A 136,944-nucleotide genomic window follows, 5' to 3' on the forward strand; every position below is an offset into this window, starting at 1 on the left:
AAGGTTTCTCCCTCTAACATTTTGAAAGTTCTAATTTTTGAACTTTTCTTTTGCCATTTGGGACACAGAGAAATCAGCTTTCTTTGCTAGGTATAGCTAAAATCTAGTGGAAATGGAAAGGGTTAGACCTTGGTACACTATGCTTTCTTAGTGACTGTTTATCAAATTCCCCATGATTCACTGATGATACATTGTTTTGCAGCAAAGGGCCAAGAAGACACCTTAGTCTTAGAAAGAATTGCCCAAGATTCCCTAACACAGTATTTGACTTCTTATCCTTCACTTTAAGTTATTAAATTTACTCGTAAGAGTGCTTCAGGGCTGCTGAATGCATTATGTCACCTAGAAGGTCTGGTTGATTACAAGCAGGTTCTCTCTCAGGAATGCTAGTTACACTCAAGAGTGATTTCTAAACCAGAATCTCAATGTATGTATTCATAATGGGGAGCAAGTAAGGCTTGTATGTCTTATTCACTGCACCTCCTTTCTCAGTATCAAAACAATGGGAGGATTTGAATTATTAATCAGGAAGTTGCTAAGTGAGCATGGAATCAGAACAAGTGTTGATGAAATATCTTCACTTCACAATAGAGAAAACCTCTCTAGTCACCAGTGCCCAGACCCAGTCTTCTCAATTTGTACCAGTTTCCCACACTTGAGTCATTTGAATACCACATTCATGATACTTGCCATTGGTTGCATACTATTAATACTTAGTGTTTCTCTAATCGAATAAACTTTTTAAACTTGAATATTACTTTAGCCTCATCTAAGCAATTATACTTCTGAAATCATAAGTTTTATGATTTCTAATACATTAAAATAAATATTAAATATAAACACTAAAATGATTATCAAAATAAAAATTGTGCATGAATTGCCTAAAATTAGTGGTATATGTACCACACTTTGATCAATATTGCCTTAGCCATTACTGGAAAAATATGGGTATTTTTAGCTCTCTAAACCCTACTTGGTATGCTGAAAACCCTTTCTGGTTACTTTCTTCCTCAGATGTTTTACTAGCACAATAGTATCTTGGAGACATTATAATCCATCACTCTCCTTCTTTTTGTGTTGATTCACGGGGCTCCAAACTACAGTATTTAATTTCTTAATATTTTGTATGGTTATGTGCATAGTAGGAGATTCTCAAATATTTATAATACTTAAGAATGAACGTTACCTATTTAAGGTAATCCATTTTTGGACTACTAGTAGATTAAATCAACTTTTTCATAGCCTTGACATGGTGCTAGGCACAGACCACATCAATCAAAAATGATTATTTGAATAATGTGAAGATAATGCTGAAAACATAAAGTTCCCATCATGGGAGCACCTTCAAAATACTTAGATAACTGGGATCCTGTTTCCTAGTCTTTCCTCTGTAGTAAACAACAATTTTTGAACGGTTTAAACAACTTACAGCACAAGTGGTTTAATTCAAACAGCTTGCAAAGCAATCCCAGCCTGTCTTAAGGAAACAGCTTGGTCTCTGAGGAGCCAGGACAAAGGTTTTTTAATTTTTTAATTTTTGTCAGTCTCCAGAAGAGGTTAAAACAGCAGAGTTTCATTTGAAGCAGCCCCTTCCCAAAGGAACTGGGCCAAAGTAATTTTCAGGCAGCTTCAGTTGAAACATTCTGATCTTCAGATCAGACCAAAGTGCCTAACAAGTACTCAGAACAAGGCCATAACTAGAAAGATGAAACCTTTAAATAGATCCTGAATAAAGTCAGGAAAGCTTCAAATGTAAAAAGGGAGTGAGCTTGCATGTGGGAGAAAAAGGGAAAAGTCCTTTCCTTGGAAGAATTTCAGTTAAAAAATGAAAATCTCCACTCCGTACTCTCTAGGCCAGGGGTCAGGAAACCACAGTCCTAGGAATAAATCCAGTCCAAAACCTGTTTCTATAAATAAATAAGAATATAGCCACCCCATTGGTTTACATATTGCCTGTGTTGGCTGCATTTACACTATAAAGGCGGAACTGGGTAACTGCTGAAAGAGACTATATGGCCACAAAGCCTAAAATATTTGCTACTGGGTGCTTTACACAGAAAGTTTGTCAGATCTTGCTGTAGACCAAGAAAATAATTGCTAGTGACTTGTAGTTCCTATACTATGAGGTCACTACAGAGAACACAGGGGCACCACAGAGCATTTTAAATTTTTGAGGAAAACATAGCAACATCTGTTAGATACCATGTGAGCCAGCTTGAAATACTGCACAGTTTCAACACTAGATCAAGTTAATTCTTTTGGATAACATGATATCTTTGCAAAGCTGAGTTTTCAGCAGTTGCTATGATCTCAAGCAAGTGTACAAAATCCAGTGTGGAACAGGAAGTGAAGATTGTGATGTCCCATCTGATTCTAAGGTTTGAGAAATTATGCAGTGCCCAATAGGTGTACACATCTAATTAGTAAGTAACTGTGCTCATTTATGAATAAAATATTTTTCTTTCAATTTATACACATACTTAAATGGCTACTAAGTTGTTAGGGTATAAACATGAATTAATTTGTTTAGACCTAATTACTTAGTAAACAGAAACTAAGGACACTGAGAAAAATTTACTCAGACACTAAGGGTGACATGCACCTTTGCTCTAGCAGATGATCAATAGCTTCTGATCATCAATGACTGGTGCAGAGCTGAAGGGGAATTTTGGAAAAGATGGTATCTGAGCCCACTGAATAGTCTTAATATCACAAATGAAAGACCTCCAGAAATCATATGCTTCCTGATGTGATGGGAAGTATAAAACACCACCTATAAAGGCTTGATTTAAAAAATCAAGTTCAAGTATGATCAAGCTTCTAGACTTAATTACCAGTCTACTAATTCTATAAAGCCTATATTCTTCGTTGTGTGACCACTCTATTCCATTAGCTTAGTGGTCAGCTATTGATTTAACAGAGATGTCTTAATTTAATGACTAGAAACAAAAATTTAAAAAACAGCCAAAATGCAAAAAAAAACTTTGTCTTTGCCAATTAGCTGTGTGTTGTTGGGGCGTTCCTTCATCGCTTAGCAAGATGCTTTACTGTTTTGCATTAGCCTTCACTTCCTGCTTGCACAGACTCTGAAGGTCAGCCAGAAATGAAAGCTTAGGGTCTTCTCAGGTCTTTTCTGATCATGTGTTCAGACCAAGGCATGCATGTGGCATTCTAGATTTCCCAGAATAAGAGGAAGCTTTTCAAAACCCTTATTCCCCAACTATCTTCTTCTCCAACCTCTTCCTTCCTAGGCTGTTTGGTCTGTTTATTGCTTGCGCCAACTGTAATACCTTGTCCTGGTGGCAGTGGGTAATACATTTGCTTTATATTCTTTTGACCAACACTGCCTAGGAAGCTGCCTCTGCCCAGGGGAAGCTCCAAGTCAGGCAAAATAAAGGTAAGCCCTTGAGCCAAACCTTCAGGGAACCACCAGACCGGTCAAAACACACAATTAGAATTCCTTTAGAATAAGGTCCATATTGCCCCCTCTGCTACCAGCAATCTACACCAAGAATGTGGGCTGTTGTCTTCAATGCCACTGCCAAGCTGGAGATGATCACTGAGCTCTCTTGTCAAAATTCAGCAGTCTTTCTTAAGTGTTCCCCTGGTTGTTGGTTTTTATTACATTCCAGAGCTCAAAAAAAAAAAGTTTATTCTGACAGTTTCACCAGCTTATTTGTTGCTTTTATGAAGGAACGGTTTTCAAGTTCCCTATTCTGCCATTTTTGCTGATGTCATTCCATACCATTTACTTTTGTGTTTCTCAGCCTTGCCTAAAAATATTTTCTCAGCTTGTAAAGTGGAGGAAGAAGAAATTTTTGCTATCACTGGCACTATCAAAAGAATGTTCTGCTGATTTGAAGGCAGGCTAAAGAGCAGTTGCAAAAGTTTTTAACAAGGATACCACTAGTGAAATAACTTTTATCTGCCTTAAAGGCAATGTTCATCATATCCCCTGCCTTGCATTTGTCAAACCTTCAATAATAGAGGTAGTGTTTGATGGTGTTTGAGAGCACAGGCTTTGGAATAAGACCTCAGTTTGAATTAGACCTCAGTTTCAGCTCTTCTGCCACTTGATAGTTGCTTGGCCTTGAGTGACTCACTTAAATTCTCTAGAGCTGTTTCCTTTTCTGTAAAATAGGGATAATACATACTTCGAAAATCATGGTAAAGGCTTAAAGAGATAGTGTATGTAAAATGCTTGGCACTCAATATTAGCTATATGTTAAACTTGGGTTGTTTAATTTGGGGTTCTTAACACATTACAGTACATTGTCAGTTTCTTCCTGGTTGTTTTGTCAAAAAAAAAAAAAAAAGCCACTGGCTTCCTACCTTAGGTATTGTCATACGCTTTTCAGGAGACTTACCTTGAGCTGACTTTTTATAACAAGCACACTAATTCTACTTATATTGTATGTTTATTTGGCGTGGATTTGGGAGAAATTGTTAGGGATGGGGAGAAAGTGCTAAAGCCCTCCCAAAGCCCCTCCTTTAGCCTAATGACTAATTTGTCAACACGTAAAAAATAAAAACAAACAATCTAAGTGTCTAGACAAGGGAGGAAAAATGTCAATACAACACTTTTTTTTTTTCAAGCCAGCATCACTTGGTATTTGCAGGCTTCAAGCACGTGACGAGAGTACAGAGCACCAGCCAGAAAAGCCTCAGAAGAGAGACAGATAATGGGAAATTAGCCCTAGATGGAGATGTCACATCAACCCTTTCTCATGTGGCCTCCAGGGCTGTAAGGACGGCAGGAGATCGCGTCTCTCCTCCTAGATATCTTAAGGGTAGCAGGCGGGGAACCGACTCTGTCGCAAATGTCAGGCGGCAGATGAAATGCGGTCTACCCACTTGGCTGTCCTCCCTTCCGAGGCCGGAGGGCTGGGCTCTGCGGCGGGAGGTGGGCTGGCTGTCGCAGAGCCCCCTGGGAGTTGTAGTCCACGGCGGCGGGAGGTTTGACGGCGGAGGCCGGCTTAGCGCTCTCGGAACTCCATCCCCCGCCGGCCCCCGCGACCTAGGCCGTCCCTTTTCCTGTTCAGGAGACGAGGAGCCTCGCTGCAGCAAGTTGAGAAGATTGGGGAAGGGGTGTCCGCCTTCCCGCCGAGTTCTCTGAGAGTGAGGGCTTGGCCTGCTCAGGTAGAGCACGTTCCGGGTCTTGCAAATTCACCTCTCGGGAGTGGGGAGGTGCGGGGAGCCTAGGGAACAGAGGGGAAGCGGCGGAGCCGGCTGTACCTAGGGAAGTTCCTCGGTGAAATGCGTCGGAATAGCAGCTTATTGCTGGAGCGGTGAGGCCAAAGCCGGGGCCCGCGGAGACCCCTCTGGAGAGGCGGCGCGCGCTCCTCACACGGCTCGCGTGCTAGCAAGTCAGGGCCTCCTTCCAGGGGTCAGAAAGCTCGAGGGGCTGTGGGGGTCGATGTCTGCTGGAGTCTTAGGGAAAAGGCAGGTTTGCCGTAGGTGAACACTGGAATGAGAGAAGGACGGAGGAGGAGAATTGGGGGAATTGCGGGAATGGGAGCGCTCTTCTCTATCCAGAGTAGGAAAGACCTAGAGAGGGGAGATGGGGAGGGACCCCCCATGGTGCCTTGAGCTTGGACCACAGATGTAGTGAGGGCCGAGACGAGTCCTCGCCACGCTTTTCCCCTTTCAATTGTGAGAGCCAGTGTCCCGATAGTAGATTGCTTGACATCTTCCTATCTTAGAATAATAAAGCTGGAAAGGGCCTTTGACAGCAGCTAGTCAAGCGAATTCTCTCACTTTACAAATGAGAAAACTGAGGTCTACTGAATTGAAGAAACTAGCTCGTTCACCACCAGACAACCAGTTAATGGCCAGCTTGACTTAAAACTTTTTTCATGTTTGTCAAGCAACACGTTACTTCATTGATGAGATCAGTAGATTAGCAAACTCTAACCGGTTCCCCCTCCTTTTTATCTTTTTACTGCTGTCATACGCAGGATAAACTTTTCTACAGGTCAGGGAAACCCTTGTCTTAACTTGAGCAAAGATCTCCTTGCCTCAGAAACAACTACGAACTTCATATTAAGACGAAAGGTTGATGACAAACTAAGATGTCACCTATAGTTTCTTTGCCTTGAAGAAGATAAAGCTCACCTTTTCTTTCCCAGTGTTTGCCTATTTAGAGCTCTGAGAACAGTAAGCCTTAGGTTTCTTCTCTCAATCTTAAGTGCTGCATATTCTCAGTTACATACATAAAAATAGTATGCTATTTATTGTGATTTTTATAATGCCCTAAATATTTACAATAAAGGGTTAACAGCATAGGAGGATGAGAATATCAATGTGAACTACAAATTAAAATTATAATTTATAATATTTTTTAAAAAAGAAGATATGGGCATAAAAGTTAAAAAGAAAAATCATTAAGAGGTTAAACATTTCTTCCAGGCCTGAATTTTATAATACGCCTAAGTTTCAGTTCTCTGTCAGTATTCTTTTCTTTCTACTGTCTAAACTTCACTTGAGAGAGCACTTGAGAGTGTTCCTAGTTTCGGAGGAGAGGTTCTTTGGTGCCATTGCATTGTTTTGACTGGTAATTTCTTCATTAGATCACATTGTCCTACAGCACTGTCAAATTTAACACCTTTTGAGGATTTATTGATCAAATTGGAAGCATGTTCCAACTGTCACATGAGAATTTGAGCATTACAGCTCCTCTCGGCTGACCATTAAGCACCTCTTAAGGAAGAGGTTTAGATGTGTTACTGGACTTCATAGCAGATGCAGACTTATACAGAAGAACATACATGTACATAACATAACTGCTTTCACCAGACTACCGTTTAACAATATGGTTCCATTTGCTTTTATATGTATAGTATTGGTATACTACAGAGATGGGTAAACTATGTCCAGATTTGACCTGCTGCCAAATGTATTTACTTTTTATATAGTTTTATTGGAACACAGCCACGCTCACTCATTTATTTATTCTCTTTTGTGCTGCAAGGCAGAGTGGAGTAGTTGCAGAGACCATGTGGCTAGCAAAGCCTAAAATATTTACTATCAGGCCCTTTACAGAAAAAAAAAGTCAATCCCTGGCCTAGTAAACTGAATGTAAATATAGTATCTAAAGTGCTACCATATGCAGAAGTATTAATAGTAATTTTTACTCATAAAAAACTTGTATGGTGGGTCCATAATACATTTCTTTAGCCAAAAGGTAGTGCCTCCTATTGCAGATTGATGCCGGCATCTTGGCATAGATACTATAGATTTGCTTTTGCAAAGAAAGTTTCTGAACCTAGTGTGAAAAGGGCTGACATTCTTTGAGATATATTGATACTCACAGTTAATGCCTTTTAAACATAACATTATACAAGCTTCCTTTGGTTATTATTCTCTTGTTTTCTTTTTATGGCGATGAGTGCTTCAGCATAGGTACCAGCAAGCAAGTCAATAAGCTGTTTTCATATTGAGACCCCATACTAAAACCAATCTTCAAGTAAATGATTTAGGGATGCATTATTAAATGACTTATCTTTTGACATCTTGCATTTGGGGCTTTGTTTTAAAGGTCAGAGGATTGAATGAGATGTTGGAAGTGAATATATCTGTTTATATCATCTTGTGTATTTAGCTCCCTAAGTTAGTGTCATGTCTATAGCAAATTAACGCCATAGGAATATTTAACATTTTAGTCATTGATAGCACTCTTTTGTGTTATCACTTTTATAATATTAGTTGGAATTCCAATTCACCTCTCAACCTACTTCATCAAACTTCAGGATATCTTATAGTTCTCATCAAGACTTTCAAAGAGGTATTAAATTTCCTTTGAAACAGCATTCTTGAAGAATTTGAAGTTCAGGCTAGTTGACTAATTGAGGTAACTGAAAAATTACCTATTTCCTTATATTTATTCATATTTACTTGAATATTAAATCTTTGATTGAAAGGCAGTAGAAACTTTGGACTCATTTACAATTTATTTTAAATCATTGAACTATCAATTTTCTGCTTGTTTGGAGTAAATAGCTAATTTGACAATGCCACAGAATTTCATGTTTGTTTGGAACAAATACAGGTATGTGATTAAAGTGGAAACTTTATATCAATTAGTGAATGTTCCTCATATTTTCCCCAACATTGATTATCACTTTTTGTTAAGGCTGACCAAATTCCGAGGACCTTTCTAGATTTTCCTCTTTTCTGGTGTCTACTGAAAAAAATATGCACAACCTAAAACTAGAGGGTTATGTTTTATTCGGCTGACTCTCTGAAGGCTCGAGCCTGGGAGGCCTCTCACATCACGCTAAGAGACTGCTCCAAAGAAGCAGGTGAGGAGCCAGGATATATGGGAGTTTTGTCACAAAGACCAGGTGGTCGGAACTCCAAACTCGATAAATTACTGTTGATTAAAGAAAACCAGACATCTCAAGGTAAGGAATTTAGCACTTTTCTAAGTGTGGGAGGGTACAAAACCCTGGGCTCACTGAAATCACTCCTTTGATATGCACATAGCTTTCTAGGGCCAATATCCTGTTCTTTCCCATCTTGAGTTCCCTCAGGGTGCACTTTTGGGGGTGGCAGCAGAGGCCAGGCTGCCTCCTTGTCTGCATCCTGAGTTCCCCTCGCTCACTGTTGGCTACCACTGTTGGCTGTGGTAGCGGCTGATGACTTGATGGCCATAGCCTTTGTTTACTGATACGGCCAGCAGTAATTTTCATCCACACTGGTTTCCTAACATTCAGTACTGAGTGACAGTTAATCTCTAGGAGTTAAAAGAATCCTGAGTTTCTAAACTTAGCCATATTCTCAGTTTAGTTTAGGAACCATATAGTGGAGGGTATTGGTTAACAAAGTCAGTCAGGAAAGTAAGTCAGGAAGTGTAGCCATATATTGATGCCTTTGTTTAAACAGATATTTTTTCCTACTCTGACTTGGCTGTTGACCTTTCCTCTGTTTCACTGCCTCTGGAAGGATTATTGCTGGCTAAAGAAATACCTAGCCTTGAGACAAAGCAGTTTCATCAAGAGAAACAAATTTATGTAAGCTACTTTGCTTCAAGAAGAACATGTGTTAAATTTGTAATCCAGATACTTGGGTGCACATTTTCACTCTTTCTAGTCCTAGGTTTGTTTTAAAGAGTTTAAGGCCATTTGGCACTCTAGGTATTATTGCTTTTTTGCTTATAAATCTCAACAAGACCTGATTTTTCTGATGCTTCTTCTGTCTTCCCAATAGCCTGTCTCCTTCTTTAAGGCAGACATCACAGTATAGTGGAAACAGCATTTGGAATCAAAGTGACCTGGTTTCATTCCCAACTGTGGCTTTATCAGCTAAGTAGTTTAGGACAAGTTACTTCTGGACATCAATTTCTTTTTTTTATAATTTGAAGGTAATACCTATTTCCCAAACTCTAAAGGATTAATTGAAATTAAACAACATGTGAAACATTAGGCCAGAAGTAGGTGTTTAATAAATGTTAGTTGCATCAGCCACTACCTTTCTATTGACTTACCTTTTTCTCTGAGTTTTTCTCCAAAGTGACACCCCATTTTCTTCTTCAGAAATGAATTATTCCCCTTTCAGTCTTTTCTTTTTGTGACAGTTCAGTAATTCTATGATGCTCAACTTCTTTATCTTTTTTACCTCACCAAGTTTACTCACTTTATGCTAAAGACATGTAGGTATATCAGCTGATTTTATTCAGGCCACTAAATTAAACTAAGATATATTTTTGCTCGTTACTTCTAAGAGCCAAATTCATAGTAAAAATTTTAGCTATGTGTTTTTTGAGGGCTCACTGTGGGCCAGGTACATTTTTATGTGCATTATCTCATTTAAATCTCAAACCCTGTAAAACTAGTACTTTTATTATCCCTAAAACTCGTGAATCTTAGGGAACTTAAGTTTCCCAAAGTATAACCAAAACACTGCTGTACGCCTGAAACTAACACAGAATTGTAAATCAACTGCAGTTCAATAAAAATAAGAATAAAATAAAAATTAAGTTGCCCAAAGTCACGCATTAAATCCATGATTCAAATCCAAGCAGTCTTACAAATGAGCTATCAACCACCACATTCTACTTAATAGAGCCAGAATAGGCCATATCCCAAATTAACCATTGCATGTAATTCAAAACAAGGATACATTCTGGAGGTGTTTTCATCAGTTTTTGGAGATTTAGAAGCAATAAGGTTCTACCTACTTATTGATATTCAAAATTTTCTCTAGAGGGAAGGGTATAGCTCAGTGGTAGAATGTATGCTTAGCATGCATGTGGTCCTAGGTTCAGTCCCCAGTACTTTTGTTAAATTGAACAAAAAATAAATAAATAAACCTAATTACCACCCCCCCAAAAATAAAAATTAAAAATAAATAAAAAATAAAAAACTATTAAAAATTTTTTCTCTAGCATTTCTTAGCATTTCTGTTGCTAACGTTTCCCTTCCACAATATAAGTTTCATTAAGCACATTTTATTAATTTTATTAAGTTCACACACACAAAAAATAGCACATTCCTATGTAAAGCTTGGAATGGTTTTAAATGCTTACACATACTAACTTACAGATTTATATTATGTGCTTTAGATTTTCTTGAATAAATTTCCCCCAAATTCTGTATGTTACTCTTGTTGATGAAAGAATACTAGCTTTCGGACAGTCATATTTTCAATTTCTAAGCTATTTTATTTTTTTTAATTGAGAGAATGTTTTAAAAACTCTATAAAGCTAATAACTTCTCTATAATATATTTATTTCTTTTCCAAGCTTTTAATTCCTATGCTGTATTCACCTTAATTTATTAATTTTTCTTTACTTTTTAAAAAAATTGAGATATCGTTGATATGCAATATTATATAAGTTACAGATGTACAACATAGTGATACACAATTTTTAAAAGTTATACTCCATTTATAGTTGTTATAAATTATTGGCTATATTCCCTGTATTGTACCCTTGTTGCTTATTTATTTCATACATAATGGTTTGTATCCCTTAATCCCCTGCCCATATCTTGCCCCTCCCCAATTCCCTCTCCACTGGAAGTTTGTTCTCTCCACTAGTTTGTTCTCTATATCTGTGAGTCTGTTTCTTTTTTGTTGTATTCACTAGTTGGTTTCAGTTTTTAGATTTCACTTATAAATGGTATCTTATAGTATTTGCCTTTCTCTCTCTGACTTACTTCACTTAGCTTAATACCCTCCAAGTCGATCCATGTTGTTGCAGATGGCAAAATTTCATTCTTTTTTAAGGCTGAATAACTTTCCATTATAAATATATACCGTATCTTCTTTATCCACTCATCTATTGATGTACTCTTGGTTGCTTCCAATATCTTGGCTGTTGCAAATAATGCTAACGTGAACGCTGGGTTGCCTGTATCTTTTTTGTTTTTTTCAGATCTATACAAAGGAGTGGAATTGTTAGGTGATATGATAGGTCTATTTTTAGTATTTTTGAGAAACCTCTATATTGGTTTCCATAGTGGTTGCTCCAGTTTACATTCCCACCAACAGTATTCAAAGGTTCCCTTTTTTCCATATCCTTGCCAACATTATTATTTGTGGTCTTTTTGTTGATAGCCATTCTGACAAGTGTGAAGTGATATCTCATTGTGGTTTTAATTTGTATTTCCCTGATTAACAGTGTTGAACATGTTTCATGTGCTTCTTGGCCATACGTATGTCTTCTTTGGAAAAATGTCTGTTCAGGTCTTCTGCTCATTTTTAAATCAGGTTGTTTGTTTGTTGTTGTTGTTGTTGTTGTTGTTGAGTTGAATGAGCTGTTTATATATTTTGGGCATTAATCCCTTATGGGTCATATCATTAGCAAATATTTCTTCCCATTCAGTAAATTGTCTTTTCATTTTGTCGATGGTTTCCTTTGCTATACAAAAGCTTTTAAGTTTAATTAGGTCCCGTTTGTTTATTTTTGTTTTTATTTCCTTTGCTTTAGGAGACAGATCCAAAAAAAATGTTGCTACAATACATGTCAAAGAGAGTTCTGCCTATGTTTTATTCAAGGAGTTTTATAGTTTCTGGTCTTACATTTAGATCTTTAATCCATTTTGAGTTTGTTTTTGTACATGGTGTGAGAAAGTGTTCTAATTTCATTCTCTACATGTAGCTGTCCAGTTTTTCCAGCACCACTTATTGAAAAGACTATGTTTTCTCCATTGTATATTCTTACCTCCTTTGTTGTAGATTAATTGACCGTAAGTGTGTGGGTTTATTTCTGGGTTTTCTGTTCTGTTTCATTGATCTATGTGTCTGTTTTTGTGCCAGTACCATACTGTTTTTGATTACAGTAGCTTTCTAGTGCAGTCTGAAGTCAGGGAACGTGATTTCTCCAGCTCTGTTCTTCTTTCTCAAGATTGTTTTGGCTTTTCAAGGTCTTTTGTATTTTCATACAAATTCTAAAATTGTTCTAGTTCTATGAAAAATGCCTTTGGTATTTTGTTAGGGATTGCATTGAATCTGTATATTACTTTGAGTAGTATGGTGATTTTTAATAATATTAATTCTTCCAGTTAATGAACAGAGTATATCTTTCTATCTATTTGTGTCATCTTCAGTTTCTTTCATCAGTGTCTTACAGTTTTCCAAGTATGGGTCTTTTACCTCCTTAGGTGGATTTATTCCTAGATACTTTATTCTTTTTTGCTGCATTAGTAAATGATACTGTTTTCTTCATTTCTTTTTCTGATAGTTTGTTGTTATTGTCTAGAAATGGGACAGGTTTCTGTGTATTAATTTTGTATCCTGCAACTTTACCAAATTCATTGATGAGCTCTAATAGTTTTTGGTGGTATCTTTAGGATTTTCTATGTATAGTGTCATGTCATCTGCAAACAATGACAGTTTTACTTCTTCCTTTTCAATTTCAGTTCCTTTTGTTTCTTTTTCTTGTCTGATTGATGAAGGTAGGACTTTTAATACTATTTTGAATAAAAGTGGCAGGAGTGGGCATCTTGTCTTTTAACTGATATTAGACGTCCACTTTAATTTAAAATGTGTTTCTCATTGATATTTTATATAGAATATTTTTACTCATTACATACAAGGGATACTTTTTTCAAGTTATTTAGTCAAATTGACAGTCTTAAACTAAGGACATTTAATAGGATTATCAATTCTAGTTTTATAAATTAGTGGGTCAAAGTAATCTTAAAATCCTGCCTTTAGTTTTAGAATGTAAGACCAAAGAAGTCAACTGAAATAATAATCAATTTTATTACATAAAGAAAGGAACTGAAAGCTCAGACTTCTGTTTTTTCATATCAACCACAATGATGAAATTACTCAATCTCAGTTCCTTCATCTTAATGAAATTTTAATAACAATTACCACTGAACAGTGTACACTTAATATTCAAGACCACTTCTGATGTTCAATGTTTGAATATATACAATACATTATATGAATTTATGTTTCAAAAGATCAACTACACTTTTTACCTTAAAATAATAAATCTTGCACTAATCTATTACAGAGCTAATTTGGGAGCTAGAACCAGCAGTCAGTGTAGATTTGAGCTAAAAGTGAAATGATAAACTGAAAATCAGAATTGGTTACTAGCATCCTACTAGGTTTTATTATTTAAGTGATTTAGGACAAGTTACCTGACTTCTGGGCTTCATAAATTATATTTTTTAAGTTTGTTGAAGATAGAGACCATGAGTTTTTAAGATTTTTTTTTCCTATTTTTCTCAGTATCTCAGCTCATTGAGAACTTGTAGAATAAATATATTCTTGGAAGTTTACTATTATTCAGTATTTTAGTTGTCTCATCTTAAAATGGATAATTATTTTTATGTTCATACTCTTAATAAGGCCCTTCTTGACTGAAAATGGTAGTACAATTGACTTTGAACAACACAGGTTTGAATGCACAGGTCTACTTATATGTGGATTTTTTTCAATGAATGTGTATTACGGTACTACATCATCTGCTCCTGGTTGAATCCATGAACTGCAGATACAAGGGCCAATTGTAAAATTAGACATTGATTTTCAACCGTGCACACAGTAGGCACTCTTAACACCCCCCACCCCCATGTTATTCAGGGGTCAAATGTATTTTGGTTTGGCTTTTTTTTCAAACTTACTATCATAAGGTAATACTTTTATTTTTTTAACATTATTTATTCATCTTCAGTAGAACTAAGTTAATGAAAACTTTGGCTTAAATGTCAAACAGAAGAGCAGAAGAGGGAAATGGAAAGGAAAGAAACAGAAAAGGAAACACATGTATTTGGGGAATAGAACATGTTACCAACATCTCTGTCACATGACAGTGGCATGTTGACAATATTTGCCTAGCTCTTTGTTACTAAAATTTTTTTCTTTAAAAAAATAGGAAAAACCTCAAGAGACTGCATATGTTAAAAAATATAAGTATTTTCATTTGGTTTTTGAAAGGAATGGTAGTACATTTGAACATTCATTTTCACATTGCAAAGTACTAAGTATAATATGCATCATATTGTCTAATTCTCAAACACCCCAGTGAAGATGTTATTGTTTCCATTTTGCAAGTGGGAAAATAATCTTATGGAGGTTAGATGGTTAGTCTTAAATTACACAGGTAGTAAGTGGCAGATTCAGGATTTCTCTTCAGAAACCTCATTTTCTTCCTACTCTGCCATAAATGATGCACTTAGAAAATAAGAACAGTGGACATAAGACTTCATTAAACAAATACAGCAATAATACAATACTTATAAAGTAGTCTGGACTGTAACAAGAAGCAGAAGAAAAGGTGAAAGATAAAAGAGAGGAAGATAGGGCAAAGAACAAGAAAGACAGCACAGCATAGCGGCAAAGAATACAGGCTCTGGACTTTAACTGCTTAGTTTTGAATTTCAGTTTTGCGTTTTACTAACTTTGTAATCAGTTACTTAACATCTTTGTGCTTTGTATCCTTATCTATAAAATGAGGACAATAATATGTAACTTACAGTTAAGGATAAAAGATAAAGCACTTGGCTTTAAGTGTTAAAATCTATTTACTTCATTTTATGGAGTTCCTTTTTAAAAAAAGTAATTGTGAAATATAACATCTATGCAGAAAAGTGCATACAACATGTGTATATTGAATAATTATAAAGCAAATGGCCATATAACCACAATCAAGTTGCAGAAATAGAACACTGCCTTTACTATATTGGGTCCCGTCCTATCCTTCCCTAACACGGCTTCCTATACCTAGAGCAGATTTCTAAACCTCAGAACTATTGACATTTTGGTCTGGATAATTCTTTGTTGTAGGAAACTGTCTCATGCATTGTAGAATGTTTAGCAGCATCCCTAGTCTCTACTCACTGAGTGCATTATAATAGCACTTTCCTCAGTTACAACAACCAATTAGGTGAGACCAAATTCCTAACTATACCCCTCTATAACTCTACCTGCTTGTGTAGAGAGTAGACGGTAAGGGTACAAGCAGAGAGCTCCACTAGCAAACTCTTGTAGAAATCTTGGTAAGAAATGATGGTGGTCAGATTCTAGATGTATCTGAAGGATATCTGAAGGAAAGCCAGCAAGATTTCCTAATAGGTTGAACATAGACTGAGAAAAAGAAGTCGTGGGTGATTCCAAAGATTTCAGCCAGAGCAACAAGAAAGATGGCAATACTGTTAGTTGAAATCAGGAAAACAATGCATGGTATAGTTTTTTTTAGAAAAAATCAGAAGTTTAGTTTAGACAGGTTTGAGCTGTCTATTAAATCCAAGTAAAAATGTTAAGTACTATATATACATATATCAGATCATTATGTTGTACATCTAAAACTAATATGTTATATGTCAGTTGTAACATATAATATGTTATATGTCAATTTTTTAAAAGGCATCAAGTAGGCAGTTGGATATGCAAGTCTGAAATTCAAGAGAGGAGTTTTGGCTAGAAATACAATGTGGAATTTGTTATTATCTAGATCAGTAGAATTTTCTACAATGATGGAAATGTTTTACATCTATACTTTACAATACGGTGGCCACTAGTCACATGTGGCTAGAGTGACTCGGGTACTGAATTTTTTAAAATTTAATTTAAGTATTCACTAGTGGCTACTGTATTGTATATCACAAATAATGATACTAAAACCACGAGATCGTTACCTAACCATTGATGTAGAGAAGAGTACCAAGACTGACCCCTGAGATGCTACAACTTTAAGACATCTGGAAACAAGGAGCAAACAGTAAATAAATGCAGCAGAGAAGGAGGATGGACCAGAGAGATACTGAGAAAACCTGGAGCCCTATTGAATTTAGTTTATTAAGAAGGAGTGTGGTCACAAGTAAGTTAAAGATCGAGTAACTGAGTTTAGCAATGTGGAGGTCTTTGGTGGTCTAATAAGAGCAGTATTTGTGTAGTGATTAGGAAGATAGCCTGATTAGCATGAGTTTAAGAAAGAGTGGGAGGATCTTATCTATTTTATGCTTTCTATTTGTCCTACCTTTTGTTTTCTCCTTACTTGCCTTGTTTTGGGTAAATTATTTTTTAACATTTTTTCTTCATCTCCTAGATTTTAAGTTATACACTGTTTTCTGTTAACTGTTAAGGTAGTTACCTATAAAATTATAATATACATCATATCAAAGTTTAATGTTTTAAAAAAATTTTTATTGACATATAGTTGATTTATAATGTGTTAGTTTCTGGTGTACAGGTTTTTTTTCATTTTTTATTGACAATTAAGTAGAAATTAAGTTGAAAATTAAGTTGATTTGCAATGTTGCAAAGTATAATGTTGATCTGGACAATACAAAAACTTTAGATTTCTAATCCGCAGAACTTCAGTTGACTTTTTTTCCCCTTTGCTTTGGAATTTTAGTTCTTCTTTTCCCCAATTCTGTGATATATTGTTTATTAATTCTGCTTGAATTCATTAAACTTCTTGAATCTACAGATTGTCACAAATGGCAATATTTCATCTTTTTTATGGCTGAGTAGTGTTCCATTGTATGTATATCCCACATCTTCTTTAACCATTCATCTATTGATGTGCAGTTAGGTTGTTTCTGTATCTTGGCTTTTGTAAATAATGCTACTATGAACATTGGGGTGCTTATATCTTTTTTAATTTGTGTTTTTGTTTTCTTTGGATAAATGCCAAGTAGTGGGATAGCTGGATCATATGGTACTTCCATTCTTAACTTTTTGAGGACTCTTACTGTTTTCCATAGTGGCTGCACCAATTTATATTACCACCAACAGTGTATGAGGGTTTACTTATATCCACAGCCTCACCAATGCTTATTATTTCTTGCCTTTTTGATAATAACCATTGTAATGGACATACAGTGATGTCTCATTTGGGGTTTGACTTGAATTTCCCTAATAATTAGTGATTTTGAACATCTTTTTATGTGTCTGTTGGCCACCTATATGTATTCTTTTTAAAGTGTTCAGCTCCTCAGCCCACTTTTGATTGTGCTGTTTTGTTGTTGTTGTTGAGTTATAAGAGTTCTTTATATTTTGCATATTAACCCCTTATCAGACATATGATATGCAAATATCTTCTTTCATTTGTTACGTTGTCTTTTCAACTTGTTGATGGTTTTCTTTGTTGTACAGAAGCTTTTTAGTTTGATGTAGTCCCATTTGTTTCCCTTACCTGCAGGGACATATCTGCTAAGCCTGTTGTCAAAAAGTGTACTGCCTATGTTTTCTTCTAGGAGTTTTATGCTTTCAGGTCTTACATTCAGTCTAATCCATTTTGACTTGATTTTTGTGTATGGTGTGAAATAGTAACCTAGTTTGTTTTATTTATTTATTTGTTTGTTTGTTTGTTTCTAGTGGTTGTCCAGTTTTCCAACACCATTTATTGAAGAAACTATCCTTTCTTCACTGTATGTTCTTTGCTCCTTTGTCGCATATTGTCCATATATATAAATGTGGGTTTATTTCTGGGCTTTCAATTCTGTTCCATTGATCTATGCATTTTTCTACCAACGCCATGCTGTTTTTGATTACTATGACTTTGTAATATAGTTTGAAATCAGAGAGTGTGATACCTCCACCTTTGTTCTTTTTTCTTAGGATTTCTTTGGTTGTTGGAGTCCTTTGTGCTTCCATATGAATTTTAGATTTTTGTTGTTATTGTTTTATTATATTTTTGTGAGAAGTGTCCTTGGGATTTTGATAGGGATTGCATTGAATTTGTAGATTGCTTTAGGTATTATGAACATTTTAATAATGTTAATTCTTCCAATCTATGATCACAGAATATCTTTCCATTTATTTGTGTCTTCTTTAATTTTTTAAGTGATGTCTTATAGTTTTCAGTGTTCAGGTCTTTCAACTCCTTGGTTAAATTTATTGTTAGATATTTTATTCTTTCTGTAGCAATTATAAATGGAATTGTTTGCTTAATTTCTCTTTCCAGTAGTTCATTGTTAGTGTATGGGAAGACAACAGATTCCTGTGTATTAATTTTTTATCGTGTGACTTTACTGAATGCATTGATGAGTTCTAATAGTTTTTGGTGGTGTCTTTAGGATTTTCTCTATATAAAATCACATCATCTGCAAACCATTACAGTTTTACTTCTTCCTTTCCAGTTTGGATTCTTTTTATTTCTTTTTCTTGCTAATTGCTCTGGATAGGACTTCCAATACTATGTTGAATAAGAATGGTGAGAGTGGGCATCCTTGTCTTGCTCTTGATTTTACAGGATAGCTTTCAGTTTTTCACCACTGAGTATGATGTTAGCTGCTGGGTTTGTCATATGTCGCCTTTATTATATTGAGGTACATTCCTTCTGTACCCACTTTATTGAGGGTTTTTATCATAAATGGGTATTGAATCTATCAAATGCTTTTTCTGCATTTGTTGAGATGACCATATGGATTTTATCCTTCATTTTGTTAATGTGGTATATCACATTGATTGATTTGCCAGTATTAAACCATCCTTGCATCCTTGGAATAAATCCCACCTGATCATGGTGTATGTTCCTTTTCATGTATTATTGTGTTTGGTTTGCTAATATTTTGTTGAGGACTTTTGCATCCATGATCATCAGAGATTCTGGCTTGTAATTTTTTTTTTATGTTGTCTTCGTCTAGTTTTGGTATCAGAGTGATATTGGCCCTGTAAAATAAGTTAGGAAGCATTTCCTTGTCTTCAGTATTTTGAAAGAATTTGAGAAGGATAGGTATTAAATCTTTGAATGTTTGATAGAATTCACCTGTAAAGCCATCTGGTCCTGGACTTTTTGTCTTTTTTTTTTGGAAGCTTTTTGATACTGTTTCAATCTCTGTACTAGTGACTGGTTTTTCCAAATTTTCTATTTCTTCATGATTCAGTCTTGGAAGATTGTGTGATTCTTCTAAGAACTGATCCCTTCTAGGTTGACCAATTTGTTGGTGTATGGCTTTTCATAATATTCTCTTATAATTGTTTTTATTTTTATGATATGTGTTGTTATTTCTCCTCTTTCATTTGTAATTTTATTTCTCAGAACCTTTTTTTCTCACCAAGTCTAACTAAAAGTTTGTCTATTTCATGTTTTCAAAGAACCAGCTCTTAGCTTCACTAATCTTTTCTATTGTTTTTTTTAGTCTATTTCACTTATTTCTGCTCTGATCTTTATTATTTCCTTCTACTGACTTTGGGTTTTGTTTGTTCCTATTTTTCTAGTTCCTTTAGGTGTAAAGTTAGATTGTTTAGTTGGATTTTTCTTGTTACTTGAGGTAGCTCTATATTGCTATAAACTTCCCTCTTAGTACCGCATTTGCTGCATCCCGAAGATTTTGGTATAATATATTTTCATTTTCATTTGTCTTCAGATAATTTTTGATTTCTCCTTTGATTTCCTCTTTGACCCAGTAGTTGTTCAGTAGCATGTTGTTCAGTCTCCACAAATTTGTATTTTTTCATCTTTCTTTATATAGTTGGTTTCTAGTTTCATACCATGATGACTGGAAAACATGATGGACATAATTTCAATCTTAGATTTATTGAGACTTATTTTGTGTCCCAACGTAAGTTCTATCATTGAGAAAGTTCCATGTGCACTTGAGAAGAATGTATATTCTGCAGCATTTGGATGGAATGTTCTTTACAAATCTATCAAATCCATCTGGTCTAATGTTTCATTTGAGGCAACTGTTTCCCTCTTGACTTTCTGTCTGAATGATCTATCCCCTGTTGTAAGTGTAGTGTTAAAGTACTTATTGTCATTGTGTTGCTCTCAATTTCTCCCTTTAGGTCAGTTAATTATTGCTTTACATATTTTAATGCTCCTATGTTAGGTACATATGTATTAATAACTGTAATGTCTTCTTGACAAATTGTTCCATCCAGCCACATTGAGTCTTTTGATTGGTGAATTCAGTCAGTTTATATTTAGGTTATTATTGACAGATGAGGACTTAGTACTGCCATTTATCTTTTGTTTTCTGGTTGTTCTATATCTCTATTGTTTCTTTTTTCCTTGTGTTTCTGTCTGCCATTCTGTTTTGGTGGTATTCTATGATGTTTTTCTCAGTTTCATCATGTTTTATGTGTCGTGTGTCTGCTCTTGATTTATATTTTGTGGTTACCATGGCATTTTAGTGTAATGTGTCTTGGAGAAGTTATTTTTGCATTGAGGTAATTAGATGTTCTCAGCTTTATGGACCAAGCTTGGGAATTTTGCAGCTATTATATCTTTAAATAAACTTTCTGTTCCCTTCTTTCTCTCTTCTAGGATACCCATTACCCTAATGTTGCCCTTCCTGAAAGAATCAGATAGCTCTTGTAGGATTTCCTCATTTTTAAAATATCTTTTGTCTCTTTCCTCTTCTACTTGTATCATTTTGAGATTTCTAGCTTTGAGCTTGCTAATTCTTCCGTTTGATCTGCTCTATTTCCAGTGCTTTCTAATTTATTCTTCATCTCATTTTTTGAGTTCTTCAACTCTAGAATTTGTTTTGTTCTTTTTGTAGAGTTTCATTCTCTTTGTTAAAATATTCCTTCTGTTCGTTAATTTTATTCCTGAGCTCCTTGAAACTGCCTTTCTGAGTTTTTCTTGCAGCTTGTCAAGTTTCTTCATGTGATCTATTCTGAATTTTCTATCAATTGGTTAACAATATTCCTAGACTTTAAGTTTGGTTTCTGGAGACTTGTCATTTTCTTACTGTAGTGCAGTGTTACTGTGGCTTTTCATGGTGCTTGATGAGTTATTCCTCTGCAGGCCCATTTGAAGTGACAAGCATCTTTTTGTTTGATTCTAACGTGTTCAACAGATTAAAATTTTGAGGCCTTTTGTTTTCCAGTAGGTGGCACTATAGCACAAGCTTTTAGTTTCTCTTATCTGAGCTGCCACTGCTTATATTTGAGAGTCTAAACTTTCCACCCTCCATCGCCTCTGTTAGAGAAGTTGTCCTGGGCCCTCATTATTGTTTCTTGTGCCTCCAGGTGCCTTGGTTGTTTGTGCCTTGTTTCTGCCACTGTCACTGGCATCACCACCTTGTATACTGCAATGGGCTCTTCCTTTACATCCAGTGTCCCTTGTTCTTCAAGGGGAGGGAGCAGAGATCTGGGAGGAGCGGGGATTTTGCTGGTTCTTCTGCTGTATTGTAAGTTTCTCCGGTTCTGCCTCCGTGGCCACAGAGACTGCTGCAGTAGAAGTCATGTGCCCTGCCTCCCCTGTTGCTACTAGGTTCTCTGGCACTGTGATCTCAGCTGCTGCAGCCAGAAGGCTAGGATTACAGGCACCACCTTTGCTCTTGCCTTGGTTCCCCCTCCTTCATTGCCCCCTCCTTTATGTATTCCAGTCCACCCACTCTTAGATGTACAGATGTGTGGAATTCTCCAGCATGTACTGGGCAGGGGCACCTTTGTTGTGTTGAGGATGTTTTACTGGTTGTAGATTGAAGGGGAGAGATAAAGGTAGCTTTTCACTCCACCATGTTGCTAATGTCCTCTCTTCAACTTGAAACACATCCATTGAGTTTTCCATTTTGGTTATTGTATTTTGTTTTAGTATTTATTTTGGTGTAAACATTCCCTCTGGTCCTTTTCAAACATGCTAAGTTATTTTTAAAAAATGTCCACCTTTTCCTTTATTTAAACATAGGAAGCATTATTGTTTTGTGATTTTATTCTGATAATGCCTATAGTTGAAGCCTTTGGGGATCTATTTCTACTGTTTCTTTTGGTTCTGATAGTACTTTATTTCTTTATATGCTAGGTTATTTTTGTGTACTGTTCCTTATTCTTGAAAGATTGTTAGCAAGTCTTTTTTTGAGGCTTAGGATGAAACTTTTCTGTGTCCTCATAGGTAAGATTTATATTTGCTTCTGCCACTTATCTGGAAGCTCTACCAAGCAAGTTAACCTGAAATTACATTTACAACTTTAAGTGTTCTTTGACCACCTTGCATCCACATGAGGTGCAGTTTGTGGTATATAATATTTCCTCCTACATACACACACACATACAGAGGCTGTGGTCAGTGTCAAGAAAACTTGTTTGTCGTTCCCTTGTGAGGGATGAGGCACTTTTACCTGTGAACTCCTAATCTTATGGTAAAGCTCTTTGTACTCCCAGCTGTGTTATGGGAAGCAGGGAGAGGGGATGATTTCTTCCTACAATCATTCCTTATTTTGGGTGAATCCTGGGTTGTCTTCTGTTTCCCTAATACTTCATGAGGCCTTGAAAATCTCAGCCCAGTTGCTCCTAGCACAGCAAATACCCTTAGAGCAGAAGCAACTTCCTTGAGCTATTTACTTTGTAGGCTCCTCAACTTCACCTACAAATGGCCTGATTTTCCTTACTGTTTTCAAAAAGGTATTTTTCATAAAAATATATTTTTTAAAGATACTTTTCAAAAAGATATTTTTATATTTTATCCAGTATTTTTAGTTGTTTTCTGCAGGTAAGTGGATCCAAATAGTCTAATCTGTTTGTATTATTGAAAATGAACTGCTCTATTTCTTTTTTATTCAGCTGAAAAATAAGTAGTAACTCCATTTCAACTTAGCAAGTTTGTCATAATATAAATATTTTAGGCATAAAATCAAAACTATAATGAAGTATCATTTCCCAGCAGTCAGAATGTCTCCCATCATCAAAAAGCCTACAAATAATGAATGATGGAGAGGGTATTTAGAAAAAGGAACTCTCCTACACTGTTGGTGGTAATGCAAATTGATGTAGCCATAATGGAGAATAGTATGGAGGGTCCTTAAAAAACCAAAAAATAGACTTACCGTTTGTCCCAGCAATCCTTCTTCTGGGCATATATCTGAGAAACTCTAATTTGAGAAGATGCATCACCCCAGTGTTCATAACACCATTTACGATAGCCAAGACATGGAAGCAACCTAAATGTCCATTGACAGATGGACATTTGATATGGATGAATGGATAAAGAAATTATGGTGTGTATATGTACAGTGGAATACTACTCAGCCATAAAAAGAAACAAAATAATGTCATTTTGCAGCAACATGGATAGACTGAGAGATTATTATACTGAGGGAAGTCAGTCAGGGAAAGACAAATATCATATGATATCACTTATATGTGGAATCTAAAAAAAAATACAAATGAACTTATTTACAAAACAGAAAAAGACTCACAGACATAGAAAACAAACTTATGGTTACCAGAGGGGAAAGGTGGGAGGGAGGGATAAATTGGGAGTTTGGGATTGGCAGATACAAATTACTATGTTATGTACTATGTACAGAAAAGATAAACAACAAAGTCCTACTGTATAGAACAGCCAACTATATTCAATGGCTTGTAGTAACCTGTGAAAAAGAATATGTATATATTTGTATAACTGAATCACTATGCTATATACCAGAAACTAATACAACATTGTAAATCAACTATGTACTTCAATTTTAAAAAATGGGAAAAAGATATTTTAGGCATATATCTCATTAAGATATCTTCAGCAAATTCCTATATTTTTCCAATTTCTTATGCATGCAAATGTATTACCTATTAATAGAAAAATAATTTTTAAAGTAAACTTTAAATTATTTCTCTTTTCTGATTTATTATAGGACTGACTTCTTCAGTGCTTAGAGTCTGAGAAAAATGGCAAATATGGATAGTGATTCTAGGCATCTTCTCATCCCTGAGGTAAATCATGAAATAAACCCTGGACCTATGAATATCCAGTTTGATTCATCAGATCTAAGATCCAAAAGGTAAGTGTTTAAAATAAAATACTTCATAATTAAGGTTTTTAAGATAGAACTAATTATAACTAAACATACATAGATTTGATTATAAAATATCCAGTTTCTTGTGGGATCTATATATTTGTATGTGGGAGGGAATAAATATGAATATTTCTTCATTTATTGTTGACTTCTTTGACTAAACATCTCTGTCAGGGGTGGTTGGGGCAAGTTTTGTGAAGTAAGATACATTCGTATAATTCATTTAACAAATATATATTGATCATCTGCTTTGTGCAAGGTAATATGGAAAGTGCTGGGGATAGAACAGTAAAAATAACATGGTAAAAAATAATATACAATGCTTAATCAAAATGGAGCAAGTCTCAGCTTATTTTGTTAAGTGAAAAAACTGAAGTGCAGAGCAGTGTGTATAGTGTACCACCATTTTGATTAAAAAAATCAACAAGTTATATATAAAATATAAATATGTATAAATGACTCTGAGGGAATAAATAAACTGTAAGAATGATTGCCTCCTCAGAAGGAACCTGAGTGCTTGAATTGAGAGGTGTGGCAGATATTGTTAGGTAAATACCCATATAGTCAACAACCCCACCTATTTGTTGCCAGCAGCATCCTAATTTTGTTAAGAGTTCGAAGTAGTTTCTGGTTCAGGAGATTAAGGAGTGTTGCTTTAAGCTAGTCTTGATAATCCTGTTTCCATTTTCCAGATACTTAATTTTTTAGTCTATTTTGCAGCTAGAGGTGGCGATGTGAAATTTATCACATGAGAGATTTATCACTGTCATTTAAAGTGGGCATCAGAGAAGATAATGAAATGAATCCTGTAATTTTCACTTGTTTATTCCAACATCAGTGAATACAAGAACTAATGAATGCTGATTAAATGCTCAGGGTTTTCCTGAACCCTCTAAATTCTATGATAAATAATTGACCACTATGACAATAGAACATAGGACAGTAAAGTGCATTCCATTGCAATCAGTTGGCAGGAGCTCAAACAGTTCTCTGAAAATCTGTTTAACTGTGTAGATTAAATGGAAATGTATTTTCTGTAATGAAATTTGTCAAAATAAGAGGGAATCAACTATTTACAATCATGGGATTACTATCTAGGTAAGCATGTTTAAGCAAGGCAGATATTTACAGAGATTTAGCAGTTTTGAATGCTAATTTGTTTGCGAAATACATTTTAGCAAGTATTTGATGAGGAAACAATAGGATTACCTTAAAACATTGTTATTTCTACTAAAATGTGGGTTATTTCACTTTATATATGCAAATAAAACTCAGACACATTGAGGGAATATGTCTTTGATTAGAAGAGCCAGCTTAGACAACTATTTCCCAAACCTCAGCCATTTTAGAGTCACCGTATAACTTTGGTAAAATCCTATTACCACCTGTATATTATTGTAATTTAATATATGTTTCTAAAATTTATTAACTTTTTAAAATTAGGGTTAGTTTAACCTTTACTTCACATTTTTGTGAAATAATGGATTTGAAGTATTATTTACACTTTTTTCTCATATACATTGCAGTAAATACTAAGTAGTGAAAATAGCATTCATCCTTTTGCTACCTAAAATCGTCTTACAGATAACCACACTTTCAGAAACTATCTTCAGCTGTCAGAGTATAGAAAACAATATTTAATACTTTTAGATTGCGTATCCTGTTTAGCTTGTGGTTAATTCTGTCTCTTCCACTAGGTGGCAGTCAAAATCATGTATCAGTTCAGATACAAGAATTTTAAGAACTACTTTGGACTGAAAAGATAGTGTGTTGGATCTGCTTATCATTTTCATGGGACTGGAGTCTAATTAGACTTAGGCAGAGGAAGGAACTTGTCACTGTAGAGTAAGGATGCATGTCATAATCATTTGGATCATTTGGGGAACTTTTGCAGACTACACAAATATACTTTTCTCTCTTCGTACCTCCCCTCCCCTCCCACATTTGTTTTCCACCTGGTTTGGGGTGGAGTGAAGAATGTGGGTGGAGGGACAGAAAGGTTTAAAAATCTGCTGTACTGTATTTGATATATTCCACTGGCAATTACTGGTCTTAGAGATTGTTTTTCTGCTGTTTCCAGACTTTCTGGTAACCAAAGATTAGACCTGGTATTCAGGATTGCATCATGCTCTGCTGCTGCTCTGGGATTATGCCCTTTGGGAGTTGACCATTCCAGCCAGCCTGAAACCAAATTATGAAGTGGTTTATTTGGTTTTGAAATTCCCATTTTCAGTTTTCTCAAACTCTTGTTTCCTCTTCCATTTTCCCAGGACCTAAGTCTTTCATGCCCCTCTCTCTGTGCTCTTCCTAAGGGAATTCACCCAAAAGTTCCCTGTAGATAGTGCTTTGTAAACCATACTTTCTCTTCTTCCCCTTATTCACCAGTGCTTATCTCTCCTATTCTTGTAGGGCTCTGTTGTCTGTTTAGTGTTATAATGGCAAACAATCTGAGGTATCAAAGACCTAGTCTATTACTTTTCCTTGGCTATTTGCATTTTAATATGGAGAATTCTAGAAATATAAAAGCCTAACCTAAAGGTTAGATTTTTCTAATTGATAACATTTCAAGAGCTCTGGTAAGCCAGTGGGGTAGAGGTAAACACATTTAAAACAGGCAGCTTTCCTGGTGCCCTTCAAACGTACTAAGCATGCTTATGGACCCTGGCTTTTTAGAATGTCTATTTGTCTGCACATCTGTAACTGACCTCTCTCACTTTCATCTGTCAATAATATTATCACTGAACAGCAGCCCAAAGTGACTCTTTTTGGTACTTGTAGTCCTAGGAGAGAGAGGGCTAACAAAGTGAAGAATTTATTTATTAATGTGTCCTGGACCAGTAACAGTGATTGGAAGTGTATTGAGTCTTGGTAGTTTCATAGTTTCATATATAGATAGACAACAAAAGATAGAAAAGTAGTTTTCCCAGGAGTGTTGGTTTCCAGAGCTGCATAAATTACATTTTGAGGAGCTTGCCATCCATGTTAAATAGATGGGACCAGGGCCTTGACCATTTATCAGTGCCCTGGAGCTGATGGGCAAGCTGCTGATAGTACGACTACTTCTGTACCCTTCCCTCTTTTCCTTCCTTTTCTTCCTACTCTCTTCTCTCACCATTTTTCTCTCCCTTTTTAGTCCACTTCATTCACTTCTCATCTCCCCACCATTATTTTTCCCCAGGGGGACTCTTTTTGCTAAGTGCTTAAAGAGGACAATCCTGGCCATAGAGTTAGAGATGCATTAAATCTAAATATGGACTTTGTTAGAATGAGATCTTATTTCTAATCTAATCAGAATCTTTTTATTCTCTCAAATTCTAGGTTCTTTTACTTCTACCTCCCTTTCCAAATATCTTTCTTTGCTTAACTATCCTCTTGTACCAATATCTGCTTGCCTAAGTTGTTTCCATTTTCTTTCCTTAGATCTGTCTGTTCTATTTGGTTTTGCTGTTTCTTTCATTGCCTATAAACTAGCTGTGCTTTGTTTTCTTCCCTTTCTTTCTCCCTCATTAAGATTATTTGTAGAAGCCTAAATAAGGAAGGAGCCTAATGGGGTTTGACTGGTGCTCATTAGGGCCAATCAGGTGTATTTTGTTGGGAGGAAAGGCTGTAAAGAATGGGGCTAACATCTTTTTCTGTCTACTCAGTTCTACTTAGTATTTTAATGTCTCTAAGTATATAGTCAAAAAAAGTTTTAGTGTGTCAACCAAAAAAATAATGCAGAAGGCTGCAAATAAGAAAAGAGTTTATTTGGGGGTCTTAAAAATTGCAATTCGGGAGACACAAGTTCAGAATACCCCGAAAGAGTGTTCTGAGGAAGAGAAAGAATCAGGGGCTTATAAAGACAGAAAGCCATTGTTGTTAAAAGTTGCCTGGAAAGAATTGTGATTTGTCCTTAAGGAATCACAAGTTGATTTAGGATAGGAGTCCTATAAGTAGATAGACTGTCACTAGTTATTTTAGAGTAAGGGTCCAGTAAGGATCTTGAGTTTCTGGCAGATGTTCTGGATGACTTGCCTACCATGTCAAAGGTCAGACTCCATCCAGGCTGAGACATGCATAGGCCATATTTCTTTAATGGCTTCCTAGCACCACTTTGGAGAGTTCTCTTAGTAATACCAACTCCATTTTGATTTTCTTTTCACAGATGCAATAGTATAATTACTGCAAAAACAACGAAACTAATTGCAAGTGTACAACAAGGGAATTGAAACTCCTTTTGAAAAACAGACTTCAACCCAAATATTTTTAAATTATGGAGGCACATGAAATTCAGGGATCTTGTTAAAAGCCTAGTGGATGACTGTAGCCCGAAAATAAGGAATTGATGTTGTAACAATAACATATTGATATATTGAAATTATGTGTCTTTGGCTTGCCTGTTACTTTTTAGTCTTAGTCTGAAATTGACTCCAAAAGTCTACTACATAATTTTTCTATGGCTTCTTGTTTTAAGATTTATTCTTGCAATCTATTCTCTATTCCTTTCTCACAAGATACGGTTTCCAAGATCTTTTAAATATTAGAAAAATGAATGCCTCAACATTTCAAGTTAGGAAATATGCTTTCTTGTAAAGTAACATAGGAAATTACTTTGGTGCTATATTTATTAAAAAAAAAAAAAAAAGGCCCGACTCGTTTGCAGCATCATACTTCTTCATTTTTTCTATTTCAATTAGTTTGTAATTGAACTTTAATTGTCTTGGCATGTTATCATTACTTCAGTTAAGATTATTTCTCTCTTTCATCAAATTTATATCTGATTTGTTATTATTTATTCCAACACTAGTTTTTATGTCTTCTAATACCTCTGATTTTTTATTTTCTTATATTTCATCTGTAGAAGAGCTTCTAATCTTCTCTTAAATTCTGGCTTGTTTATTATAAATTGATACAGGCACTGGTCTTCATATCTTTAAGTGTAGTTGTGCCCAAGCACTTGCATATTAAAATTTATATTAATTTATTTTGTTACTTTTATTTTGTTTCTCCTTCATTATAGTTAGAGAATTGTTTTTATTTTTATATAGATACATATTTTCTACTTTATTTATTTCAACTTTATTGAGGTAAAATTGATCTATTTTAATTTACTAAATTTGGATGTTAATTCCTTAAAAAGAGGGCATGGTCTTTAAACATTGCTAGTGAGATTAAAGCATGGTATGGCCACTTCTTTTTCCTTCCAGTCTTACTGAGAATAATTGACATCCAGCACTGTGTAAGTTTAAGGTGTACACCATAATGATTTGACTTAATAAATCATGAAATGTTTATCACAAAAAGTTTATTGAACATCCTTTATCTCATATAGATAAAAATTTTTAAAATAGAAAAAAAATTTTCTTGTGATGAGAACTCCTAGGATTTATTCTCTTAACAACTTTCAGATATAATATACAGCAGTGTTAATTGTATTATCATGTTGTACATTACATCCCAAGTACTTATTTATCTTACAACTGGACGTTTGTATCTTTTGACTGCCTTCATCCATTCCCCTGCCACTGCCCTGCCAGCCTGGTGTAACTGCAAATCCAGTCTGTCTTTCTGTGAATTTATTTGTTTTTGAAGTATAACTTACCTACAGCCCAATGTTAGTTCCTGTTACACAACATAGTAATTTGATATTTCTATGCATTTCAAAATGATCATCGCGATAAGTTTGGTTATGGTCTGTCACCATGCAAAGATACTGTTATTGACTGTATTTCCCATACTGTTCATTTCATAACCCATGGCTCCTTTTGCAACTGGTATAACCACTTTTAAAAACCAGTTTGACAACTAGAATTGTTAAATATAGAGTTACCATCATGACCTAACAGTTCCACTCCTACATATATACCCAAGAGAATTGAAAACATGTCTACACAAATACTTACAAACAAATGGTCATAACATTAGTAATAGCCAAAAGTGGAAACAATCTAAATTTCCATCAGTTGATGTACGCATAAACCAAATGTGATATGTTCATACAATTGAATATTATTTGACCATAAAAAAGGGTTAAAGTATCAATATATGCTACAATGTGTATGAACCGTGAAACACGCTGTGTAAAAAGCCACAGGAAAAAGGACACATATTGTATGATTCAGTTTATATGAACTGTCTAAATTAGGTAAAGTCATAGAGAGAAAGCAGATTAACAGTTGCCAGGAGCTGACGAGAGGGGAGAGTAGAATCTGGGATTGCTCTGAGGAGTGATGAAAATGTTCTAATTGATTATGATGATGGAGGCACAATTCCAAACTATTAATTAAAAACTATTGAATGTTACACTTCAAAGGGTAAATTTTATGGTATGTGAATTAATATCTTAATAAATCTATTATTTAAAAAAAAGAAAAGAGGCCATGGGGATTTCTGCTTATGACAAGGGCAGATTGAAGAATTTGGATCAACCAACTTGCTAAGAATAACTAGAAAAGCTAACAAAAAAAATTTTTTAATCTATGTAAAGACCTTGGAGCACTAATAAGATAATGAAGAATAATGAGATCTGGATCAAGGAGAAGGAGGAAACCAAGAAAGGGGAGTCCAGCATTTCCTCAAGAATATCTGCCAATTCCATTTTACTAGATGAGAGGCCAATAAATTGATAGAGCTTTTGACAGCTAGAGGGAGAAACATTGAAATCCAGGGTTCACTAAGAGTAGGTAGGCCCCATGGAAACTTTCTGTTGGAAGCCCTGAGACCTATAAGCCTAGAAATATGAGTGAACTGGAAATAGAATGGCCTTTTTGCAGAGACTGTAGCTCAACTTTAACTCATCCAATTCCTAAAACTGGATTAAGGTGATCTAGGATCGCTAAGTGTCTCAGATTGGCTCTCAAAAGCAAATGTAAACCCTTTCTAAAGAAAATAATGTTACTTTAGGCTTGAACTTATTTGTACTGTTTTCCATGTACTAGAATTCCAGTAAGTACAATGCCAGGTTCTTAATCAAAAATAGCTAGGCATAAGAGAAGACAAGACACCATGACTGGAAATTGAGACTTGATACACAATAGAGACTGACAGGTGATCTAGATAATGGAGTTATCAGAAACAGATTTAAAGACTATGTTTAATATGTTCAAGGAACTTGAAATAAGGCTGAGAATTTTGGCACTGGCTAGAAATATAAAAAAGAACCAAATTTATGAAAAATGTTTGTTGAATAAAAAAAGACCCAAAATGGAAATTCTGGAACTAAGAACTAAAACTGAAAAACAAACAAAAAACCCAGTAAGCTAAGGTAAAAAATCAGCCAATGAGGAAAACAAATGTTGGCAAGGATGTAGGACAATGGAATGTCATGCAGTACTAGAGTAGGTGTAAATTAGCACAACTGCTTTGGAAAAGAGTTTGTAATTGTCTACTAATGTTGAGTATACACTGTTTGTAATCAATAGAGCATGTGTGCATTTCAACAAGAAATATATACAAAACTATAGATTACAACTTACTCATAACAGTGCCAGACTGGAAACAACCCAGATACCCACCAATAGGAATGGTTAAATTGTGTTTTCATGTAATGGAATATTATACAGCTATGAAAGTGAACAGTCTACAGCTGCAACCAAAAATATGGATGAATCTCAGAAAGATAATGTTGACAAAAGAAGCTGGATGGAAAAATACATATTGTGTGATTCCGCTTTACATAAAGTTCAAAATTCAATAAAACTAGTTTCGTCTGTACCTACGTACATGTATGTGGGTCTGCACTCATTTGGAAATGTATTAAAATGTCAACTGATTAGTTCTAATGGGTGATTTTTTTACTTTCTTCTATAACTTCTATATTATCCTCAATATAAATGATGTACTACTTTTATAAAGAGAAAAAAGCTATTCAGAAAATATAGCATTCCTGTAATTTAGGATAAAAATAGTATATGAAAAACCCATTTTCTTACGAACATTGTTTAAATCACCTGTGCTTCTAGAAATACAAATTAAAGACACAAATTATCTTTTTTCTCTACTTAAGGAAGGTTTTATTTTGTTTTGTTTTTGATGTATAAAGAAGGTTCTGGGAAAAAAAAGAAGCATAAAGAAATATAATCCTATCACATAAAGGCAAGTGTTGTTAAAACATTTTGGTATATTTTCTCCTGTCCTTTTCTATGATTTTTTAATGTGAGATCACATGCTATATACGATTTAATGTGCTGCTTTTTCAATTTAAATTTCTGTTACATACTGTTGTTACTTATCTAAGTTATTCCCTAGTTATCTCCCTGCCCGTTTCTCTTCTCTGCTTCTGTCCCTTCCTCTCTACTCCCTCCCTCCCTTTCTTTCCTTCTTCTGTTTCTTCTTTTTGTCAGTAAACATTCACTAAGCTCCTGTTGGTGCCAGACACTTTGGGGAGGGAGATAGATACTCAGGTTAAAAAGAAAAAAGCACTATGATGAGGGGTTATAAATATTTGATTTATATATACATTTTTTTTCTTTTTAACTCAGTACTCATTTTTCATTAGGAAAGAAATTACTGATTTATCCCATCCTGATCCAGCATTACCAAGAACCCAGGGGATCATATCCCTATGAGTAATTATGCTGTAAGGTCTGGCTAAACCCAGCCAGGAGTAAGAATGATGTCATTTGTGGTACTGATGGCTAGGTGCTTTGGAGGTTTCTGTTCAGGCATTGCTCTGTGTAAGAACATTCAGTGGTCTAGGGCAGGAATTAGCAAACTTTTTTCTGTAAAGGGCCGGATAGTAAGTATTTTAGGCTTTGTGGGCATATGGACTCCGTTTTGCCATTGTGACGTGAAAGCAGGCATAGACAATACATAATTGCATGCGCCTGGCTGTGTTCCAATGAAATTTTATTTATCAAAACATACCATGGATTAGATTTGTCCCATCTGGCTGTAACCAGCTTCTGGTCTTCAGGGACTCTGGTGATTCAGGTGTCAGCAACCACAGGAACTGGTAAATCCTGTTGCTGTGGCCCCTAGAGATACCTCTTGTCTTACTTCTGGAAAAGTTAAAAAAATAAGGCCCACTGACCTTAATTTCATTCTACCTTGGAGTTGCTTCTAATATTGTTCTAATCAAAATGGCCTTTTGGCTAATAAAACAATCTTTAGTCTTTCCCTGAACCTCATGCCCCTGCAGCATACCTAGAGTTCTTTGGCAAGGTCATCCAAGGATTTTAACTGCTGTAAATGCTAGGGATAGTGACTGAGTCTAAGAATGGTAAATAAGGGGAAAGTACCAGGTTTCAAGGAATAGTAAAAAGTTTTACAGTAAAAATTATCCTTAAGAATCACTGAAATGTGCCAAAAAGCTACATTATAAGCATTATTCCGTCTTAAGAATTCTTTCTAAATATCATTTGATATAAATATGTATTATTTAAATGTATAGTAATTTAACAATGTTTAATTATTAAGCTATTTACCATTTTTATTATTCTAAATGATGTTTTGATTAGCAGCTTTCTACATACTATATTTATACCATATTTTTATTTCTTCTAATAGAGTCTCAAAAATACAATCATTAAAATAAAGGATGTAAGCACAGTTAAGGCTCTTGATACCTACAGCCAAATTATTTTCTGGAAAGATTGTGCCACTTTATACTTCTACCAGCAATGTGTGGAAGTTTCTGTTTCAAAATCCCCTTTCTCTCGCTGTTTTTCTTTTTTACTAAAGTATCTCTTATATTTTGTTTATAAAACTTTCCTATATGTAAAAGTTAGTTGGTAAGAGTCAGTTGGCAGCAGGTTTCATGTCGGACCCTTGCCTTTACAGTCTATTCTGTTATTCTGGGATTTGTCTGCTGAGTAACATGCCATTCAACCAGCAATGGATTCTAGTCAGGCTACTGCAGTATTTGCCATCTGGGTTGAAAATACAGCCGTCGTCACCTTAGAGATCAATTTGTGTAGACCATTTGTTGCTAGTGTCTTTCCAGTGGCAAAGCAGTTTTCTTAGCCCATCTGCCTTTCTTGAGAGACATGATAAAGATTTCTAAGGCTTGATAAGTAATATCCCTTTAAGTTATGGGAGAGGAATAAGAAAGAGGCTTTTTTTTTTTATTTTTGGCGATCTGTTTAAAGAGTAGTTGAGTTTTGGTTTTTGTGTTTTCAATTTCTATATAACAGAACTAAGATAATGAAGAGAGCAATTTTAGTATTCAGCTAAAGAATCACATTTATATATTAAAAAATCAGACTTACCTCAATATACATACTTAATGAAATCTTTGCTTTCTTTCATTACCTTTCTCATTTTTGAGAAAAATAAATTTTAATTAAAATGCTGACCTGGGAATTTCTTCTTCCCTGCCCCTCACCTTTAAAAACGGGGAATAATTAGGTTTTGAAGCTGGAAATTTCATTTCTTTTCCAGAAATTCTTTTGGTAGTTTCGTGTAAGAAGGAGAGTAATAATTAGCATAACATTGCAGGTTGAAGCCTACAATGTCTTTATATATAAATATATTAGTATTTATTTATAATTAACATAAATAATTATATTATTTATAACCAAGTATGTAATTAAGCATATCTTAATTATATTTTATAATTAAGACAAGCTGTTTACTTCAAAATAGTAAGGTAATAATACTCTTACTTTATTGCGCTTAAATAGATTGAGATAATTTGTGATTTATTTTGGCATTCTCATAAAGTGGATAAAAGGGGGAGCTTCTTGAAGAACTACCCTCTTGGGATTTTTTCCCACATTCCTACTCTTTCTTTATGAAATTTCACACACTGTGTTCCATTGGAACTGCTTTTTCTAGGTGGAAGATAGGGGTGATGATGATGGTGATTTATATCAACCTAGAGAAAAACTGAAGAACTATTATATTTGTGTTTACTTGTAGGTGCTTCTAGCATCTTAACTTGGTTGAAATGTTCCTGGTGTTTATATAATTCTTTTAGCCTCATACCAGTGCTGATACTAAAAGTGAAACAAACAAACAAAAAAACTCTTGCGTTTCTGTTAATGATCATTTTGTAACCAAAAAAGAAGAGATTATTTGTTTTCAGGTTAGTAGAATTAAAACAACTTATGGATTTTTTAAAAACCAAATTTTGAAAGCATGAATTACATTGAAATAATTTATAAATTCATTCTTAGCAGAATCTATATTTAATTAAGTTATATGTAGGCCTGAGAATTAATATTCAGGTCAAGTTTTTGGTCCATATGTTGTTGATGAAGATGTCTACTTGTGGCTAAATAACAGCTTAGAATTCTAAAATAAAGTATCCGTAACCTTCAGCCAGGAGTTTGTTAATATTTACTTTTTTAATCATACCACCCCTATCAGTTAAAAAAAACTAGTAACAATCTAAAAAATTGTGACTGTATATATTTATATGTGTACATTCAGTTGCAAATTATATACATATACTTCTGTACTTATGTATTCTGTACATTATAAAACATAAAAATAGAAATTTTTAGATTGTAGATGTAATTATCTTGATAAAATTAACTTTAAAGTTTATTAACAGTACATTAAAATTTTTGTTTTCACTTTATAATGTTAGCAATAACAAGAGAACATGCTTTATTATTTTTGAAAATCTTTCAACACATTGGCACATAGTAACTCAAACCGATTTGAAATTCATTTCAGTCTCATCCAATAATTATGTAAAAAATTTCGTTGAAATTTGCCTGGTAAATTTTCATCCTCCCTGATATGACCCAATTCTTGCATTTAGTGATTGCTGCACTACTTTGTATATTTTGGTATCCCATGCTGTTTTAAAGTCTAACATACTCCTATTTTTGTTGGTTTAATACTGTTAATTTGGAAACAACCAGTAGCTTTGTTCACCTTTCTTGGCTGTCTCTCCAGTCTGTCCTCTGATCTCTCCTCTCCTTCGACCTTGTCATCCTCGTACCTTCACCACTCAGTTCTAGCAGTTAACACACACATCCAGGATAATGGAGAGAAAAAGCGCTGATTTAGAGAAAGCCTTCAGAAAGCGACTAATCCCTGGAGGAAGAAGAGGAGTTAATAGACAGAACTATCCTTTCCAGGTTAACTGGGAGTAAAATTAAAACTGCTACAACCTGGTAGCTTCTGACCAGAATTGGAGGAGCTACCTGGCTGGTCTGAAAACTCCATTGGAAGGGAGCTAAACACTTCAGGAAAGTCCTTGTTTTTCTCAACCAATTATTTCAGGGGTGTCCATTTGGAAAGTACCCTGGTCAGAATAAAAGGGGAAAGAATCATTAGATACAGTCAAATCTAATAATTTACATTAGAGTTAAAACTTTTTAATGTTTATGTTTTGATACTTTATAAATTTCCATATTTTGAAATAAGTTGAATGTTTAATTTCGCTAATTTTTAAACATTTTATACTCCGAAGACTTTTTAGTGAAAATATTTGTACTAACACTTGTATTTACATGGGATAAATACCAAGATACTAGTATTATCATTTGCTTCATTATTACAATTATTACTTTTATGTTTTTATGTTTAATAACAGGTTCAAAGACCATTTACACTCTTTATTTGAAAGTTCTTAAATGTTAGAAAAATTTTAATCCATGTCTATAAGATTGCAGTTGTGAGTTTTTATTTGTAACAGACATTATTCTCAGCAATAAAATCATATAACAATGGAAACATTTCTAAACATCCATTATCAGAATATTTTCTGTATGTCTTTAATAGCAGCTTCTTTCTCAGTCATTGTTAAAATATCTTTACTTTGAAGGGAGACAGATTAGGTATGTGGGGGCTTTTGGTTTTTGATACCTGCTGTGTACCTATGTATTATACTGTTGACAGCCACATGCCATCATAGAAGAGGTCAGTAAATTTGGAACAATTGTCTTTTTACAGAAGAAAAGTAGGTAATCCATTTTTACGTTTGATGAACCTTTAAGATATTTGCCACAAGATAACCAGCAAATTTCCGTGTGGTACAAAAGATTTTTTTTCAGTCCCTCTTGATATCATTACTAAATTTTGAAAGAATATGTTACTTTAAAATCTGTTTTTAGTTGGGGGAGGGTATAGCTTAGTGGTAGAGTACATGCTTACCATGCAAGAGGTCCTGGGTTCAATCCCCAGTACATCTGTTAAAATAAAACAAACAAACAAACAAACCTAAACAAACAAGAAAACCAAAAACAAAAGACCTGTTTTTAAAGTTCTTTTATCACATGCTATATCATGTAGAGAAGAGTGTGTAATACATCTATATAGTTTAAAATATAATTATAAAGGCAGCACCCATCCAACCAACAGCAAAGTCTAGAAATTAGCCACATTTGAGAAATTCCCCATGTGTCCTTCACCAAACACATCCCTCTTTCTCCCTATAGGTAACCATTCTCATGACCTTTATATGATCATTTTCCTACTTTTCTTTATAATTTATTGTCTGCATATCCCTAAATACTGAATTCACTTTTACTTGTTTTTGCATCTCATGTAAATGGAATCTGTATGCATTCTTTTGTGACTTATTTAGCATTGTAATTTTCACCCACAGTGTACATAACTCTTTCATTGACAGTGGTTTCTAGCATTTTATTCTATGAGTATCTGCAGTTTGTTTATCCATTCTACTTTTGAACATTTGGGATGTTCCCAGTGTGGGACTCTTAAAAAGAATGCTTCCGTAAGCATTATTTATGTGTCTCCTACCATTCATATGCAAGAGTTTTTCTAGATATATACTTGGGCATGGACTTGCTTGGTGGTAGTGTATGCATATATTCAACTTGACTGGGTAATGCCCAGCTATTTTGCACAGGGGTTATACCATCTTACATTCCCACTGTAATGTGTAAGAGTGTGTATTGCTCTACCTCCTACTGGTGCTTGATATGTCAGGTTTTTAAATTTTTGCCATTCTGATGAACATATAGTGGAATTATGTTTTTTCCAAGAGATTGAGGTTGATAGAATGTTATTAATGATTACTGGTTGCTGGTTGTAGGATTATCGGTGATTTTTCTATTTTTTATGCTTTTTAAGTATTTCCAATAGTATTTACACTTAACTCCTTTAGCTACCACTTCATTGCTCTCATTCCTTTTTGTAGAAAACTTGCAAGGATTATTTGTACTCACCATATCCAATTCTCTTGAACCCAGTTCAGAAAGGCTTTTGCTCTAACCACTCCACCGAAACTGCCCACATGCAGGTCACCAGTGGTCATTTCATTGATCAGTCCTCAGCTCACTTGACTTAGCAGAAGCACTTGAGACAGTCATTCTCTAACCCTGAGAAGTCTTTAACTGGCTTGAGGATACCACACTAAATTGATTGTCTTATGGGTTACTGCTTCTCATTTCATAGAGAATTTGATACTTTGATTATTCCCTCCATCATTTCTCCCCCAAGTATTTATTTAAAAAATTTTAAACCTCAGAAAAGTTGAAAGCATTATCCTCATAATTTTCCCTTACTTTTTTTTCTAATTATAAAAGTAATATAAGTTTTAATGATCATACTATGATTATATAAGATACCATCATTGGGGGAACCTGCGTGAAGTGTATATGGGGAACTCTTTGTACTATTTTTTCCAATTTCTGTATGAGTCTAAAATTATTTCAGAATACCATATTCAAAATTCACCATATTTATTCAGCCTTTATGATATGCCAGGTACTATTCTAGGCCCTGGGAGTGTAGTAGTGATCAAATTGACGAAAATCCCTGCCCTCACAAAGCTTCTATTTATTGGAGGTGATCAATAATAAATAAATTAAAAATATGTATTAAGTTACATAGTATAAATGCTAAAGAGAAAATGTAAGGCAGAAAAGCAGAGATGGTAGACAGAAAATGACAACGATGGAGAAGAGGGGTGAAAATTTTTTAAATGGTGACAAAGATAGCTAAATGCCTCATTGAGAAAGGAGACCTTGAGGAAGGACTTGAAAGAAGTAAAGAAGTAAGCCATGCAAATATTTAGGGGAAAGGCCTTCAGAGCCTTTGTTGCTACCTGAAGTTGATAACAAAGGTCCTGAAGTAGGTACATGCTTGCAGTGTTTCAGGACTGGTGAGAAAGGCCAGTGTGGTGAGTGTGGTAGACAATAAAGTTCTAGAGAGGGGGTAGGGATGGGGTGGCAGAGAGCAGTTTGGTATATGAATCAGGAATTCAGGCTGGAGATGCTAGTTTGAGTGCCATTAGCATATACATTATATTTAAAGTTATGTGATTAGATGTATCCACCGAGAGATTGAGTATATAGACAGAAAAGAGAAAATGTCTGGATTAAACTCTGGGTTATTCTGACATTTAAGGGTTTGAGGTTTGAGAGGAAACAGCAAAGGAGACTGAGACTGAGAGTTCTTCCCTTTAGGATTATGTCCTTTGTTGGCATGTGAGGTTCTCCAGGTCCTAGCCCAGATTTACCTCGTCTGTTACTACTGCTCTTCTTATAGTTCTAAAAAATACATCATGCTCTCTTTCTGGGTTCTTTCTACATGCTTTTCCAACTTTTGAAGCACTCTTTCTTTCCTCCTTTTCCCCTTCCCCGATTAACTCCTTTGTATCTTTTAGGCTTCACCTCTATTACAGCTTCCTCAGTGGTCTGCCAGACGTGGTGTAGCTTCCCTTTCTGTGTACCCTGCACGTACCCAGCATCACACAGCCTTCTTGCTCCCACTGTTGCTCATAAGCACTTTCTCTCTTTTTCAATTTATCTCTCTGGATTGGAATTGTTTACTTCCTACCTCCTCTAGTAGATTATGATCCTTGAGGCTCTGTGTCCTATTAATCGTTTAATATTTAGCACAATGCTTAATACTTGGTTGGTACTTAAATAATATTTAATAAATTTGAGATCCAATTAATTAATTAGCCATAATAAAAAGAGAAGAGCCTTATATAGGCCCAGCCTTTGGAGACAGTGAGTAAAGTTGAAGTATAGAGCACGGTTTCTGTGAAAGAGGATGTTGTTTAGGCATCAGAGGAAGCAAAAAAAAAAAAAATGTCAGCAAGCCAGAAGTTACCAGTATTTTTCTTGTAGCAGTAAGGAATTTCTAGGTACAGTGACTTGATTAACTTCTTCTCTGTCTCTACTAAAACACTGCCTGGCAGACAGAGTGTTTTACCAAGCAGGTAGAAACAAGTACAGTGAGTTCATTATTTCGAGTGTTTATTTGCATGAGATTTTTTGAATACTTGATTCCCTTTTCGTTTTCTAACAAACTACCCAAACCTGGCAGGTGTTTGAATGCTTCACCTTTCATAGAGAAGTGAATAAAGGGAATAGTTTTAAATCAAGAGTCTTTGCATTGAGTATGAACCTTCCTAAGAGTTGAAATTGTTATTACATTTCAGAGAAGCATAACTGGTCAATTGAAGGGTGGAGACAGATTTAAAAGCCAAAAATTTTTAAGGAATTTAAGGAGTGGAACCTAGAAAAGGTGTTAGGTAGAAATAAGGGTTCTTTGTTTATAAGAGTATTAAATGAAAATATAGGGTTTTGAGTCACATTTTAGAATATTTTTAAAATTTTGCTGAATGTTAAAAGCATTTTTTCTGTAGCATGACCATAAATATTTATAAGGTAAGACAAATATAACTTCTACATGAAATATCATAATTTATTTTCAGTGTGGCATAGTTCAGTGTGGCACAGTTCAAATGGAAAGTAACATTGATAGGGAGCAGTCATGTGAAACTATTCAAAAGAAAGTTTTTTTATTCTGAATATTGTTCTCTGTATAGTATTAATTTTAAAAGATCCAACTAAAATTCAGTTTAGAAATATAATTTATATTTTTTGGTTTCTCAGATGAAGCTTTAAGCATATGTTTCTAATAATTCAGTTAAAATATGCTGAGCTGTGTATTTTTAAATAGAATCTGTATTGAAAAGATTCCAAAATATTTGTTTGAACAGGCACTCAGCATCTCGATGAAAACTGTTGGAAAAGAAAAATTTTCAGAGTCATTCTGCTCTCTGAGTACCCAAGCCAACTAAACTGGTACAGTTAACACTTCTGTAAGAGGCCAGGAGCCAAGAAATGTAGCACTTCCTGGACTGCTTTTCAACAGGCCTTCAAGCCAACTTAGTGGTTGATATTAATACCGTTGAGTTTTCAGAGTAATAAGCTACAAGTAGAACAACTTTATCTCTTTCTATCAATATTGTACTTATTAGTCTCTGTTAGTAATCCTTGATTAGTTTAAATATCTGCTTTATATTGGCATTAAAGCTGTGGGTTGTTTTTTTTTTTAATTTTACGTGGTATCATTCTTGCAAAACAAGAAGAGAATTGCCCTGTAGAGTGTGACCTCAAACTGTTTCCCAGAAGTAAATATTTTTTACATTACTTTTTAGTACTAGTGAATGTCACAGTAGAGATGTAAGTTACATAGACTACCTTGATGCTTTGGGAGAAGTGTTAGTTATCTCAGACCATCAAATTTGTAAGTAGGGTTAGTTTATTCAGTCTCTGACCCTTTTGTTTTCATTGTATTCCCTTGAGATTTATTGACGCCACTGAATTCATTTAGCAGTTATATGCTCAGTATAGATAGTATGTCACATTGATCTCTATGTCCACGTATTTGCTGTAGTAAGTGCTCTTCGATACTTGTGTTGAACTAGAAAGTACCCACCATATTTAGGTATTGTGGTGAAGAGTAAATAATGAAAGAAAGATTAATAGATTCTGAATGCTAACTAGGACTAGCCTAAATTTAACATCTATACTACCATTTCGCTAATGTCACAGAGTTACTTGGAGAAACAGCAGAAAGTAAAATTCCACTCACTTGGTTTTTCAAGTGCTTCCCACAAGATTAGATTAATTGTCTCCAAAAATGGTTACCATACTTAAATTTTAAGCTTCTTTCAGAAACATAAATGTAGAGGATTTATATGGACTCAATGATAAATCTCCTGTTTTTTTTCCGTTTATTATTTGGATCTATGTGTAATCTGAAATAGCAAATTATACACAGTGTGGGACACAGTGTCATTTGTGACTTCAAGGGATGTGAGAAATAGCAGAGGAATGCAGTCATTTCATGCACCTCTGCCTCATCTTTCCATTTGAGGTAGTTTATTACTGGAAAGAAAACAAATGGAAGGAGTTTCAATAAGGAACTGAAGAGGTAAATGACTGCAAATGTGGTAGAAAACCAGAATCTGCAGTTGATTGAGACACAGTTATGAGGAGGAAGCATACAAATAAATAGTAGCATTTTAGGATATGTTTCTGAAATTTGAGAAAAGTAAAATAAGGCAAAATATCTTTAGTGTCTTGACGTTCCATTTGATAGTTCTTTGGATAAGTTTCACAAAAGGTATGGTTGAGATCACTAACCCTTAGTACACGAACCAAGAAATAGGAATTGGCCCATAAAGAAGAAGTAGAGCCTCTTTAGTAGAGGAACGTTTTTGTCTAATTTCTCTGATTTAGTGCCAGATGCTTTTTGAGAGAATATTCAAAGCTGTGTCTGTCTAAATTTCATTGTTGAAAACTGACAGCTGCTGTATTTCTTTTTAATAACTGATTAAAGCTTTTTCTGTTATTATGTCTCCTCTATTGCCAAATTCCTTAAGTTTAAAACAGTGTTTAAAGTAATAGCATCATGAAACAAAAGCTTTATTCTGTGGATTAGATAATACTTCTTTTGTGACATTTTCTTTTCCCACCAAAAGTGAGAAGTGAATGCCTTGCCTTGGTACATCCCATTTCTAATGAAGGACAAGAAGTTATTTTCTTCCATGGCTGACTTCCAGAATTTCTGGCTGAACGTTCTTTGTCAAGCGTATATTCCCTTCTCTAGGCCTTTCCATATAGAGCCCACAAACATCGTCAATGTGAATGATGTCATTCAGAGAGTTAGCGACCATGCCTCTGCCTTGAACAAGAGGATTCATTACTACAGCCGGCTCACTGCTCCTGCAGACAAGGCACTGGTAAGGGGCAAAGCATTGCTAATTGTCTAAGGTTAAGTTGAAACTAACAATGAACAACATAAGCCAGGGCAACTCCCAGCGGTTGAACTCTTTGCTGGCCATATTCCAAGGACAGCATCATGGAAAGTCAAAGACATTAATTAGTACATGTTCTACATCTTAGGCTAGTTCATTCCTATTAGCCTGGCATAGAGAGATTTGAAACAATCTATGTTGAAACAGCCTAGAGATTTCTTGGATTAAATTCTTCTAATCCACAATCCTAAAGAATTATTGAAGTAGTTTAGGTTGTTGATTAATAACAGATTCTACTTAGTCCATTCAACTTTTAATTTTGAAGCTACAAGGGAAAAATGTTTTTAGAAATTTTCTACAGGAGTGGGAAACTGATATATATATATATATATATACATATATAATATTTCCTTATTTAGCAGTGACATTTTATAGATCAAAAATAAGAGTCAAAGGGCAGATAGTAAACATTTTAGGTTTTGTGGGCCACATACTATCATATATTCTTTTCCACTTTTGTTTTATAATCATTAAAAATATAAAAACCATCCTTAGCAAAAGAGTTGTGAAAAATCAGATTGAAGGTCCGATTTGGCTTATCAGCCATAGTTTTTTCACTCTTAATCTTACAAAATCTGTATTATTATCTTAAGATCAAAAATATGTAAGTAATTTTGTTACTTATGAGAATTACCATGTATGAGAAATTCAGAAATTTGAAAGTTTAAAGAAAAATGAAACATTCTGGGAGAAAAAATAATGATTTTTTTAATAGGTAATAGTAAAAAGGGAGAAGGGACTCAATATCCTTTAGATATTTACTGAGGGGCAAGGACTGGGTTAGTCACTTGAACACAGATGAGTCATTTTATGCCCTGTGAGTGATTAAAATCTCCTTTTGTGTAGTCAAAATAGGGACTTCCAAAATATTCTGGGTGGGATAATTGTTTTTCCCCAATTTTTTCACTTTTTCCTCTCCTACGTCTTTACATCAGTAGTTGTGGTAAAGTCTTGGTTCCATAACAGAATTACCTAAGCCCCTGGGGAGTGGAAGTAATCCAGTATCTCCAGGTCTAGTTCAGACATCCTACAGGCTGTACTTGCAGAAACAAACTTTGGAGATACCCAGCGGGCCAGTCTAGGCCTGAGTGTATGTTGTTTGCCTGGAAATTGAGTCAGCATTCTACACTTTTGTTAACTGCCAGTGAGATGACTCTAATTAAACAAAATATATAAACAGTGATCTACGATTAACAAGGTGATATGACCATTTTTAATGAATCTGTGTATATATCCACACTCATTTTCTGAGAATCTCAGAATTATTTTTCGTAAAAGATTTTTAAGGGAAGAACAATATGAACCATGTATCAGGTCTTTGCAGAGTTATACCTTTTTATTTCTGAAAATTTCCCTTTTTACCTTAATCTTTTAATTCTAAATTGAAGAAGTACAGTATGTTATTTGGCTGTTGACATCTCTTAGATTCTTACCAGTAAAAAGCATGGCCTGCCCAGCAGCATCAGCATCACTGAGAGCATGTTAGAAATGCAGAACCTTATGCCAGACCTACTGAATCAAAATCTGTATTTTGGCACATTCTCTGTATGAATCACAAGAACATTCAAGTTTGAAAAGCACTGTCCCAGGCCACTGACAGACTGTAGGATCCAATCCTCCAATTTTTCTGTATCTCCTAAGAATTTATCCTCCAGCCTCTAATCCTATTCCCTGTAATTTTCAATTTTCACTCTTCCTGAACTTGCTTTGTTAGATGTCATGATTTATCTCCTGCCTGATGCAGATATGGTCTGGTCCCTTTTTAGTTTTTTACTCCATGGTAGAAGACAGCAGAACTCAGACCCATGAGGGTTGGGGGTAAAAAGAAGATAGCAGTTCTCTTTCCATGTATGCTTTTGTATCCCTAGGAAATAGTTGTTTCCAAAGCCACACCAGTCATAGTATTCAAGACATTCTTTGCCTACAAGACAGCACCAGTCATATACATGAAGAGAGAAGGATTTGGCACTTTTTCTTTTTGCACGAGTTTATATCCAGTCTATGTACTGAGGCCGAATGTTCCATCACTTCCTTGAATTTTTTCCCAACTCTTCCCCTCACTTAAGGCCCAACTCTCCTTCATCTAGAATTGCTTAATCTCAGTCTTTCTGGCTCTTCTTTCTTCTAGCTCATGAATGAAAAAAAAAGAATTTTGACATTTGCACATTCTGAGAATTCATTCTCATTTCAGATGAACAATTTTTTATTGATATTCTTTAAACTCTTTCTCCTTTAGATCTTCTAATTTTAGATCTGCTATATTTGAAAAATAATTTTCATGTTCATTAATCAGGAATACAAGTTTATTTGTTGTATAATACAAAATGTATTTGTTCATGATATTTGGAAATGTGTTTAGAGTCAGATACTTTGATGTATTGAAAATATCCTGTTTTGAACATTTACTGGTTCTAACATTTCTCTACTTTTTCTCTTTTTCACCAGATTGCCCCAGATCATGTAGTTCCAGCTCCAGAAGAATGTTATGTGTATAGTCCTTTAGGTTCTGCTTATAAACTTCAAAGTTACACTGAAGGACATGGTAAAAACACCAGTTTAGTAACCATGTGAGTAAAACTACTTTTTGGAGCATAACTTAAACTTTATGTAAGTGAAAATTATTAATTATTTAAATTTTTGCCTTAAAAAATGTTTGAAAAGTGAAACTTCATATTTTTACTCCTATTACTCTGTGTTTTCAGTTTTATGATTTGGAATACCATGATGGGAACATCTATACTAAGTATTCCTTGGGGCATAAAACAGGTAATGTAATTTTCAGCACAATTTTTGACAGAATTTTTTTCTCTTTGTATTATAAGTTTTACAGTAGAGGTTTTAATAAATCTGTATAAAATTTATTAAAGAAAATATATGATTATATTTAATTTTACATTAGTTGTCAGAGTTTTGCCATAATTGTTTAGGGTAACGTATTATGATCCATATGAATTTATTCTAACATGACAATATATGTTGTTCTGTATTTTTATTTTTAAACAGGCTGGGTTTACTACTGGAATATGTGTCATCATGCTGATGGGCCTTTTAACACTTTATTGCTGCTACAGAGTAGTGAAATCACGAGCTATGATATGTAAGAATTTGCCACAGTAAAAATACATTAGTGATATGGGTATTAATATATAATATGTTTATGTAGAATTTCCTGTTGCAGTAGATCACTAATGTGTACATTTACAAGTGTGTTAACTATCTATTTTGTGCCTAAAGATTTACTTCTCTAATTTATAGCAGTTGGTTGAACTGATCTGTTAATAAATTTAGTTAGTGGTTGCTTTTGAAATTCTGAGAGGCTAGAAGTTCTCTGCAGAATGCATTCACTTTAGTGCTAATTTCCTCTTAAGGGTAATTTTAAAACTCATATTTTAAAAATAAGATCTTTGCCAGAACTAAATTGATAATTCTATGATTCTTACCGGTTAGTGATAACTTGTTCTGTCCTATCCTGCCCAAAAGATCTAAATGTTGGAATCTCCTGAAAGTAGAAATTGTAAATACGAAAATGTGAGCAATATGTCCTTTGTCATGAACTCTCAGAGTTGTACTGACACATTTCTTCCACTCACCTCTATAAATTTTGGATCATTTTAGATTCTTTTAAAGTGGTTTACGACCTAAATAGACATACATTATTTCATTGAATCTTAGCAAGTATGAATCAACAGACCAAGCTTTGCCTCCAATTTTCTTCTGCCTCTACTAAGAAATGGTATATTTTCTCTTAATTGTACTATTTATTCATGTCCCTTTCCCATTATCCACAAGTCCCTTGGTGCTCTTACAGATCTGCTAAATTCTATATATGATATAGGCAGTTAGCCCTTACTTTATTATTTCTTGTCAATTTCTTTCCCATTCAATGTTTGAATGAATTTTACATCATGTTAGTTTGTTTGTATCTGCCTATATTTTCCATTGTAATTTCAGTTTATTATAAAGGATAACCTTTCAGGTTCTGTTTTTACATTGTCTTCCAAATTTTCTGTTATTTAACTTTTAAATTCTTGACTCATTTGAAATTTAAATTGGCATTTCATATGAAGTATGACTCAAGAAAATTTCCTTCATATTGTTATAAGTATAATAAATATTATTGGATAATGTCTTCTGTCCCTTACTTATGATTTTGTCTAGCCTTGGTAATCACTTGTTTTTATTAATTACAAAATTTTTTGATACTACAAATCTACTTCTCATATTATCTCTACTATTGCATTGACCTACATTTTTTTAAAGTATTTGTTCTATAATGTTTTAATTACTGTTATTTCATAATATGGTCTAATATTTGGTAGTGGGATACCCATAATCTTTTGATAAATATTTTGAGTTAATTTGGAGAACACAAATTATGAATATGAAATATATGATTAGCATCTAATTTTATTCTTTCTCTTTCAATTTTCATCCAGCATCAGTGGATACCACTACATGGGAATATCCAGATGTCTGCAGATACTATTTTGGCTCCTTTGGGCAGTGGTCAAGTCTCCTTTTCTCCTTGGTATCTCTTATTGGAGCAATGATAGTTTATTGGGTTCTTATGTCTAATTTTCTTTTTAATACTGGAAAATTTATTTTTAGTAAGTATCCATCATATACTTTAATACAGTTACTTTCAGATACAATAATGTTTTGGTTTCAGCCTTAAATCCTGGATTTGGGATTAATAAAGTAGAAAGTAATATTTGCAATTCTGGAAGATGTACTTGATTCAGTTTGTTTTCTATGATTATGATCTCAAATATAATGTGTATGTTCATTTCCAAAAATTAATTGTTTTAAGCATTTCTTTCAGTCTTTACCACAAAATGTTAGTCTAACGGAAACACTTAGGAAGTTCATTGTTATTTGTTGCTAAAGAATTTGATCTGTAGAATCTCAAGGAAACAAATTTCAGTCACTTATTTTCAAAATATTAAGATCTAAAATTAGGAAACAATAGAATAATGAAATTTACATGGTAAATATATTCCTTACATACCACAGAATTGTTCTTTGCCCAAATCAGCTACTTGAATTGTAAAAGGAGTCAGAAAGTTCTTAGAAATTCATACCAAATACTTTTTATAATATTTTAAAATTGGATAAAGTTTATTTTATATTAAATTAAGAGTCCAAATTTTTTTCCCCACTCATAGGCTTAAAGTTTAATATATGTTTAGCTGGGTTTAAATAAGCCCTGTATATTTAAAAATCTAGATTTACGTGAAAACCAAATTTCAAAATAAATTCTAACATAATTACAATAGCTAATTTCCGTAAGAGCTTTTGAGAGGCAGATGAGTGAGGGGAATAAATTCTATTTTTATTGTATGAAAGATTTTGAAATATTTCAATCTACCAAAAAAATGCAGAGGCTAATATAAATACAAGTGTACCCACTAATGAGTTTTCACGTCTTAACATTTTGCCAAATTTACATTAGTTCTTTATTCTTATAGGCATAATTGAAGCCTCAGTTGTACTCCTCTATTTCATTTTCCTTCTTCCCTAAATTTGATACAAAATATGGTACATACATGGCTTTTGTTCTCTTACTGTATAAACATGTAAGCAACATATAGTATTTATTTTGCATATTTTTAATCTGTATAAATCCTTTTGCAACTTGCTTTTTTTCTGTCATCTTCTTTAATAATACATTGTTCTCGTTCATTTTAACTGCTTTATTCCATAATATAAATGTGCCATGACTTTGTCCATTCTCTTGCTGATACTTGTTTTCAGTTACTTTGCTGTTCAAACGAGACTTTGTTAAACATCATTGTTTGTCTCCTTGGGTTCATGTGGGAGAGTTTCTTCAAACTGTGTACCTATAATACAAATTTCTGAAACAGAATATTCGCATTTTCAACTTTACTAGAAATTACCAAATTGTTCTTTATGATTCTTATACTAGTTACACTCCTGCCAACAGTTTATGAAAATTCCCTTTTTCCACATCCTCATCCACACTTGGTATTATCAAACTTAAATTTTACCTATTGGGATATGGTTTTTGCATTTCATGAAGTGACATTAGACATCTTTTCTTAGTTATATTTGAACATTAGATAGCCTTTTCATATCCTTTACCCATTTTCAAACTATTGGATTGTTGGTCTTTTTCTTATTTATTTATTGGAGCTCTTTGTAAAGTTTGGATACTAATATTTTATTTATTTTTACATGCAAATATCTTCTAGTTAGTAGCTTTACTTTGTATGTGGTAGCTCTGTTGTTCAGAAGTCTTTTTTTTTTTACTTTCCAATTGCTCATTCTTTTCCATTATAATTTATAACTCTTCTATATATATTTTAGAGTCAACTTGTCAAATTCCACAGAAAAATGCCAATCAGAATTTGACTGAAATTATATTGAATTTATCAATCAGTGTACCATAATGTATTAAACACTACCATATTTGATGTCATTAGGATACTGAGTTTAGGGTTTGATTGGAATTGCTTTGGACTTATGAGTGTGGAGAAAATAATATCATTAGGATACTGAGTCTTACTATCCATGGCATGGAATAGTTTTCCATTTATTTCAGTCTTTTAAAATATCTTTTAAATTTTTATCGATAAAGTTCTTGCATATCTTCTTTTTAGAGTTATTTTATTCTCAGTACCTTAATTTTTTTCTTTTTGGTAAAGCAGTTTTAGTTTAATATACAAGCACATTTACTTTTTATTATAGAAAATTTCAAACATGTACAAATAAACAGGACAGTATAAGAAATCCTCACGTTCTTCTCACCGATTTTCAACCATTATCAGCATTCTCCCATTCTTGAATCAGATGATACCAGTGTTTCTCAAATACCAGTGTTTTTTCAGTATTGTCTTAAGAAGGCTGTTTTAGACATTTTTATTTCCTAATTGCCTTCCCATGAAATTTTAATATCACAGATATATTGTATATGCATTTATAAACTATATATGTGTCTGTGTTTTATATGTAAAAAGAGTAAGTTTTTTTTTCATCCCTTATGAGTGAATTTTCCCCCTTAAGTAATATGGTATCCATTGAGAAAACATGATTTATGTACCCACTCCCCACCCCAATTAATATGGTTATTATATATAATAATATATAGATTATATTATTATACAATAATAAATACAGTTCTCTTTTTTAGATTGAATTTATATTCATTGAAGTACACAAATCCTGGCCATACAATTTTGACAGATGGATACATCCATGTAACCCACACCCCACCCACTTCGTGAAACATTTCCATCTTCCCAGAAAGTAGTGATGCATTTTTTAATTATAAAAAATTCAGATTATTTGTTGCTGTTATAAAGAAACCTAATTCATTTTTTAACATCTTTATCTTGAATCTAGGAAACATGTTGAACTCTCATTGATTATAATTATGTAGATTCACTTTGAATTTTCTATGTAGATAGTTATGTCATCCATGAATAATGAAAATTTCTTTTTATCTAGTTACTATTTTTAAATGATTCACATGTATATACACACATATTTAGTATATACATACACACATATTTATACAGACACATACACCATATATATATGTTTATATATGCACATATACATATTTATCTTTTTTAAACTGAAGTTGTATAGATACAGTGCTGAAAGACATCCTTACATTGTTTCTGAGGAAATCTAATGTTTTACCATTAAATTTTATGTTAGTTGTGGGATATTGGTTGTATCCTTTAATAATTTTAAGATGTTCCAGCCTGTTGTTTTCTAAAGAATTTTTATTAATGTATGCTGGATTTTATCAAATATTTAATCTACATCTCTTGAAATGATTGTAAAGCTTTTCTCCTTTAAATTGTTAATATGGTGAATTAAATGAATACATTTTGTAGTGTTTAAATCATTCTTATATTCTGGGATAAACTTAATTTATAAGTCATGATGCATATTTTAAAATTTCTTCCTGGATTCAGTTTACTCTGTGGGTGAGTGGGGCTCATATTTTATTTAGAACTTTTGTGTCTTTTCATAAGAGATACTGACCTAGAATTTTTCTTTTCCTACTGTCCTTGTTGAGCCTTGGTGTATTAGGGCTGCTGTAACAAATTACCGTAAACTGTTTGGCTTAAAACAAGAGAAATTTATTTTCCCACAGTCCTGGAAACTGGAAGTCCAAAATCAAAGTGTCTGTGGAGCTCACTGCTCCCTCTGAAGCCTTTAGGGAAGAAACCTTCCTTGCCTCTTCCTAGTTTCTGGTGGCTGGCAATCTTTGGCATTCCTTGACTTGTAACTGTGTGTGTCTTCACTGGCCATCTCCTCTCAGTGTCTTTTTTTCCTGTTCTTATTAAGGACACCATTCACTGAATTTAGGGCCTACCCTAATCCAGTATAATCTAATCTTAACTGATTATATTTGCAAAGACTGTTTCCAAATAAGGCCACATTCTAAGGTTCCTGATGGACATGGATTTGGGGAGAACACATTATACTTGGTGTAAAGGTTTTACTAGCCTTATGTAAGTCTTTGGCATCAGGAATTATATAAAGATTCATAACTTCCAATTTTAAATCACTAATAACCCTTGAAGATACTGTAAAAACCTAGAGAACTAGACTACTTCTTTAATTCTATCTTGAGAAACATACAACGGAGGTGAATGATTCATGTATTGAACTTACTTTATGACCTTTAAATCTAATCCAACATTTTTTACTATCTTATTTAACTTTTACATCACTGTTATGAATGCTTACTAAGGGTACAAAAGGTTAACATCAAACAGGATAAAGTAAATTCCCTCAGGCAAGTAAGAAAACATTCTTTACCCATTCTCTTATTCACTGTAGAATATGAATGCTCAGGTATCTGCATATACTTTTTATTTTGCTATAAGTGTAACTTAGTGGTGCTTGTGAGCAATAATTACTATATAGCCTTCAGTTTATAAAAGCATGGCCTATACTTTGTGAAAACTTTAAGTATTTTCCAGATAAATTCAACTGGTATAATTGTTGGCTTTCCCCCCTTTACAGACTTTAGAACAGTACTATGTAAGACATTTATATAAATTAGTGTGAGTATGGGGGGGGGTTATATACATTATCTTTATCCCAGGGATTTTAACTAAATTCAGCCTTGTAGATTTTTTTTATATCTTCAATTGTGTAAAAAATTTTCACAGTGAGACTGTGACACCAGTAACATCATCCCTATAAGTCAAAAATCTGCAGAAGGTAAAGCTATGTTAACAATGAAGTAATCTTGGTTCAGTGTACTAGATAATGTTACCACACATTAGTCTTAAAAGATTTTTATAGATAAAAGACTTTAGAGGATCTTAGCATCTTTCACTCAGTATTAAACTATATGTTCCCCTTAACTTTTAGATTTTATTCATCACATTAATGACACAGACGCTATACTGAGTACCAATGATAGCAACCCTGGTAAGTAGTTTGGAATTGAAAGTTTGGCTTGTTTCTTTATTCACCATCTTGCTTCAAAGAGAATTTAAGGTAGAATATCATTTTATTTTAGGTAGATAACCAGCACAAAATCATTATCTTTACATTAAGCCACTAAGTTGTTAGCAGTCAGTATGTAAAAAACAAAACAAAACTCCACAAAAGTTTGTATTAATGTGAGCTAAACAATATTTAGTTCATATTATACAATTCACAATTATAGCTCACATCTATAGTATCCATATTTGCCTATGAATGATCAGTACATATTTTCAAGGACCTCTATCACTGCTAATTGTTTTGGAAGTCTAGAAGCATAGTTCTTAGTTTGTTAACTTAGTTTTTGACATTTATTGTTTTAGTTACTAATATTTAAGGTATACAAATCTTTGTCCTAAATTTCCTAATAATGAACCAAACTTATTAAACATGGAAAAATAAATTGAAAATATGACCCAAAACAGTCTTAATTTCTTAGAAAAGTTTCCTTTAATTAATTTGTTAAAAATAAACTTTCGTGCCTATGGGTTTATCCAACATGGCAGTCACAGAAAAAGTGGATGGAAGAGCTAATGTAACCTTAACAGTCATACTGTTAACCTTGAACATCACCTAAAGCTTTTATGTATTTATGTTTCAGAGATACTGAATTGATATCATTTTGATGGAGGTACACATTGATCACTAAGGGGACAGTTCATTCAATATGTATTTATTAAGCCTATTGTGTGTCACGAACTGTCCTAGGCTCTGGAATACAACAAATAGATAAAGAGTCTCACCTCTCATGAAGCATATATTCCAATATTTGCTATTCAGTGTCTTACTTTACCTCTTAATTGAACTGATAAACCTGTCATTTGAAAATTAGTGAAGTACTAGCTTTTATTTTTGTGAACACACACACACACACACACCTTTGAATAATTATACTAAAATGTTTTATACTTGTCTTAAAAGAAACATTCATTTTACTATTGCTGTTATGATATCAGTTGATGAAACTAGTTTATTAATATCTAATGGGATTTCTTCAGTAGAGAGTCAGTTGATTGTTGAGTTCATGAATATCACAGCCACACTGATAACTTGGAGAGCACCATCAGCAAAGTCAGTTTACTTTGCATAGTGTTATGTTGATACTAGCACTTCTTGATTCTTCTGTTTATTTTGAACAATGGGTTAAATAGAGTATGAAACAGTCCTTCCTTGTTGTTGTGTTTTGTTTTTTTCTTAGGGTTTGTTAAGATTACTTTTAGCACTAATATTCTATGAAGTGTTCCTTTTTTTTATTGAGTTATAGTCAATTTACAATGTTGTGTCAAATTCCAGTGTAGAGCACAATTTTTCAGTTATACATGAACATACATATATTCATTTTCACATTTTTTTCCACTGTGAGTCCTTCCTTGTTAATATAAAAAATTACAGCTGACATTGATGGGATACTTACTGGGTACAGGCATTGTTCTAAATGTTTTACAGCAGCTCAATATGGTAGATACTGTTCTCTCCATTTTCTAGGTACAGAAACCAAGGCACAGGGAAGTTAGTGACTTACCTAAGGTTACATAAACATTCAGTGAGAGAGCTGAGATTCTTTATTCAGTCAGTTTACTTCCATAGCCTGTGTCCTTTACCACTGTAATAATTAGCACAAGAAAAATTCAAGTTAATTTACTTCTGTTCGGAGCATAGAATAAAAAAGTACATGTTAAAATGCTGACAAAGAAAGAAAGAAAATTAAGTGTTTGGCTTTGTGGCATGCCAAATAATGGATAGAGAATAAAATTTAGAGCAGAACTTACAGTGGCTATCACTCTCTCTTTGACTAGTGATGAGTGTGATTGTTGCTCAGCATTTTTCATTAACATTAAGCATTCTTTACAAAGAGCCGATTACTAGCAAAAGTACCATTATCAAACTAGAAACACAGTGAGAATGATTTGTATTCTTTCTGCTAACAGAAGAAATTGCCACTTGTAGATCAGTGTTTAGAAAAATATATTTTACTCACTTCCCAGTTGTCTGGACTCTTGATTTCTTGAGCTGCTATAAGCTATGATAAAAATCCAGGAGAATTACTCTGGATTGCTAGAATTCAAGATTCTTAAGCTTACTATAAGCAATAATTGGGTTTTGGCAGTACCATGGCAGTTATTTCAGTGATGTCCGCTTTTTATTCCAAACCCATAGGTTTTATTTATTATTAGGAGAAACCTCTTCTTTGGCCTTTGTATGAGTACAACAATTACCCTGAATGATATTTCTTATATTATTGTATAAATAAGATCAAATATCATCCAACCCAATATTTTCTCTCTGGCAATGAAATCAAAGGATATTTGGTGGGATAACTATAGTTTCCAGTAGAGATTAAGGATATACCTCAAAATTTTCCAACATCCTCCTACCATTAATTATTTATAGGTAAAAGATTCCAAATATATCTAAATATAACCCTCTATTTTTTTTTCCAGAAAGGAGAAACTTAGTATTCATGGTAAAAACTGATGTTGGTAGAGCAAGTGTCAGTCTCAAGGGTAGTCATTTTCTGCTCTTTGTGGTCTACTCTAATCTGATACTTTCCTATTGCAGTGATTTGTCCAAGTGCCAGGAACAGTGACCATCCTGACAATGACTCTATGGTTTTCTACGCCAATGACACGGAAATCCAACAGTTTGAAAAATGGTGGAATAAATCCAAGACAGTGCCCTTTTACCTTATAGGGCTCCTCCTGCCACTGCTTAATTTCAAATCTCCTTCATTTTTTTCAAAATTTAATATCCTAGGTAAGCTGAAGCACTGTGTTATAGAACCTCTATGTAGTAGAATGCATGCTGGATTCTGTGGAAATATGATCTGACTAGGGAAATAATTACCTTCCAGGCCTGTTCATCTATGTTTAATTTATTCATTCATATGTTACCTTGCTTTTTGGTTTTCTTTATGGAGTTTGGCACAGAGAAAAATGTAGATGACTATTTCAAGTCCAATCCCTTTCTTACAATGAATTGTTGGGATTCCCATTCTTCCCTTACTGAACAATTATTCCTCATTTCCTCTAAGAGTACAACTTAAAAAAAGTAGACTAAGATTCCAGGAAGAGAGATCCAAAGTGGATATTTCCAATTCTAAGGGTTGGAAATATTTGAACTTAATAAGGAAGGTTATGGATTATTTTCCCCCACAGTTTGTATTTAAGAGTATAGCACAGAATTATCACTTGACTTTCAATCTGAGATATCATTCTCTAGGGCAGATTCTTTAGGCTTATTATGCTTTTGCTCTCTTCCTCAGTGCTTTTTCTTTCTTGGAACACTGTTACCTCCTTAAAGGAACAGACTTCTTTTTGTGAGACCAATTTTTCAGAAATTTCTGAAATCACAGAATAAATTTCAGAAATTGCTGAATCACTAAAGGAATGTTTTATCTTCTTTTATAACGCTGAACCTTAAGATGACAAAAGGAACCCCCAGCGAAAGCTCAGATCTGGTTAACTAAAGCCTAGGATATCATTCATAAAGAACTGATAACCCCAAATAGACCTTAGGATTTCCCCTCCTCCCTATAGATCTGATCTGGTAGGCAGCCTAGAGTACAAAATAATTGGGTTACTCATCACATCAAGGAGACGACTTTTGGGTTTTCAGAAGACCAAAGGAAGAGGTAAGTGTATTTCTCTGTACCTACGTCTCACAACAGAATTCACTATAAGACAACCACAGACACACACAGAAAATGAAGAATTGTGATTATATAAGCTTTGGCCTCTTGTTTTCATCCTTTCTGAATCAGCTAACCTCCAAACCCACAGTAGAGCTTATAAAGCTCATTTGTGGTTTCCTGATTTGCTTGCCAACTTTCCTATGGAACAGATCTTTAAAAGTTAGCGTATAAACTTACAGAAGAATTTGCTCAATTGGGCAGAACAATCACTAGACTTCTAACCAGCTTGATTATCCTCTGCCTCCTTGAGGATATTCTGCTTTCCCCTTTTTTCTTGATACTTTCCCTTTTAAAAGTACTTACAGCTTCTTTAGAGAAATTAGCATCTAATTCCTCTAGAAACCTTCCTGGATTTCTTGACTCTACTCCATAATGACTGGACTTAATTCCTTAAATCCTCTAACTTCCAGACTACTAAAAAACTCTGAAATTCTGAGTGCACACTTTATCCTGTGTATAAATAGCTGTGAATGGCATCTGTAATCTTTCCATCTAGCAAATGGTACTACCCAATCAAAACCTCATCTGGGTACTAGATCAGATTGCTCATGGATTATTTGGCTTATTATTGCTTTTCCCAAGTAAGTTTATGATCCACATTCACTACTTTTCTTTCTGTCCTCTTACACTAAGTGTTGTGACAGACTTTTCCAACTTACTGACTATTTCTAATACTTCCAATACAAAGAATAAGAGACAGTTTCATGTTGGGTTTTTTCTCTCGTATATAACCTTACCATTTTTAATGGATGTATCCAACATGAAACTTAGCTCATAAATCAGGCAGTTTTGCATTCAGCAATACATGAGCTACTTTCATCTAGTTCTTCTTAGGCCTACTGCGTAAAGTTTTGCTTTGATTTCTGGTAGCTCGCATAGCTTGTTTCTGTTTTTTAGATTTCACTTGGGTTTTAGTGGGCATAGCCAATTAAGGTAATAATTTTCCAAACTTCTCTGAGAATGGAGAAACAAAGCTTGATTGTAAAATAGTCTGTAAAGCATACAAAGATGATAAATGGTTTCTGAATTTTTTCCTCACAGGCACAGTGTCCGTTCTCTATTTGATTTTTCTTGTTACCTTGAAGGCTATTCGCTTGGGATTTCATTTGGAGTTTCATTGGTTTATGCCAACAGAATTTTTTGTCGCAGGTGAGCTATTTTGGCCAAATAAAGAATTAATAAATTACAATAATGCGATCTTAAGTTAACTATTGTTACTATAAAACAAGTAATGGTACTTTTTGTGGTAAGCATTTTTATTAATGCTATTAAGCTAAAAACAGGAGTACAGTTGAAAATACACTGATTTTTTTGCAGTTAGGGATAACCAGGGCCCTTTGTTATTTCTACTTGAGAGTTGAAGTTCATTGAAGTTAACGATGCAGCTGAAAAATCAGGAACTCATTCTCTAGACTTCTGAGAAAACATACCCCTAGAATTTCATAGACTTAGAACATAGTCAGTGATAAATATATGTGGAGAATATAGCTAATTAACATCATCATTCACCTTGTGGGTTTTTTTTTTAATATTGCTGGTTTTCAGGCTAATTAAGATAGTGATTATTAAGTGTTCCCTTCCTCCTTTTTTTGCTGTAACTTGGCAATATATTAAGTTTCACCTAGATTTAGAGGATTTTGGACATGATAGAAGCACCATGGAGTAATGAATGGATAATGCTAAATGAGGAGACAGACTGGAAAATGAAATGACTATTATGCTTGTGTCTTAAAAACTAATAAGGAGAAAGTAATACAAAATTCTGTTGTTGGTTTAGAGTGACTGCTTTCTTTCCATTTTTCAACTGTTGATTCTAGCAGTCTAGCATCTCAAGTCTCTATTCAGTATCTGATGATACTCTCTAAAGTCTGTAATTATAGTTGTCTACACTCCTTTTGTTTTTTTCATTACAACATTCCTGAGTTTTCCAGGTGTGTTAAGTCGGTGATCATTGGAAGTTGTTGTTTATATTACCATGATTACTTATTTTCAGATCATCTGGATGTATCAGCTTTGATTTTTTTTTATTTCTATTAGAAGCCCACAAAGACTAAAAAGTCAGTGTAATTCAGAATAAAGGAAGTACTGGGGCTTGAAAGACATACTTCTTTCCCAGATTGTATTTAAAATTAGACACTGATGAAAATGGCAACTTTAAGCTAGTTCTTCCATTGATTAATAAAAATAGTCTAGAAAATTATTTTCTAAAAGTAGATCTATACTGATTTATAATGAGTCTTAGTGATAAAAGTTTATGATAATCATAGGACATTAAGAGATAAATATGAGGGAAAGGGAGAGTATAAATAGTTATTTAGGAGATGGAAAAGAGAACATATTTAAATAGATACCAAGCCATTTATTTCACTTTACTTCATTTCTAAATGACATGAGGGGAGAATCATGAGGACTAAAAGGGGTTTGTATAAATATTTATGGTCCTGAAATTAATTACTTTATTGTGATTGAAGACTTTCTCAAGAATGAAAATGTGTCATAAATCTTTTTCAGTAAAGGCTAATTAAAAATCAGCGAATTTTGGAGGGTGTGAATCCTTATAATCCTGATGAAAAATTCTCATAAAACTTGCAGTTCTAATTGTATCTTTATGCATTCTTGTTTCTAAAAATTTATTTTTCAGTTCAGTAGATCCCATCACCATTCCTCCCAGGTAATTGGAAAAATAATGAGAAAAATATCTACTCATGTATTTCACTTTATCTTTTCCTGCCTACTCAAGGACTTTACTTTTGCAATTATCCTTTCTTTATCCTTAATCATGTATGATCAGATTTTTCCTACTGAATTATTTCTACCAGTATACAAACCTATCTCCTAATCTAAAAACAAAAAAACTCATATGACCCTTGTTTTCCCCTCTAGCTTTTGCTTCCTTTTAAAGAAAAACTGTCCGAGAGAGTTGTCTGTGTTCGCTGTCTCCACTTCCTCCATTTTGTCTTGAACTCACTTCTGTTAGGCTTTTGCCCTAATCACTCCACTGGTGGCCAGTTACTCCATCTTGCTAAATTCAATGACCAAATCTCATGCCTCTTCTTACTCAACCTATCAGCAGCATGGAGCACATTTGGTCACTCCTTCCATCTTAAAACAGTTTTTACTTAACTTCTAAAACCCCATTCTCTCTTGATTCTTCTACGTAACTGTTCCTTCTCTTACTTCTGACCAGTAAATGATAGAGTCATCTGGGGTTTACTCAGACCACTCTCTACCTTTATCCCCTAAATAATGTCACTTATATATTGTCTATATGGTGACTAGTCCCAATTTTTTATCTCTAGCCCAGATCTTGCCACTGAACTCCATACTCATATATCTCATTGCTCCTTCTACATCTCCACTTGGATGTCCACCGGGTATCTCAAACTTAAATTTACAAAAATCAAATACTTGTTTTCTTCCACATTCACCTCCATCCCATCAACCAGCTTAACCTATTCTTCTCCCAGGCTTCTCTATCTCAGAAAATGGTAGTTCCAATTTACCACTTGCTCAGGCCAAACACTTTGGAGTCATATTTGATTGTTCTTTTTTTTTTTTTTCACCTCGTGTATCTGCAAAGCATGGTGGCTGTACTTTCAAAATGAATTGACAGACTACTTCTTACCATTTCCACCAAAAAGCACTATGTCGAGCTCCTAATCTCACCTGGATTATTGTGGTAGCTCCATAACTAATCTCACTGTGTCCACTTTGTCTCCCCATCCATGTTCTGTTCTACACCTAACAGATGGAGTGATGTTTTTAAAACATAACCTTTAAAAGACTCTAATGGTCCCATCTCATTTGGAATTAAGGCAAGTCTTTATCATAGTTTTCAGGCCCTGTATGATCTGATTCCTGGCTTCCTCTCTGATTTCATCCCCTATTACTTTCCCATTTATTCAGTCTACTCCAGCCACATTGTCTTCCTTGCTGTTCCAGAAAAAAGCCAAGCACACTCATATCTCAGAATCTTTGCACTTAGTATTTTCTGTGGAGGAAATGTCATTGTCTTCTTCTCAGTTATCTACGTGGTTGGTATTGTTAGAGAGGTCTTCCCTGACTTCCTTCCTTCCTCACCCCTTCTTCTTGTGCCTTATTTTCTTTAGAGCTCTCATCACTACCATATCTCATGTGCAAGTATCCCTCTAAACCTATTAAGTTCCTGCTTCTGACAATGAATTCAAATATTGAGGCATATCTATTATTATAATCCACTTGGTTCCTGAATTTCAGACAGAAAGTAGCACAAGTTAAGATGACAAAGGATTTATCTAAAAATGTTTCTGAATCTATTTTGGTTCTTGAATTCAGATAGTGAAAGTTTAGATGGTAAGGAACACCTGTATCTTTTTGTTTGTTTGTTTTAACCTATGTGTCTGTCTCCCTTAACTAGAATGTTAGCATTCTGAGAAAATAAATCTTTGTTTTTGTTTTTTTATACTTTTCTATTACTGTTTATCCCCAAGACCTATAAAACTTCTGGCATATAGTGAGTGCTCAATAAATAACCATTAAATGAATAAATGCTTATATCTCCTCCCTCCTAAATCCCATTAAACCAAGAATATAGAAAGAAATGTAAAAAAAAAAACACAAAGAATCTATAGAAGAGACAGTGGCAAAGAGACAGCAGCAGATTTTTAGAAGCTAGAAAACTGATACATGGTTGGTAACTGACAGCAAAGCAGAGAAAGCTGAAATATAAGTTTCTGTAGAGAGGAGGTCAGTTTGAACTACACAATCCTTGAAAACCTCAGCATTTGGAGACATTTGGGTAACTCAGAAAGCAAGGGTAAGGAGAAAGGCTTAAAATGGGAGAATTCCTTGAAAGTTTACATCAGGAATAATTAGATATAAGCCGTCCCCTTTTCCTCTTCAACCTACTGAGACATAGAAGAAACTAAATCAGACAGGCTCTGGACTTGGGTTTGCCAAGCACAACAAAAGGGTAGGAATAAACTCTAGTCTGAAAATGGGTTAAGTGGAAGCATATATGCTGAATGATGAGACCATACGCCCACCCTATGCCCCTCCAATTCTCTTTTCTTTACTCCTTGGCTCCTGGAGTGCTGACAGCATAGGGTAATAGAGGATTCTCCTCAGGAGAAACTGATAAGCCCAAGAGGAAAGACCCAAAGTCTCGGATATTTGGATTCTACCAAAGAAATGGCAGGTACCTTGCTTGTATCCAACCATTTTGATGTCTACTAAATATGCATTGTTTTAGTACTTCACTTTTAAATATAAACAGACAAAGATCACTTGTGGATATTTGTGGAAAGCCTCTTATATAAAAATAAAACAAGAGAGATTAAAAAGGAACTTAAAGGGAAAAGAATAAGAGGGAACAAAAGCAAAATTCTAGACATTACATCCTCAGAGTGACAAAAGGTAGTGATATATCCATGAAATGATATTTGGATGCAAAGAAAGAAAGGAAAGAAGGGGAGAGTTTGGTCTAGGATGTAATGTAATAGAAATTAGGAATTCAAAGAAAATTTGGAAGATAAAGCTAACTTCCCAAAAAGTAGAGTTGAAATTATGGATGGATGGATGGATGGATGGATGGTTGGAAAGAAGAAAGAGAAGGAGGGAGGGAGGAAGAGAAGATGGGAAGGAGGTAGGAAAAATAGGAAAGATAAGAAAATTAAAGAATTAATCCAGGTGGTCCAATATTCAGCTGAAAATAGTTCCATAAAGAAGAAAATGAAGGTGAGGAAATTATCAAATTTCCCCAGAACTGAAGAACATATATTTCTAGATATAAGGACCCAAAGTGCCCAGGCATGAATGAGTCCCACACCAAAATATATCATCATAAAATGTTAGAACACCAGGGAAAAAGAAAAGAGCTTTCTGGGGGAAGGACAGATCTGTACAAAAAGTCTGGCATCAGAATAGTATCAGACTTTTTAACAACTCTGAAAACTAGAAGACAATAGAAGTGTCATCGAAGGTCTCAGAATAAGTTACTTTAACCTAAAACTCTTAATCCCACCATACTCTCATTCAAGTGTTAGAGTACAATAAAGAAACTTTCAGAAAGTAAAGTCTCACAAAATTTTACCTTCCATGCACTCTTTCTCAGGAAAAAACTACAAAATGCCTCCACCAAAAAGAAGCAGTAAATCAAGAAATTCCCAGAATAATGGTGAAGGGAAATCCTAGGATACAGCTGTACAGCAGGCCTAGCAAGCAACCAGCCCAGACAACAGCAGGTAGACAGATGGCCCCAGGAGGCATTTCCTCCAAGAAAAAAATTAAATGAAAAAGATTATTTGATATGTTGTATGGATGAAATTTTTTCCATTCTTTTGGAGAGTTTGGGAAGAATTAGTGTTAACTGGAAAATTAGGCAACCAAAAAGGAAAAAGTCAGTTATTACCTCCAATAAAGCAGGTCAACAAAAGTGTATTTATATAAGAAAGAAAGATGTAATAATATATTCTGTGGCTTAATGATGAATAATACATAATAATCATAAAAAATAAAACATTGAATATTGATTCTGAAAAATCAAAATTATGGTTGTATTGGGATTGGAGATGGGAAACTTAGGGGTGGTAGTGATATAAAAGTTTCTGCAACCAGAAAAAAATAATTTTCTAACCACATACACTTTAAATAGTTTTGGGGGGAAGAGTATATCTCAGTCCTGGGTTCAATCCCCAGTACCTCCACTAAAAAATAAATAAACTTAATTACCTACCCTCACTCAAAAAAAAAGCTTAAATAGTTTTGTTATTCGCTTTTCATTAAGAATAAACTACATTTTACCCCTCACTCAGTACTTTATAATGCCTCCAAATGTAATGGAATTTCTCTTGTTTTACTTTTTATGTATATGCCCCACATTTTTTTTGTTTTTGCTTTTGAACTTTTTATTGAAGTAAAATGTGCATATACAAAAATGCACAACTCATAAGTGTATAGCTTGATTAATTTTCACAAACTGAACACACTAGATACCCAGCACCCAGATCAAAAACAGAAATTATTAGCACTCCAGCAATCCCTCTCATTCTCACTACCAGTCGCTATGCTGTCTCCCTGCAAAGATAACCACTGTTCTAAATTCAAATGCCAAAAGTTAATTTTGTCTGTTTTTTGACTGAATATAAATAGAATATACAGTATGTATTCTTTTGTGTCTGGTTTCTTCAATCACCATTATATTGTGATATTGAGCCGTATTTTTGTGTGTATTCATAGTTTATTCATTCTCATTGGCATTTCATTGTATAACTATACCACAGTTTGTCTTTTACTGTTAAGGGACATTGAAATAGTCTCTAGTTTTTGACTGTTATGTTTAGTGTGGCACTCTTCATTCTCATATGTATCTTTTGGTGAACATATGGCTGCTTTCTCTTGAGTATAAACCTAGGAGTGGAATTGGAATTGCTAGGTCAAAGGGTATGCATGTATTCTGCTTTAGTAGGTACTGCCAAACAGCTCTCCAGAATGGTTATACCAATTTTCTTTCCCACCAGCAGTGTTTGAAAGTTCTAATTGCTCCATGTCTTCACCAACACTTCTATTTTCCATCTGTTTCATCTAGCTTTCCTGGTGGGTATGTAGTGGTATGTAGTTTTAACTTGCATTTCCAAGATGGCTAATAAAGTTAACACCTTTTTATATGTGAATTTGCAGTTTGAATTTCCTCTTTTGTCAAGTGCCTCTTCAAGTCTTTTGCCCACTTTTATGTCTGTTTTATTCTTATTGATTTATAGGAGTTGTTTATACATTCTATGCATGTCCTTTGTCAGATTAATGTATTCAATTATTTTCTCCCTCTCTTCTTCCTTCCTTCCTTAATAAAATAAGCAGTCTGAGAATGATTGAAGGTTTGGGGTTTCTTTAAAACCACTTTGTGAAGGAATCCATCTTCTTTAATTTACTACACATTGATTATGATGTAAATGGGTTCTTTAAAAGGCATATTTTCCACACAAAAACTTGTACGTGAATGTTCTTAGCAGCAATATTCATAATAGCCAAAAAGTGGAAACAGTACAAATACCCATCACTGATGAATAGATATGTGTGGTATAGCCATACAATGGAAAATCATTTGGCAATAGAAAGGAGTAAAGTATTGTGATGGTTGCACAACTCTGTGAATATACTAAAAATTCTTTAATTGTGCACTTTAAATGGGTGAAATTATGTGAATTATATCCTAATAAAGCTATTAAAAATAATCTTAGGTTTTCAAGAAACTCACTGAAAAAGACAGTTTTTGTTGGTTAATGGGAAAAAGCTGGGTGTTTAATTTGACAAGTTAGAAACAACAGTGGTTTCAACTGCCTTAATTAGAAAATAATCAACTAACAAGTTGCTTCAGGAGGCATTGGAGAGGTAATAGATGTTGATTGCTCTAAAAGACAGGAGAGATCAGCTAAATTGAAGAGAGCTTATTGAAAACTAATAAATCTTAGCAAAAAGCAAAATCATTTAAACAGTTTAAAATAGAATGTTGACCACTTCTGGGTCTGAGAGTCCTTTATTCTGAAAATAAATGAATGCCTTTGATTATGTGTCATACATTGTCCAAAAAGACATGGCCTGCTGCCTCCTGGGAGCTTACAGTTGAGCAGTCAGACCACATTGGGAATTAATGATCGTAGTACAAAGATGCAAGAGACATAGTATAGTAGTATAGAGAAATTACATGTAAATTAGGAATCAAGAGGAGGATTCTAAATAGGGAATGTTTTAAGACCAAAAGGAGTTATTTAAATGAAGGATTGGAGGAAGGGGCTTATACCAAGTCAAGGAGTCAACCTGTTTAAGTAACAATTAAGGTCTGAGAATGCATGAACCCATTTAGGAAATTACAGTTTGGATGGCCGAAGTGAAAGAGTACTTGTTGGGGAAGTAATAAGAGATAAGGATAAAGCGGCAAAGGCCAGATCATGAAGAGCATTCTATTCCAAGCTAAAAATAACTCTAGTTGGCTATAAGACTCTCCTTCCCTTTATTTGGGGTTGGATGAACTAAGAGATAGGCTTCTATGTCTTTAGGTCAGTAGGGTAATGGAAGAATAGTCCTATAATTCCCTGCCTAAAAATAGAATTCATAATGTAGCTGCTGTAGTCAAATACCAAAACAAACAAGCCCCAAAAAGTTAAGCTGAGGTCAGAGGCGCTATAGCCTCATTATTCGCTCTCTGAATCAACAGGATATGTAGAAAAGCAATGATGGTGAAAACACTGACATAACCATGGGATAAAGCCGAAGTATTGCTGAGATGATCATTCAGCTGGGAGATGACTGATCCTGTGCTCAGATACCATCTCACTGCCTGCTATCTTAAACCACTTCCAATACCAACTCTGTCAGTTCAAGTTCTCCAGTAAGCAGACATCAAAATGGAGTTAGATGTGCAAGAGATTAATTGATGGAGCACTTATTAAAAGGAGAGTGCGAGCAGGAGTCAGTTGCTACATCAGACCACATTGTAGCTCAGATCTGGAAGGAGAGAAGGAGGGAAGGACAATTGGGTAGGAACAGATTCAGAATGTCATAGCCAACCCAATGTGAGCTCTGTCAAAGACTGCCTGCAGAGGAGGCCAGGGTTGGGCAAAAGTGATCAGGCCCTAGTACTCTGCTTTGCTCGGTCATTGGCTAGCGGCTGCCCAGCAAGCGTGTGACTTCTGCTTGATTAAATCTGCAGATCCCAAAGAGGCTGCAGCTGAAGGTTATTCTCATGGCTGAATACTATTTCATTGTATATATTTTACCACATCTTAATTGATTCATTTGTTGATGGACTTAGGTTTTTTCTAAATCTTGGCTATTAACAAATAATGCTGCATTGACCATAGTGCAGATATCTCTTCAAAATAACTGTTTTCATTTCCTTTGGATGTATACCGAGAAGTAGGGTTGCTGGATCATATGGTAGTTTTATTTAAAGATTTTTGAGCAACCATCATACCATTCTCCATAGTGGCTGCACCAATTTACATTCCTACCAACAATGCACGGGTTCCCTTTTCTCCATATCCTGACAAATACTTGTTATATCTTGTCTTTTTGATGATTGCCATTCTAACAGGTGTGAGGCAATATATCATTGTGTTTTTGATTTGCCTTCCCCTGATGATTAATGATGTTGAGCACTTTTACATGTACCTTTTGGCTGCTTGTATGTCTTCTCTGGAAAATAATCTGTACACATACCTCATTTTATTGTGCTTTGATTTGTACTTCCCAGGTATTGTTTTTTTTTTTTTTACAGATTGAAGGTTTGTGGCAACCCTGCATTAAAAAAGTCTCTAGGCATCATTTTTCCAACAGCATTTGTTCACTTCATGTCTCTGTGTCACATTTTGGTAATTCTCACAATTTTCAAACCTTTATTGTTACTATATTTGTTATGTTTTTATGTGTGTCTTTAAAGCTGAAGCAAGTCTCTTATAGGTAGCATCTAGTTGGGTCTTGTTTATTTTATCCATTTAGCCACTCTTTGTCTTTTGATTGGAGAATTTAGTCCATTTACACTTAAAGTAATTACTGATATGTCTGAACTTACTATTGCCTTTTAGTTGATTTCTGGTTTTTTTGTAATCCCTTTGTTGCTTTCTTCCTTTCTTGCTCGCTTCCTTTGTGATTTGATGACTTTGAATCTTACTTGAGAGTTTTTTATTTGTTTCTCTACAAATACTATCTCCAAATAATAAATCATGTGTAAATAATAATTTTATCATCTTCCAAGAAATGGGGCTTCTATTATAATTATTTAAGTATGATGCTAACTGTTGTTCTGAAGTGATCATTCTTTTTCTTGTGAAGAAAGTATCCTTCTATTCCCACTTTATTGAGTTTTTTAACAAAAGGGGGAGTTGTCCCTGTATTTTATTTTATTGCTGAGATGTAAAAAATTTAAGATTATAGACAGAAAAAGGGAGAATTTTCCTAAGAAAAATACACTTGAATTGCTTCCACAGGTAAAAACTCAGATGAAAGCTAATAGACAGTAAACTTGATAGAAAACAAAAGTATATAATTTTTTTACTATCTTACTTCTTGATTGATTTCTTTTAGAGCTAATGCTTGATTCTTAATCTTTCTCACTTCCTTCCCTAAACTATTATAGCAAAAAGTCGATGGACTTTCTTTTCTCATTTCTACTTTTTACACTAAGGAATCCCTTGAGATGGGTTGTTCTCCACTTTGCCACCTATGTTGCCTAGATCCATCACTGTTTTGAGTAAATCATGGTCTTATTCTGCATAAAAGCAATTTTTTCATTTTTATATTAGCAGACCTCAAAAACAGAAATTGACAGTGTTTTTTAAATGTTATTTTTTAATTCTTAATTCAAAGTAATTTTGTGTTATTGTAGAAAATTTAGAGAATATAGGTAAGTCGACTGTTAATTTAAAATAAATCCCATTAGCCAGAGATAACCACTGTTTACACTTTGTGGCTATCTCTACAGTCTTTTTTTTTTTTTATGCACACACACACACTTCTTAAAATAAAAGTAAAATCATACTATACATGCTGTTGGAATCATGAACATTTGCCATAGCATAAAATATTTCTCTAGTACATAATTCTTACATACTGTATACCACTGAGCAACTGTATCATAGTTTAACCATTCCCCTCTATGTAGACAGTTATTTCCAATATTTTTAAGTGGTGCTTTTTAGATTAGCCACTGAAGAATGTTAAATGACCAATTCTCCCTTCCCTGATTACTTTTCTAAAGGTATTTTTCTGGCAAATTCAGGCAATAGAAGAACTTTATTGAGTCAGACAGACCCTAATTTTTTAAAATGAAGTATAGTTGATTTATAGTGTTAATTTCAGGTGTACAATGTAGTGATTCAATATTTTTACAGATTGTGCTCCATTTAAAGTTACTACAAAATAACGGCTATATTTCCCTGTGCTGTATAATATATCCTCAGTGCTTATCTATTTTATACATAGTGGTTTGTATCTCTTAATCCCATACTCCTATCTTGCCCCTCCCTCTTTCCCACTTCCCACTGGTAACTACTAGTTTATTCTTTGTGTCTGTGAGTCAGTTTCTGTTTTGTTGCTTTCATTTGTTATCTTTTAGATTCTACATATAAGGGATAACATACACTATTTGTCTTTCTGTTTGACTTATTTCACTAAGCATAGTACTCTCTAGGTCCATCCACATTACTGCAAATGACAGGATTTCATTATTTTCAATGGCCAAGTAATATTCCATTATATATATATGTGTGTGTGTGTATGTCTCTGTGTGTGTGTCTGTGTGTATATACCACAACGTCTTTATCCATTCATCTGTTGATGGACACTTAGGTTGCTTCATATCTTGGCTATTATAAGTAATGCTGCTGTGAACATTGGGATGCATTACTTTTTTTGACTTAATGTTTTCATTTTCTTCAGATAAATGCCCAGCAGTAATATCATATGGTAATTCTATTTTTAGTCCCCCATAATGGCTGCACCAATTTACATCCCCCTCAACAGTGTACTCTGGTTCCCTTTTCTCAGCATTCTCACCAACATTAGTTATTTGTTTATTTTTAATGGTAGCTGTTTTGTGTGAGATGTGAGGTGGTATCTCACTGTGGTTTTGATTTGCATTTCTCTGATGATTAGTGATGTGGATCATTTTTTCTTGTGCCTCTTGGCCATCTGTATATCTAATTTGGAAAAAATGTATATTCAGGTCTTCTGCCCATTTCTTAATCATGTGGACCATGAATTTTTATCTTGCTCTGCAACATACTAGTTGTATGACCTCAAACAGGAATAACTGATATAAAGTACTCTTGCAGAGTAGTCATTTCTTGATTCCTTTTCTTTCCCTTTTCAAGTATTTACTCAAGTATAGTGCTAGCCTTGAGGAACTTTGTGAAGACATTTTAATATTCTTATTCCCGAGACAAAACAGAGACAACTGATTTTAGTAAACAACTTTTGACTACTAATATTCGTTTTCTAGTTGTCACTTTTTAATGTGTTTTTTTCTTCCCCCTCTCTTTTTCTCCTAGAGATAAGATTTCAGTTTCCACAGCTGACTGGAGTGCTTACCCTTGCTTTCTTTATTCATAATTGCATTATCACACTCTTAAAGAACAACAAGAACCAAGAAAACAATGTGAGTAATTACCTGAAGAATAGACTTTTGTTACTAGATCTTAATATTTAAATTTAAACCATAAAACAGTGATCAGCAAACTTATTCTGTAACGGTTTAGGTGGTAAATACTGTAGACCTTGCAGGCCATGTGGTTACAACCACCCAGCTCTCCTGTTGTGTACATAAAAGTAACCACAGACAGTATGTAAACAAGTGGATGATGGCTATTTTACAGGAATACCTTATTTACAAAAACAGACAGTGAGCCAGATTTCACCCATGGGCCAGAGTTTGCCAACCCCTGCTGTAGAGCAATTACAAAAAAAAAAAAGATGTATAGCTAATAGCCAATAGTGATAATAAAATCTTTAAAAATACCAAAGTGATCTAAAAGAAGACAGGAAAAAGGAAAGAAAGACTAGATGGGACAAACAGAGAATAAATAGGAAGATAATAGATTTAAACCCAATCATATTGATAATTACATTATAAATGGTCTAAGTACTACAATTAAAAGATAGGGATTGTCAGGGAGAGGGTATAGCTCAGTGGTAGAGCATGTGCTTAGTACACGTGAGGTCCTAGTTTCAATCCCTAGAACCGCCATTAAAAAATAAATAAGTAAACCTAATTACCAACCTCCCCCCAAAAAAAACAAAAAATAAAATAGTTGCTTAAATAAAACTATAAATGTTTTTAAATAGGAGAAAAAGAGAAGAAGAAAAAAAAAAAGAGTAACCACGGAGGGGGGAGGGGGGCGTGAAATGGGGATTGTCAGTCTGATTAAAAAACAAAACCTAACTATATGCTATCTGCAAGAAACTTCCTTTAAATGTAAGGATATACCATGCAGACACTAAACATAAGAAAGGTAGAGTGTTTATTTTAGTATCAGACAAAGTAGACTTCAGAACAAGGAGTATAGCCATAGATAAAGAGGGATGTTATATGATGATCTTTAGGGATCAATTCATCAAGAAGACATAATAATCTTAAAAATGTGTGCACCCAATGACAGAGTTTCCAAGAAAATGAAACAGCAGCTGTCAAAACTGCAAGAAGTAGACAAATCTATGATTATAATTAGAGATTTCATCACCCCTCTGTGAACAATTGATAGAAGAAATAGAAAATAAGGATATAGAAGACATGAAAAACACTGTCAATCTACTTGCTCTAATTGACAGTTATAAAAGTCTTCTCTCAAACAGCAGAATACACATTCTTTTCAAATGCACAAGAAGCATTTAGCAAGATAGATCATATTCTGATTCATTAAACAAATCACAATAAATTTAAAAGGTCTAAAATCATACCAAGTATGTTTTTTGACCACAGTGAAGTTAGAAATCCATAACAGAAAGAAATTTGGGAAATTGACAAATATGTGGAAACTAAACAAAATACTTCTAAATATTGAGTCAAGGAAGAAATCACTTTGAGATTACTGAAAGAAGATGCAACATGCTAAAATATATGGGGTGTAGCTAAAACAGTGCTTAAAGGGAAATTTATAGCTGTAAGCACCTACATTAAAAAAGAAGAAACCTCAAATCAGTAATCTAACCTTCTAACTTAAGATACTGGAAAAAGAAGAGCAATTTATAGTCAATTTCTGATGTACAGCACAATACTTCAGTCACACATGAACATACATATATTTGTTTTCATATTTTTCACCATATGTTACTATAGATATTGAATATAGTTACCTGTGCTATGCAGTATGAACTTGTTATTTATCTATTTTATATATGTTTGTATCTACAAATCTCAAACTCCCAACTTATTCCTTCCCATCCCCTTCCCACCCCATTTTCATCTTTAGTGTTATCTGGTAACACACATCTGGCATATTACCTGTGAATGGTGTTGCAATTGAGTAAACCTGGATTTTCCAAACTCCCTAACTTGGTAACCTTCTAATTTAATTCTCTTCATGTGTAAAAATAGCATTATTTGGTACCTTCCTCTCAAGGTTTTAATCCTAATTAAATATTATAAAACAGGAGAAGTGTTTAACCTGCTGTGATGTATAGTAGGGGCTAGAAATTTTTAGCTCTTCTACCTCTCTTACCCTTGCTTTCCTGACATTTACAGACTGTGGTTCTTTATGTTAACAGGAGAAGATATCCTCCCCTTCAGATTCTTTCTAGTGCCTTTAAACTTGTTTTGAAATGAAACATATTAACTCTTCTCCAAAATTTCTTCCCTTGATAGTAATAAATTAGATTCCCAGAAATACACATAACTGAATCACATCAATTCTTTCTTTCGTTCTCTCATCACTACACTGGATTTTAATGTTAAAAGTGGCCTTTTACCAAGGGTTCATGGTAATACAAGAAAGCCATGTGCAGAGTGTTGCTTCATTGTTTTATAAGAACTGTAATTGGGATATTCTTTGTTAGATTGTTCAACATCCTTTATATAAAGATTGTGAGAGAATTTTCTGTTTTCAAGTCTAAGAAAATTTCTCTTAATGAACTCATTATTTGGCAATAAGGATCATATAACTATTCTTGTTTCTGTTTTTGCCATAACTTTTGGAAAACTTAAAAGATTAGGTTTTCTTATTTTCTGTGACTTTTCTTAGGCAAAATGTATTTTCATAGTTTTTTTCTTTCTCTGTATCCCTCACACTTTAGATTTGATTTTTATCCTGGAAATGTTTAGTCTTATTGTGCTTATACTTTTGTCATAAACAGATTTAAGTCTTTTGAAGGAATAGAAAGAAAAATCTTATTTATCCTAAATAAACATTTGGAACTTTACTATGTAGAGGGAAAATTGAAGATATACTTTATGGCCTTTATTTTTAAATCCCTTTCTCTTCACAAATTTCCTGACTCATTGCCACTTGAACTAAGCTGCCTACCACAAGTTTTAGGAAGTTTAAAGATATGTGGAAGGAGGAAGCACTGTTTAAACTACTCTTCATAAATTTTTACAAAGAAATAAAACACTTTAATTCTCAATGTTTCTGATGTTTTAAATTAGTGTACTAAATTAATATTAGTTTTACTATTTTTTTCATTGCCTTATACATTTGTAACTGACAGTGAGAGGGTTTTTAATGTTTTGACAAAAATTGTCAAACATCATGGAACAATCTTAATTTTTCCCATCGATTATTATGATTGCACTGCACGGTCACTTTTTTTTTTAACAACTGATAATCAATTTATTAAAGCATCTGCAGTGGTGACTGCAGCTGCTCAGTACTGATGGAAGTAATGCTGCTTAACAGCATCTGAAGGACTGTGCAAGTCAATGAATCGCTTATGGACTCTCATCAAGAACCAACTTGGAAAATCTTAGAGTCTTAGAACAATCACCTCAAGGAGTTTTTCTTGTAGTGACTCTCAGAGTCTTGGTTGGCATCTGAACTGGTCCTTTCACTTTTAGATTCATTTCCTGTGTGCCCTTCTCCAGGGATTTTATGTTGTGGCTGGTTAGTAATTCTCATTCAGTGAGGTTTCACAGGTGTCTTCCCAGTACCTGCAAGCTTTGGCTGCAGTGCAGCTTCCTGACTGACTTATTACTGAGATAGCAAACAGTGGTGCGGCAGGAGCAGGAACAAGTCATCCCCAGCTGTGCTGTACCTGTGAAGGCATTTTCCTCTAAAAGGTGTCCAGGCACTTTCACAGTCTCATACTTCATGAAAAGAGAGGGCTGTCTATTCTTAACTTTGCTTCTGAAAATTCTTAAGTAGAATTACTTTTCTGGAAATTCACATCAGTTTATCTGGAGGTGTGCATTCCTCATTGTGAGAAGCTCAGGACTGGATAGAGAGCTGAGAATTTCATGGTCCCCCAAGGACGTAGGAAGAGTCCTGCCTTTCTTCCTAGAACATTCAGCGGGCCTTGAAATCTGTATTTCATATGTAAATACCATAAAATGTATTCTCATTTCTACTAAGTTTTAGGACTAACACTTTGTAGAACTAGTATGTGAGATTCAGCTAATAAAATTTGACTCAGCTTTTGTCACTTGTGGAAAATATTTTTTAAGAAGACTTAAAAGTTTAAATGGATGATGTTTTCTTACTGTCTTAATTGAAACTAGAATATGAAGTGTAGCCCAGCTTTCAGAAACTCAGTTATACTTCATGTTAATTGCTTAAAATATTAATAATTAACGATAAGCTAACATTTATGATCCGCCATGTGTCATCAAAATTCTAAACACTTTAAATACTTGTAAATATTTACAGTTTCCTTTTGATTATACTGAATTGGCTTATGTATTTGCATAAACTAAGCTAAATAGGTACTATATTCTGAGAAAAACTTTGTCATTTGATTAGTTTAATGATTATACTTTTAAGCAGGTTTCAGTAAGTAATTTGACTCATAAGGTTCTTGTTAATATTGTGATACAATTTTTTTTGATGTTTAAGTCAGAAAATGTAAAGATTGTCTCGAACTCTTGATTCTTAATGTTGATATTGTGTTAGTCATTCAGAGATGAGTTTTTAAAAAGTTTGAAAATAGAAAAGAAGATGAAAGAATAGAAAGGACTTCATTCTCTTTTATAAAAAGTATAATTGGATCTAAAGATGTTTGTGAAGGACAGGGAGGCTCCTATCCTAAACAGATATGGTGATCAAATTTTCCAGGTTTTCCAATTTTCACTTATTTCATGGATTTTTTTCCCACTAAACATAATTTTTATATGTATAACTAAATGAGATATAATTTCTATTTTTCAAAGGCATATCTTCACCAAAAAAAAAAAAAGTAGAGTTGAAGATCATCCAACTCATTCCTTATCATCAGAATATATAGTCTTATAACCACCCTGACTATATGGACTAACCTCCTGGTGTTTCCTCGTCATGTTTGAATCAGAACCTATACAGTGTTTTTTGTTTGTTTGTTTTGATTTGCCTATCTTTATTTAGTTTTATACCCTGCTTAGTTCTTTAAAAATGATTTGAGATGCCTTATATATTAATTTATTTACTTTTTGCTTCTTATGAATCTGTGTAGTTTGTTTAACTATACATCAGCAGAAGTTTTTATGTAAATGTTCGGGGTAGGTCTGTCATCTTTTTCGTAAATGCACCACTGGATGGTATTTTCACTATCAACAGTCTGTGGAACAGATTAGAAATCATATTTGAGAAGCAGAAGGTGCTCCACATCGCCTTGTGCCCCACTGTAAACCCAGTCCTCATTATGAGTTGCCATTCTTCCTGTCATTAGTTTTCTGCTGCCAGCCCTGCCAGCCATTGCTCATCCGTGAGGCAGAGTAAGTTACCTCGTTAGTGTACAGGGTACTTGGCACATTACTAGCTCATATGGTCACTTGTGTCCATTTTTAAACATTTTTTATTTTGAACTTCGTTTTCTAAAACAGTTTTTTTCCACCCGTTTCCATTAAATAGGCTTTTAAGTGGCTATATCTCTAGGCTTAGAATAGTGGTGGCTTTTATTCAAGCCAGAGAATAGCAAAACCCACATGTGTGCATGCTATTCATAGGTGGCATGTTTCCCAGGACCATGCTAAACCTCAGCTGCTTTTATATTAAAATATCATTTCTGTTCATTATTTTCTGATGAAAACAGATATGCAACTCTTGACCTAGTTCTTTTGAATGTACATTTGGGCTACTATGAAATAGAATTTTTCTGATTATTGTATTTCTCTAGTATTTTTCTTGCATCTATATGTATGCTTTATTGTATCCTCTGTTACTCACAACTTGTAACCTCTCTTTCATTGTTTTCTTTGCTATTGTTTATTAACTATGACACATATATATTAGAAACTGGTTAGATCTCCATTGCAGTATTTAGGGGCATACAATTTGGAGCCAGAAAGTCTTTGGTTTGAATATTAACTTCCCCAACTATTCACTTTGTAACCATGAGCAAATCTTGTAACCTTGCTATACTAACTAACATATATAAAATGAAGAAAATTATTGTACTTACATTAAATGAGATAATATATGTAATGTGCTTTGCACAGAGCCTAGTACCTAGAAGCACTTAATATTTGTAGACAACATGGTTATTTTTATCTACATTTACTAAGTTCCTGCTATGTGGCAGATATTGTCCTGGGTATGAAGGATTTAAAGATGGAAAAGACACAGTCTTTGTTCTCAGGGATCTCATAATCTAGTAGTATGGACCAAATTAGATATAGAAAAATTAAAATATCAACATGATAGGAGGACTACTACCTTTGGCTACTTTTTGGGTGTTGAGGGACATTTTCTCTCCAGTAGAGATCCTCATACCATGAATATAGATTCTTCTATAATAAAAATTAATGACAATGACAATATAGGGTAACAGATGCTATATTTCAGATATGTATATAGTGCTATAAGAACAGGGAAGCAAAAGGGGAAAACTCTTATAGGGAAGGCCCTGCATCTTAGCCTTTTTGTCTTCATCAGATTTTCCCCAGAGTTTGCTGAGGTACACATCTTTGCAGGAAGCCTAACCAAAATAATGTGCAATCTCCATAATCCAGGTTCCTGTAGTTTCATAGGCCTGTCCACTGCTTAATTTAGATATGGAAATCCCTGGTTTGTTTTCAAGCTGATTGTCAACTTAGACCTGACCTTTGAATTTCTCATAGTTTGTTACTTGCTTTTTAAGTCAATTTATCAACACTAAAGTTTATAACTCTCTACTATTGCTTTAGCCTGTTTAAGAAGAAACGTTTTCCCCAAAATCAGAAATGTTCCCTAATATCAAATGTCTGTTGTTTGTGTGTGTGTGTGTGTGGTATCAAACTAAAGCAAAATGTGTATAATTTTTTTCTTGTCTGTTTTCTTAGCTTTCAAAGTAATTTGTGTTTAAAATGAAAAATGAATAGGGTTATTCCCATAATTTAGTTGTGCTGAATTGTTTGGCCATAACTTTAGTGGTGATGGAGACCAGATTTATGAGTTGCGGGATCTGTTCTGTTTGGATCTGACAGCTGGCTGCATTAAATATCTGGGAGCTTTTTACTTTGCATGGGGATGGGAGGATGGGAGGTTGGGAGGATGGGGAACAGCAGTGGAAGAAAGCAGTCCACTTTATTTAATGTTCTGCATTTGTTTACTGGTTCCAGTCATAACATTGTGCAGCTGTTTGAACAGCTGCCTTTTGATTTCCTTTTGTTTACTATTTAGGTTTATTAAGCTTGTCTTTAATACCTGCTTACTGTCTGGTCTTTAACTAACTTTCCCTCTTAATTAAATATATTTTAATGTATACCAGTCTCTTTTGGTCTAGGCATGCTTTGGTGATTTAACAAGTTAATTCACTAAAAGAAAATTTTTAATTCTGCAGGTCATACAGAAATTGGCTTATTCTTGCTTTCTTGTTGTCCCTTAGCTTTATTATTTTAGTATTTAGTATTTGTTTATTTTCTTACTGTCCTGGAGTACATAGACTAAGCTACCTGTTGGTAGACTTAGGAAGTTAACATAAACGGTGATTTAACATGATTGAAATTCTGACTTAATTTCAAAAGGTGTCAAAAAAAATGGTCAGACTAGTTGTAAAGTATGTGAATTTTGTTTTAACTACTTTCCCTAAACAGATTGGATACCTCAGAGATATTACACAGACACACAGACACACATAAAGGTCAAAAAGATGTATCTTCTATTTTTTTGGTCAGTCTTACTAGTTAGTCTATTCAGGCATACTTACTAAAAATTTCTTCAACATTGTGGGAATTTTATTATCTTTTTGCAGGTGAGGGACTTGTCCATTGCTTATGTGCTGGTGACATTAACTTATCTCTATATTGGAATCTTGGTTTTTGCTTCATTTCCTTCGCCACCATTATCCAAAGATTGTATAGAGCAGGTAAGGCACTGAGTACCCTCTCTTTGTGATTGTTTATACTTTCATATCTGCAGAGCAAGCAAATACGATACAGTAGCAAAATATATTACCAGGCCGGCCTGGATTTGAATACCATCTCTACTGTTTACTGTACATGTGAGAATTTAGGTACCTTCCTTCTCCTCTCTGCGCTTCAGTTTCCTCTTCCATTAAATAGTATAATACATACTCCATAGATTTTTAGATGGACTTCCTGAGAAAACCTACTGCATGCTGGCACCTTGAGGTACTCAAATAAATGATTCCTATTATATGCATAGTATTTTTGTATGTGTGGAGAACTTTAACTAGTTGTAGTCTTGAATTTATAAACCCTCCACAGAGAATATAGTCAATTCCCTTATTTGGATCTGGAAGTGTCCTGAATAAACTGGTGTCTTAGTTCATCAGTCCCTAATAATAAGTCTGACACTCATTTTGGTACAGTGTGGCAGGCAGCAAAACAAAGAAAGACTATGTGTTTAAAAGATGAAAGGAGAGACAGGAAGAATAAAAGAAACATTCTTTTACTAAAAGATTGCCATAAATAACATTTTGTTTGATTTGCCCTGTCATAAACTTAGAAATAGTGTAGTCTCTAGTTTAATGTAACTGAAGAATTTCTTACCAAAACATAGCATTCACAGGTGATTTTCTTTCTAGTCAGAAGAAATTTCTCTAATAAAGTGTAGTAGAGTATATAATGTGATTTATTACAGATGAGTTATAAAGACTATTTCAGCGTAATAGCATTAATAACATTCTCATCTTTAGAAGAGAAATAGGTTTGAGTTACTGCTATTATGATAGCTTGAAATGTTCTCTTGATTTCCTTGGTTCCAGAAGTTCTTTGGAAGCTAAATGTTTGCTGAAAATTCCCCTGATGTGAACAATCTCATAGAAAGCCCACTCCCTTGGGAATAAGGATATCTGTGGTATTTGTATTTGAAAGGAAAAAAAATCTGAGTGAATAGTTTTTTTTTCTTAGATGCCAAATGAAAATGGAAAAAAGAGTCATGAAAGGAAATAGAAATAAATCATTTTCTATTTATTGATAGGCTGTACATAATAATGATACTAGGTGATAGATATAATCTCACCTTGTTCTGTAATCTTTTCTTTGAAAGTGCTGCAGTTCTTAAGAGGAGGAAAAGCAAGAGAACTATTGAAGATGAAATGCATTGAATTAGCTATTTAAATATATTAAAACAAATTTATTCTTGAACCTTATAGAGCAGGTGGTGAAGGACAAGTTTCTCTTTATTGTCATTTCAGTGTCAAATCAATTGCAGACTGATACTTTTGTAAAATAGAATAAAAATACAGCAATGTCAGATTTCTGTAAGTTTCCAAACACGTTCAATTTCTGTACTTATTGAAGAGTAATACTTAACAGTTCGTGGACAGTCCACAAACCACAATTTGAGTGGCACCTGTGTTCAAAATAAGCAAAAAAATCCATTTTATAAATTTGTAGATACTGAATTTGATTTGTAACATCACTTTATTGTCTTTCTTGGATTAGAACTTTTTAGACAACTTCCCTAGCAGTGACATCCTGTCCTTCATTGCAAGGATATTCCTGCTGTTCCAGATGATGACTGTGTACCCACTCCTAGGCTACTTGGCTCGTGTTCAGCTATTGGGCCATATCTTCGGTGACGTTTATCCTAGGTAAGGGCTCTTCTCTTGACCAGCAAGATGTGCCAAGCAACAAATGACTGGGCAAACAGGTCAGTTTAAAATGTGACTGATCCTTTTGCTATAAAAAGTTGCCTAATGAAAATGGTTACTAAGGATAGATCACTGGTGTTCTTTTCCCAGAAGAGCTTTAAAAATAGAAGCCACTCCCTTGTCCAGAATGATTTAAAGTTAATTCCTTCCTGTGTAGTTATGTTAGCTCTGATACCAGTTATATTTATCTTATGATTTAGTTGCTATTAATCTTCTCTTTACCAAGAAGTTAATACTATATATAGTACCTGTGTTGGCTAATAAGAAGCAGCTCTTCTATTTTAATTATTGGTTATTAATATTTATTTGTATATTAACATTCATGCAGTTTTACATAAAAGATAATTGTTTAGGATTGAAGGTGAGATACATAACAAGTTTAAATTCTTATTTTCTTCTATACCTATTGCTGTAATTTTTGACCTCTGGTTGGTGATGGAGGAGTTGTGAGTCTTTTTGAAAATCTATTCAAAGCTAGCCACCTTCATCCAAGAGAAGTTTCCATATACGGCTTCAGGGTTTCCCTGAAACTTCCTTGTGGACACCTGGTTAACTCCTACTCTTACACTGAATTTATTATAGATTAATTCTAGTAAAAAGTACCTAGTCCTTGTCACCTATTTTATTAGGAATAAATGATTTTAAGTAAATAAAACTTTTGGATAAAATCTGAAAAAAATTACATTTACAGTAACCAGCTAAACAAGTGGTCTTAACCAGTTTGTTTGAAGTGAACTTAGAATCTTTCCCCTTATTAAATAAATGGTTGTAAATATGTGGGTTTAAAAACAAAAACTTTTAAAAGCAAAAATCAGGAGTTACCAGGTCCCTGGCATTGACAGCAGCAGCAGCTACAATTCTCACATTGGATTTCAGTAAAAATAAGATTCTTGTGTTTATACCCCATGCTGTATTTACATGCACCAAAATAAAGTATATACAGTGAAGTCAGAGATGTAGAAAATTCTAGGTAAATGCATTATTCCTGTTTTCTGCCATTATTTTGCGTGGTGTTGGCTATTCAAATGTTTTTTATTCTTATAAAACGTCTGGAATTTCTCTTTGTGTTCACATTACATTTCTTACCCTACTACCAAGAACACATTATCATTTATCCTACAGTTACAAGTACTATACAGACTGCATACTTTGGAGCATACTTTTTGGTTTCAAGACCCCTTTATACTTTTAAAGTTTATTGAGGACCCCCAGGAACTTTAGTTCATGTGAGTTATATCCATCAATATTCAACATATGAAGAATGAATACTGAGAATTCTAGAAATATTTATTAATTTCTTTAAAAAGCAGTAAAACCATTACTTGTTAACATAAATAACACATTTATGAAAAATAACTGTTTCCAAAAAACTTTTTTACATTTACATTTCAAAACTCTTCAATGTCTAATTTTCTAGTAAATAATTGGATTCTGCTGTCTTCTGCATTCATTCTGTTGTAATGTGTTGTTTTCATTTAAATATATGAAAAAAATCTACCCTTCCATAGACACATAGTTGGAACAAGAAGGAGTGCTATTAATAGCCTTTTCAGATAATTGTGGATATTCTTCTTCGATATTATGCCAAACCTTGACAAGTGGCAGTTTGTTCAAAGTTAGTTGAATCCAAAACTAAGTTACATTAAAACCCACCGGCCTGCCTTACACTTTGGCTCTTTTACCTCTGCATGATTTTGTAACATCAGGTTTAGTCATTTGGAAAATACTGGTTCACTGAGTTCTGTATATCTTCCAGTGTTCACACACTTCATTATATAAAGTCAAACCCACATTCATTATATCACAACCAATTTCAATATAAAAGTCATTAAATATTAGAAAACTGTCCAGCTCTCATGGTAGGAAATACAAGCTCTCCAAAATTCTGATTTTACTTGAAAGCTCAAATTTTGTCGTTGGCAACACATACTACCAGTTGTTTTCCTTGAAGTGATAAGATCATATCATGCATTAGCAAGGAAATGTCTGTCAAATACCCAAGTCTGAAGAACCATAGTTTGTTTGCCTTTCAAGTAAAAATAGTCTTTGGAAACAACAGCCTAGCTGCACCCCAGCTCAGTTGCACAAGTACTTTTCCTCCAGACAACCACTGTACTTCAGTAAGCAGCATATATACTTCACTGTGTACTTCCTGTTTGATCATACAGAATATTAAAAAGATGCATATTCAAAGTATGAGATTTACTCCTTAATCAAGGACAATTTTTAATAAAACTCTTTTTTTATTTTTCTAAGAGTGTTTGGCAGTAAAGAATACAGGAGAGAATGCAGATAGGTGCACCTGCCCCTATCCATGCCAAGAGGGCAGCGGTTTACCCACCATTGCTTTTGCAAAGCAAGTAATGTTTTGTCTGACTGGAAAATAATTCTTAACTCAGGGCTTCCTGAAAGGGTGTTGGGAACTTCCCCAGGGTTTGTGGTTATACTTTGAGAACCACTGCTTCGGAAAATGCACAAAGTTGTTTCCTTTTACAATACAGAAATAACAAAGGCCCAGCCAATGTCTCAGAGCTCTGAAGCAATTTTAAGGTTGGAGTTTCTGGATAAATAGTAAGATCTGGAAGCCTGAATATCTTTGTAATTCATCGAGATATATTACTAACCACGTATTTGTGTAAAGAATTTTCCTTATTTTTAATTCTTCCTGTAATCTTTATCTGGGATTAATTAACTTCTGATAACCTGGGCTGAAAAAGTTGCTTTGATGTAAAGATTTGGCTTTTAAGAATCATTTTTTGGGAAATGGAATTATTTCTTGAGCATCACATTCCATCTCCATTAAGTTTATTTGTGTCCAAAATTGATTCCCAAACTTTGAATTGTTAACATCTAGTTCAAGTATTTAGTAGATAGTCTATTCATGGTGAACACCAAATAGCTTTAAATAACTGAATTGGAAAAATAAAAACCTGCCCATTTTACCTTTTCTTTAACATAATTTATTATTCTAATTGTAAAAATAAAACAAACACTTCACAAAGAAATATTGTAAAACATATAAAATTTGTTAAATATAGAAAAGAAGAAAAATTACTCCAAATCCCAAACTGTAACACAATCACTGCCTTGTCAGTATATTTCCTTTTGTTATTTTTTCAAATGTTTTCAGATTTCCTTATGTAGTAAAAAATCTGGCTTGCTTTTCCCCAAGTTGCCTAGATGGATTTTACCATCCAGGTAACAGTGATTATTTATTTTTAATAATTTTTTCATATATTCCATTAAGTAAATTATTACCCTGCTGTATATAGGATGCTTCTGTCTTTTCACAAGTATCCGTTCATAGCTTTTTCTTCTAATTATTTTCTTAAGATAGTCCATCCAAAAAGAATTATGGATCAAAGAATGTGAACCCTGATACACACTGCCAGTTTGCCCTTACAAAACTTAACCTATTTATATAATTGCACAAAAGGGCCAGTATCACTGTCCCATGACCAGCGTTGAGTACTATCGTTGCTTTCTATTTGTGCTGTAATTTTATTGTCAAGTTTAAGACATTCTCATTTTAAAGATGATAATAATGAATTTTATTCTCATATTAATTGTTGTAATCTGCCTGTTTTTGCACTTTTTCTTTCCTCCACACTCTCTTCTCAACTTTTAGCATTTTCCACGTGCTGATTCTTAATCTAGTCATTGTGGGGGCTGGAGCGATCATGGCCTGTTTCTACCCAAACATAGGAGGAATCATAAGGTACTGCCTGTAAGAGAACTTTGCCCCTTCATGTATTGGTCTTGATTTTTATGCTTTTCCTGTTGTTGTTGTTGCTGTTGTTGTTTTGATTGAATTATATGAAATTCCTGTATTTAAAACAGCTAACATTCAAATGTAGTTCCCTGGTATCACTTAAGATGTTTATTATCTTCCATTTCTGCTTATGCCTGACTCCAGAAGCCCTGTTAACCCTTAGCCTTAGGCACCTTTCCCTTTCTCTTTTTCTTTTTCTCATAATTTTCTACTGTATTCCTGTTATCCAAAATAAAGTTGTTTGGGTTTTTTTCTTTTTCTTTTTAGTAGAGGTCCTAGGGATTGAACCCAGGACCTTGTCCATGCTAAGCATGCACTCTATCACTGAACTATACCCACCCCAGAAATAAAGTTATTTTTAATATATAACCTCTTGGGGTACCTGGGAGTTCTCTAATATGTCAAGACTACATCCTAACTTTTTTAATCCATTTCTACTCAAGAACATATTTCATTGTCAATTGTAGTGAGAAAGTAAGAGTTTAGATCCCAGATGGCTCTTTCCTTAATATCCTTTCTCTAAATACACTGTGATAGGTTGAGAAGATTGAGGATAAAATTGTGACCTCAGATTCTCATGGAAGACTGAAATTCAGAATGATCTGCTTTCTCTTCCTTAACCTGTAGAAAGCAGGGCTGAGTTACTTTTCTGAAGACCCTTACCTAAGAAAGGAGCAAGAAATAAAAGGGGAGACTCTCAGCCTGATGCTTATTGAATATAGTGGATTTACAAGTTCCTATTAAGCTGTTTGTGCAGGTTCCTCAGTCAGTTATGTGTTTAGGTATTTTTATTATCCTTGATAATTATGCTGAATGCCAAGGAGGCACTCATCTGTTCTCAGTCTTAAGCAGATGCTAGCAGTCCTTCAGAAACTCAAAATGTATAATTAAGTTTATAAAAGATCAAAGGTAGGAAGCCTGTCTCCAGATGTTTCTGAGGAAGTAGCCATGATAACTGAGATACAGAGAACTATGGAGATTTGAGAGATGAATAAAAACTCTTTGTCAAGCAGATGCTATAAAGATGAACAGGAAATAATATTTTATATTAACTTAGCAAGTAAAATAAGTTTTAAATTCAAATGCTTTATGTCAACAACTGAATCAAAATAATTGTGTTGCAATATCAGACTGAGAAAGGTTTAAATTGTACTGTATTTACCACAATTGTAAATCAGAAGAATGAAAGATGAATATTAACTCAAAACTTTTATTTTGCAGATATTCAGGAGCAGCTTGTGGCCTGGCCTTTGTATTTATATATCCATCTCTCATCTATATAATTTCCCTCTACCAAGAAAAGCGTCTAACATGGCCTAAGTTAATCTTTCACGTTTTTATCATCATTTTAGGCCTGGCTAACCTGATTATTCAGTTTTTTATGTGAAATACTCAACTGTCGTCTCAAGAGCTTTCATGGTATTTTGAACTTTGACAACAGTTCCACATAAATTCATTGTAAATGCTGTTGTTGCTGTAATTCTAAATGTTTCCTAAGGTAGTTTAAAAACAAGGGAAATAGTGGCCCATTAATAGGTAATTATTATTAGAGTGGGGAAAGGGTAGTAAGAGTGATCTTAATCTCTTTACTTTTTTCATATTCACTGATCTCTTCATTTTACTGTCTTTTTCTGAGTAGAAATACATGCCCCTAGGGAAAAATCATGCTGGGTTTTGCTTTTAGAGTTGTAAGGTAGGTGGGTCTATTTTGGCTACAATAAGGATTCTCAGGGTGTCACAGCAACTGTATTGCCAGATCCCAGTTTTGTTTTATGTTTCAATGATTCACTTTCATTTTATTACTTATTAGAGCATTTCTGCTGCTTGCCCAAACCTTTACTGTTTGGAACGGTAAACCAAACACCTCATTTTAAAACAGAAGTATCCATGACATCAGTGTTAGTGAAGTGAATTCTTACGTGAGTCCTTAATCTCTATTTTTAAAAGAGAAAAGAAAAAAAAAAGTCAGTATAGGCCCCATGGTCATGAAATTTATACAAAATAAAGGAACTAGGAGAGTCTGTTGCTATCTGGCTCCTCTTTTGTTTCTAATCCAGTACCAGTTCCCCCAGCCAGATTTTGCATAGGAACAATTATGATTGTCCCCCTAGACCCACGGGGCTCTTTTGCTTCTTGGATCCCTGAGGATTGCATAGGATATGATAACAGGCCAATGGAGAAGAGTGTAGGAAACATGGCAGAGAGGGATGTTTGAGGCCCTACAGGTAATGGAGAGGGGCCAGAAAGAGTGAAGCCTCCTTTACAGTGTCTTCTTTGGGGGGTGACAGTGATTTCTTTAACACAAGAAAGGATTAACTCTGTCTGAAGTATGATGTCCAGAAGGACACCCCTCTTAGCTTACTGCTGTAACTGACAGGGTAGAGGATTAAACCTCCATTAAAAAAACTACTTGAGTCTGAGAAGAGGATTAGGGAATCAGAATTTTGGAATTAAGACTCTCCTCTTCTTTCAAACCAAAAGCCACACCAAAATCCAAATCCATGTCTTCCATGTAATACAGCTTCCATGCTCAGCTGGAAAAGTTAGATTTCTTTAATTTTATGCTAATGTTAAACAGTGTCTTGTGTTAATACACATCCCAAGATAGTGTGTATATTTGCGTTATTTCCTTCCTTTGAGAAAGATAGGTGAAATGGTTTTCAAACCTAGTAAAGTGCCCCAGATTCAGGACCAGCCGATATTTCTTTTAGCAGACCTTTCTGTCGAGTCCATAAACCCATACCTATTTTTGATGAACTCTATTACCTAAAGCTCTTTTTTTTTTAAATCTCACTAGGAAAATTCTCAAGCATACACAAAAATAGAGAAAATAATATAATAAACCCCACATATTCATCCCTAGATTTAGTAATTATGAGACTTTGCCACATTGCTCACTTATCCCCCTTTTTTTCTTTTCCACTGAAATATTTTGAAGTCAGTCTTGGACATTATGTCATTTCATCTCTACAGATCTTAATATGTACTAATAGCCTCTTGAACTTAGTTATGTTTATTGAGAGAGACAGTCTCTCGGAAGTTTTTTGTTGTTGTTAGCAGAAGTGGCTGGTAGAAGTTAGGTTAATTATAAAATTCTGCATTTGGTGTCCGGATTCCTGGGTTAACCTCTCAGAACAGGAGTATAAGCATGGAGAAGCACAACCTCTGTGCTTGGGAGCCTCTGAATCTTTATGACTTGAGAGTTTTGTTCAGTTAGAGATACAGAAATTGAAAGCTAGACCTTGAGAGATGGTCTAGGCTTAATCCCTGTTTATCCCTAGTTGCTTTAAAAGCTTCAGAGACAGAATTTTCATTGCCTTTTTTCAATGATATACTTGAATATTTTAACACATGGAAAAATGATTTCGTATATTTTTGCCCGTTTAATGATCAAAGTGAGTATGACAATGAATGTATTATTTATTAAACTAAAAAGCAACATGGATAATTGCTTTTTGTTTTCTTTAAAAGACTTGATAATTTAGAACTTCTAGAATCCTCTGTTAGACTTATGATGACTTTGCCTTCTTAGGTTTCTTCTCACAGAACTGACTCCTTTGGCCTGTTATTTAGCTTGGTTGGAAAACTCTGAATGTGTGTGTCCTGGCTCACACATTAGAATGATGAGATAAGAATTCATTCCAATCACATTACAGTTAACTTTATACTTTCTCTACTGTCATCTCTTTGAATTTTCTAATTCAATTTCTTTTACTTTTTGCTCTGACATGGTTAATCTTAGTTTCTTTGAATTTAGTTTATTTAATGCACAACTGAGGATGTGACAAAATTTAAAATGGTTTGTTTAAAGAGCTCTTCCTTGGAAAGGCTCTGGATGAATATGTGGTATGCTAAACACTAAGCCAGAAAGGCAAAGAAATATGCTTTGACATTCAACACCTGTGAATGATCATCCAAAATCAGTTTCATCATCACACCCAGAAAATGTGTTTGAGTAAACAATAAATTTATCCACAAAAAGGGACTGTATTAAAGGGAAATTTTCACTTTATTTACATTGAATATATTTTGCAAATACAATACAGCTACTAAATGTAGAGGTCGAAGAGTTTTTGTTTCTACTTGGAGTTCATTAGGATAATTTTTTATCTGTATTTTGACTTTTTCATTTCCATAAATAGTTGAATAAACTACTGTCAGGGAGGAGGAAGTTTCCTCCCAATCCCTCTTGAGTTCTTTTGGCTGGTCTAATAATTAAATTGACCCAAGACAGATTAACAGGAGGAAAAACAAATTTCATTCACACACATGGAATTCTCATAGAAATGAGACCCCCGAAGTGGCCAAAGCAGGCTGTTTATATATCACTTTTAGACAAAGAAACATTTGTGAAGATTTAACTTGTGCTTGGGTAGCAAACTAATGAAGAAGTTAAAAAGTTTGTTTATATGACTTTTTAAGCCTCGGATTCTCTAACTCTGGTGATAAGGATGCTTTCTATCTTCCTGGTATTGGGAGGATACCTTCACCTGGGAGATTTATTTCTTGCTTTTAGGGGAAAGAGGGGAATCAGGGTGTTTTTTATACAGTTTTTTCCCACCAGCTATTTCTCCAGTAACTTTAATTCAGAATAATCAATATGCCACTATGGCATATCTTGGGGTGGCCTGCCCTGAGCCCCAACGCTGCAATGTTCAGTGCTTTGGAGGAGGCAAATATATATAAGATAACATTCATATCCTAAAGAAATTTTTAGTCTGGTAAAGGAACTATGCCTATAGTTATTATAATCCAGGAGCCTACTAGACAAGGAGAAACAGATCCCTGCCAGTTGGGATCCTCAGGGAAGGCAGGGGAAGGAAGCTGAGTGGTAAAAATGCAAGGACTCTTTTTCAGTCTTCTAATAACTGTCCAAAATTTTAGATATTTGATACATTCATCATCAAGTGGGATCTGGTAAAGTGTAGCTGCTTTTATTTTGGCTAATTGCCCTCTAAGATAAGTTTTATGAGACATACTTAACTGCTTCTGTGTACTGTTTATTCTCTTTGCATTTTTAACATTACATTGTTCACTTCTGTGACTCTTGAACAACAAAGTACAATTGACCAAGAGGGGAAATAATGAGAAGCACGTTGGGCAGTACGAACAGGAAGGTTCTGTAACATTTTCTCTCCAAAACCTTGACTCATTTAAATGTCAGTATTCAAAATGTCAAATATTTGAGCTCATTGATCAGAGTCAGAAGATACTGATGCTGCTTGTCTTATCTACAAAGCACTGACCTACTGCTTTTTAGAATCGGTGGTGGTGGTGGTTTGTTTTCTCATCCCAGTTTGAAGGTCCAAAACAAAATCCAAATCCAGCTGACACCTAAACAATAGAATTCTACATGAGCTTGTTGTCCAAAACGAAATGCGCACAAGACGGCCTGGCTGGCCCCAGTTTCACAGTCGACTGCCGGCTTCGCTTCAGATTATGTAAACACGTATTGCAAAACAGCCCTGATGGGAACCTCATAACCTAAACAGTATTCTCTGAAATGTAATTTGTTGACTTTTTATATAGAAGAAGAAATTAAATCAAAATTATTTTTAGGGAAAACAACTCTGGGATTTTGTTTAATTGAATTCTGCCAGGAAGTGCTGTTGCCTAGTAGCAATGACCCCGCAGCAGAAAGAAGCTGGAGTCTCTCTTTTACAGGGTCAGACTGCTCAAGGGACTTCGCCTGTATCACATCAAGTCACTCAAGTGACGGATGCATATCTCAGGGCAAGCCACAAGGAGCCCTCCCTCGTGCTCTGATCCTGGAAAAGGTATATGCTACTTTATGTTTACCGAAACCTAAAATGATTGTCCCCTTTTGGACAATAAACTGTTGTGACTTCTACTCCTACAAGCATTTAGGAATGAATGTGGCACTTCAGATAAGTGTAGCCCAGTTTCTGGCAAAGAGCTTAGTATCATAATCTTCCAGAGCCATTTAAGGCAATACAGAGCTCTAATTTTCTGCCTTAAGTAAATTTCCTTTTTTTTCCCCAAAGTCATTTTTCTATATTTTTCAACTCTTCTGCAAAGATAAAATAAGGCTGTGTCTTTTTAAAAGATTAAAATTTTCTCCATTCTCCTTACTCATCTTGGGCCATGAAGTACAGGACTGGAATGGGGATTAGAAAGAGCACACACTATAGATTTTTCCTCCTTTGGCTTTCTCTTAACCCCAAGTAATCCAGTTGTGTTTGGCCATAACAGGCACTTAATATACACTTGTTTAATCAATCAGTTAATTAATGGGGCAGGAGTCTCCTTTAATGGAAAACAATAATTGCTATTTAATTGCTATTTTTTAAGAGTTTTTTGTTTCTACTTGGAGTCCCATACAAAAAAAAAAAAATCAAAATTGGGTTAGTCAAGTTCAGAACTAGTCCCTCAGTCAATATTTAAGTACTAGCTGGATGCTGGACCCTGTGCTAAGCACAGAGCACCCAGTGGGGAACAAGCTGGATGTGGCCCTAACAGTGTCCTTTGCCCACCTTCCTGAGCTCTGGGAGCTGGTCGTTTTCTCCCTTTCCTGCTGCCCTGTCTCTTGTGAATGCTCTGATGTAGCCAAATCATGCACGTGTTTTGAAGAGACGAATATAGAATATAGAATATAGAATAAATGAAACTTTGTAAAGTGAAGCATGTTTTTCAAGATAAAACTTTAATTATAATCACATGAAGTTATGTAGACGTGTGGACAAAAACTGGAAGGCATCACCGAAGAATGAACGTGGGTGACCTGTTGAAGTGATGAGATTCTAGGTGAGTCATATATGTTATTAAATTTATTACTTACATGACAAAAAGAATTCTAAAAGAATATCTGTTATAAATCGTGAAAAAGAAGGCGTGTAGAAATATATCTACACTCAACCCATGAAGTAAAGGACCAACTTACGAAGAACCTATGGAATGGGGGAGAGAGATCATTGGTTACATGGGCAGATCCAGGTTTTGTGGGGCCTAAAGCATATATAATTTGGAGTTCCCTCCTGAGGAAAAACCTACAGAATTAGGAAGGAGCCCATATAAGTGAGGAGCCCTTGCTTTAGCTGTTTTTTAGCTTTAAGGTAAATTATCCACAAACCACACTGGGGACAGGATATAAAAGACTGAAGGAGATATGAAAAAAGTTTCAGCACTCTGATATGTCAGGCTTTGAATGTGTCTGCTACCAGATTTGAGCTCTTCTAGAAGAGTCTAATTGTATTTAGCAAAAAATAGCATGAGTTTGTATTCAGTAATGGTTAATTTGGAACCACAGTAGGACATTTTTCTTTTTTAGACTAGAGAGTTTTTATTTGGGAAGGCGTTTTGCAAGGTGGTTTTTTGGGGACTTTTTTTAACTTCACAGAAATAATAAAAGAAGTTGAAGATACTGTTTAATTGTCAAATAGCTATTTGATGAATATTATTAAGAACATTTAAAGAGCTGTTGATGCAGACAACAAGCTACCAAGTGCAACATTAGAGTAAGGCAACACTTAATTATTTAGACTTCACCTTGTTCCAGAAAAGACCTATTTCTACTACAATAAAGTAAAATCAGCTTTGAAGGATTAATTTGAAGATCTTTCAGAGAGTCAATTAGAAATTTGCGACACTTCTTAAGGAGAGGAAACTAAAATTGACCCAAATAATTACTCCTTGGTAATATATATATATTTTTGTAGTTCATATTATAGTTCTTTATTGTAGGTGGATAAAGCCTAATTCAATGCAGTAAATGTACTGATTGTCCTAGATGTGGAAATGCAAGTGTAGAGTCATCCACAGTGCTGTCAGAATTGTCTTTATGTAATATGACACTGATTATGTCCCTCTGTAAAATCCTTCAATGCCCCAGTAGAAAAATGGGCAAGGGACTTTGTAACAGTCAGCTCTCAGAGAAACAACTACAAATAAACATGAAGAGAAAAAAAGTTCAAGGTCAAAATACTGATTTGTGTTAATGGATAAACCTCAAAAACATTATGAAAGTGAAAGAAGCTAAAATGCAAAAGACAACATATTGTATGGTTCCATTTATATGAAATATCTAGAAAAGGCAAATTTATAGGAATAGAAAGCAAAATAGTTGCCTAAGATTGGAGGAGGGAGCAAGGGTTAGCTATAAATGGATATGGGGGAAGATTTTCTAGGGTGATATAGAAGTGTTCTATAAGTGAACTATGTATGGTAACAGTTGCACAACTATATAATTACTAAAATCACTGAATTGTACACTTACATTGATTGAATTATATGATGTGTAAATTATCCCTTGAAGCAGTTACAGGGGAAAAAAAAGTTCAACCTCAGTAGTAGAAAAGTAATTTAAAATGCTTTCTACTTGTCAGATACTAAAATAATAATAATTATTATTATACCCTGACAAAGGTGTGGGAATGAACACTCAAATGCACAAGTGGTAGGTGTAAAAGTGGGTGCAGACCTTCTGAAGGTAATTTGGAATATGCATCAGAGCCTCAAAATGCTTGCATACTTTGACTCCCTTCCACAGGTAGATCCTAATGAAATAATTGGACAAGTGTGGATATATATATACACATAGAGAAACATTCATCTCTTTACTATTTGTAATGGAAAAATTAGAAACAACCTAAATATCCAACAGTAGGAGATAAGTTAGGGAATATCTATCTAATTGAATACTATGTAGCTATTTAAAATGATGGTGCAGATGCATATATGTAATAAATGTCAAAAAGATGTTTGTAAGTGAAGAGAGATTACAATTAAATATGAATAGAATCTAAAACATTTGTGTATATGTATATTATACACATATATAGCTGGAAGTTTATATAACAAATATGAACATTAGGTATTTCTGGATACTAGGACTATTGAGTGTTTTTTATTTTGTTTATCTGTATTTTCTGAAGTTTTAAAGTGTATCATGTTTTATGAAAAAAAAGCATTGAAAGTTTTTTTTTCTTAAACAAATACCTTTCACTGACTTCTCATAACTAACTCTAAGGACCCCTTTCGATATTAATAAAATCTTCTGGACCCTCATATAATAGCAATTATATATTTAGTGTTTATTGATTGATAAAAATAATGATGAAAAGCTACTGTGAATTCTATACCACTTATACATAGCTTTGAATATATAATTAAAGTGTCTACAAACATTTAAACAAGCATGCAGTTTCCCCCTCCCTTCCTTGTCAGTTTTCCAGGAATTTCTTAAGGCTCGTGGATGTCTAAGGTTGATGCTGGGTATGCCATGTTAGGGAGACCACATGTCATATGATAGCAGGTCCAGCAGACAGCAATTCTAAAACACTGAGGGATGAGACCCAAATGGGCAACCCCAGGGACAAGCCAGCCCTGGGACTGGGAGTGAGGTGCCTGAACAGATCCTCTGGTCAGGCCATTGCTCAAGGCACAGCAGAAGACAGTGCCCTCACAAAGCAATTCTACTCCTTGTCTGTTGGGCCCAGCACCTCCCAGACCTCACACTGAGCCCAAAAGGCAGCATCAGGTCAAGTTTAGGTGGCAACTCTCTCAGGAAACACTCAGAGCATCTCTTTGATTACAGTTGAGAATGTTCTCTTTTTTTTTCACATTTACTGGTCATTCTGAGGTTTCCTGTAATTGTTTATTAGTCAAAGGCCAAGTCTAAATCATCTCAGACAGCCCTGCTACCCTGAGTCCTGATTTGAAATCTTGGCAAAGGAATATTTGGTTGCTTTTCTAAGTTCTTAAGTAGTTCTCTTGGTTCCTTTGTTTCTGATGACTTTTTGCCCAGTAGCTGGAGCACGATTAATGCTCTGTGGTTAATCAGATTTAGCCTGCTGCAGAAACTGTTTTCATTTATCAAGTTAACTCAAGGGGATTCTCTGAGAGAAAAAGCTAAGGTTTGGAGAGGTTCCAGTGGTTCTCAACTCTGATCAACTTCACTAGGCTCAAACCACCTTCCCCAAACCCTCCTACACTGCTGGTGGCAATGCAGTTTGGTGCAGCCACTGTGGAAAACAGTGTGGAGATTCCTCAAAAGACTAGGAATAGACTTACCATATGACCCAGGAATCCCACTCCTGGGCTTGTATCCAGAAGGAAATCTACTTCAGGATGACACCTGCACCCCAATGTTCATAGCAGCACTATTTACAATAGCCAAAACATGGAAACAGCCTAAATGTCCATCAACAGGTGACTGGATAAAGAAGATGTGGTATATTTATACAATGGAATACTACTCAGCCATAAAAACCGACAACATAATGCCATTTGCAGCAACATGGATGCTCCTGGAGAATGTCATTCTAAGTGAAGTAAGCCAGAAAGAGAAAGAAAAATACCATATGAGATCGCTCATATGTGGAATCTAAAAAACAAAAACAAAAACAAACAAAAACAAAGCGTAAATACAGGACAGAAATAGACTCACAGACAGAGAATACAGACTTGTGGTTACCAGGGGGGTGGAGGGTGGGAAGGGATAGACTGGGATTTCAAAATTGTAGAATAGATAAACAAGATTACACTGTATAGCACAGGGAGATATACACAAAATGTTATGATAACTCACAGAGAAAAAAATGTGACAATGAGTGTGTATATGTCCATGAATGACTGAAAAATTGTGCTGAGCACTGGAATTTGACACAACATTGTAAAATGATTATAAATCAATAAAAAATGTTAAATAAATAAATAAACTGAAAAAAAAAAAAAAAACCACCTTCCCCAACATGCCTCAACTGTTTGGAAATTGCCTGTTGTTACTCTCTGACTCTTAAGTGTTTTGGTTACTGCTTTATTCTTAACACCTGTTCCATTGTCAGACACAGACATTCAGGAAATACCTGTTGATGGAATGAACAAAATACCTGAGCAAATAAAGAATTTGTCGTAACAAATCAAACTACAAACAAAACAGAAGAAATGATGACTGAATGTTTCTCTCAACTGTATGCATAGAAACTATCAAGAGCCATGGAGAAAAATCACATGGGAAAAAAAGCTGCAGACTTGATTACATGAAATGGTTAAACTCTATAGACCGCTCCCCCCGCCCAAAATCATAAGCTACATTAAAAAAAGAAATTTTGAACTGGGAAAATATTGGCTACATATATGCCATATCAATGTGGAAGTAAATAAGGGGGGAAAACTCTAAGATTCCAGTTCAAAAATGGGAAGAACATAAGAATTCACAAAAGAGGAAGTCCAAATGACTAATAGTCATAAATAACAAAAACTATTTTCTAAAAACGATATTAAAAAGAGAACACAATCAATTATAGTGCTCATTACTGACCAGGCTGCAGTGAGTTGGCCCCACTTCTTCATATTTGGCTCTTGATCGTCACAGCTAACTTTTAAAACTCACAGCTAGGCATTGCATCCATTTCTTTCTTAACTATTTAGATCCTACCTTACGGTTCTACAAAACAAAAACTCCCACTGCTACTGAAATAATGGGAGAGGGGTAGGAGTACAAAGAATTGAAAACGATGATAAATTCATATGAAAGTATCATTTTGTTACAAGTAGGTAGAGATCAATATTTGGTTAATTTGAGAAGTGTGATCTACACGTAGTCCACCAACACTTAATCTCTGTCATTCGTATCATCAGTGACTACAAAAATTACGAAGTTAGTTACGTTATTGATTCGCTTTTTATTGGGTATTGGCTTCCCAAAGGACCAGAGAGAACAATGAAATGAAGCAGCAACTTTGTCATGTGCAGCCATGTCAAGCAGATAAATTCTTTCAAAGTCCTTGCTCTCTTTCAAAAAACTGTCAGTTTATTCTGAGTGAATTTTCATAAAGATTCTGATCATTAGTATGGGCCTCAAACAGAAAAATTACAAATCATGTGACCTTCAGAATCCTTTTTTGTTGTTGTTAATCACAAACCACAACATGAATTTCTGCAAAAATGGGGTGCCATGTCACAAAAGATCGGTCTGACTTCAGAGTCTCTTCTGTTTTTCCCTGTGTGCAGGACAGATGTTTTTTGTTGACTTGGGACCATAATTTGCATCTGGTAGGACAATGGGCCATATTCTGTTCTCCCATCCACACACAGAGCTACACTGACAACAGCAAGAGCTGCTCAGAGATAGAGGCAGAATTTAGCTCAGCCAGTGCAAAATTCAGCCTGATTTTTTTTTAAGTAAATGGTCCAGTTAACGTCTAGTGAAGAGCAAACCAACTAGCGAATTTGGAAGTTTCCTTTAAAATTTCTTGAAATTTTCCTTTGAAATTTCCAGCCCAGTGTATGAAGTAATTCCAGACTCTAATGAGCTTCAGAGGCCTCTCTGGCTGTAAGTACGAACCAAGATGATTGTCTCCGTTGGATCCAGGACTTTCTTAGGCAGCAGATAATTTATTGTTATGCTTTGTCCTGATTTTCCCTCAGTGATTGATGTGTTCTCTCCTGTTTTCAGAAGACTTTTCTAATACTCACCTTTTTTCAAAACTGATCCTGAAAGATGAGTCAGAAGTTCCATACCTGCTTTCCATATGGAGAAGCTGGAGCCTGGAAAGATTAAGCAAATTTCCTACCAGGGCAACAAAGGAATTCTGGGCTCTCAGGTGGTTGCGGGAATCTAGTCAAAATGGAAATGAAACTACTGCTTCCTTAGGTTATCTTTCCGGTTTGTTGAAAAACAAAATCTTTTCTATTTCATCAGTTCCTAGGATATTGTTTCTGACACATGTATATTTGGAATCCCCGCTAGTTGGAACCAGTTTTCTCCAGGACACCCCAGTCAGTGATTAAGAGGAGCTTCTTCTTAGGCCTCTCCTCCCCATCAAAGGCAGCCCTCTTCTGGCTGACAGTCCCAAGTGTTATCCAGAGCGGGAGAGAGTGATCTTTTAATTGCTGGCTCTGGAGTGTATTGTCCTTGAAACCCACCCAGTCAGGATTTTTGTTTTTCATTAGTAAAGCTGTTGGAACATATTTACCCTCAGAGCTTTCTTATTTACTTTTAGGTTCCAATATGTGTTGATCATCTGAATTTAGAAAGATATAACCTTGAGAAAAGGGAAAAAGTGGAGAGGGAGTTATTGATTTCATGAATTTTAGATTTTCCCAAGGAAAAAGTTGAAAAAGTGAGAATTCTGTTTTTAGGAGCACAAAATTCTTGAGTGGTGTAATGTACTTCCCTTTTCACTGACTGTAGTTAAAAAGAAACTTAGGGGTTTTTTTAGTCCAACCTCCCCATCTTACAGATGAAGAAACTGGATTCAAGTAAGTTTCAATGCATCTTATAGCTATTTCCATGTCTTATGTATAAATATGTATGAATTTACCTTTTTTCTTAAAAGCTGTGTAACATTCTATCAGGATGTACCTTAATTTATTTAGCCATATTCCTTTGAGGAATATGTTGGTTATTCCCAATTTCTTTTCACTATTTTAAACAATGCTGCAATGGATAACTTTGTATAGGTGTCTTGGTATTAGTGAGTATTTTTACAGGCTAGATAACCAGAAATGAAGTAAAAAATTTTATAGAAATAGTCCTCTTATGAAATTACACCTGTGACGCACTTTCTTGCCAACACTGTATATTATCAAACTCTCAGTGTGATTTAAGCTTTTAAAAATAATTTTAACCTCTTCCATTTAGCTCATTAGTCTGTCTAAAGTGTGCTTTCACGTGTTATGTGAGGTAGGGGCTTGATGTATTCATTTTGTCAATATTTACTGTGGGGGAGGAGCAGAGCACTAGGTGTGGAAAGAGGAAGGAAGGCAGCTAAAGGCAGCCACCAGGGCACACAATCCACTCAGCAAAATAAAAGCCCTCAGCCTCCCAGACCTGCCCGCTGTGGAGGCTAGTTAGGGACCATGCATTGTTAAGGTGGAGCTGCATCATATATGTATTTGGGGATTTAACCATACAGACTTTTAAGCTTCTAAGGGCCCAGACACTACTGACTTTAGGACATTTCAAGAGAATTTTAAATGTAATTTTGCCTACTACATCAACAATTAAACCTAGATTGTCCATCGCCCCAACCCAACCCCCACCCAAGATGTAGGGAGAGTATGCTGCCTTTTGAGGGTTTCATTGTGTGCCTCACCCGCACACAACCTCCAAGGATCTTATGAAATTATTCCTTCCAATCACATGTGTATACTTAGAATATGTTCCTGAAAGGACCTTAAAAATACAGTTTTCTCTACCTCATTATTTTTGAAATTTTGAAGTTTTCCAGTGATTTTTTTTTTTTTGCACCCCTTATGGATTGGTACCTAGCTGCCCTAATCTATAATCAACCCTGTTTTCTCTCCATGCTTCAGAGTTCTTCTCAACGCAGTGCTCTGGGCAGCCACGACCAATTGATCAGAGTTGACATACAGGTGGAATCAGTTTGCCACCTCTGGTCTAGTTCATTGTTAGTCAAAGTCCTATGGTAGCAGTGGAAAATTTTTGTCTCGAGTATCGCATTTTGTCGCCAGGTTGTGCATCAGTGATTTTGCCCACAGATGCGAGACAAGGATTATTGCAGGTGGTCTGGCCTCCCATGAAGAAGTAGGATGTGGCTTTTTAGGGAAGACGGCCCTTCCTTTTTCCTTTAAGGGCTGAGGTGAGTCATAGCTCTTCCTATTTTCTATATCACAGGGCAAGGTCCGTGACATGATTTCATATCAAGAGTTCAGAGGTTGCAGATGGGGGTGGGGTTGAGGTGGGATATCAGATGTCTTTGGTGCCCCACCCACATCCTCTAGCACTCTCTGCTATGATTAAAGCAGGTGGCTTCTATGGCTCTTCCTGAAGACTTGCTCTGCCTTCAGAAGCTCATGTGGTTTGTGCACAGGGCAAGTGGCAAATGCTGAGGAATCCATGCCCTGGGGAGCAGAACTCAACCAGTAACAGGTGGGAATTACGGTCCAACATTCCATTGGGTACTCTTTGCAGTTTCCGAAGAGTTTCCCAGCTGCCCCTGTAGCACCCAGCTCATTAATGCTTCCTCTGTATGGACTGCCTTCCCCTTCATGTCTCACATCCCTGTTTCTCTACCAAGATCCCTTCCAAACTGTCTCACATCCCTATTCCTCTACCAAGATCCCCTTCCAAATAGCCTACCTATACTCCAATCTTTGTCTCAGAATCTACTGCTAGGGGAACCCAACCTAAGACAGAAGGGGACATGACCTTTCTAGTGGGAGATGACATATCTTTTTGAAAACTAATAGTAGCTAACAAAGCATTTTAAGGAGCTACTTATAAGTAATAATGAATTTTAATTTTTCACTCTGTAGAGAGATGCAAAGATTCTTCTGTTTTTGTAGAAACAAGGGAGCTACAAAAGGGAAGGGTGAATCTCAAGGCAGGGAACTCTTATTATACCTGACACCATCTAGCTGAAGCAGGGACTCCTGGGCTTGCTAAGAGAATTCCCACAGGAACTGGGGCCACTCGGACAGGTCCAGTCTCAACCACCAGTGACTGTACCGAAGTATCAGTGATAAATAAATGTTATGATTTTTCCATTTAAAAAATTATAAATATATCCTTGTTTCGAAAAAAGATGTCACTTCAGGATTGTCAAGTGTCATTTGATGGTGTTGACTGGAAAAAAAAGCACAAACCAAAAATTGAGAATTATGGGGTTTTTTTGTTTGGGAAATATATATTTTTTTTTATTAAAGTATAGTCAGTTTACAATGTTGTGTCAATTTCTGGTGTACAGCATCATGTTTCAGTCTTCCATATACATACATATATTCCTTTTCATATTCATTTTCATTAGGTTACTACAAGATATTAAATATAGTTCCCTGTGGAGAATTATGTTTTATTTGCCAGACTTACTGAGGACTTAAGCCAAGGAGATAGGCTCTCACATAGACTAAAAGAGGTTAAGGGAAGAGCCAGGATATATAGGAGTTTTTGCAAAAAAAAAAAAAAAAAAAAAAGCATACAAACAAAAAAACCAAGTAGACAAAACACTGAAAGATTACTGCTAATTAAAGAAAAATAGACATCTCGAGTTATTGAATTTAGCTCTTTTCTATGTATGGAAAGGTATAAGAGGCTGAGCTTAATGAAATTATTCCTTTCATATGCATCTTAACTACCTAGGGCCAGTATCTTGTTTTTCTCCATCCTGACTCTCTTCAGGGTACACCAGTGGAACCGCTGCAGTGGCTGATGGCTTGATGGCTGAAACATCATTTGTTTACTTATATTGCAGGTGACATTCTTCCTCAACAGGGCCTTGTCTTGGTCATAAATTCAACCAATATTTGGGAGGCATTTCACAACCAATTTTGTCCCATGGCTCTAGGAAGATTCATTCTTAGATCAGGCAAAGATTCTGCTGATAGGCCACTTACTGGGCTGATTTTCGCATTAGGCCCTATTGATAATCTAAAATTCTCTGGGCCTCCTGTCTTACTAGTTTAGTATGATCCAGGAAATGTTTTCCCTTGTTGTTTCTTCCCACACCTAGAGTTGCACTATTGTAATTATTCTATGTAGAGTTGTATATATGATCAACTGTCTTGAGACCTCATTAATTTTGTTGGAGGCCTGGTTACACATTGGATAGTTCAAGAGACAATAATCCTATAAAATAGACAAGATATAAGTAATACATCTAGCAATATTAATAAAGTCACAATGTAGCAGAGACAGGTACAAGGAATAAATAATTTGAAAACAATAAGAGACAACAAATTAAAACCATGATTATATAACTAGTTGTAATCTGGTTGCAATAAACCATCAAAGCCACAGGAGAGCCAGGTGAAGCCAAATTCTGGAAGGATTAGATAGAAAAAGATAAGTATTTCATCTTCATTTATAAAGATATACTTTATCAACTTGCTGTAGGTCATAATTAGTGTTAAGAGGAAAGATTTTCTGAGAAACAAAGATTAAAAGCCAGTATATTTCAGAAAAAAAGTAATAAAATTATAAACCATATTTATCAGTTCATTCAGTCCTGTTTAATTAATTCCTGTTGATCTGAATGAAGTCATCAGGTTTTCCATTAGAGTTTTGTAATTTCTTACTCAGTTCAGTGCTATGACCTAAAAGTTTTCTGAGACTTGTCAAAAAGTCCTTTTCATGAATCTTCTTGAAGATCTTCATTTTATAAAAGCATCAGAGTAAAACAATTATTGTTTAAAAACAACAAAAGACTTAAAAAGGCATGGTTAAAGATCTGAATACAATACAATTGATAAGAAACTTGGATATTTCTGTGACATACAACATTTTCAGATAACAACCAGAATTATGATTGATAATATTATATGAGGACATATCAGACACTTAAGAATTCCATATAAGTTTAGGAATATATATATTAATGACATCTAACCTAAGAAGATTTTATCATCACTTATTTGATAATGTTTCTCATGTAATTTAACATAAATAAATCTAATTAGCTTAATAGCTCTCCTTGGAATGTTTTAGGGGCCCAAAGGTAACTGGAAGTCAAAAGAACTTTATTTAGAATTTGACTAGGGAGAGTTTGTCAAACACAGTAAAAGGTTTTAAAACACTTGGTCAAATAGGATCATAGGTCACTGTGAAACAATACTTATTCAACCAAAGTGACAATAAAAGATTTTTAAGGCAAATATAGATCATTTAGAAGGAAACTCACAATCTGTTATCAAAAGTAGTTCAACATTCCAAGAAAATTTTGTTCTCTTAACAAAGAAAGAATCAAACTCCAGTCCTGCACCAGCCCACCCTCAATAACAAAATCTATTTACCTAGTTAAACTTAATCTAATCCCAGGCTACCACGTACAAAATTCTTTTCTCAGGGTTCCCTTTTCACAAACCTTCCAAAACTTTCTGTATCTTTATTAGTTTATCTCTTATTTTTCTTTTCCATTTAGAAATAACCAGCTTTAAGACAAAAATCACTCCTTCCCCTTAATGAACTGTATTTCCATTTCTCATACCTTCTCTTGTTGAAAACACAGGTCCTGTTTTCCTTGCATACTGAAATGTTTTCCTTATTATTTCTAGTAGCTGTATTTATCAATTTTAACCCTTAAAAATCTTATTCTCTAGTGAAAACCAACAAGCAGCAAGTAATTATGAACTGTTTATCATACCAACATTTCCTTGCTGGCAAACTTATTAATATTCCAGAGGAATAACCTCTAGAAACATACATCTTCTCATAGCATAATTTCTTTTCTCAATGTGGTGTAAGACGTATCTAATAAACAAGAAATATCTTTAGTTTTCCTCTCACAAAAAGACACAAGTAGGTAAGCTAGACCTGCTTAGCAATTAATGTTCCAGTATTTTATCTGATTTGAGATGACCTGAATATTCAATGAATTCTCATCATTTAACTTGACTTAGCAAAACTCTAAAGTTTCAAGTTACCAAAAATCTGGAGAAACTATTTCAGATAGACATACCTAAAACATAGTTATTCCTAGAGTCCACCTGAAACTCTTATCTCATTTACCTTTATTTTATAACTTATGAAAATATCATACCAAGTTAATTTTTCTTGCTGACAAACTCTGCAACAGAAGTAACATGAACTTGAGATTCAGTAAACCTAGGTAAAATAAAAGTAAGACATGTCTGTATTGATTAGTCCAATAAACTTTTAAGCTACCTTTAATACCAGTTATTAATTTAATATTGAATATCTCCTAGATCACATGAACCTGAAATTTATTCTGGCCAGTTTTGTTTATATTCAGAAATATTTAATTTGTCAGTGCTTACTTTTAAGTCAATTAAATAGAACTCTTTTATAAATTTAATTTTGATAATATTTTCCAGAGGTAGAGACATCTCGTATGTATAATGTACACACAGACATATAAATAGACAAAACTAGAGACCTCATAGCTTCACTTTACAAACTTAGTTATGAATCAGGTATTACAATATAAACTTAGTAGATTACAAATAACAGTTGGAATAAGTTAAATTTGTCTATTCAGATGACTATGAGTTTGCTATTTGTGGAAAACACTTTTAAGATTTGTATTTGTCCTTGATAGACCCATAAGGAGGCAATGAAGCAGATGGGTGAGGGAGCCTTTTCAGTGGCTTGAGTTTTAAAAGGCCTCCCACTATTTCACCCCCATCCAGCCTTTTTCCCTTTGGTTTCAGGTTCTACCTTATTGAGCTAATTAGGCTCAGCCTCAGGTCAATGTGGGTTACACTTAAATTTCTGATTTGTAGAGATTCACAAGACAAAGACAATTGCTTTTAATTCTCCAAAGAACTGGCCTGCCACCTAAATGATATTAAAGATTGATTTGCCCAACTATATTTTCTTTAATTTGCTTTTTTATATAAGTGAGAAGATATCTAACTAAACTAAAAATCAAGAGTTCTATGTTCTAAAACTTTAGGGTTTAATTTATCATGACTTTAAAGTTTGCACAAGGCATTTGACAAAGGCCCTCTTTCTGAATGCACAGGTTAGACCCAGAGCAAAATTTGGCTCCATCTTGGCCATTTTCAGGATGAAATTCCCTTTAATTCCCAAGTAACTAAATACTTCTAAGTTTTGTATATACATAAACCTGGTTGGAGTGTTAGTTGGAGGCAATGATGTTAGGCCAGCCTATCACCTAATCACCCAGTCCAGACCACTCAGTGTCTCTCAATTGAGTAACTCTCAGTGTCTTTCAACCAGATTCCCCCAGTATCTTTCAACTGGGGAGTCAGGTACCTGGTAACACCACCAAATAAAACTCAGGATCATCAACCAATAACCAAGAGTCCAAGAACCTGGAGAGACCCACCCAGATTCTCCAAGGAGGTAGATGGGCCCAAGAGGCCTCTGCTGGTACCTCTCTGGTTCCTCATAGACTTCAGGTGAAGGAGAGAAGTCTGCTTTGGGTCCCTTGGTTGGTTGCAAGAACTGTTGACTGAAAAAAAAAAAAAGCACAGTTAAAAGTTGAGAACTATGTTTTATTCAGTGGACTTACTGAGAACTTAAGCCCAGGAGACAGATTCTCAGATAGTTCTGAGGGACTGTTGTGAGGAAGTAAGGGAGGAGCCAGGATATATAGGAATTTTGCAAAAAAACAAAACAAAACAAAACCTGATAACTGGAATAGCAAAAAATTACTGTTGAAATAAAAACAGGCATCTCAAGTTAATGAATTTAGCACTTTTCTTTGTATGGGAAGAGGGGAGAGTCTGGGCTTAATGAAATTCTTAATGAAATTATTCCTTTGATATGCATCTTAACTATCTAGGGCCAGCGTCTTGTTTTTCTCCATCCTGAATTCCCCTCAGGGTGCCCTTTAGGCGTGGCTGCAGTGGCTGATGGCTTGATGGCCGAAACATCATTTGTTTACTGATAAGGCAGGCAACATTTTTGCCCACAGTGGAAAGACAGTCATTGTTCTTAGGTTTTGTCTTTTTAATTATAAAAAAAATTTAAATGTTCATCTTTTTATGAAATGATACTGATAGAAGGTACTGTTTTTTAAAAAATAATATTCTTATTTGTCAGAGTTAAAATGGCACAACGGTTTGCCAGTGTCCCTCTTTTACGTGGTGTTGGGGGAGTGTCATGAAATCCTAAACTCGGAGCCAGGGATCACAAGCCCACATGAGCACACGCTTTCTAACGCAGGTGTTTACACAAACTAACCACGTGGTAAAGCCGGCATGGTGGCTGGTCCCCCACAACACAGGCCAGCCTGACTCCCATGAGTTAGGGTGTAGCAGAGGCACAGATTTCTCACAGAATATTCTTCTGGGACCACCTGGCAAATCCTTGGCCCCTTGGGCTCTTCATCTGCCCACCAGGATCTCTGGGATGTTCCTGAGCTCAGTGCGAATGCTTTACTGTTCCTGTCCTTCCCTCAGTGTGAAGACGTGGGGGAGAAGACAGACTTCACTTGCTCTCAGTCAACAACTTGGTCTCCTGATGCCCTCTTAAGGAGGACCTCACTTTGGAAAAGAGCCTGCCATCATCACAAATATTATTTTTGTTGTTGCTGATGTTGTTTTAAATCCTTTGGGGTCAGAATTTCAATCTATTGTGAAAAGTTACTGTACTTTATCCAGATCACTCCATTCCTCAAATATGTTCCTCCAATAAAAAGTGTCATGGTTTATGTGCACACGAATGGAGTTCAAGCCCGTTCATAATTATAAATTGATAGAAACCAAAGGTACTGTTAATAACAAATAAGGAACACAGCGTTAGACATAATAGAAGATGATAATAGCTAAACTGAGAATGTTCTCACACAAATAGAAAGGCTAGGTAATTTTTTTTTCAGTGTTAAGAAATGCAATTCATAGGCCCTCTCATTTGTGAACACAGATGCCAAAATTCTCAGACAAAATATTGGGAAACTGAATACCATAAAACATAGAAAAAGGCCAGACATTTTAACAATCCTGAATTTTTTCTACCCTTTCCCCATTTAATGTTTTTTTGTTGTTTTTTTTTAAAATATGGAACGCTTCACGAATTTGCGTGTCATCCTTGCGCAGGGGCCATGCTAATCTTCTCTGTATCGTTCCAATTTTAGTATATGTGCTGCCGAAGCGAGCACCATTTAATGTTTTTAACATCATATTTTACATGGGTTTTTATGCGCGTGTGGATCCTGTAACTATTTATTGTGGATATAGATGATTATACCACTTTTGTATTTTAACCTTCCTACCAGCTTTATAAGTAGTTGATCTACTTCATTTACTGTATATTTACCTTTACCAATGAGATTTTTTTTTCTTTCATAATCTTCGTGTTTCTAGTTGTGGTCTTTTAAGGCCAGGTAATTTTTTTTAAAAGATTGAGACAAGTACTAAAAATGAGGTCAACCATATAGAAGAGAATGCCTATTTCCTAGGCTCTGAGGAAATGAATAAATGGGGGCAGCTTTTAAAGCTGAATAGGATGGAGGTAGCTGGGGAGCATCTTCCTGTCTCTGTTTACACGTACAGATTCCAGCGGGGAAGATCAGAGACATTGACCTTCAAGTACTTAGACAACTGGCCCTCTTGAGAAGTACTCTGTTTTCTGTAAATAGTAACTTCATAGTGTGTCTCTAGTCTAGGCAGCAATGTGATCAGAGCACTGGGCAAGAGCGTCAGAAGACTCCACTGGCTTGGCCATTCTAGAACTTAGATTCCAGAGGTAATCATTTGCTGCTGTAACAAAGTAACACGAACTGAGCTTAAACAATAGAAATGTATTGTCTCACAGTTCTGGAGGCTGAAAGTCCAAAATCAAAGTGTTGGCAAGGCTGTCTCCTCCTGAAGGCTGTGAGGGAAGGATCTGTTCCCTGCCCCTCTCCTCGGCTTGTAGATGGCTGAGTTTGTGTTCACGTAGCATTCTCCCTGTATACATGTCTGTCCAAAATTCTCCTTTTTATAAGGACACCAGTTATATTGGATTAAGACCCACCCCAGTGATCACACTTTAACATATATCTCTGTAAAGGGCCTACCTGCAAATAAAGTTACATTCTGACTTCAATACATGAATTTCGGGGCGACACAATTCAACCCACAACACCCAGCAGCCTCTCTGGCTTCAGCTTCTCATCTTTAAAGGAGAATGTTGGCCTTAATGCTCCTTAAGGGCTCTTTCAGTCCCAGCTTTCCAAAATTTGCTCAGCCCCTTTGAAGCTGCCAAGTCTGGCCCCCTCTAGTCACAGGACTATAAATATAAAACTGTCCTGATCCAAGCCTGACAGCCAGTCCTGGAGGGCGGGAAATGAGTAGGGAAATGCTGCAAGGGTGGAGTTTTCCTTTAACCTTTTGTTATTTGCCTGAGTTCTGTAATCAGATAAACACTCAGGGTGTGGTGAACCGGAGGGGGGGGGGTCTTGACAACCTAAGGCAAATAAGCAAACTTTTAATGACATTTGTTCTTTTCCAAATCCCGAGGTTTTCTGTGCTCCAACTATAGATGACAAAACAGTTCCAGGAGAGCTGCAGTGTTTTGTTCTTCCTGCCAATTCATTAGCTACAGTACAGTTGCCGGGCTGTAATCCAGCCGGGCTGACATCAGTTCCCCAGTAAAAGAAGGACAGAACTGAAGCTGGGTCTGTGCAGCCAACAGAGATCAGGAGCGTTCAGCTGTACTGACACGTTGGCAAAAAAAAAAAAAGAAGAAGAAGGGGAAAGAAAGAAAGAAAGAAAAAGGAAGCAAGGAAAAAAGGAAGGAAGGAACAGAGAAGAAAGTGGAGAACGTTTATAGAAGTGAGGAGGCCACCCAGCTTCCTCAAGGGACTCAGACAGGAAGGCAGGAGGGAGGGACCCTAGGCATGGTGATAACACACATTAAGGTCTGGCCAGCATCGTCTTCAGTATTTAGAAAAATTGGGGTTTGCTTAACCTATAAATAAAAACCATGGGTTTTAGAAACCTAAACTAAGAGCATGTGTGCAAAAAAAACCTATATAAGGAAGCTGAGCTGGACTGTAGTTATGGGAGGCCTAGAAACAGCCCACTTCCTTTCTCTGTGCCTTTTTTATTCATCTCTAAATGTGGGGATGGTAATACAATTGCACTCTTCTCAACTTAAAAATACTTTTCTTCTGAATCACCTAAGTCTTTTTTTCCCCTGCACAGCGCTTCTATCCGTTAGGAGATCCTCCAGAGCCACCTTCTCAGTCTAGCAGGTCTTGCTGGAAGCTCCCAGCTCTCCAGGTGCTGAAACCACCCCACAACTCAATCACTGACCCCTTGCTATTTTCCTTGTCTTAATAAAGTGCCAAACCTTATATTTAAGCCATGCTTTATTACAAGCTTCTTGAGCTTTCTTTCCATGTAATTTCTCCATTCCTACTTCTAGACTTTCCTCCCAGCTTTTATGATATTATCTAGTGAGCTTTGGGTGCTGCTTTATGACCTTTGAAAAGCCTGGATATTATATGAGTGTGTCCACATCTTATCTCCTGTTTCTACCACATGCAGCAGGGCAAGGCAGGAAAAAAAATCATCCTTGTGGCCTCACTCCCAGCTTATCAGAGCAGATTATGTGTCTGACAGCTACACAGTGGCTGAACAAAGGGTCTCTGCCCTCAGAAAATCAGGACACTAATGAGCTCATCATAAAAGAAAAATCCAGACTTAGGTGAATTGAGGATGAATTATAATACTTTTCAAAAACTTACTGTGGTTCAACCCCATTTTCCAACTTAGTTACCCTTGACATATGTATCTCAGAATGCTATGTTCTGCCATCTCTCTCCATCTGTCCCCTCAGATACTGATTCTTAGATCATCCCAATTAAACTGGACACTTGGATACTAAACTTGGCTCTTTTTTCTTTAGAAATCATATACATTTATTTGTTTATCCATTCTTTCATTCAACTGCAAGGTTGGGTGTCTCCCATCCATGAAGCAGAGAGCTCCGTCGTGGGTATGCACAGAATAACAGGAAGGGCTTCCTGCCCTGGAGGAGCTCCTGGTGCCAAGTCTCCTCCAACTCATGAGGACTCTTGGTTTGGGTTTTGACTTTGACTTTTTGAACTTTGAGTACCCATGCTTCCTTTCCAAGGAGGAACTTGGCTTCCTTGCTAATGTAGAGCATGAATATCTGCCAAATCTCTGTACTCAACGAGATATCCGGTCCCAGCTTCTCCTGGTCCTTCTTGTCTCTCAAGCTGAGCATGGCAGACCTTTGCCTGGAGTTTCCAGTTGAGTTCAGAAGCTCTCTGTCCACATACAAAAGATTATATACCAGAGTCTTTGAGTCTACAGAGCCTCCAAGATATTGTTTCTGTGGAATCTCTGCCCTGTTTGTCTCCTCAGCCTGACCATTACTGGACTATTACAGAGATCTAAGAGCTCAGTGTATCTGAGAGCTCATCTGTCACAAATGAAAGCAGGAGCCGAAGGAGAACGTTCAAGCTGTTTCCCTTCTGAACCAGTCCAGTCAGGCCCCTGGCAGCCTAGATCTGCCCAGAACAAGCTCCTCAGCCACCCTTGATGCTTCATCTTTTGGCAGAGACAGGGCGAGGTGGCTGCTGTGCAAAGATGTACAGAGGAAGGCAAGCGGGCATGGGCACAGCCTGTGTCTAAGAGGCAGTCATACTTAGAGAGTATTCTTGCCAAAATGCTGCACGTGCAGCAGTGCAGAGGATGGGAAAAAAAAAATCCTCGTGGCTCCATGAATATAATCGGGGGAACATGATCAGACATCCAAACTGTGGACATTCTACAAAACAATTGCTCTGGACTCTTCAAAAATAGCAATGTCAAGAAAGATTTTTTTAAACCAAGGAAGCCATCCTAAACTAAAGAAAACTAAAGAGATATGACAGCTAAATACAATGCATAATCCTTGATTGGATGCTGAACAACAACATAATAACAAAATAGCCATAAAAGACAAGTTGTGTGTGTGTGTGTGTGTGTGTGTGTGTGTAGGAAAAGAAAGGAAGAAAAACAAATGTGGCAAAATGCTAACAATTAGTAACTCTAAATGAAGGCTATGTGGTGATTCGTGGTACTGTTTTCTCAACTTTGCTTTTTCACAAGTTTAGTACTCTGCGTGGCCCCATGGTGGGTGGGTGGGAGTGAGAGAGAGATGATGGCTTGAGCAGACTGGCAGGAGCCAGGTGAGGCATAGCAGCCCACACCAGCTTCTAGACCAGGCTCTAGTCCCAGGAAAAAGGCAAGAATCAGGCCAAAAACTAGTCAGGCAGACTGACCACAAACACACGGAACCTGCAGCTTAGTGCACACCTGGTAGCCTCAGGGGAGTCCCACCATCTGGGGGCCAGATGTGGGTGCAGCAGGCAAATTTCAGGCCTGCTAATAAGCAAAAAACTCCCAATAATGCCACGTGTGGCCTTCAGAGGCTCAGAGCTGGGAAATACTGCTTGATCAAGTGCTTGGCTGTTGTTCCAGAGGCCAGACAGGATCAAAGCCAGCAGGAACTGACATGTCTGCCTGGTGCTGCCAGAGGAACCCAAAAGCCCGAGGTAGGGGTGATGGCTCATTAGGAGGCAGGGGCTTAACTGGGTTCTGTTTGCTCTTAATTGGTTAAATATTGCATTGCCAGATTCAGTTACTGATTAAGCCCATAGATATCACCCTAATTCCTCCCCCCTTTTTTTTGGTCTTCTATTCTCTGTAATTCTTTCTGGCTGTCGCTGTTCCTCTCCTGGTTTTATGCCATTATGATGTGTGGAAAACATTAGAAGACCTCTCTACAGTGTCTTAAAATGCCTGAGTACAAAGATGAAAAAAAAAAAAACCTATCAAAGCTGGTTTTGGACTCAATAGCATGACACGTCATTTCCAAAGGTCAGGGAGCTGAGGGCTAAAGTGACCAAAATTTCCAAGCCTTCTGGATTTGTCATCTTTTGGCATTTCTATAAGTTTTCTGGCTCCTTTTTCTGCCCCTAAAGGAATTGCTGATTTCTCTTTCCTGACTCTTTTTTAATCTCAGCTGTCCTGAGTAGAGCTTCCCCAATTCTGGACGGGACCTGCCGTTCAGCCCTCTCCTCTCAGGGACTCCAGAGTTTTCTTCCCCTGTGCGTGGAGATGTACAGTTCGGGAGGTCAGCCAGGGGTTGGTGTGACGGATCCAGCCAAGGGCTCTGCTCAGTTTCCACCATGTGGCTCAGAAACAAAGCAGCCCAACAAGGATTGCCAAGACCATGTGTTAGGAGCCAGAAGATGAATTCCCGGTGTGAGTAAGGAAAACAGCAACCGAGTTTGCTGCGACTGTGATTAACGTGCAGGGTTCAGCCAGGAGAAGGCGCCTCCTGAGAAACCATAACATGTGCAAAAGTGGATTCAAGCAAACCCCAGGGGTTTTCAATCTCAATCTCTTTCTCTCTCATGCTCTCTCTCTCTCTCTCCCCCCTTTCTTTGGCAGCAAATCCCTACGTTCAAATATAAATCTTAGGCAATATCCAACATACAAAAGATCAAAACTCAGCCTGTCTGACTTTTTCCCACATGACCCCTCCCCAGTCACTCCAGGATCATTTAAGGGTACCATTGGGCCCCACTGAATCCAGGGTTTGAAAACCATTGCTTTAATCTGTCTTCCCCACATACAGAGGGAACGTGGCATCTTCTCTGATCATGACATGTCAGGTGCTCCTCCAACAACACTTCCCCACCCTTCCCAGAATGATTCTTATACTTCAACACATACCAAGAACTTTATCGGGTGAGATTTGTTATATTTCTTTCTTAAAATTTGGAAAACGTCCTTTGATGGAAAATTAGTCTAATGGTAACTTGTGATGTCTTCAAAATAGAACATTGGCCTGAACTTAATGTATTTCATTTTCCTAGAAAAACAGAGATGTGATCACATGGTTTCATTTCCATAAGGTGGAGAAGGCAGCATTTACAGATCCTTCCCTCACCTCCCTCATGGGATGGGAGGACCCCAGGGGCTGGTTATCCTCACCAGTTCTATTGCGTCTATTAAGTTGGCTTTATGTTAACATCTTGGATACAACTGAACTTGCTTCATTTTTTTATTATTACACACTGTGATATCACCCAGTGTGATATCACCTTATTTTTCCTGCCATTGACCACCAGTTACATTTTCATCTATAACCTCAAACATCATGGAAAAGAAAACTATGGGAAAGTTCATCTCTGGAGCAATGGAACATTCCCAGGTGTGAGAACAACACAGCAACCTATGATGGGAAAGGCCACTAAACAGATTTATTACATCAGCTATCACAATAGCAAAGACTCTTGGGGTGGAAAAAAAATTGTTTTATAAAATTACCAATCATCCCAAAAGAACAATGTGTTTTTTAGTCATTCATTTCAAATGTGTTTGGCTCATTCCTCAGCTACCTACTTTCTATTTTACTTCAATAGTGGTTAGACCGTATTTCCCTAGGCCACACCAGCCCAAATGCTGCGGACTCTGAATAACAAACAGTGATGATCCACGTGTCTTCTGTTTTCATCTTCACTTCTAGTCCCCAGCAATGTCTCTCTGGGAGTCCCCAGAGAGCATCTCACCTGGACTCACGGGTTGCCACCACTGTCTTCCTCTGCTCTGTCCCTTTCCAGTGATGTCAACTGCTCAGGCCTGGACTACCCAGGCAGCTGAGTGAAGGTGTCTCAAGGCTGCCTCCGATGTCACCAGTCAACACCTCCTCCAAGTCCATTGCCACTGCCACCATCCCTGATACACAGAAGCCTTCAGTGTCCCAATGTGGAGAGGAATATTCTGGAGGTTATAAAGTTTGGGGACAAAACGGGAGAAAGTCTCTCTCCTTGTTGTGTACTATCTATATATATATATATGAACGGAATGCTGAGGCAGTACTGCCTTTCATCTAGCATCTTAGAGTTTTTAATGAGAGCAATTGTCTTAGTCCATCCAGGCTGTAACAGAAATACCATAGGCTGGGTGGCTTATAAACAACAGAAATTCGTCATAGCACTAGAGGCTGGAAGTCCAAGAGCAGAGTGCCTTGTGATCGGGTTCTGGGGAAGGCCCTCTTCTGAGTTGCAGACTGCTGACTTCTTGCTGTGACCTCACATGGCACAGGAGATCTGGAGCTCTGTGGGGTTTCTTTTATGAGCACTAATCCCATTCATGAGGGCTCCAATCTCATGACCTGATCACCTCCCCAAAGCCCCGCCACCTAATACCATCACATTTGGCAATAGGAATTCCACATATGAATTTTAGGAGGACACAAACATTCAAACTATAGAAATAATGCTTTTGGATTTTGTGTACAGGCCTTTCTCTTCTGGGACTCAGTCCTGGGTACATAAAGGCAAGGCTAGGTTTTGAGGAGTCCAATGTTTTTAAAACTACCTCCCGTCAAAAGCCTTAACAAACTTTTCTGTTTCAGTCTCTGTTCCCTTAAATTAATTCTCTCTCCCAAGTTCATTTTCCTTCTTAAAAATCAGCTTCTGGCAGCTTAGTCCACCAAACAAGCCCAGACACATCTGAACGCCAGCAGGGAATGGCTCTGGCTTAAGCTAAGGCCATTGCTGTATAACTTTCAAGTTTAAATTTACTGCAGGCTCCTTGGACAATAGGTATGCTTTTTTAAAAGAATTAACAGATAATATCAATCATTTATTCCCAAGGCAGTCATTGTCTTTCTTTTGCCTTGTCCTTACAAGCTCGGGGATGTCAAACGGCAGGTTGGCGAGGTCATTACTGATCACTTGATACTTGTGCATTAACTACATGAGTATGAAGTGTCTCATTCCTATCCAGGTCAGCACTCTGTTTGCCTGAAATAAATTTACTCATATAGAATTTTACTAGGATGTGGAGAAATTGGAACCCTCATATGTTGCTTCTGTTATGTAAAACTGTGCAGCCACTTTGGAAATCAGTCTGGCAGTTCCTCAGAAAAGATGAACATGGAGTGACCATTTGACCCAGCAATTCCACTCCCAGGTAGATACTTGTGAGAATTGAAAAATATGTTCACATAACAACCAGCGTCCATAGCAGCATTATTCATCATAGCCCCCAAGTAGAAACAACACAAATATCCATCAACTGATAAATGGACAAATAAAATGAGACATATGTATGCAATGGAATATTATTCAGACATATAAAAGAATGAAGTACCAACATATGCCACAATTAAGATACACTTATCTTTTTATTGTAGAATTCTATGTATTTCACTAAATAAATGAGTATATATTTCTCATTTTCTTTTCCTACTGGTTTCATCAGAGGAAGAGGAAAATGGTGGGGTTTTTTTTTTCTTTTTTTAAAATTGAATACAATTCACATAGCATGACATCCCCCTTTTTAAAGCATACAATTCAGTGGTTTTTAGTGTACTCACAGATATTTGCAACCATAACCACTAATTCCAGAACATTCTCATCACCCCCCAAAAAAACCTCATACCAATTAGCAGTCACTCCCCATTTTCCTAAACTCTAGCCACTGGCAACTACAAATTTGCTTTCTGTCTCTATGGATTTGCCTGTTCTGGAGATTTCATATAAATAAAATCATATAATATGTGGCCTTTTGTGTCTGCCTTCTTCCACTGAGCATAATATCGTCAAGGTTTGTCCAAACTGTGATCAACACAGATATCTCCTCGCCTTCACAGGGAGATACAGACAATTCAATACAGCTCGACAAGGGCTGTACCCGGGGAAAGCACACGGCTCCGTGGGAGCACATGGCAGGAACACTCACTCAGGTGTGAGGGGCCAGGGAGATCTTTCTGGAGCCCTTGCTTCCTGCTGGAGGCCTGAAGTTGAGCCAGCGGCAGAGATGCAAAGAGCAGAGGTGAGGAAAAAGAGGAAGTGATGTGTGTATAAGGACCCTGAGCGGGGAGAGAACACAGCATGTTCTGGGAATTGAAAACAATTCAGGTCTGATCTAAACATTTGGTCTGCACTGAGTCTGGGTGATTATATTTAGGAACTTAGTACTTTTGAGGGGGTAATTAGATTTACTTATTATTTATTTTTAGAGGAGGTACTAGGGATTGAACCCAGGACCTTGTGTATGCTAAGCATGTACTCTACCACTTGAGCTATGCCCTCCCCTAGGAACTTGGTGCTTTTGCCAGGGTTCCAGCTTGTTCAAACTTCATTCTGTGTATCAGAATGTTCTCAGCTGCAAGTAATAGAGAGTCTGACTCCCCCAGGTTAAAAGATTAAGGACATTTGTTATCTCATGCTACGGGAAGACGAGAAGGAAGGCAGACTTTAAGGTTGGTGGCTTCAGTGGCTTAACAATGTCGTTAGGGACCCAGCTTCTTTCTCTCTCTCTCTGTTAACTACCTGTTCAGCTCTTTCTAACGCAAGTTCCCCCGAGGCCATACAACCTGAGATAACATGTTTCCTGTTCTCTTTCAACAGGAGAGACACTTTTCTTTTCTGAAAGCCCTAGCAAAGCCTTCCCTGGCATCTCATTGGCAGAGATTCCTGAACGGAGTCCTGGTGAGGAAGAGTGACCATGAGTGGCTTGGATTAATTACCTAGCAATGGATTGAGCTTTGGGGAGTCAACCTCAGTGTAACCACACTGGGGACACTAAACACAGTTGGGTGCCTTGGGCTGGCACTGCATTCACCAGCAGCTGCCTTGGGGTCCATCTCCCACTTTTGAATCCAAAAATATGTCCAAGTATAACTTCAAAGTATGATGAGTAATGTGGTTTTTATTCCACAGGTTTTGTGAGAACTGGCTATCATACCGACAAACTTCCTAAAAATTATCTGTAAACCTCTTTCTCTTTCCTCAAATTTCCACTCCTCACCACAGCCACCACATTTCTTTCTCTCTCTCCACCCCATCTTCCTCCCCAGACCTCTTACAGCCAAACTGGTTGTTACCTCTTTTCCCACTCCTTTTCTTTGAATCACTTAGCTTGCATTTTCCACCCAATGACTACTCCTCCACGCAAAGGAACAGAATCTCAAGTCTTTCTACATTCCTCTCACATGTTCCTGAGGGCCTCAGTTTGTCCTGCCAAGAATTCAACAGGAGATCTGCAAGCTAATATGGGTGTTTCTACACACAAAGACCTGGATCCTGATCATTTCAAACTCCTTTAACTCAATCCACTTATTAATCACAATCATGATTAAAACTTACGGATAGTTCCATGTGGGAAAAAAATAACTTCAATATGGTTAAAATATCACAAAGCATGTCCAAAGACAAACAAAAAATTGGAAGTATTTGTAAAATACATGAGATTTCCTTCATGTACATAATTCCTTTTGCAAATCACTAAGAAAAAGATGAACATCCCAAGGTAAAAGATATGAGCTGTCAGTTTACAAAAGAGAGAGAAAGAGATAACACTTATTTTAATTTTTGCCTAAGATGGCAAGAATATGGAGCAGTAAGTGCTGTGGATGAGATGTCAATTGGAACAACTTCTCTGACAGTCAATCTGCATTTATATCAATATTTAAAATACATTTATTTTTGATCAAGTGATTAACACTTCTAGGAATTTATTCTAAGGAACGATTCAGGCAAAGGCATAAAAGTGTATATAAAGGATAGTTATCGTTAACTCTTTTCATAATAGCAAGATTGGAGGATTTTACTGTCCAGCTATAGGGGGTTAATTAAATGAATTATAGTAAATTTGTGTTTGTAAAGACTTGTTTTCCTATGATTGCAGCTCAAGACTATCTCAGTGATTGGTCCATATAGGAATACTTATTGAATTAATGAACAAATAAATATAGTAGATAGTCTATAGCTGTTACAAATGATGAAGCAAATTTATTTACTTGGAAAGCTATCCGTCAACTATTGTTAAAAGGAAAAGCACACTACAAAACTGCGTGAATAGAATAATCTTATTTTTGTATAAAAAAGCACGTGTGTGTATCCACAGAAAAAAGTTTAGAAGGATATATACCAAAATATAAGTTGCAGTTCTTTCTAAATGGTGAGATTATAGGAGGTTTTTTTCCATTCTTATTTACCTTTAAGTAATGTCTGGACTTTTTACTATGAGCACATATTACTTTTATGTAAGAGAAGGAAAACAAATGTATTTATTTAGAACAACAACAACAAATATTTCTATGAATACATGTGCTATTGAAACACAGATACATGAAAGTAAGCATAAACTACTTTGTAGTTTTACATATTTTGCTGCAGATAACCTGAAGATAACAAAATCCTTGTAGAAGCTTGCCACCAGGAAGACTCAACAAATTGTCAAAAATTTTCCAAAGAAAATATGAAAAGAAAAGTCACAGGGAGTTCTTCAGCAACACAATGTGTGATGAGGTACTAGGTAGACAAGGAGGCAGATGGTACTGCCTTAGAGCTGGTCAAGAGACCTTCCTGGGCCACAGGCTATAGAGGGCCCAGCTGTGGCCCTGCTTTGGGCCACCATCCTTCCTACAGGGTCAGGAATGCAGGGAGCCAAGCTCACCCACTTCTAGATCATGCTCCAAGTATCTGGGAACTGGAACAGTCTCCTGCACTTGCTTCCTGCACAGATCTCTTCCCCAGGTGTGACCTCCAGAGGGCCACTGTGCTGGTGGTGTGCACCTTCTAAGCCCAGAGGGTGGCCAAAGGGAGTTTATCTATGGAGCCCTGGGTGACTGGGGAGTCTACACATGTGTGTGCAAGAATCCCAGGAGGGGACCTGGGTTGGCCAAGGGGTGCGAAGGGAATGGGAAGTAGACCAGAGGCTGGTTTTCTACCTTCCACTGTAGAACTGCAGGGTCTCTGATAACCTTAAACTTGAAGCCAGCCTTCCAGGTCATCATGAAGGTGTATTTGTAAAGGAAGGAGGATAAAATATGCAATGTATGGTATGTTGGCTTTATTTATAACTTTTAATATTTAGACACATGGTATGTGGGCCTTCCTTTGTGTTCTTGCCCTGGATTCCACAACTGTTAGGAACGGGCATGGAGGCAGAGAACAAAATCAAGTATACCAGTTTGTCAGCTGAGGGATACTGTACCATATGAGTGGGTCTGCAGAAGAGCACCAATGGTGCTCTCTAACCCCACCAACAGCCTAGACCTAGATCTGTCATAGGTGACATCTATGGCTTCCCATTACACCCACTGGTACCATCTAGACTCCAGTGAATATGTAAAACAGAGAACCAATGACAAAAGGCCTAGAATACACCCAGTCCACTGTGGAGGTAATGCTTATTAAAGAACAGCTGATAGGCCAAGCACTTGCTAAGAATGAACAATGTGATTCCCAAGCACGTGGGGCCTCAAGCTGTGGAGATACCTGAGACTTTTATTTAGAAAAGAAAAACTGGCTTCCCATGCAGCTTTCTAGAAAAGCACTGGTACCTAGGAGTCCTGACTTGGAAATATGCACAAGTCAAAAATAATAACAAAGGACAATTCATAGAAAAGGAAATACAATTACATTTTAAACATATAAACTGTTTTCACCCTTACAATAAGAAAAATGACAAACTTAAAGTATCTGTTTTACATGCGCATTATCAAAGATCAAATGACTTGATAATATGCAGCATTAGGTTAGATATAAAACAATTGGCCATCACATGCATATTTGATGGAAGTGTAAAGTGGTACCTCCTCTTTGAAGTTATGTTTTGGCAACATCCATCAAAAAGGAAAATGTACATACTCTTTGACAGGGCTATTTCACCTCAAGAAATTTATCAGGGAGATACACACTCCCTTGCATATGCATACAAAGAAATGTGCAACTTGAATATTGTATGTTGTAGGGGAAGATTGAAAACAACTTGAAAGTTCATCAATAGCATACTGGTTAAGTAAATTATGCCTCATCCATTCAGTGGAATGCTATCATAACTGTTAAAAAGAGAAATAGGCTACTTTACAAAATGCTTAGAATATGTTTCAGGATATGTGGAGAAGAAAAATTGCCACAAAGGGTAGACAACTGGAAAAATTTATATTTGGATTATGTATTAGATAATAGTATTGTATCAATATTAAATTTCCTGATTTGATCATTGTATCATGGTTAGGTAAGGGAAAATCCTAGTTCTTAGAAGATACACAAACAAGTATTTAGGGATTAAGATATCTGCAACTGACTCTGAAATGATTTAGCAATAATAATAGTAACAATAATCAAAATTATCCATAGATATAAAGAGAGAATACAGTTGTGGCAAAATGTTAATTGATGAATCTAAGTGAAAGGAATGCAAGAGTAATTTTACTATTCTTGTAACTTTTCTGAAGGTTTGAATTAAAAAAAAAAGAAAACCTTAAAAAGACAGAAATAGAGGGGCAAAGCAGTCTATAGTGTACTCCCTTTCGGGAGAAGTGTGTACACTACCTCTAGAAGGAAACAGAAGAAATTGGTAAAAGTGGTTGCTTCTGGGAAGGCGAACTGGCCCGAGGAATGGTGTGGGAGGGAGATTTACTATACTGTTTACCTACCTGTTCTGTTGGGACCCTTCAATTTTTCCTGTACTGTTGGGACCCTCCAATTTTTTTTAACTTATGCACGTATGCTCTATTCAAAGTGAGAGAAAGACAGAGACAAAGACAGAACAAGTTGTTTAAAAAATAGCCACAAGTTACCAACCAACAAACACAACTTCAATTCCATTGCACAAGTGGTTAGAGAAACTATCACTTTTCCCAATTTTAGGCATGCCCATGTACACTGATCAAAATCTGTCAGTCTCATTCTAAAAAAATGAAGGGCAGAGGTGCTGCCACTCAGGAACAAGCACGATTAATATTTTCCTATGTTTCCTTGTTTCCCCACACTTTTTTTTAACATTTTTTATTGATTTATAATCATTTTACAATGTTGTGTCAAATTCCAGTGTACAGCACAATTTTTCAGTTATACATGAACACATATATATTCATTGTCACCTTTTTTTCTCTGTGAGCTACCATAAGATCCTGTATATATTTCCCTGTGCTATACAGTATAATCTTGTTTATCTATTCTACATTTTGAAATCCCAGTCTGTCCCTTCCCACCCCCATATTTTTTTAACATACTTGAGATCATACTTACATAGTTTTATGATCTACCTCTGTTTTATCTTAACATCATGTCAATCATCATCTCGTGTCCTTAAAAACTCTTTTTAGACAAAATTTTTAATAGCTGCATAACATACTATCCCATGTTGTCTTATAATGGAGTTGAGCATTCCTTATTGTTAGACATTCAGATTGTTTGCAGTTTTTTTTTTTACCTACTGTAAGTAAATCTGCAATGAATATAATTACTTAAAATTCTTCATCTGATTTCAGTTATTTCTTCAAGCTAGGTTCCTAGTAGAAAAAGTGTGAAGTCATGTAGTATTAAGACATTTAAACACTCATGAGACAAACTGTCAGATTCCTTTCTTAAAAGATTGTCCCAACACTGCATCTTGCAGTGCAAGGGCCTTCTAGAGTAGGAGTCAGGAGAACTGTGTCGTGGTCCCTGCCCTGCTACAAACCAGCTGTGTGATCCTAAGAAAAGTAATTTTTAAAAAATGATTCTAAAATATGTGTAAACCTGACATGATTTTTAAATCCCTTTCACGTGTATTTTTTCCCTAATCTCATAGCCACCCCATGAAACAGCAGGGAGATACTATTTCCATTTGAAATATCAGAAAGTGAGGCCCAGAATGGTTAAGTGATTTTTCCAGGGTCACAACTGGTAAATGACGTAAAACGTACAACTTCAGTTCCTATTTCAGAATGATTTCTATTATCGCACACTGCATCTTTCTTATCATCTTGTCATGTAGTCATTCTGGATCTCAAGATAGGGACTGTCCCGGAGCTTCTCAGACTTTCTTGTGCACATATCCTCAGGGGAACCTTGTTAACAAGCAGAATCTAATTAGTAGGTCAGGATATCCCCCAACAGTCTACATTTCTAACAAGCTCTGGATGAAACAATGCTGGTCTGTGGACCTCCCTTTGAATAGTAAAATACAAGACAGTCTCTTAAACTCCTTTCGGCAATAAAATTCCATATTTCAGTACTTTTCACCTAAAATCAGATTGTATCGTGTATAGAAGCCATTTTTCATATAGAACCGCCAGGTTCCAGAATGTGTAGATCAGTAAATGAGGGTCAGTAGCTGAGTGTAGCCTGGATTCCATAATTTTCTGCCACAGTATCAAGTAATGAAGCTTAAAGATGAACATAAGTCCAATAAAGGGGCTCTTCAAAACTAAGAACACAGATTATGGGACCAGCCCAGTAACTGAGTATGACACTTGGCTGGGGAGGCCAGAGCTATAAGCCCAAGAAATTGTGAGGAAAAAATAATAGATTCACTGTATTGGTTAATTACAGGTGGCAATTGATGGAAGAGTTTAAGGTGAGTCTTTGGGGTTTCGATGCTGAGTAATTGGTAAGTGATGGAAACATAAGCAAAAACAGGGACATCATGAAACATGCTGACTAAATAAATAACTATAACAACAGTTACCCCCACCAACTTTTTTATATCCTGCCATGGCTCAGGATACTATGATCACAACAGCAGAAGATTAATTTGATATAATTTTGCCTTAACTTTCTGATTATTAGTTAACATTCTGTCTTTTGACTATGAAGATAGCTGCTGGGCTTCTACTTGGTTTTCCAGGAGTCATGGATATGCGTTTCTGCCTCCTTTCTACCCTTCCTAACAACCATCGGTGGTAACACAGTTAACTAAGAATAGAGAGACATGTGTGTGCTTGGATCAGGGCCAAACTAACTTGTGTCTGTGGGATTTAGACTCAGAAGTGGCATGGTGAATTCCTGCTGTCTGCCCTCTCCCAGCGCATAGAACTTTATAAAGGCATTAATCTAATTCTGATTTCATCTGATTTAGCGGGATCCACTAGAATCTTCCTTGCTGGAATGGTAAATTCTTTATGACTGAGTTCAGCTCACAAATGTACTGGCTTCATTGCCTTGTGGATGCCTTGATGCCCTCAGAATAGCACAGTTATTTGCAGCAAAGGGCAGACCTTTATACCCCATTGGCAGCCTCTTCTCGGTAGAGTTCGTGGGAGCCTGAGAGGAAGAAGCCCAGACACACATGCAATTTCCTCCTCTGTTCATCAATTCACTCCATTGTCTTTTTTTGGTAGTTTGACCTCCTGCCACAATTGTAAGATATCTTGGGAAATTCTGAGATATAATTTATAACTCTTGCTGTACAGACAGAAGATTTTTCAATTAAAATGAAAGCAGTAATAGAAACATATTTTCAAAGAAGTGGGTTGGATTTTGTTTAAGCCACATGTCTTCATCAAATTCCAACTGGGATAGTTCCATGTGGGGATTTTTTTTCTTCTTACTTTTTATCTTGGGTAAGTAACAAGAATTTGTAGAACACCCACTCTGTTCAGAGCACAGTAATAGTATGCCATTGTTTAGAGTTCAAAACAAGTTACTAATTCAATAAACCCAATAAAAGAGTTTGGTGGGGTTTTTACTGCTTTGTAATAGCCATTTTAATCTATGCTTTTATATTTCAATGGTAGAATTACGTGGCATCATAGAGAATGATTCATCATAAATTTGCAGTTGACTATGAAATGAAACGGGAATGTGATGTGAAGCCACTAGGAAAAGAGTTTATCTCCATTCCTTCCCATCTTCTGGCTTCTGATGTTTCAGTGATGGAAGAAATGTTCCAAGCCAAGAAAAGACAGATTCAAAATCAGCATCTGTCACAGTAGAGATGAGTAATGAGTCCTCAGGATAATTCTGTTTGTGTCTGGCTGTAAAAACCTGTCCTGTGCACTTATCACTTTTCTCAATCACTTCTTGGGCCAGTAAGATTGACATAAGCAAAGAAATTAGTTCAGATAATGTCTTTAAACACAGGATGGCCTTAGAGAAGAGGCAACTGATTCAGAACAACTGATTATTTCAGCCACAGTCACACAGCAGGAAGATACCCAAAACAAAATAAGTGCCCCAAGACTTGCATAAGAATGAACCACAGAAAGAGAAGATAAAGCTCTGCAGGAAACCAGCTAGATTTCATTTATTATTTCAGCTGTCTGGCAAGATTTTTTTCAACATATACTTTAAAAAACTTTCTTATCATGGCACCAGCTGAGTTCTTTGACATGTCACTTCATCTTGACATTCAAAATAATAACTAAGCTTAGTTTACAGGCTCTGTCCAAACACAAGTTGAAAAGGAGAATTTATAAAGTTTCTGGTTGATTTGGGCCAAAAAGAACATTTTTTGGTCATCTGAGCACATTTCAGATTAGTTTCACTTTCAGTAATGGGGTAACATTGACAGAAGCTAAACAATTTGTATTGGTTCAATCTTTGCATTTATGTTTTGGGATATCATACCAAATCTTTCAAAATATCCAATTTATTAAGTTTTATAGAGCCCAAATATCATTTGAAGGTAATATAGCTGTCCCAACCAAAAACTGCTACTACTAATAATGCAGGAGCCTGCAAATAAGAAGAGTTTATTTAGGGGTCTTAAGAATTGCAGTTTGGGGAGGAGGGAGGGTATAGCTCAGTTATAGAGGACATGCTTAGCATGCACAATGTCCTGGATTCAATCCCCAGTACTTCCATTAATTAATTAATTAATTGCAGTTCAGGAAACTCAGATTTGTGTAAACCCGAAAGAACGTTCCAAAAAAGAGAAAGAGTCAGTTGTTTATAAAGGCAAAAAACCACTGGTTAAAAGTTGCCTGGAGAGAATTGTCATCAACTCTGACATGAAAATATTTGTCCTTGAGAAATCACTAGTTGTTTTAGGGTAGGGGTCTGATAAGTAGATAGACTATCAAAAGGTATTTTAGGGTAAGGGTCTGATAAGTATCTTGAGTTTCTGGACAGTGTTCTTGGTAACTTCATCAGGTCAAAGGTTCAGATTCCATCCAAGCTGAGACATTGCCTAAGTCACGCTTCCTTAAGCACATTGAAGAATGCTGTCTTAGCAATGCCAACCCCATTTTGATTTCCTTTCCCAGCTATTACCTATGTTCATAAAGTTAAATCCATTGGCATCAAAACCTCAAACTTTTGATATTCACTTTTACAACCCCAGAAACATGGTTTAAAGTGATGTGTATGACATGAATATACCCCCAGTTGATAGTTTCCTCACCTTGCAGTTAATGTAAGGGCATCATAGAAGGTAGTTTCAGTATCAATGACAAACTGTGCTATTATTTTTAACTGAACTTATTTACAAAACAGAAACAGACTCACAGACATAGAAAACAAACTTACGGTTACCAAAGGGGAAAGTTGGGGGAGAGATAAATTAGGAGTTTGGGATTAACAGATACAAACTACTATATATATATGTAATAGATAAACAGCAAGGGCCTACTGTATAGCACAGGGAACTACAGTCAATATATTGTAATAACCTATAATGAAAAGGAATATAAAAAAGAATATGTATATATGAAACATGCTGTACGCCAGAAACTAACAAACAACATTGTAAATCAACTATACTTCAATAAAAATAAATAAATAAATAAATAACAAAGTGGCTGCATCATTTTGCATTCTCATCTTTTTAAAAAATCTAATTTAGCAATCTTAGTCCTGATTCTTTCTTTCCTAAATTACATATAATCAGCCTCTTGAATTCTCCTGTGTTAGTCCTGATTCTTTCTTTCCTAAATTACGTATAATCAGCCTCTTGAATTCTCCTGTGAACCAGTTTTCTCATCTTGATGACTCCCCAACTAATAAGGTAAATAAATATTTGACATGTGCTCACTTAAATATTTGTGTTAAGGGCCATGCTTTTTCACTTTTTAAAAAATACATTTTGACAATAATAGCCAACTGAATTTCCCGCATGAAAGATGACCCTGCTGACTCACCATAGGGAAGAAAACCCTTTTGTTATTTTTCTAAGTCATGGTAATGATCTTTACAGCACACTCTGAATGACTTTCCTAAGGGTCAAATCCTGCGTAAACCAGCTCAACAATCCTATGAAAAGCTAACATTTTACAAATGCAGAGGAGCACCTGGTGATCATTCCAGTAAATTAATCCACAGATTCTTTTTTTAAAAATGTTTCAATTTGGGAACCAATTACTGGATAAATACTAAGTCAACCTTGGCATAAATCTAACTAAAGTAAAATTTTCAAGCCACACAATCTCCTTTTTTTCTATATATTTTAAATTTTGGTGGCCTCTGTTAAGGGAGAGGATTGAAATCAATCTCCTGCAACTGAGTCTTAGGCTTATCTCCAAGAAGTAGAATCCTCACAGCGTTCTGAGGCCTGCAGGCTGAATTCTGACACTGCATAGACCATCCACAGGCAGGGTAGGAGAAAAACTACGTGCCGCAGTCAGGGAGGCTAGGGTGTGTGGTTTGAATGTCAAGGGCCTTCTTCGGCTTGCTGCAAACCTCATTCTGACTCCTCCATTTTCAGACTGTTGAGCTGAAGTCTATTTCTCTGCAGTTTTAAGTTATTCCAGACCGTGGATAAATGATTCGCTCTCCCAACTCCCCTCAGATGTGGAGTCCTTGGGCAGTGGCTGGCTCTGAGCACAAGTAACTCGCACACATACCCCCCTCAACTAATGTAAAGGTCCCAACATAAACATTAGTTCTTACCAGTGTTCCAAGGATTTTAAAGGCTTTGGTGCTGTAAAAAAAAAATATTTAGTCAGCTTGTAATAGCTACAATCTTGCTCCTGTTTCAGCTTTTAAAAAAAGAAGAAGAAAAAGGGGAAAAAAAGGAAACCATACTCATTTCTTCCTTCCACAGCTCAGTGAAGTTCCAAAAAGCAGACAGAATCCCTTAGCTTGCCTCATTGGTAGAAATGCCTGGTTGGGACATTCCTTTGGCCACTTCAGCTGAAAACTGCATACTTCTGGGACCAAAGCATCCCTGCTTGAGTCTCCAGGCTCAGCACTGACTTAGAACTGTCTGTAAAGATTGGAGAAGTCTGTGCAAAACCCACCAGAGAAAACAACACAAAACCATACCTGACCCCAGATGGAGGTTTCATTTTCAGAGAGAAAACAGCCACTGAGATAGTAGCAACCCTCAAGATCTGTTTTTATTCTAACTGCCAAAGAGGTAACCACTTTTTGGGGAATACTTGTTTCTGTTACCATCAGATACACAAAAGTGTAGAAAACTCCTTTACTTGGTGAAATGAGACAGTACTCAGTATGATACACTGTGGCAACCTTCTCCAAGTGGCCAAACTTACAAGAGAAGGAACCCTCCCTATAGGAAACGGAAAAGCTGATGGGACCTTTCCTATCTGGGATACTCACGGCTGTTTTGCTGCTGCAGCTTGTGCTTAATACCTTGTTTTATTTGGCAATGAGCAAGCAAGGAAAACAAGGGTATTAATAACAATCATTGACATTTGAACTTCCTGGGTACACCATGTGCTTGTACCCAAGTGCTGAATAGAATTGTTAAAAAAGGTTATCTATGTGTGTGTGCAAATGAGACTAAAATTTGCCACAAACTTAAATCATTCATTTTTCCTTTGTCCCAGAAAAAACACATTTTTGTCTCTGTGGCATTTGAATCAACTCCTCTTTCCTTTTCGAGTTTTGGCATTTGAAAAGGTTTTAGGTCATGAAATGACTTTATGTGTTCTGCAACTCCTGCCACAAAGCCTTAAGGCGCGCCAATTAAAAACACAACAGCGAAGAAGTGAAGCAATGTGATGATTTTCCATCAATGAAATGGTTTCCATCAGCAAGCTCCTTCCAAAATTATACTGCTATTTGGTGGCTCAAATGCTGTAAATCTGATTGTCTTTCTGGTTTTGTGGCAAATCTTACCTGCTGTGATCTTGGTTGGTGACGTGGGATTGTTATCTGGCCGCCATCCCTCCTTTCTTAGAAGGGTGGAAAATCAGTAGGGTTGTAGGTGCTGGAAAAACAAGGGTCCAGGTTGGAGTCTCCTGTGGGTGGTACCATTTATGAACTATGGAATTCAAATTCTGAAGTTTGCCCCATATTCTTGGAATATTAAAATCTGCCCACAGGAGAGTTTACCAGAAAAGGAATCTCTGAGGTGAGGAGCTGGTGTCTCCATCTTTGCCTCAGATGGTCAACATTTCTGGGAAAAACTCAGCTGGGAGCTCTTCTGAGAAATAAGCTGACATCACAGAGTTGAAGGACTTCTTGCCTCTAATGTTCTAGAAAATTCAAAGCCACTGTTTAAAATAGACTCTAGCTTAGAGTCAGACACACTGATGCCTCCTTACAAGCAAATAGAGGAGTTCTGCTCCAGGAGCAAGTGTCTTCTGCTATGAGGGATTCCAGTGTCAGCAGTTTGTATCACTAATACAGTGGTAAGAACACATTTGGTGGAAACCCCCAGCAAAAGCAATTTATATATCTATCCCTGATGCATTTCTCCCCCATAATTTGGCCTTCTTAAATAGCCTAATCCATCTAATTGCACTTTTGGCATTCTGAAAAATGTAACATTATCAGTGACTAAAGGGAGTAACTTGAACCTAGAAGATGTTTAGCTGTTTAAATGACCTAATCCTATCCCTAACAGCTTCTTCCCTGACCCCTTACCTTCTTCTTTCTTTTTTCTAAATTACAAAGGTACAACATATACCCATGGAATAATATTTATTAAAGCACAAATAATTTTAAAAAATCTTTCATGGTTCCATCAGCTAGAAATGATTATCATAATCATGTGAATGTATTTCCTTCCAGTCTTTTTTCTATGCAGGAATTTTATATATTTTGCATTATAAATCATATGTATAATATTATATTATAAATCACTATGCTTTCTATAAACAATTCACATAAGAAATAATGGAGAAACTAACATTTGGTAACCTCCCAACCCATAACAAAGATACTGCCAAAGCCAAAGCCAGATACCAATTCATAATAGTTGATAACATTATTTATTGTATATCAAGATTATAGATATTGTATCAAATATAAAGTAATTGATAAATACAATGTCTATATAGATATATTGTATTTAATATATATTACTTATTATCTATTATGTATAATGATTTGACATTTTTACCAAATTGTTTATATTACACATTGTGTTCTGTAATATGCTTTTTTCCACATAATAATATATCTAGACATCTTTCAAAATCCAGATATGTGTACCTACTCCATTTTTTAAATGACTAAGTAGTTTTCCATTGCATGGATGTACCATAGTTTGTTTATTTAATCTCTACTGATGAAGATCTGTTCTTTCTAATATTTTGATATTGTAAACAATAGAGTGGATATCCTTGTATCTTTGCACACCTGTTTGGGAGAAAGAATTGTTGGATCAAAGGATGTTGTGCATGTGTTTTAAAATACAACCATAATTACATCATATATAATTATGTCCTTCACTTCCTCTAAAGATTATATCATTTCAATATATCACATTAACTTTGTATCATTTTAATGGCTGCATAATATCTTATCAAGTGAATTCATACTTCTAAGCCATATGAATATTGTATACATGAGACACTTACCTCTCACTGTTTTTAACTTCTAACACTAGTGGCTGGCTTTAACCACATCCTGTGTGGAACTCAGTGTGACTATACACAACATGTCTTATTAGAGGTAAAAAAATACACAAGCAATTTTTTTAAACTGCTTTATATCTGTAAAGATAAGAAAAAGAATCAAAAGAGTCACATTCTATAATTTTATGAAAGGAATAAACCAATTTTTCAAGAATAAAAAATTATTTCTTGACAGCAAATCTAAGTCACCCAAGAGTTCAGTGAAAAGTCTCTTTAAAAAACAGTCACATCAGAGACAGAAGAGGTTTTTAGCTAAAATAGTTCATTAGCAGTTAATCTAGGAAACCACAATGTTTCCTGATCACAATGTTTGCTGCCCTGGTTTCTGATCCCCTGGTTTATGGCACTCATTGTTCCTGGCTGTCAGCTGTCAGATTGTTTTATACCATAGTCATTAAGAAACCCAGCAGTTAAAAAACAGACTCATACCTATGTCTCCAAGCTCCATTAAATCACACCTCTATCAAGAGCCAGATTCCCAGAAACATCAGACATATTGGACCTTACAATTCTGGAAATTTTTATTAATTTGCTCTATGTAAAGCACTATCCATAATCCAGGATTTTAAAAAATGAGTAAGTGGAACACTTTTTCTAATACAATTTTATATGGAAATCTAATATGTAAAACATTAAAGAAAAGTCTAAGCTAGATCTAGGCTCAGAGCCTCACTTCAGCCTTCTCCTTTCCCCAGTACTGTGGTCCTTGACGTACAGCCTCAGATGGCAGTTGGGTCTAAAATAAGCAAGAGTTGGGGAAGGGTATAGCTCCGTGATAGAGCACATGCTTAGCATGCACCAGGTCCTGACTTCAATCTCCAGTACTTCAATTTTAAAAAAATTTTTTAGTAAAATAAAATTTGAAAAATATAAAAGAACAAGAAATGAAACAAAATAATAGATGAGATATTGATAAGGAGAGGGACCAAGTCTGCAAAAAAAAGAATTCTTTCTTTTTTTGCCAAGAAACAAATATTTATTGAATTAATTTATAATCAGTTCTTTTGACCTTAATGCACATATTGGGCTCATACAAACAACTAAATTAATACATATAGATATATTCTGATAGATGCACTAACATATAATAAATATTTTTTGACATTGTTCTAGCTTTCTACACACATCCTTTCTCCCCTTCTAGTCATCTACTATGGTCATTTTAACAATATTAATCTTTCCTATCTATAAGCCTAATGTATCTTTCCATTTGTTTGTATCATTTTCAGTTTCTTCCATCAGCATCTTATAGTTTCCTGAGTACAGATCTTTCACTTCCTTACGTAGGTTTATTCCTAGGTATTTTGTTCTTTTTGATGCAATGGTAAATGAGATTGTTTCCTTAATTTCTCTTTCTGATAGTTTATTGTTAGTGTATAGAAATGCAACGGATTTCTGTGTATTAATTTTGTATCCTGCAACTTAACTGAATCTTTATTTCTAATAGTTTTTTTTTTTTTTGGTATTGTCTTTAGGATTTTCTATATATAGTATCAGGTTGTCTGTGAACAGTGAAAGTTTTACTTCTTCCTTTTCAATTTGAATTCCTTTTATTTATTTATTTTCATGTCTGATAGCTGTGGCTAGGACTTCCAATACTATGTTGAATGAAAGTGGTGAGAGTGGGCATCCTTGTCCTGTCCCTGATTTTAGAGGAAATGCTTTCAGTTTTTCACCATTAAGTATGATGTTAGCTGTGGGCTTGTCATATATGACCTCTATTATATTGAGGTATGTTCCTCCTATGCCCACTTTGTGGAGAGTTCTTATCATAAATGGATGTTGAATTTTGTCAAAAGCTTTTTCTGCATCGATTGAGATTATCATATGATTTTACTACTTCTGTCTTTTAACCTTCCTACTAGCTTTACAGGTTGTTGGTTTACTACCTTCACCATATATTTGTCTTTACCAATGAGATTTTTCCTTTCATAATTTTCATACTTATAGTTATGGTCTTTTCTTTTCCACTTAAAAAGCCCCTTTAACATTTTTTGTAAAACCAGTTTAGTGGTAATGAACTCTCTTAGCTTTTGTTTGTCTATAAAACTTTTTATCTCTGCATGATATCTTGCCAGGTAGAGCATTCTTTCTTGTAGGATTTTTCCTTCCATCTCTTAATATATTGTGTCACTCCCTTCTGGCCTTCAAAGATTTTGCTGAAAAGTAAGCTCACAGTCTTATAGGAATTCTCTTGTATGTAACTAACGTTTTTTTCCTTTCCTAAGATTCTCTTTTTATCTTTAATTTTTGCCATTTTACTTACAGCATCTTGGCGTGGACCTCTTTGGGTCGATCATGTTTGGGATGCTCTATGCTTCCTGGACCTGGAAGTCTGTTTCCTTTCCTAGGGCAGGGAAGTTTTCAGCTATTATTTCCTTTAATAATTTCTCTGCCTCTTTCTTTCATTCAGCTTCTTCTGGGACCCTATAATGCAAATTTTAGTATGCTTGATGTTGTCTCAGAGGTCTCTTAAATTGTCCTCATTTAAAAAATTTTTTTTTTCTTTTTTCTTTTCAGCTTGGGTGATTTCCAATACTCTGTCTTCCACTTCACTGATCCATTCCTCTGTATCATCTAATCAACTGTTGGTCCTTCTAGTTTATTTTTTATTTCATTACTGTATTTTTCAGCTCTTTTTATATTTTCTAACTCTTTATTAAAGTTCTCACTGTGTTCAGTCATTCTTCTCCTGAGTTTTTTTAATGGTGATTACCTTGAAATCGTTATTGGGTAGATTGCTTATCTCCAATTCACTTAGTTCTTCTGGGGTAATATCTTGTTTCTGCCATTGGAACACATTCCTCTGTCACTTCATTTTGCTTAATTCTCCGTTTTCATTTCTATGTGTTATGTAAGTAGGTTATGTTTCCTGATCTTGGAGAAGAGATCTTATGTAGGAGATCTCCTATGGGGCCCAGTTGCACACTCCCCTCTGGACACCAGAGCTATATACTGCAGTGGTGTCTCCTATATTTGTGAGCTGCAGGGGCCCTTCTTTTGTGGTGTGGCCAACTTCTGTGGGTACACAGGTAGATGGGGCTGGCCCTGGTCCAGGTGGCTGCCAGGCTCTGCCTCGTGTGTAGACTGTGAGCTGCGGGTGGGTAGGGCCAGGTCTTGGGGCACTTGCTCTTTGGCTTGGGGACTCCCAGGACTGGTATTTGCCAGCCAGTGCTAATAGGCTAGAAAAAGAACTCCAAAATGGTGCTTGCTAGCATTAGTGTCCTTGTAGTAGGATGAGCTCCTAAAAAATGGCTGCCACCAGCGTATGTCCTCAGGGGCAGTCTTGATTGCCTTCTACCTCTCCTGATGGCTCTCTAAATTCAGCAAGTGTGTCTGATCCAGACTCCTTTCAAATTACTGTGTCTCAAAGCATGTACAATTTTGTGCGCATCCTTTAAGAGCAGACTCTCTGTTTCCTAAGCCCTCTGGCTCTTCTGTACACAAGCCCTGCTGGCCTTCAAAGCAGACATTCCCAAGGCAGGACTCCCAGGCTGGGAAGCCCAATGTGGGGCATGGATCTCTTGCTCTTAGGAAGAGTCTCTGCAATTTTAATGGTCCTCCCATTGTGAGTCACAACCTAGGGGTATAGGTCTTAATTATACCGTGTCTCCACCCCTCCTACTCATCTTATTGTGCTTCCTTCTTCAGTTGTGGAAAATATTTTCTGCTAGTCTTCAGGTCATTCTCGTCAATAGTTGCTCTATAAATAACTGTAATTTTGATGTGACTGTAGGAGGAGGTGAGATCAGGGTCTTCCTACTCTGCCATCTTGGCCACCTCCCCAATTCTATCTTTTACAGACACATGCTTCTGATGTTTATTTGCCTTTTAAACTAAGTAAAATATACATAATTATGATTAAAGTCTAAAATGGCCAATCTCAAATTTAACCAAAATTGGATTGCAGAGAAAGTTTCCTGCTTTAATGCCATGCTTAATTCAATTTAAAGCAAAACAGAATATTGACAAATGTCATTAGACATTATGTAGTTAATAAGAAGTTATTAATCTATCATTTGGATTTTAGCAATAATGTAAATATAAAATTCAATCTATTTATATATTAAATAGTGTGTGTGTGTGTTTGGAGGTTACCCTCATTCTATAGTTCACTTCAGGATTGTAGGTCTCATGCTAGCAGAATAAAAGAAAAGTTGAAGGGTCCTGAAATTTGGATGAGTGCTCATCTTTAAGCACTGCTTTAAAAAAATGAGTCTGCAGACTACCTACATCAGAATCATCTTAAGGTGTTAAAAATACAGGTTTTTCAGCAAGGAGGGAGTAGCTCAAGTGGTAGAGTGCATGTTTAGCATGCATGAGTTCCTAGGTTCAATCCCCAGTAGCTCCACTAAAAATAAATAAATCTAATCTCCTCTCCCTCCCAGCCAAAAAATAAATACAATAGTACAATAAGAAATAAACAAAAATAAAAATGTGTAGATAGATTTTTCTACTTCACCGTCAAAGATTTTTAGTCAGTATCTAGGGAGAAGCCCAGGAATCTGTATTTTTCAAATGGTCCCCAGGTGATTCCAATGGACACTCAGGCAAGAAGCTGGCAATAGAGAATTCCAGCAAGAAATAATAGGGAATTTCGGTAGGTTAGTGTACAGAACTCATCTGCAAGTAAACTATAAGGCAGGTAAGCACAAGGCATCCAAGAAGCCTCCCAGCCGTTCTGTACCACTTCTGGGCTACTTGGTCTCAGAGCTGTTCTTCAACTCTCTCTGCTCTGTTTGGTACAACAGGGTGTCTTGTTCCTGCAGGCTGTTTCCAGGGCTCCTATAGACTGACTTCCCACTGGGATTACCCAATAAGAGATATTGGCATAAGTCTGGAGGGCAGAAGGAAGAAACCAGGGCATTTTTTTCCCACATCTCTGTCTTAGCCTCCTTCTCTGGCTGCAAATGTGTCTTCATGGTTTCAGTGTCCATCGCACGGGCCCTCTGTGGTTCTTGTTTCCATGAGCTGACTCTAGCCCCCAGTCTCTAATCATATCATTTTTAATCTCTGTACCTCCGGGCTTGAAGTAAGTGGAAGTCCTTTCCTTCTTTTGCTGCTAATATCTGGAATGCTTTAAATTCTATAATAATTTCCTAACTACTCCGTCACCCACGTATCCAATTTCCTTTATTCAATTCTCTTTGTTTTAAATACTCAGAACAGTTTCTGTTTTCCTTGTTGGATCCTGGCTGATACATGGCCCCAGTCACAGGGCTAGCTAGGGTGTCAGAACCAGATCTTCACTCACTCCTGAAGCAGGTAGAACTGAATAAGTCCTGAGGCAGGTGGCCAAGAATAAGACAGAGAGGGCCTCAGTCTTGGGGTGGCATATACCCTGGGGTATATGCCTCAGGATTCTCCAAATGTGTGATAAAGCTTGGTGCCTTCTCACAGGCTGTATCTTGTGATTTTAAAAATTGGTCACAAGGGTACGTCTTCTGGAAACCATACCACTGGAGTAACTAGCATGTGGTAGCTACTTAATCAATATTTGTTGCCTAGATGTGCATAGTTTGCAAGGGAAACTATCTGATCAGATTTAGAGGGAAGAATTTGAAAGAGATTCTTTTCACCTCTATCCAACAAATATTTCTGGCATGAAAAGGAAACAAAAGGTTATTTTCTTAAACTATTTAATTTTATTTTTAAGCACTCAGAATTTTTTTCTTTTGGAATTGTATAATATCTTCTAGAGATTAAGTCAGGATTTTTTTTTAGCTAGAAAACCAGGCCTATGAACTAGGAATTTATTTTTATCTACCTGGCAATGAACATTAGTCAGTCTCTTACTATTGCAAAAAATACATGTTAATAAGATACATGGTATCAGATGTTTAGTACATTAGAATTCTACCAGTTTTGTAGTATAGTGTTAACCGTCCCAGGAAACTGAAAGTATAGTATTACTGGAAAAACAATTAAGATTTAGGAAAAAGCAGAACGTACTGAGATTAATGGGTTAATTTTTCAATATAAGTTGGTATATTTGATATTTTTATTGATTAAAGTTCCATGAAATCAAAATATTTATGTAATTAGTCTCAATAACTAAAACATATAATTTTTAAGTCAAAAATTAAAATGTCATTGTACAATATTATGTTAGTTTCAGGTCTACTACATAGTGATTTGACATTTGCATACATTATGGGACAATCACCACGATAAGTATAGTAACCGTCTGTCCCCATATAAAGTTACTTAAAGGTTATAAACTACTGTTTTTGTTTTGAGGGTACTGGATTATGACTGACATTTTATCTCTCTTTTTTCTTTTTCGTTATCCATATATTTCTAAAAGAATGAGCACTCATCCTTCTTTAAGTTGAAAAAGAAAACAAAGTTAAAATGAAAAAAGACAAGGTTTTTTTTTTGTTGTAGTTGTTGAAAAAACAGCAAAAATGCTAACCATAAAGGGGAATATTGACACATTGGTCTGGACTAGATTAAAATTAAGAACTTCTGCTCAGCAAAAGACAGCCAACTTATATATTGAACTGAAAAGGGCTTCCCAGATCCAATTCTAGAATGTGTGTGTGTCTGTGTGCATGTGTCTGTGTGTGTAGGCTTCCTATACCAACAACCGATTCTTGCATGCCAGCAGGATGCTTGAGAATTCACGGCAATTTCTGACACTATCTACCCGGAGACAGAATCAGATTCCTCAGGTAGAGGGCTCAGTCCCACATGACTGCCCTCTACTTCAGACACCAGTTGCAAGCTCAGGTTACCTGTGCTTCTGACCCACTGGCTGCACAAACTGAAACTTTCGACGACCTCCTGCAACTCAGGATGCCAGTCACAAGTCCAGATTGTTTGTTACCTGAACTTCTGACCAACTGGCTAAAAATCAGAGATTCCCACACCCCCTCCTCAGTTTTGCTTAATTTGCTAGAAGAGCTCACAAAACTTGGAGAAATATTTTATTTGATGGATTACCAGTTTATTATAAGAGGATATGGTAAAGGATACACATGAACATCCAGATGGAAGAAGTGCATAGGACAAAGGATGGGGAAAGGGTGGAAAGCTTCCAAGCCCTCTCCAAGGGGACCACTTTCCTAAAATCTCCACATGTTGACCAGTGCAGAAGCTCTCCAACACCTACCTTTTTGAGTTTTTATGGAGGCTCCATTACATCAGCATGATTAATTAAATAATTGGTCATTAGCAACTGATTCAATCACCAGCACCTCTCTCAAAGATACAGGTGGTGGGAACTGAAAGTTCCTACTCTCTGATCATATGGTTGTTTCCCCTGGCAACCATTAGGTGCTTCTCAAAGTCACCTCATTCACTTTATCACTCTCAACACTTAGCAAACTCCAAGGATTTGGGGATCTCTGAGCCAGGAACTGGGGACAAAGACCAAATATATAAAAGATATATTTTGGTCATCTGAATGACCAAGAATGTATTTCTTATAAATCACAGGGAACCCTCCTACACTGCTGGTGGGAATGCAGTTTGGTGCAGCCACTGTGGAAAACAGTATGGAGATTCCTCAAAAGACTAGGAATAGACTTACCATATGACCCACTCATCCCACTCCTGGGCATATATCCAGAAGGAACCCTACTTCAAAAAGACACCTGCACCCCAATGTTCATAGCAGCACTATTTACAATAGTCAAGACATGGAAACAGCCTAAATGTCCATTGACAGATGACTGGATAAAGGAGATGTGGTATATTTATACAATGGAATACTATTCAGCCATAAAAAGTAACAACATAATGCCATTTGCAGCAACATGGATGTCCCTGAAGAATGTCATTCTAAGTGAAGTAAGCCAGAAAGAGAAAGAAAAATGCCATATGAGATCACTCATATGTGGAATCTAAAATGAAGTAAAAAAGAACATAAATATAAAACAGAAACAGACTCATAAACATAGAATACAAACTTGTGGTTGCCAAAGGGGAGGGGGGTGGGAAGGGATAGATTGGGAGTTCAAAATTTGTAGATACTGATAGGCATATGCAGAATAGATAAACAAGATTATACTGTATGACACAGGGAAATATATACAAGATCTTGTGGTAGCTCACAGAGAAAAAAATGTAACAATGAATATATGTATGTTAATGTATAACTGAAAAATTGTGCTCTACACTGGAATTTGACACAACATTGTAAAATGACTATAACTCAATAAAAAAATGTTAAAAAAATTTAACTTTACAGGAGACATGAGGGTTCTGTTCTGATTTTATAGATGAGTAAAGAGCAGTGTGAGATCCCACAGTAGGTGTGGAGGTAGACTAGCTTCAAGGTCTGGGCACCTCCTGCTCTGCTGCCAGCATGACCAGAAAGCTACACACGATTCCCATTTGGTTAGCGTGATTGATTCAGCCTTTAAACCGTACATGTAACTCAGTTACTGTAAATAAAGGTTCCTGAAAGTCTTCTACAGAGAAAAAAAAAATCGCAATATTGCACCAACAAAGAGATTATTTCCAGAATATATTAAGACCTCCTAAAAATCTCTAAGAAAAAGACAACCAAACAGAAAAAAATGCACAAAAGAATTGAATAGATAGTGCATAAAAGAGGCCATAAAAGTGTCTAATAAATATGTAAAAAATTGCTCAACTTCATTTGTCATTAGGGAAGTGCAAATCAAAACCATAATAAAATATCTCTACATATCCAGCAGAATGTCTATAATGAAAAATATGGGGTATAAAGAAAAAGTATTGGTGAGGATGTGGAATAACTGGAATTCTCACACATTCCTGGCAGGAATGGTAAAAACATTTTGGAAAACTGGCAATACTCACTTAAATTGAACGTATGCATATCTTATGACCTAGGAACACCACATCCAGGTATAACCTAACAGAAACGTGTTCATGTGTTCACCAAAAAACATGAACAACAATGTTTATAGCACGTCATTACAGTGCCAAACTCGGAAGCTATCCAAGTGCCTATAGACAATTGGAAGGATAGATTGTGGTATACTCTCAGAACAGAACATTCTACAGCAATGAGAATGAATGATTTGCAACTACATATAACAAATGAATGGATCTCACAAAAATCATGTTGAGTGAAAGAGGTCCATATTATGCAATTCCATGATATTAAGATAATCCATTGCTATTGAGAGTACATACTATGTAATTCCATTGCCATCAAGTTGAAATGCATACAAAATTATGGCACCAGAAGTTAGAACAGTTAGAATTTCTGCAAAATTTCTAAGCTGAGGTCAACATTTTGTATCTTTATGTGGGTACAGTTTATAAGGATGTGTTCATTTGTAAAAAATTGTATCCACCTGTACTCTGATATGTGCACTTTTATGTATGTATGTTATACTTTAATAAAAAGCTGTAAAAGGAATGAAATGCTCCAATGGGCCCTATGAACAAGTTTGCTTAGATGGTTATATGTCTATAGCACTTACAGCTAAATAAGAAAAGCATTTGTCTTGTATTTCCCTCTTTAAACACATCTTCTGTGGTAGGCAGAATAAGGGTCCCCCCACCAAATATCTCCAGGTCCTAATTATCTGAACCTGTAACTACATTATTTTACATGACAAAAGGGACTTTGCAGGTGTAATTAAATTAAGGACTTTGAGAAGAGGAGATTATCCTGGAATATCAGGATGAGCCCAAACTAAAATCACATGTATCCTTGAAAGTGGAGAACCTCCCCCAAATGTGGTCAGAGGGAGATACGACTATTGAAGAATAGTTTGGAGAGTTGCAACACTGCTGGCTTTGAAGATGGTGGAGGAAGATTATGAGTCAAGGAATGCGGGCAGCCTTTAGAAGCTGAAGGCAAAGAAATAAATTCTCCCCTAGGTCCTCCAGAATGGAGTATGGCCCTGCCAACACTTTGATTTTAGTCCGGTGAGACACATGTAGAAATTCTGATGTATAGAACTATAACATAATAAATTTGTTTTTTTTTTCAGAGTGCAAATAAATTGTATTTATTTATTTATTTATTTTTAATTGAAGTATTAAATTTGTGCTGTTTTAAGCCACTAAGTTTGTGGTAATTTGTTACAGCAGCAATAGAAAACTAATTCACCTTCCTTTTACTGATTGTTAGAAATGCATTTTTTAAAAAATCTCATGTTTTCATCCCTTATGGGCTGCCACTGTTGGCAGCAGCAACAATGACGCTAGAATGTCAGACGTTTTGCAAGACTGGAAGTTCTATATGCAAGGACTAAAGGGCACAGAGAGCTTATCTACAGTTCAACCCCATCATTGTCCTTAGAGTTTCTGGTATGAAAAGAAGTGCTGTTTCTGCAAGGTGCAGAGGCCAGGACA

The 136,944-nt window shown here is 35.6% G+C and overlaps 1 protein-coding gene and 1 non-coding gene across 11 annotated transcripts; one reads left to right on the top strand and one right to left on the bottom strand.

The window, feature by feature from the left end:
* The first annotated feature begins 5,010 nt into the window (after nucleotides 1–5,010).
* Nucleotides 5,011–84,757, top strand: SLC38A9 (solute carrier family 38 member 9). 10 transcript variants are annotated; one of them, XR_004188966.2, is made up of 15 exons: nucleotides 5,011–5,139; nucleotides 23,988–24,134; nucleotides 42,903–43,035; nucleotides 45,556–45,677; nucleotides 45,813–45,876; nucleotides 46,114–46,207; nucleotides 47,547–47,717; nucleotides 52,471–52,530; nucleotides 55,147–55,341; nucleotides 57,320–57,427; nucleotides 69,298–69,404; nucleotides 77,099–77,212; nucleotides 78,756–78,963; nucleotides 82,593–82,682; nucleotides 83,958–84,066. XR_004188966.2 is itself a non-coding variant. In XM_006206001.4 (15 exons), the coding sequence occupies exons 2-15, from the start codon at nucleotides 24,022–24,024 to the stop codon at nucleotides 84,121–84,123; spliced, it is 1,686 nt and encodes a 561-aa protein (XP_006206063.2). In that variant the 5' UTR covers nucleotides 5,011–5,139; nucleotides 23,988–24,021; the 3' UTR covers nucleotides 84,124–84,757. The 10 variants fall into 10 exon arrangements, 9 of the variants coding, with proteins under 9 accessions (XP_006206063.2, XP_072814791.1, XP_072814794.1 ...); XM_006206001.4 differs by having other exon boundaries at nucleotides 78,756–78,904; nucleotides 83,958–84,757; XM_072958690.1 differs by lacking the exon at nucleotides 5,011–5,139 and adding an exon at nucleotides 8,204–8,300 and having other exon boundaries at nucleotides 78,756–78,904; nucleotides 83,958–84,757.
* Nucleotides 84,758–104,135: 19,378 nt separating this feature from the next.
* On the bottom strand, nucleotides 104,136–104,242 carry LOC140695745 (U6 spliceosomal RNA). Its single transcript, XR_012071598.1, has one exon. It is a non-coding gene; the product is annotated as a U6 spliceosomal RNA (small nuclear RNA).
* Nucleotides 104,243–136,944: the final 32,702 nt, after the last annotated feature.

The sequence above is a fragment of the Vicugna pacos genome, chromosome 3 (genome assembly GCF_048564905.1).
Source record: "Vicugna pacos chromosome 3, VicPac4, whole genome shotgun sequence".
NCBI lineage: Eukaryota > Metazoa > Chordata > Mammalia > Artiodactyla > Camelidae > Vicugna > Vicugna pacos.

Coding starts and splice junctions, on each gene's coding strand:
- SLC38A9 (XM_006206001.4), top strand. CDS start 24,022: ATGGCAAATATGGATAGTGATTCTAGGCATCTTCTCATCCCTGAGGTA. Junction 47,718..52,470: donor TACTGGAAAATTTATTTTTA/GTAAGTATCCAT, acceptor CTTAACTTTTAG/ATTTTATTCATCACATTAAT. Junction 57,428..69,297: donor AACAGAATTTTTTGTCGCAG/GTGAGCTATTTT, acceptor TTTTTCTCCTAG/AGATAAGATTTCAGTTTCCA.